We start from the raw sequence: 126,607 nt of genomic DNA, 5'->3' as shown, positions 1-126,607 counted from the left end.
CTTGAAATAACGTCACAGTGTCATGAAGAGAGCTTATGATACATTGGCCTTTATAATTCAAAGTATTGAGTACAGGAGTTAGGATGTTAGGTTGAAATTGAGTAGCACATCAGTGAAGTCTAATTTGGAGTATTTGGACACCAGACCTAACCAGTTCCTCTCCACCACCATTCTCCACCTAGTGGAACGTTCTCACTCACAATAATTTCTCCTTTGGCTCCTTCCACTTCCTTCAAACAAAAGGTGTAGCCATAGGCACTCGCATGGGTTGTAGCTTTGCCTGCCGGTTTGTCGGCTACGTGCGACAGTCTATGTTCTAAGCCTACACTGGTGACCGTCCTGCACTTTTCCTGTTCTACATCAATGACTGCATTGGTGCTGCATCCTGCACCCATGCTGAACTCATGGACCATCCTCTTTGCCTCCAACTTCCACCCTGCCCTCAAATTCACCCGGCCCTTTCCCAACACCTCCCTTCTCCCTTTCTTGATCTCACTGTCTCCATCTCTGGAGACACCTCATCCACTGATGTCTATTACACACCCACGGCCTCTCACAGCTACCTAGACTACATCTTGTCCCACCTTAATACTTGTAAAAACATCCCCTTTTTTCAATTTCTCTGTCCCCACCGCATCTGCTCTCAGGATGAGGCTTTTCATTCTAGAACGAAGGGGCTTCCCTTCATCAACCGTCAACACTGCCCTCAGGTGCACCTCTTTCATTTCACGCACTTTTGCTCTAACCCCATCCTCCTGCCACCCTACCAGGGATAGGGTTCCTCTTCTCCTCATCTACCACCCAACCAGCCTCCACATTAGGCACATAATTCTTTGAAACTTCTGCTGTCTCCAACGGGATCCCACACCAAGCACATCCTTCCCTCCCCCCTACTTTCTGCTTTCCACTGGGATCGCTCCCTATGTGACTCCCTTGTCCATTCGTCCCTCGCCACTGATCTCCCTCCTGGCACTTACCCTTGCAAGCAGAACAAGTGTTGCACCTGCCCCTACACCTCCTCCCTCACTACCATCCATGGCCATAAACAGTCCTTCCAGTGAGGCGACACTTCACCTGTGAATCTGTTGGGGTAATTTACTGTGTTCGGTGCTCCCGGTGTGGCCTCCTGAATATTGGTAATACCTAACAAGACCGCTTTGCCGAGCATCCACCAGAACAAGCAGGATCTCCCAGTGGAAAAAGAGGACAGAGAGATAGCGCTTCTACCTCTTCCAACGATTCTGAGTGAGGCACAGAGAGATCTGTATTTACTGACAATTACCTTTATTGTCCAAACTAACAAGTACATGAATTCATACACTAAATACCTTGTGCGCACAGCTGCTAAGTACCCCTGACTCTCCTGGATAGTCAAAGAATAGCAAAGGTATTACCTGGGAGGAGGAATTTACGCTAGCCAGGCGTTCCTTGTTCCTCGTGGTCCCGATTCACTCTCCACGTGCCTCACGCAGGGTTCTTCTCGCTTGTATCTGCGATGGTTATTCTTCGAAGTTACTGCCACTAGCACCCACAAAGCATCCACTTTTATATCAATTTCTTATCAATTCAAATGTCACATTCCTGTGTCATTGGCTGCAGGTCATGTGTCTGGCCTTTAACACCTGGTCATTGGCTCTGGTCCAAGCCAGCATCCATCTATTGTCCTCTTCCCATCAAGGGACAGTTGCTGACTCATGGCTCTTTGTTCTCAGTCAACAATGAGATCGAATCACTTCAGGCATTCACAATCCTGCATGTTATAGCCAACCAAAGAACACCTCACAAATAACTCCTTATTTGGAAATGACCTCCAGTCCAGCAGATTACCAGAAGAGTCTTTGTGCCTTCTTTAAAACACTAATCAAGCCCAGCATGTCAAGCTCACAAAATGGAGAATACAGTGTCTTCACAAAGTGGCAGCCTCCATCCCCCAAGCACACGGCAAGAACAAAGACCGCTTCCACTGTCCTTGATTCATTTGAATTCACTGATTTGAAGATTGTCATTCTTTCTGGTCAACACATTTGAACATGTCCATCCATGGCCTCCTCCACTGTCGGAATTAGGCCACACGTAGTTTGGAGGAACAGCACCTCATGTTCCGTTTGAGTAGCCTCCAACCTGATGGCATGAACATTGAAACTTCCGATAATGGCCCCCAACACCCTCTCCATTTCCCATCCCCTTTTCCCTCTCTCACCTTATCTCACCAATCAACTTCCCAGCTCTTTACGTCATCCCTCCCCCTCCTGGATTCACCTGTCACCTGGTGTTTCTCTCTTCCCCCCCCACCTTTATAATCCTCTCCTTTATCTTTCTTTTCTTCAGTCCTGCAGAGGGGTTTCAGCCCAAAACATTGACTGTACTCTTTCCCATAAATGCTGCCCGACCTGCTGAGTTCCTCCAGCATTTTGTGTGTGTTGTCAGGAGTATTGTGTACAATTCTGGTCACCTTGTTGCAGGAAAGATATCAATAAGATTGAAGGAGTACAGAGAAAATTTTAAAGGCTGTTTCCCGAACTTGAGTTATAGGGAGAGGTTGAATAGAATCATACAGGCATAGCAAAATACAGCACAGAAACAGGCCCTTTGGTCCATCTAGTTGATAGATAGATAGATAGATAGATAGATAGATAGATAGATAGATAGATAGATACTTTATTCATCCCCATGGGGAAATTCAACATTTTTTCCAATGTCCCATACACTTATTGTAGCAAAACTAATTACATACAATAGTTAACTCAGTAAAAATATGATATGCATCTAAAATCACCCTCTCAAAAAGCATTAATAATAGCTTTTAAAAAGTTCTTAAGTAGTTTACTTAAATACATTGAGTCCTAACCCCGGCACTTTAACATATCTTACTCCTGGCGGTTGAATTGTAAAGCCGAATGGCATTGGGGAGTATTGATCTCTTCATCCTGTCTGAGGAGCATTGCATCGATAGCAACCTGTCGCTGAAACTGCTTCTCTGTCTCTGGATGGTGCTATGTAGAGGATGTTCAGGGTTTTCCATAATTGACCGTAGCCTACTCAGCACCCTTCGCTCTGCTACCGATGTTATACTCTCCAGTACTTTGCCCACGACAGAGCCCGCCTTCCTTACCAGCTTATTAAGACGTGAGGCGTCCCTCTTCTTAATGCTGCCTCCCCAACACGCCACCACAAAGAAGAGGGCGCTCTCCACAACTGACCTATAGAACATCTTCAGCATCTCACTACAAACATTGAATGACGCCAACCTTCTAAGGAAGTACAGTCGACTCTGTGCCTTCCTGCACAAGGCATCTGTGCTGGCAGTCCAGTCTAGCTTCTCGTCTAACTGGACTCTCAGATACTTGTAGGTCTTAACCTGCTCCACACATTCTCCATTAATGATCACTGGATCCATATGAGGCCTAGATCTCCTAAAGTCCACCACCATCTCCTTGGTCTTGGTGATATTGAGACGCAGGTAGTTTGAGTTGCACCATATCACAAAGTCCTGTATCAGTTTCCTATACTCTTCCTCTTGTCCATTCCTGACACACCCCACTATGGCCGTGTCATCAGCAAACTTCTGCACATGGCAGGACTCCGAGTTATATTGGAAGTCTGATGTGTACAGGGTGAATAGGACCGGAGAGAGCACGGTCCCCTGCGGTGCTCCTGTGCTGCTGACCACCGTGTCAGACCTACAGTCTCCCAACCGCACATACTGAGGTCTATCTGTCAAGTAGTCCACTATCCAATCCACCATGTGAGCGTCTACTCCCATCTCTGTTAGTTTGTGCCTTAAGATCTTGGGCTGGATAGTGTTAAAGGCACTAGAGAAGTCCAGGAATGTAATCCTCACAGCACCACTGACCCCATCCAGGTGAGAGAGGGATTTGTGCAGCAAATACGTGATAGCATCCTCCACTCCCACCTTCTCCTTATACTCAAACTGAAGAGGATCCCGGGCGTGCCTGGTTTGTGGCCTCAGATTCTGTATTATCAGCCGCTCCATGGTCTTCATCACGTGCGACGTCAAGTAACAGGTCTGAAGTCATTCAACTCCTTTGGTTGTGGTTTCTTCGGTACCGGGACAATACAGGATGTTTTCCACTGTCTGGGTACTCTACTCTGCTCCAGGCTCATGTTGAAGATGCGCTGTAGTGGTTCTCCCAGCTCAGTTGCACAGGCCCTCAGTAATCGTGGGGATACTCCATCCGGTCCAGCCGCCTTGCTGGACCATTTAAATGCTGAACCATTTAAAACAAATAGGGTAGGAGAATGAGGGAGATTTGATAGAGGTATACAAAATTATGGGGACATAAACAGGGTAAATGCAAGTAGAGGAACTTGGGTTAAAATGTGGCTGAGGGGTACGAAGAACTACAGTCCAGGTGCAGGTCAGTGTGACTAGGCAGAATAATAGTTCAGCAGGACTAGATGGGCTGAAGTGCCTTTTTCTGTGCTGTAGTGTTATATGACTGGAGGAGTAGCCTGGAGATCAGTACTCTCAAGGTCAGACAGCATCTATGGAGAGGAATAAGCAGTTGATGTTTTGAGCCCATCTAGACTGAAGGGTGCTGATAAAGGGTTTCGGCCTGAAATATGACCGTTTATTCCTCTCCATAGATGCTGCTGAGATCCTCCATCATTTCACCTGTGTTGCTTCGAATTTCTCACGAGCTCCTGCGTCTTTAACTTATAGACAATAGACTGTAGACAATAGGTGTAGGAGTAGTCCATTCAGCCCTTTGAGCCAGCACCGCCATTCAATGTGATCATCACTGATCATCCATAATCGGTAACCTGTTCCTGCCTTCTCCCCATATCCCTTGACTCCGCTATCTTTAAGAGCTCTATCTAACTCTTTCTTGAAAGCATCCAGAGAATCGGCCTCCACTGCCGTCTGAGGCAGAGCATTCCGCAGATCCACAACTCTCTGGGTGAAAAACTTTTTCCTGAACTCTGTTCTAAATGGCCTACCCCTTATTCTTAAACTGTGGCCTCTGGTTCTGGACTCTCCCAACATCAGGAACATGTTTCCTGCCTCTAGCGTGTCCAATCCCTTAATAATCTTATATGTTTCAATCAGATCCCCTCTCATCCTTCTAAATTCCAGTGTATACAAGCCCAGTCGCTCCAATCTTTCAACATATGACAGTCCCGCCATCTCGGGAATTAACCTCGTGAACCTACGCTGCACTCCCTCAATAGTAAGAATGTCCTTCCTCAAATCCAGCGACCAAAACTGAACACAATACTCCAGGTGTTGTCTCACCAAGGCCCTGTACAACTGCAGAAGGTCCTCTTTGCTCCTATACTCAACTCCCCTTGTTATGAAGGCCAACATGCTATTAGCTTTCTTCACTGCCTGCTCTACCTGCATGCTTACTTTCAGTGACTGATGTACAAGAACACCTAGAGCTCGTTGTTCTTCCCCTTTTCCTAACTTGACGCCCTTCAGATAGTAGAAACTTGTTTTCTAACTCCTTATGTTCAACCTGTGGGACCTCATCACTTGGTCTGTCTATAACATTTGTGCCAGCCCTTTGTCCCCTTTGAGAATGTTCTGAAATTACAAGATATATTTTTTTAAACTCGTGACTCAAGATGCCGTAAATGCTGGAACCTGCCGGACAGACTCCGCTAGTGTAGTAGTATCTGGTGGGGGGAGTGATGTGGTTGTATGTTGGGGGGGGGGGGGGTTGAATTGTCGACATTTCCTCGCGTCGAAACCCTGAATCAGGACTGTCCGAAACGCGAACAATTCTGTCCCGCCACCTTTACAAACGTTGCCCGTCCCGCCGAGTTCCTTCAGCAGGCTGCTCGCTGCGAACAGGTTTTTTGAGCTTTGATGAGGATCTGTAAGTATATAAACCAAGCCGAGAAGAATTGCGATGTAAACGGGGAGGAAGAGAATGTCAGCTTTAATCGGCGTGTAATTCGATCGCTCTTTCTGGTACAAAACAGCCTTGAAAATTCCCGAATTAGGTTTTGCACACCGTCGCGCAGAACTTCGTGTTTCTTCCCCTCCCGCTTGGCGCTGCGCTCAGCACCATTCGAGATCCTCACACCTATGCACACAGACACACACACACACACACACACACACAACTAGGCCACTAACGAGCCCCGGAGGGTCGAGAAAACTCACCTGAAAATAGTCTGTAAGAAAGCCCCTCCCTCCCTCCCCCTGGCAGATTCGAAGTAAAGTTAGCGACCGGCAGCAGGGAAAGGTCGGGGAGAAGACGCTTTGCCTTGGATTGGTGGCGATGGATCGATTCGCTGCGAAGATCCCTAACAGTTTAAAACTGATGTTCACGAAAAAGAACGGGGAGAAAACTCAGCTGGTGACGGACCTGCCGAGCGATACGTATACCTTAACGCAAGGAAGGTAAGTTCCCTCTGCCCCTTCTTGTGGTATTTTTGTCGGAGTCGCCGCTGAGAGGGGACTCCCACGGTGGGTGGGTTTGACGGGATTAGTACAATCTGCCCCCCGAGAGCTGTGCGAGCCGACACAAGTGGCTACTGCGGGTTTCTGCGCTCGGCTTCAATTCAATACGAATATTTTCCACTACCTCTGATTAAACATTGGAGTGCTGGGGGCGGGTGTGTGGAGAGGGAGCCAAAGAGTAGGGTGACCATTCTGTAAGAAATCGACAATAAGCCCCGCGGAGAATGGTGCGCAAAAAAAACACTACACTCTGAAGTCACAGATCGGGACCGAAGCATTGACGCGAGGGGACGTCTGCGGGAGAGGTGATGATCGGGGTTCAGTCAAATTGGGCGCGGATCCGGATCGCCGCCTGATTGTTGTTCGGTGTGTAGCCGGACAAAGAGAGCTTCCTGACCAAACACAATCCGGATTTATCCGCAGGGATCTGTGCTGGGACCTCTGCGGTGGGTTGGTAAACTGGCGGATGACGCCGAGATTGGCGGAGCTGTGTGGATAGTGTAGGAGACTGCTAAAGCACGAAATAGACCAGTTGCAGATATGGGCTGAGAAATGGGTTGAAGTTTAACCCAGATAACTGTGAGGTATTGCACCGTGGGGGGGGGGGGGGGAATGCAAAGAGACAGTACACTATTAAAGGGCAAGGTCCTTAACAGTGTTGCTTTGCAGAGAGATCTTGGGATCAAAGTTCATAGCTCCTTGGAAGTGACTGCTCAGGTCGATAAGATCGTTAAGAAGGCTGATGCAATGCTTGCTTTTATTAGTCAGGACATAAGAGTTCAAAGGTCCGAAGGTTCTGGTGTAACTTTAGACAGTATAAAACTGAGTTAGGCCACATCTGGACTGTTGCATACAGTTCTGGTTGCCCCACTATAGGAAGGATGTCGAGGCTTCCGGGAGGGTGCAGAAGAGGTTTACCTGGTTTAGAGGGCGTGTGCTATCAGGAGAGGCTGGACAAACTTGGGTTGCTTTCTCTAGAGACGCAGAAGCTGAGGGGAGACCAGACAGAGGGGCGCAGATAGAGTGGACTGAGAGTGTCTGTTCCCCAGGGTCGAAATGCCTAATACCAGAGGGCATGCGTTGAAGATGAGAGGGGGTAGGTTTAAGGGGCATGTGAGGGGTAAGTTTTTTACTCAGTGGTGGATGCATGGTGGTAGAGGCAAATACATTAGAGGCTTTTGAGAGATATTTGTAGATGTAACACTGAGCGTCATTTCTGCCTGTGGCCATCAAACTTTACAACTCCTCCCTCGGAGTGTCAGAAACCCTGAGCCAATAGGCTAGTCCTGGACTTATTTCCACTTGGCATGATTAACATATTATTATTTAATTATTTATGGTTTTATATTGCTCTATTTCTTCACTATTCTTGGTTGGCGCGGCTGTAATGAAACCCAATTTCCCTCGGGATCAATAAAGTATGTCTGTCTGTCTGGATAGGCACATGGATGTGAGGAAGATTGAGGGATAGGAACATGGTGGAGGTAGGTAGGATTAGTGTTTGGGTGTTTTTGATTTGCTTTTTGGCTGGTTTGGCACAACGTTGTGGGCCGAATGGCCTGTCCCTGTGCTGCACTCTTCTGTGTTCTATGTCTGCCTCCTCAAGGGTCACTGCTCTCCCAGTCCTTGGTCAAGTTACATCGGTGGCCCAGGGCACTGATGGAACTGCCCCAAAAAAAAGTGTTTGGTGTAAAACTTTACAGTGCCAGCTGTAAGATTGGGGTTCGATTGGGGTACTTTTAAGAAGTTTGTATGTTCTCCCCATGACTGCATGTGTTTCCTCCAGGTGCTCCCAATTTTCTCCCACAATCCAAACATCTCCGAGTAAGGGTTAGGGACTTGTGGAAATGCTATCTTGGTGCCGGAAACATCGTGACACTTGCCCCCAGCACATCGTGGACTGTGTTGATCGATGACGAAAACAACATATACTTTGTTGTATATGTGACAAATCAAGCTCATCTTCTCTTCAAATCTTCTAAATTCATTGGCAGACCAGGCAAGCCAATGTCAGTGGACTCTCCCAGGCCAACATCAATGATCCTGAACAAAACAGGATCAATGGACCTGCTGGTTAGATTACATAGATTAGGAAATTGTGGGCATACTGTGTTGACAACTTGCAGGCTCCCCCAACACATCCTCAGACTGCATTGGTTGTTGACACAAACCATTCATTCACTGTATGGCTTGGTATTTCAATGTGTCAGATAAGACCATAAGACATAGGAACAGAATTAGGCCATTTGGCCCATCGAGTCTGCTCCGCCATTCGATCATGGTTGATCCTTCTTTCTTCCTCTCCTCAACCTCAGCTCTCAGCCTTCTCCCCATAACCTTTGATGCCATGAACAATCAAGAACCAAATCTCTATTCTTTATCTTTGCTTGGCGTCAACCTTGGGAAGTAGAACATTATCTACTTACTTATTGAGGTACATGCAGAATAGACCCTTCTGGCACTTTGAAGCTTGCACAGAACAGCACAAAATGGAATACAGAACAGCAGAACAGTAAAAAAAATGTGAACCAGGGCAATACAACAGCATGCCCTTCAACCCTAACCGTTCATCTTTGGACTGTGGGAGGAAACCGGAGCACCCGGAGGAAACCCACACAGCCACAGGGAGAATGTACAAACTCCTTACAGACTGCAGCAGGAATTGAACCCTGATCTGGCGCTGTAACAGCGTTCCTAACTGTTACACTACTGTGCCACCCTCATTATCACCCTTTGTTGATTGTAGGTGATGAAATCTTGTATTTGTCACTTTCCTTTATACTCCACGGAATTTAGTAAATGAATTCCAAATGCTAATCTGTCCAAATCTACGGCAAAATGGTGGGTATGCTTCTGTGGAGCAAAATTCTGAAGTGGATCCTCCAACTAATCACTGAATTGAATCAGATGAAAACTTTAAAAAAACAGCAGATCAACACAGGCAAAATGCTGGAGGAACTCAGCAGGTCAGGCAGCATTTATAGAAATGAAGAGACAGTTGGTGTTGAGGGCCAAGACCTTCTTCAGGGCTTGAACGAGAAGGGGGGGGGGGGGAAGACACCCGAATAAAAAGGTGGAAGGATGGGGAGGAGGACAAGTCAGGAGGTGACAGGTGAAGGCAGGTGGGTGGGAAAAGTAAAGGGCTTGAGAAGAAGGAATCTGATAGGAGAGGAGAATGGACCATGGGAGAAAGGGGAGAAGGGTAAAACAGATGTTGCAAATCTGAAAAAAAACATGAACATGCTGGGAACATTCATCAGATCAAAAAGTTCAAACTTTAAATTGAAGTTCAAAGTTCAAGGTAAGTGTGTTATCGAAGTGTGTATATATCACTATATTCTACCTTGAGATTTATTTTCTTGGGGGCATTCACAAGAAAATAGAAAAGGTCAGACAGCATCTGTGGAAAGGGGAACTGTTAACATTTCAATCCCGGAGCATTTCCCCAGGCCGAAGGAATTAGAGACAGAGAGTGGGGTTGTCAGGCCAACGTCAGACCCTGTACCTCAGCTGCCCAGAGCAACCTGATGGCCTCTCGGCAGTATCTCACAGCCAACCTCTTTTCAGTTATTAGAGCCATCTAAAAGCAGTTCAAATAGATGGAAAAACACGAGGAAATCTGCAGATGCTGGAAATTCAAACAACAACACACACAAAATGCTGGTGGAACACAGCAGGCCAGGCAGCATCTATAAGGAGAAGCACTGTCGACGTTTTGGGCTGAGACCCTTTGTCGGGACTAACCGAAAGGAAAGATAGTAGGAGATTTGAAAGTAGAGAGGGGAGGGGGAAATGCGAAATGATAGGAGAAGACCAGAGGGGGTGTGATGAAACTAAGAGCTGGAAAGGTGATTGGCGAAAGTGATACCAAGCTGGAGAAGGGAAAGGATCATGGGACGGGAGGCCTCAGGAGAAAGAAAGGGGGAGGGGGGGAGCACCAGAGGGAGATTGAGAACAGGCAAACAACTAAATATATCAGGGATGGGGTAAGAAGGGGAGGAGGGGTATTAATGGAAGTTAGAGAAGTCAATGTTCATGCCGTCAGGTTGGAGGCTACCCAGCCGGTAGATAAGGTGTTGTTCCTCCAACCTGAGTTTGGCTTCATCTTGACAGTAGAGGAGGCCATGGATAGACATATCAGAATGGGAATGGGACGTGGAATTAAAATGTGAACACTGGGAGATCCTGCTTTCTCTGGCAGACCGAGTGTAGGTGTTCAGCAAAACGGTCTCCCAGTCTGCGTCGGGTCTCGCCAATATATAAAAGGCCACACCAGGAGCACCGGACGCAGTATACCACACCAGCCGACTCACAGGTGAAGTGTCGCCTCACCGGAAGGACTGTCTGGGGCCCTGAATGGTGGTGAGGGAGGAAGTGTAAGGGCAGGTGTAGCACTTGTTCCGTTTACAAGGATAAGTGCCAGGAGGGAGATCGGTGGGAAGGGATGGGGGGGACGAGTGGACAAGGGAGTCAAGTAGGGAGCGATCCCTGCGAAAAGCAGAAAGGGGGGGAAGGGATAAATTTGTTTTGTAGTGGGATCCTATTGGAGGTGGCGGAAGTTACGGAGAATTATACGTTGGCTGTTAAAAGGAGGAAGGTATTCTCACATATCAAACAACTCAAAGCTGACATTGCTTTCCTTCAAGAAACTCATATTCGTTGTTTTGATAACTCCCGGCCTCTGTCAAAGTGGGCAGGTCAGCATTTTCATTCATCCTTTGCCGCTAAAGCTAGGGGAGTCTCCATTCTTATTAACTCAAATATTCCTTTTGAACTCCATAATAAGATATCTGATACCAAAAAAAAAGAAAGAAAGAATTATACGTTGGACCTGGAGGCTAGTGGGGTGGTAGGTAAGGACAAGGGGAACCCTATCCCGAGTGGGGTGGCAGGTGGATGGGGTGAGGGCAGATGTGCGGGAAATGGGAGAGATGCGTTTGAGAGCAGAGTTGGTGGTGGACAAAGGGAAGACCCTTTGTTTAAAAAAGGAAGACATTTCCTTCGTCCTGGAAAGAAAAGCCTCATCCTGAGAGCAGATGCAGCAGAGACTGAGGAATTGTGAGAAGGGGATAGCATTTTTGCAAGAGACAGGGTGGGAAGAGTAATAGTCCAGGTAGCTGTGAGAGTCTGTAGGCTTATAGTAGATATCAGTAGATAGGCCGTCTCCAGAGATGGAGACAGAAAGATCAAGAAAGGGGAGGGAGGTGTCGGAAATGGACCAGGTAAATTTGAGGGCAGGGTGAAAGTTGGAGGCAAAGTTAATGAAGTTGACGAGCTCAGCATGCGTGCAGGAGGCAGCGCCAATGCAGTCGTCGATGCAGAGAAGGAAAAGAGGGGGACGGATACCCGTATAGACTTGGAACATGGACTGTTCCACAAAGCCAACAAAAAGGCAGGCATAACTGGGACCCATACGGGTGCCCATGGCTATACCCTTGGTTTGGAGGAAGTGGGAAGAGACAAAGGAGAAATTATTGAGAGTGAGAACTAATTCCGCTAGACGGAGGAGAGTGGTGGTAGAGGGGGATTGGTTAGGTCTGGAATCCAAAAAAAAGCGAAGAGTTTCGAGACCATCTCGGTGGGGGATGGAGGTATATAGGGACTGGACGTCCATGGTGAAAATAAGACAGTGGGGGCCAGGGAACTTAAAATCATTGAAAAAATTCAAAGCATGAGAAGTGTCACGAACATAGGTGGGAAGAGATTGAAGAAGGGGGGATAAGACAGTGTCAAGGTATGCAGAAATGAGTTCAGTGGGGCAGGAGCAAGCTGAGACAATAGGTCTACCTGGACAGGCAGGTTTGTGGATCTTGTGTAGGAGGTAGAAACGGGAAGTGCGGGGTGTGGGAACTATGAGGTTGGTGACAGTGGATGGGAGATCCCCAGAGCTGATAAGGTTGGTGATGGTATAGGAGACAATGGCCTGGTGCTCCTTAGTGGGGTCATGATCAAGGGATAAATAAGAGGAGGTATCAGAGAGCTGTCGCTGTGCCTCGGCCAGGTAGAGGTCAGTACGCCAGACAACAACAGCTCCCCCCTGATCAGCAGGTTTTATAGTGAGGTTGGGATTGGTGCGGAGGGAGCGGAGAGCAGAGCGATTGGAAGGAGTGAGGTTGGAATCAGAACAGGGTGTGGTGAAGTCAAGATGGTTGATGTCCCATCGGCAATTAGCAATAAAGAGATCCAGAGCAGGCAGAAGACCAGAGCGGGGTGTTCATGAAGAGGAGGAGGGTTGAAGATGGGAGAAGGGGTCATCGGTGGGGGTAGGAGAGTCCTTGTCAAAGAAGTAAGCTCAGAGACGGAGCCGGTTGAAGAAGAGTTCAGCGTCATGGCGTACGCGGAACTCACTGAGGTGTGGGCGAAGGGGGACAAAGCTGAGGCCCTTACTGAGGACAGAGCACTCTGCCTCAGAGAGTTGAAGGTCGGAGGGAATGGTAAAGACCCGGCATGGATGAGAGATGGGATCAGAGGGGGGAGGGAGGCTGGTAGTGTCAGTGGAGAGGGAAGGGTTGGGGTGAGAGGAAGATGGAGCCCCTGAGGGCCCAGGAGCTGACGATGGGATCTGAGGGAGAGGGGATTGCAGAGTGGTGGTGGGGGAAGGGGAGATGGGAATCACAATCACAGCATGTGAAGACCCAGCCTGGATTTCAAGGCTGGAGTCGCAGTCGGTGGCTGCACAATCGCTTTGAAGCTGTCCATGGTCGTTGATGGTGCTGGAGTCCGGATTTTCAAAATGCCCTGGGTCGCTGGGGCAGCTGAGATCAACAGCCGGGGCAAATCCATGGCCGTTGGAACCCGTGTTGATGGTGCTGGAGTCCGGATTTTCAAAATGCCCTGGGTTGCTGGGGCAGCCGAGATCGACAGCCGGGGCCGGGGACACGATATGAAGACCATGCTCTGGGGTCTGCAGATTGAAGATCTTGCGATCCTTGCAGGAGAAGACCGGAGGGGGTGGGATGAAACTAAGAGCTGGAAAGGTGATTGGCGAAAGTCATACCGAGCTGGAGAAGGGAAAGGATCATGGGACGGGAGGCCTCAGGAGAAAGAAAGGGGAGGGGGGTGCACCAGAGGGAGATGGAGAACAGGCAAAGAAATGACGATTGCACGCGTGGATCCGACGGAGGATGAAATAACGGACAGGTCCATTGCAAACGGAGAAAAAGGTGTCCCGGAGGCGTGGAAGGGATTGTGATAGGGACGCCAGGTACCTTATCATGGCGGAGAGTGTCGCCTTCCGAGCTCGACGGGAGAAACAACGGGAGGCAGAGTCAATTAAATGTGAGTACCTGGGATCCTCAGAAGGTCCAAATTGAGAAGCTCGAAAACGGATCCTGAAGCCAACTGGAGTCAATTGGTGGCGGAGACACGTTCCAAGGAAGGATATATGGCTGTAATAGCGGGTCTGGGTCAAAATATGATCGAAAAGTTGAAGGGCTGAAGGAATTATAGATGGGGAGCAACGAGAGAGGATTTCACTGAACTCCCGTTGAAGAGAAGATTTAAACTTCTTCAATGTAGGCATCACTGGCAGAGGCTTCGCAGTAGAATTTAAAGAGCAAACACAAGGAAATCTGCAGATGCTGGAAATTCAAACAACACACACAAAATGCTGGTGGAACACAGCTAAGGCCAGGCAGCATCTATAAGGAGAAGCACTGTCGACGTTTCGGGCCAAGACCCTTCGTCAGGACTAACCGAAAGGAAAGATAGTAAGAGATTTGAAAGTAGAGAGGGGAGGGGGAAATGCGAAATGATAGGAGAAGACCGGAGGGGGTAGGATGAAGCTAAGAGCTGGAAAGGTGATGGGAAAAGTGATACAGAGCTGGAGAAGGGAAAGGATCATGGGACGGGAGGCCTCAGGAGAAAGAAAGAGGGGGGGAGCACCAGAGGGAGATTGAGAACAGGCAAACAACTAAATATGTCAGGGATGGGGTAAGAAGGGGAGGAGGGGCATTAACGGAAGTTAGAGAAGTCAATGTTCATGCCGTCAGGTTGGAGGCTACCCAGCCGGTATATAAGGTGTTGTTCCTCCAACCTGAGTTTGGATTCATTTTGACAGTAGAGGAGGCCATGGATAGACATATCAGAATGGGAATGGGACGTGGAATTAAAATGTGTAGCCACTGGGAGATCCTGCTTTCTCTGGCGGACCGAGCGTAGGTGTTCAGCGAAATGGTCTCCCAGTCTGCGTTGGGTCTCACCAATATATAAAAGGCCACACCGGGAGCACCGGACACAGTATACCACACCAGCCGACTCACAGGTGAAGTGTCGCCTCACCGGAAGGACTGTCTGGGGCCCTGAATGGTGGTGAGGGAGGAAGTGTAAAGGCAGGTGTAACACTTGTTCCGTTTACAAGGATAAATGCCAGGAGGGAGATCGGTGGGAAGGGATGGGGGGACGAGTGGACAAGGAAGTCGAGTAGGGAGCCATCCCTGCGGAAAGCAGAAAGGGGGGGAGGGAAAAATGTGTTTGGTAGTGGGATCCTGTTGGAGGTGGCGAAAGTTACGGAGAATTATACGTTGGACCTGGAGGCTAGTGGGGTGGTAGGTAAGGACAAGGGGAACCCTATCCCAAGTGGGGTGGCGGGTGGATGGGGTGAGGGCAGATGTGCGGGAAATGGGAGAGATGCGTTTGAGAGCAGAGTTGATGGTGGACGAAGGGAAGCCCCTTTGTTTAAAAAAGAAAGACATCTCCTTCGTCCTGGAATGAAAAGCCTCATCCTGAGAGCAGATGCGGTGGAGATGGAGGAATTATGAGAAGGGGATAACATTTTTGCAAGAGACAGGGTGGGAAGAAGAATAGTCCAGGTAGCTGTGAGAGTCTGTAGGCTTATAGTAGATATCAGTAGATAGGCCATCTCCAGAGATGGAGACAGAAAGATCAAGAAAGGGGAGGGAGGTGTGGGAAATGGACCAGGTAAATTTGAGGGCAGGGTGAAAGTTGGAGGCAAAGTTAATGAAGTCGACGAGCTCAGCATGCATCCCCTTGTCCTTACCTACCACCCTACTAGCCTCCAGGTCCAACGTATAATTCTCCGTAACTTCCGCCACCTCCAACGGGATCCCACTACCAAACACATTTTTCCCTCCCCCCCCTTTCTGCTTTTCACAGGGATCGCTCCCTAAGCGACTCCCTTGTCCACTCATCCCCCCCATCCCTTCCCACCGATCTCCCTCCCGGCACTTATCCTTGTAAACGGAACAAGTGCTACACCTGCCCTTACACTTCCTCCCTCACCACCATTCAGGGCCCAGACAGTCCTTCCAGTGAGGCGACACTTCACCTGTGAGTCGGCTGGTGTGGTATACTGCGTCTGGTGCTCCCGGTGTGGCCTTTTATAATTGGTGAGATCCAACACAGACTGGGAGACCGTTTCGCTGAACACCTACACTCGGTCTGCCAGAGAAAGCAGGATCTCCCAGTGGCTACACATTTTAATTCCACGTCCCATTCCCATTCTGATATGTCTATCCATGGCCTCCTCTACTGTCAAAATGAATCCAAACTCAGGTTGGAGGAACAACACCTTATATACCGGCTGGGTAGCCTCCAACCTGACGGCATGAACATTGACTTCTCTAACTTCCGTTATTGCCCCTCCTCCCCTTCTTACCCCATCCCTGACATATTTAGTTGTTTGCCTGTTCTCCATCTCCCTCAGGTGCTCCCTCCTCCTTTCTTGCTCCTGAGGCCTCCCGTCCCATGATCCTTTCCCTTCTCCAGCTCGGTATCACTTTCGCTAATCACCTTTCCAGCTCTTAGCTTCATCCCACCCCTTCCGGTCTTCTCCTATCATTTCGCATTTCCCCCTCCCCTCTCTACTTTCAAATCTCTTACTATCTTTCCTTTCAGTTAGTCCTGACGAAGGGTCTCGGCCCGAAACGTCGACAGTGCTTCTCTTTATAGATGCTGCCTGGCCTGCTGTGTTCCACCAGCATTTTGTGTGTCAAATAGATGGAAAAGTCCGTAAATTTAAGATATCTAAAACAAATAAATGTAATTAATACAACTTAAAACCCTAAGGAGCGGCGTGGCACCCTAGCAGCTTACATAATATTTAGCAACACTAGCAATTTGGATTGATTCCCGCTGCTGTCTGTGAAGAGTTTGTACATTCTTCCTGTGACCGTGTGGGTTTCCTCCGGATGCTTCAGTTTCCACCCACATTCCCAAGGTATATGGGTTAATAAGGATTAGTAATTTGTGGGTAAATTAGTTACATGGTTGTACGTTGTCCTAGGACTGTGCTGGTCCTTGGCACTAATGACGCATTCAAAGCTCAAAGTACCTTTATTATCGAAGTGTGTACTACGTACGACCTTGAACTTTGTCTCCTTACAGGCAGCAGCAAAACAAAGAAACCCAAAGGACCCATTTTAAAAAAAAAAGACCCAATGTGCAGAGAGAAAGAAAGCAAATCATGCAAACAATATAAGTAGGCAAATGGCAATTGAATTTGCCTACTTATGGCCTGAATATAAGTAGGCAAATGGCAATATAAGTAGGCAAATGGCAATTGCCATTTGCCTACTTATGGCCTGAATTTGCCTACAAATGGCCTGAAAAAGAATTGAAGTTCACAGAAGTGATTCCACAGCCAATTCAGAAGCCCGTTCAGGCCATCGTCACGGTTCGGTGCAGGAACGAGTAAACCTTGTGGAGCCGCGAGATGAACCGGCCCAGCCCTGACACTGTATATTTTCAATAATTCGATGCACATGTGGCAAATAAAGCTCATCTTTATCATTGGAACTTATTTATGATAAAGTAAGTAACTGGGTGGGAGAATCAGGTTTTATTACCACTGACACGTTGTGAAATTGCAGTAGCAGCACATTGCAATACATAAAAGATTACTACAAGTTACAATTAGAAAGATATAAAAAAATGAGTAAGTAGTGCAAAAAGAGCAAAATAGTGAGTTATCATCGATGGGCTGATTGTTTAAATATTTATTGATTCCAGCCCTTTTAACCTAATCACGGGACAGTTTACAATATCTAGTCATCCTACCCAGTACAGCTTTGGACTGTGGGAGGAAAGCAGAGCGCCTGGGGAAAATGCACGCGTTCCACGGGCTGGACGTACAGAGACTCCTGACAGAATGGTGCCTGAATTGGATTCCAAACTCCGGAATGCCCCGAGCTGTAATAGTGTCTCACTGATCGCTACGCTGCTCAGAAAGTTTATGACAGAGGGGAAGAAGACATTCTGAAAATATTAAGTTTGTGTCTTGCTCCCTGATGGTAGCAATGAGATATTTGAATGGTTGGTGGGACTCCTCAATGACGCACATGATAGGTTAATTATCGGGGTTGAGTTATAAGAAGAGATTGGAAATACTGGTTTACCATGGGCAAAGGAGGCTGAGAGGTGACACATACAAAACGCTGGAGGAACTCAGCAGTTCACGTAGAAGCTATAGAAATGAATAAACAGTCGATGTTTCAGGCCAAGATCGTCTTCAGGACTCGAAAAGGAAGGAGGGAAGATGCCAGAAGAAAAAAGTGGCGGGAGGGGAAAGAGGCGAGCTGGAAGGTGATAGGAGAAGCCAGGTGGGTGGGGAGGGTCAGGGGATGGGGAGGAAGGAATCTGATAGGAGAGAAGAATGGACCATAGGAGAAAGGGAAAGAGGAGGGGCATCTGGGGGAGGTGATAGGCAGGTGAGCAGAAGAGGTAAGAGGCAAGAGTAGGGTATAGAAGAAGAGGGAAGTGGTGAGGAAAAAAAGAAAAAATTTACTTGAAGGAGAAATTGATATTAATGCCATCAGGTTGGAGGCTACCCAGACAGAATATGAGGTGTTGCTCTTACACCCACATCATGGCAAAAGAGGAGGCCGTGGACCGACTTGTTGGAATGAGAATGCGTTTAGAAATGAAAAATGCTAACACGATGGAAGTGCACAGTGTTATGAGATGTGGTAATAGGTTGGATAGCCAGAATTTGCTTCCTATGTTAGGAGTGTCTAGCATAAGAGGTCTTAGGTTTAATGTGAGAGGGAGGAGAGTTTTCTCCGGGTCCTCCAGTTCCCTCCCACAGTCCGAAGATGTAGGTTAATTGGTCGTTGTAAATTGTCCCGTGATTATGCTAGGGTTAAATCAGGGGTAAATTGGGGTTGCTTGTTCGTGCGGATCAAAGAACTGAAAGGGCCTATTCACTGCTGTATCAGAATCAGAATCAGGTTTATTATCACCAGCGTGTGTCAAGAAATTTGTTAACATAGCAGCAGCAGTTCAATGCAGTACATGATAAAATAGAAAGGAAGAGTAACTACAGGAAGTACATATATGTATATTAAATAGATTAAAAATAGTGCAAAAACAGAAATAATATAAAAAATGAAGTCGTGTTCAACGCCCATTTAGGAGTCGTATGGCAGAAGGAAGGAGCTGTGCCTGTATCACTGAGTGTGTGCCTTCAGGCCTCTATACCTCCTTCCTGACGGTAACAATAAGAAGAGGGCATGTCCTGGGTGATGGGGGTCTTTGATAATAGACGTCACCTTTCTGAGGTACCGCTCCTTGAAGATGTCTTAGATACTATGGAGGCTTGTACCCAAGATGGAGCTGACTAATTTTACAACTTTCTGTAGCTTCTTTTGGTACTGTGCAGTAGAACACCCACCCCGGACTAGACAATGGTGCACTCTGTCAGAATGCTCTTCACAGTACATCTATAGAATTTTGAGTGTTTTAGATGACAACTCAAATCTCTTCAAACTCCTAATGTAATATAACCATATAACAATTACAGCACAGAAACAGGCCATCTCGGCCCTTCTAGTCCATGCTGAACGCTTACTCTCACCTAGTCCCACTGACCTGCACTCAGCCCAGAACCCTCCATTCCTTTCCTGTCCATATACCTATCCAATTTTACTTTAAATGACAATATCGAACCTGCCTCTACCACTTCTACCGGAAGCTCGTTCCACACAGCTACCACTCTCTGAGTAAAGAAATTCCCCCTCGTGTTACACTTAAACTTTTGCTCCCTAACTCTCAACTCATGTCCTCTTGTTTGAATCTCCCCTACGCTCAATGGAACAAGCCTATCCATGTCAACTCTATCTATCCCCCTCATAATTTTAAATACCTCTATCAAGTCCCCCCTCAATCTTCTACGCTCCAAAGAATAAAGACCTAACTTGTGCAATCTTTCCCTGTAACTTAAGTGCTGAAACCCAGGTAACATTTTAGTAAATCTTCTCTGTACTTTCTCTATTTTGTTGCCATCTTTCCTATAATTCGGTGACCAGAACTGTACACAATACTCCAAATTTGGCCTTACCAATGCCTTGTACAATTTTAACATTACATCCCAACTCCTATGCTCACTGCTCTGATTTATAAAGGCCAACATACCAAAAGCTTTCTTCACCACCCTATCCACATGAGATTCCACCTTCAGGGAACTATGCACCATTATTCCTAGATCACTCTGTTCTACTGCATTCTTCAATGCCCTACCATTTACCATGTATGTCCTACTTGGATTATTCCTACCAAAATGTAGCACCTCACACTTACCAGCATTAAACTCCATCTGCCATCATTCAGCCCACTCTTCTACCTGGCCTAAATTTCTCTGCAAACTTTGAAAACCTACTTCATTATCCACAGCGCCACCTACCTTAGTATCATCTGCATACTTACTAATCCAGTTTAACACCCCATCATCCAGATCATTAATGTATATGACAAACAACGTTGGACCCAGAACAGATCGCTGAGGCACACCACTAGTCACCGGCCTCCAACCTGACCAACAGTTATCCACCACTACTCTCTGGCATCTCCCATCCACCCACAATTGAATCCATTTTACTACTTCAATATTAATACCTAACGAATGAACCTTCCTAACTAACCTTTCGTGTGGAACCTTGTCAAAGGCCTTACTGAAGTCCATATAGACTGCTTTACCCTCGTCAACTTTCCTCGTAACCTCTTCAAAAAATTCAATAAGATTTATCAAACATGACCTTCCACGCACAAATCCATGTTGACTGTTCCTAATCAGACCCTGTCTATCCAGATAATTATATATACAATCTCTAAGAATACTTTCCATTAATTTACCCACCACTGACGTCAAACTGACAGGCCTATAAACCCTTTTTAAACAATGGAACCACATGAGCAATACGCCAATCCTCTGGCACCATCCCCGTTTCTAATGACATTTGAAATATTTCTGTCAGAGCCCCTGCTATTTCTACACTAACCTCCCTCAAGGTCCTAGGGAATATCCTGTCAGGACCTGGACATTTATCCACTTTTATATTCCTTAAAAACGCCAGTACTTCCTCCTCTTTAATCGTCATAGTTTCCATAACTTCCCTACTTGTTTCCCTTACCTTACACAATTCAATATCCTTCTCCTTAGTGAATACCGAAGAAAAGAAATTGTTTAAAATCTCCCCCATCTCTTTCAGCTCCACACATAGCTGTCCACTCTGATTCTCTAAGGGACCAATTTTATCCCTCACTATCCTTTTGCTATCAATATAACTGTAGAAACCCTTCGGGTTTATTTTCACTTTACTTGCCAAAGAAACCTCATATCTTAGCTTTTCTAATTTCATTCTTAAGATTCTTCTTACATTCTTTATATTCCTCGAGAACCTCATTTACTCCATGCTGCCTATATTTATTGTAGATATCTCTCTTTTTCCTAACCAAGTTTCGAATATCTCTTGAAAACCATGGCTCTCTCAAACTTTTAACCTTTCCTTTCAACCTAACAGGAACATAAAGATTCTGTACCCTCAAAATTTCACCTTTAAATGACCACCATTTCTCTATTACATCCTTCCCATAAAACAAATTGTCCCAATCCACTGCTTCTAAATCCTTTTGCATCTCCTCAAAGTTAGCCTTTCTCCAATCAAAAATCTCAACCCTGGGCCCAGTCCTATTCTTCTCCATAATTATATTGAAACTAATGGCATTGTGATCACAGGACCCGAAGTGCTCCCCACCTCCGTCACCTGACCTATTTCATTCCCTAACAGAAGATTCAACATTCCCCCTTCTCTAGTTGGTACCTCTTTGTATTGCTGCAAAAAACTATCCTGCACACATTTTACAAACTCCAAACCATCCATCCCTTTTACAGTATGGGCTTCCCAGTCTATGTGTGGAAAATTAAAATCTCCCACAATCACAGCCACAATCTGTGCTTACTACAAATATCTGCTATCTCCTTGCAAATTTGCTCCCCCAATTCTCAATTTGCTCCTCCAATTCTCCAATTTATATATAAAAATATAGCCACTGTCCTGCTTTCTTTATAGCTGCATGAATATGTTTGGACCATTTTAGATCCTTGGAGATCTTAACACTCAGGAAATCTCTAAAAAAAGAGATAAAGTTCCTTTGCGCGCCTTGTTTGGCACTTCGGGCAGTAACCTTGCCACTTTAGTGTTTGTCTGTTTTACGAGGCCAAATTGCCAGCTCTATGCTCAGCCCAGCACGGATGGAAAGTGTGCAAGGGCTCGGCCAGATTCGAACCAGGGACCACTTGTTCCGAAGTCGGGGTGTGGGTGCGTACAGCCAAAATAAAAGAAGTTACCCAATCTTCAGCCCTGACTTCTGCATTCCAACACACACTTATGGAGATTACATGTGAGTTGATGGCAGGCAGAGGATAGAAGGCAGCCACCTGCAGAACTGCTGACCACAGCTAAATGCAGTTATCTTTAACACAGTTCGAGTATTCTGTTCCCTGTGAATTAGGTACAAAGGAACGTAAACGGCATGCTTTCATGGGTGAGAAGAGGCCACCTGCTCAGTCAGTTGGCATGACAGGATTGCTGTTGACTCATTAAGTCTAAAAGCAATACTTAAGGCAGTTGTGCTTGGCTGTCCAGTGAGATCAAAGTTTAATTGTTCCACAATTGGGCAGGTTTGCAAAACTGTCACTGTATCCAGGAGAAAAGTACTTTTTACTAAATACTCAGTTACTTAGTTTTTCCACTGGAAAATCTGAGGAAAAAGAATTAGAAATTCAAGTTTGAGAAGTAAGAAGCAAATTATTTAGCAGAGAGGGTGGAGGAGGGAACAGAGGGAACAGGTGGAAAAGAAGAAATTTCTCTGTGACAAGCAACAGAAAATCTGCAGATGCTGGAAATCCGAACAACACACACAAAATGCTAGAGGAACTCAGCAGGCCAGGCAGCATCGATGGAAAAAAAGCAGTTGACGTTTTGGGCCAAGATTTCTCTGTGTGGTGAGACTGGACAACCTGACGTGGGAGATAAAATCAGTTTAAGCTTCTTTGATTCTGTAAGGTGGCACTGATGGTTGGGCCAGGGAAGATTTAAACAAATGGGAAAACTTGGCCAAATGAGGGATATCTGAGGGGTAAGGCTTTTTTCCAGTGACAGACTAGAGCTAGAGGTCAAAGCTGAAAGGTGAAATACAGTGCCTATAAAAATTACTTACCCCCCCCCCCCCACCGGCAGTTTTCATGTTTTATTGTTTTACAACATTGAATCACAGTGGATTTAATTTGTTTTTTTGTCACTGATCAACAGAAAAAGACTTTCATGTCAAAGTGAAAACAGATCTCTACAAAGTGATCTAAATTAATTACAAATATAAAACATAAAATAATTGATTGCACAAGTATTCATCCCCCCCCCTTAATATGACACACTAAATCATCACCGGTGCACCCAATTGGTTTTAGAAATCGTATAATTAGTTAAATGACGATCTGTTTTTGGACAGTCAAGCTGTTTCAATTGATTGTAGTAAAAATACATCTGTGTCTGGAAGGTCCAACTGCTGGTGAGTTAGTATCCTGGCAAAAACTACATCAGGAAGACAAAGAACTTGCCAAGCAACTTTGTAAAAAGGTTATTGAAAAGCACAAGTCAGTAGATGGATACAGGAAAATCTTCAAGTTACTGAATATCTGTATGGTCTGATGAAACCAAAACTTTTGGTCATCAGAGTAAATGTTATGTTTGGCATAGGCCAAACACCACACATCATCAAAAACACACCATCCCTACCAGGAAGCATGGAGGGGACTGCATCAGGCTGTGGGGATGCTTCACTGCAGCAGGCCCTGCAAGCTTGTGAAGGTAGAAGTTAAAATGAATGCAGCAAAATACAGGGAAATCCTGAAGGAAAACTTGATGCAGTCTACAAGAGAACTGTGACTTGGGAGAAGATTTGCTTTCCAGCAAGACAATGACCCCAAGCATAAAGCCAAAGCTACACAGGAATGTTTTGTGAACAACAAAGTTAATGTCCTGGAGTGGCCAAGTTAGAGTCCAGACCTCAATCCAACTGAGAATTTGTTGCTGGACTTGAAAAGGGCTGATCACTCACGATCTGCATGAAGCAGTTTTGTAAAGAAAAATGGGGAAAATTGCAGTGTCCAGATGTGCAAAGCTGATGGAGACCTATCCACACAGACTCAAGGGTGCAATTGCTGCCAAAGGTGCATCTTCTAAATATTGACTTGAAGGGGGTGAATATTTATGCAACCAATTATTTTGTGTTTTATATTTGTAACTAATTTAGACCAATTTGTAGAGATCTGTTTCACTTCGACATGAAAGAGTCTTTCAGTCGATCAGTGTCAAGAAGAGCCAAATTAAGTCCACGATGATTCAAAGTTGTAAAACAATAAAACATGAAAACTTCCAACGGAGGTGAATACTTTTTATAGACACTGTACTTAAGGGGATCATGAGAGAGAATTTCTTCATTCAGAGTGTGGTGAGAGTGTGGAATGAGCTGCTATCAGTATTGGTGTATGCGGGGTCAATCTCAACCTTTAATAGATGGGAGGAGTATGGTGTGGTTGCACGTCTATGGGACTAGGCCGACTAATAGTTCAGCATGAACTAGATGGGCTGAAAGGCCAGTTTCTGTGGTAAAGTGCTCTATGACTCTCTGACTAATTGGTGGAAGGCAAAGATGCCCATTTGTATCAGGTATCAAGGATGAGTTGGGCTGATGGCACCTGTTCCTGTGTGATGAAATTCAATGACTCCATAAGAAGCCATCTTGGTCACTAGATAACGGGATGAATGTGGGAGCTGGAACCATCTTAGCTGAACTATTCTCAGCAGCTTAGCTTTCTGCCCACTACGCCATTGGTGTTTAAGGCAGCAATGAAGATCCTCCATCTCTGGCGGTGTTCAGGGCTTCCTTCATTGTGCGAGTAGCTTCCACTCAGTTTTCATTATTGTCAGTTATGCAAGTCCTGGGTGTAGACCCTCTGGAATACCAGCACACTCGGTTGTAGAAAGATTTTTCATTGCTGTTTCCATAACCTATTTGTTTTACTGGTCAGGGTTGTTAGCCCTGCACCGAACCCTCGAACTTAGAGAACCAATGGACCTCTCTTAGTCTGGCCTCTACCCTTTGAGCTGCTTGGCATGTGTGAACCTACCAAGAGCAAAAGCATAAAGCCCTGATTCCAGCCAGCATATCTCTCCAGATCATTGAGGCACGCAAGCCTCCAAACCACAATAAGGTTGTGGTCCTCTTGGAGGATTATCAGCAGAGAAAGTGCCAATTATACAAGCGTATAAATTTAAGGTGATGGGCTAAAGAACCAGAGGCAATATGGGGAAAAATGTTTTTATTTTACACAATGCATGGTTTGTCTTTCAAACATTATGAAACATTTAAAAGTGGAAATTATAAAACACTTCAGGGTTTTTGGGATAGGGCAATGGTGCAGCAGCTGTTGGATAACTCCTGAACAATCTAATACAGATTTAAAGGGCTGAAAAGGCATACAAGAGCGAGTTAGATCAGCTTGTTGAGTGGTGTCACAGTAACAATCTTGCACTCAAAGTCAGTAAAACCAAAGAATTGGTTGTGGATTTCAGAAAGGGTAAGACAAGGGTACACACACCAGTCTTCAATGAGGGATGAGAAGTGGAGAGAGAGGGAGCAATTTCATGTTCCTGGGTGTCAACAACTCTGAGGGTCCGTCCTGGGCCCAACACACTCAAGGAACGACAATGGCTATATTTGATTCGGAGTTTGAGAAGATTTGCTATGTCACCAAAGACACCTGCAAATTTCGACAGATGTACAGTGGAGAGCATTCTGACTGGCTGTATCACCGTCTGGTATGTGAGGGGAGGGGCACTGCACAGGTTTGAAATAAGTTGCAGAAAACTGTGAACTGTGTCAGCTCCATCATGGGCACTAGCCTCCTCAGCATCCTGGACATCCTCAAGGAGCAATGCCTCAAAAAGATAGCATCCATCATTGAGGAGTCCCATCACCCAGGATATGCCCTCTTCTCATTGTTATCATCAAGGAGGAGGTACAGGAGACTCCAGCAATATTCCCCACATGATATTTATACATAGTCATAATGATTCCAACTCCTAAGAGCAGCCTTTCATCCTTGGTTGCCCCTAAGAGAAAAGCCTTAGTCAGCTCAACCTTTCCTCATAAATACTCTTTAATCCAGGCAGCATCCTGGTAAATCACCTCCATATCCTCCCTAAACTTTCCACATCTTCCATATAATGAGATGAACAGAACGGAACACAATACTCTTAAGTGTGTTCTAACCAGAGTTTTATAGAGCTGTAACGTTACTTTGTGGCTCTTGAACTCAATTCCCGGATTAATGAAAGCCATAGGCCTTCTTGACAATCCTATCAACTTGTGCGGCAAATTTGAGGGATCTGTGGACATGGACCCCAAGATCACTAAATATCTAATTTGACATTTTTGACATCTCAGTCTGTTGCTGCTCTTAGGAGTTGGAATCATTGTGTGGCTTCCATCGGTCGTGATCGACCATGGGTACTGTGCCTCTGGTGGTCACTGGGAGTGGCCTCTCCAGGGCGCAAGCCAGGGCAGAGTTGATATGGAGATCTGTCTGTTGCCCATGCAGTGGGACCCCCCTCTCCATGCTGATGACAGGTCCAAAGGAACGATGAAAGTCGACACAGTTTGGTGCCAGCAGCATCGCAGGAGTTGCCGTGCCGGTGCTGGGTACAGCAGTCAGCCGCCTTCAGGTCTCCGACTCTCGATTTTTCCTCAGCCTTTCCCGTGAGCGGGTATAGCCGCAAGGCAGTGGAAGTTTGAAATTGGAGTTTTCCCTCTCCTAGATGAGCTACCATCCATGGTTAATGAGCCCCGTCTGCCCAGAACAACTGGTTTTAAGGTGTCAGTGGCCCGACTTTGCCTCTTCTCCTGTCAGTGAGAACGGCTCCGCCGGGCATAAGAACTAGGCCACACGTGAAGGCCAGGAGTTGGACTTGGTTGTCAGAGGCTGTTTGAGACACATGCCGTGAAGAGCATTTGTTTAGCAGTGGGAGCTCCTACCCTTCAGCTATGACTACCCTTGGAGCCTGGAATCATTATGGCTATGTATAATTATCATGTTGGGAACATTGCTGGAGGGACGGGCTCAGTCTTTAGAGTGCTATGTGATGTCGCTATAAACTAGAAGATAAAACTCGAGAGTTCAAATTTTAAAGTACATTTATTATCAAAGTATGTACACTTTATTCAACCTTGAGGTTCATCTCCTTACAGGCAGCCACAAAACAAAGAAATCCAATGGAACCCACTAAAAGAGGATCATCAAACATCCAATATGTAGAGAAAAAGTAAAAGTCAATGGGGGTGAAGTTGATTTGAATGGGAAGGAAGTGGGAGTATGAAGTAATCATCCTTCACATATTAACATCAGACACCAGTACTAACTACTAATTCAGAGTCTACTGTGGTGATAGGTGAAATATTGTTTCTGCCACTACATAGTGAAAGCAAGACTATTAAATAGTTCCCTAGTAAGGTAAGTTCTACTCTTTGCCCAAAATCTACCTCGTCATGATCTTGCACCTTATTGTTTACTTGTTCCGCACTTCCTCTTACGCTTTATTCTGCATTGTTGTTTTACTGTGTTCTACCTCCATGCACTGTGTATGAACAGTATGCAAGATAAGCTTTTCTCTGTATTTTGGAACAAATAAAACAATTCAAATTCCAGTTCCAAGCTGCAGGACTCAATGACTCTGTAACTGACAGACCACCTGAATAAGATTGAAGCATTCTGATTAACTAGTCCCTCCTCACTGATTGACACCTTGACAAGACTGGCCATAAGATGTACTAGAGCAACACACCAATGCTTGTCAACGCCACCTTATGGTCTCGTGACCTCCGCCCCTGTCATATGTCTCTCACTGAATGAGATGGTGAGCATATCATATGAAATTTCATAACAATATTTCATTAGTCCATTATGTAGACAGTCCTTCACATATTATATGATGGCCTCTTTCTTATGCAACCTTCTACCCCTTCCACAGACAGCCCTTCTTCTAATTGCACTGCCCTTTCTCTTCAAGGCCTGATCTCTTTCCCCAGCCACATCATACTCACCCCTCACTGATCCTGTTGTCAACACTGCCTTCAGGTGTGGGTACCTGGTTGGTTGGTTCCCTGAGCCTTCCAGATACTGCTGCCAGGTTTTGAGTGCTGGCTGCTCCCTCTACTAACAACCCAGCACCGAGAGGGATTAGTGGATCAGTGTTCCATTGCTTTCACAGCCCACTTGGTGTGAATCGACGGGGATGCTATCTAACTCATTGTCAACCTGTGATTTCCCACAGCTGGCCGCCTCAACCGCTCAATACTGTCGTCAGTTCCCCTGCCATCTCTCATTGCCACCAGAAGAGCAAAGCTCATGAGCAGAGACAGATTGAGCAGAAGCAAGTTAAAAGGAGGCTGATTATCGCCCTGGTCATCTGCACCCTCTTCATGCTTGGAGAGTTGGTTGGTGAGTACTAATCTTTCCATAAATTTCACACTGGGCGTGGACCCAGTGGGCAGTAAGGAAGACAATAATAGCTTGCAAAGGGATTTGGGCCAGCTGGAAAAATGCACTGAAAATGGCAGATGGAATTCAATGCTGACGTGTGACATGTTGCACCTTGGTAGGACAAACCAGGGTAGGACTTACACAGTGAACAGTATGCAGAGTGTGGTAGGACAGAGAGATTAGAATGGTACCCGGATGGGAGGGGTGTGGAGGGCTATGTTCCATGTGTGCATTGATAGAACTAGGTGGAAAGATAGTTTGGCATGGATTGGATGGACAAGAGGGCCTGTTTCTGTGCTGTAGTGCTCTATGACTCAATAACTATCTGCTGCCTTATATCAAGGTGGGTATCTACTGACATTAGAAGGGGGGGAGATTCAAGTTATAGCACCAAATGATATATACCTCTTTCATCAGGTAGAAGATGCCAAAACCTGAAAGCATGTACTGCCGGGCTAAAGATAGATAGATAGATAGATAGATAGATACTTTATTCATCCCCATGGGGAAATTCAACTTTTTTTTCCAATGTCCCATACACTTGTTGTAGCAAAACTAATTACATACAATACTTAACTCAGTAAAAAATATGATATGCATCTAAATCACTATCTCAATCAATGACTGTGCTGCCTTTGTTTGCTTTCTTGGTTTCATGGCTACCCAGAAAAGAAGATTTTCAGGTTTGTATACTTTGATAATAAATGAACTTCTGAGCCTTTGAACTTGAGGTACATAGAGAGCTCAAGTTCGAGTTTGTAAATCTGGCGGGAGCAAAGTATGTTGGGAATAATGAGGGTGGAACAACTGCAGGAGGGGTGTGGACAGGTGTTGGAGAAGGAGTGCTGGGGCAGTAGTGGTGCTGGTGCAGATACACCCAGCCCTGAGACATCAGGCAAAGTCATTTGATTCCAAACAATTTGTTACTGATGATTACAGAAAGTCTCTCTGGTGCTTCCCAGTCCCTCCCCTCTCCCTTCCCCTTTTCCTAACCATGATTCCCCTAAACCTGCCCCCTTCCCACTCTCAATTGCAATAGAGACCCATATCAGAAGCAGGATTATCATCACTCACATAAGTCATGAAATTCATTATTTTTTTTGCAGCAGCGGTACAATGCAATACATAAATTTACTACAGTCCTGTGCAAAAGTCTTAGGCACCCTAGCTCTATATATATATATATATATATATATATATATATATATGTGCCTAAGACTTTTGCACAGTACAGTATCTAGTCTGTCCACTCTCCTCCTCATGATGAGTTGTGATGTGATATTGAAGAGTTGAGATGTTATCTTGAAGTTGAATAAGACTTTGGTGAAGTCAGATTTGGAGTATTGTGTACAGGTCTGGTCATCTACCTATAGGAAATATATAAATAAGAGTGAAAGAGAATCTTTACAAGGATGTTGCTGGAACTTGAGGACCTGAGTTATAGGGAAATGTTGAATAGGTTAGGACCTTATTCCCTAGAATGTGGGAGAATGAGGGGGTATTTGATAGAAGTATACAAAATTACAAAGGGTATAGATAGGGTAAATGCAAGCAGGCTTGTTCCATTGAAGCTGAGTGAGACTGGAACTAGAGGTAATGGGTCAAGAATGAAAGGAGAATATTTAAAGGCAACTTGAGAGGGAACTAGAAAGGCATTTGATAAGGTATCCCATGCAAGGCTTATTGAGAAAGTAAGGAGACATGGGATCCAAGGGGACATTGCTTTGTGGATCCAGAACTGGCTTGCCCACAGAAGGCAAAGAGTGGTTGTAAATGGGTCATATTCTGCATGGAGGCTGGTGACCAGTGGTGTGCCTCAGGGATCTGTTAGATAGATAGATAGATAGATAGATACTTTATTCATCCCCATGGGGAAATTCAACTTTTTCCAATGTCCCATACACTTGTTGTAGCAAAACTAATTACATACAATACTTAACTCAGTAAAAAATCTGATATGCATCTAAATCACTATCTCAAAAAGCATTAATAATAGCTTTTAAAAATTCTTAAGTCCTGGCAGTAGAATTGTAAAGCCTAATGGCATTGGGGAGTATTGACCTCTTCATCCTGTCTGAGGAGCATTGCATCGATAGTAACCTGTCGCTGAAACTGCTTCTCTGTCTCTGGATGGTGCTATGTAGAGGATGTTCAGAGTTTTCCATAATTGACCGTAGCCTACTCAGCGCCCTTCGCTCAGCTACCGATGTTAAACTCTCCAGTACTTTGCCCATGACAGAGCCCGCCTTCCTTACCAGCTTATTAAGACGTGAGGCGTCCCTCTTCTTAATGCTTCCTCCCCAACACGCCACCACAAAGAAGAGGGCGCTCTCCACAACTGACCTATAGAACATCTTCAGCATCTCACTACAGACATTGAATGACGCCAACCTTCTAAGGAAGTACAGTCGACTCTGTGTGTGTCTACTCTTCGTGATTTTTATAAATGACCTGGATGAGAAAGTGGAGGGATGGGTTAGTAAATTTGCTGATGACACAAAGGTTGGAGGTGTCGTGGATAATGTGGAGGGCTGTCAGAGGTTACAGTGGGACATTGATAGGATGCAAAACTGGGCTGAAAAGTGGCAGATGGAGTTCAACCCAGATAAGTGTAAGGTAGTTCATTTTGGTAGGTCAAATACGATGGCAGAATATAGCATTAATGGTAAGACTTTTGGTAGTGTGGAGGATCAGAGGGATCTTGGGGTCTGAGTCCATAGGACATTCAAAGCTGCTACACAAGTTGACTCTGTGGTTAAGAAGGAATACAGTGTATTGGCCTTCATCAATCGTGGGATTGAGTTTAAGAGCCGAGAGGTAATGTTGCAGCTATAAAGGACCCTGGTCAGACCCCACTTGGAGTACTGTGCTCAATTCTGGTCACCTCACTACAGGAAGGACGTGGAAACCATAGAAAGGGTGGAGAGGAGATCTACAAGGATGTTGCCTGGATTGGGGAGCATGCCTTATGAGAACAGGTTGATTGAATTCAGCCTTTTCTCCTTGGAGCGACAGAAGATGAGAGGTGACCTGATAGAGATGTACAAGATAATGAGAGGCATTGATCATGTGGACAGTCAGAGGATTTTTCCCAATGCTAAAATGGCTAGCATGAGAGGCCATAGTTTTAAGGTGCTTGGAAGTAGATACAGAGGAGATGTCAGGGGTAAGGTTTTTACGCAGAGAGTGGTGAGTGCGTGGAATGGGCTGCTGGCGGTGGTGGTGGAGGTGGAAACGATAGGGTCTTTTAAGATAGATGAAGCTTAGAAAAATAGAGGGCTATGGGTAAGCCTAGTAATTTCTAAGGTAGGGACATGTTTGGCACAGCTTTGTGGGCCGAAGGGCCTGTATTGTGTTGTAGGTTTTCTATGTTTCTATGTAACTTGTTCACTCAGAGGGTGGTGAAAGTGTGGAACGAACTGCAAGTGGAAGTAGTGGATGCAGGTTCTTGTAAGAGAAGGTTGGATAACTACATGGATGGTGGAGTATGGAGAGCTATGGTCCATGTGCAGATAGAGCAGGCATGGTAGACTAGCAGCTTGTATGTGCTAGATGGGTCATTGGGCCTGTTTCTATGCTGCAGTGTTCTAAGACTCTATGGCAATGAAGCTTGGATCGAATTTGGATGCACAGCTGATATCCTGCTGGGACTTGCCAACTGTGAAGCTGGACACACTCTCTGGGCTGGGGAAGCTGAGTAACTTGATAATCAGGATATTGCCTGTATGCAGTGACCTTGTCCAGGTCAGACAGTACAGGTAGGTTTGGCAGATAGGATGTGTTACAAGTTGGGAGTGCAGTGGTTGTATTTAGATGTGCACACATTTATGAAGGGGAAAGAAGGGAAGCTGCCCAAGAAAATATTTGTATATTGGAATAGTCTGGTCATCCTTGATGTAGATGGGTTTCCAACAGATTTGGTCGTGGGACCTGCCTTAAAGTCTTTGTTCAATACATTTTTGATCCCACGGTGCTACAAGTATGAGCTGATCACACTCAACAAGATAAATGGAATCTGGGATGAAAATGGGATATTTCTGTTCAATCTTGATGACAGGGAAAATTCCAGAGACAGAATTAAATGTCATTTGAACAAATTAATTTAAGGAAGCCAACGTGGATTTCTTCGAGCCATATTTTGCGGAACAAACTTGATCACGTTGTTTGAAGAAGGTACAGTGGAGTACAATGAGATATGCAATGAAGGTACCTCCTGAAGGAGAAGGTCCAAAGGAGGTTCACGAGGTTGATCCCAGGGATGAAGTGGTTAATGCATGAGGAGCATTTCACGGCTCTAGTCCTGTTCTCTCTGGAATTTAGACTTTTTTTTTAGCGTGTCACACCAGACAGTCAGCCATTCTTGTCTGGCACGCGGTGTCAGGATTGGTCTCCTTTCGGATTAACTGGGTCACGATATGAACGTTCCTGACTCGACCCTAGTATTTTTTACGTGGCCGAGTGGCTAGCTCGACGCTCAACCCAGCATGGATGGAAAGTGTGCTCGGGGTTGGCCCGACCTGGATTCGAACTTGGGAGCCTTCGCTCTGGAGTCCGGCACTGATGCCATTGCGCCACCATCCGGTCATGAAGTATAAAGGGGAATCTCATTGAAACTTATCGAATAATGAAAGGCCTTGATGAAGTGGATGTAGGGAGGATATTTCCTATAGTGGGGGGGGGGGGGGATCTAGGGCCAGAGGGCTCAACCTCAGAATAGAACAAGGTCCCCAAACCAGGGTCCATGGACCCCTCAGTAATGGAAAGGGTCCTTGGTATAAAAAAGGTTGGGAACCTGTGAAATAGGACATCCCTTTAGAACAGAGATAAGGAGGAATTCCTTTAGCCAGAGGGTGGTGAATCTGTGGAACTTGTTAGCACAGATGGCTGTGGAGGCAAGGTCATTGAGTAAATTTAAAGGGGAGGTTGATAGGTTCTTGATTAGTAAGGGAATCAAAGGTTATGGGGAGAAGGCAGAAGAAAGAGGTTGAGAGGAACAATGGAATTTGCAAAGCAGAAAGGTCTAATTATGCTCCTATGTCTAATGTCATTTGAAAAGATGTCACATAATAGACTTGGCATCAAGCTTGAGGGCCATGGAATAAAGAGACTGTATTAGCAAAGGCAGAGAGTTGCCCAAGTAACAGGAATGGTGACCACTGCCTAAACATTTCACCTTTCACCCCAAAGCTTTGCTGGACTGAACGGTAGGTACAGAGGGGGTGGCAAATGGGGAGCTGGTTCTCACAGGCTAGTAATATGGAGAATTCATTTGGAGATGGACGCAATTTCCAAATTTGCAGGTGATGCAAAACTTAGAGGTGGAGTAAGCTGTGAGGAGCACTGTAATAACCTTAGAGGAAATATAGACAGGTAGGGGAATGGGCAGGTAGAGGGCACATGAAATTTTAATGATGAGGAATGTGATGTATTACATTTTGATAGAAAGGATGAACCATGGTGATGTAAACCAAGGTGTAAATCATAGATGTTAACATGTAAACATCAAAGAATGAGGATTTCCTTCCTCCACCATTGATGCTGCCCTAACCCACATCTCCTCCACTTCCCCAACATCCTCATTCACCACATTGTCCCACCACCTTCACAGTGATAGAGGTTCCCTTGTCCTTACCTACCACCCCATGAGCCTCCGCATCCAACACATCATTCTCCGTAACTTCCACCATCTTCAAAGGGATCCTACCACCAAATGTATCTTTACTTACTCCCCAGCTCCACTTTCCACAATGATTGGTCCCTCCATGATTCCCTTGTCTGTTCATCCCTCCCCTCCGGGCACTTATCCCTGCAAGCAGCCTATTTCCTACTTTTGCCCATTCACCTCCTCCCTCACCTTTACTCAGGGCCTCAAACAGTCCTTCCAGGTGAGACAGCGCTTTTCCTGTGAATCTACTGGGATCATCTATTGTGTCAGTGCTCCCCATGTGGTCTTCTCTACATTGGGGAGACCTGTCATAAATTTGGGGACTGCTTCGTAGAGCACCTCAGCTCCATCTGCTAAAAGCAGAACTTGCCAGTGGCCAAAGATTTTTATTCCCATTCCCATTCCAACATGTCAGTCCCTTTGTGCCTTGATGAGGCCACCCTTAATGTGGAGGAGCAACACCTTATGAACACCTAAAAGAACACAGGCAGGGATGATGGCAGAACAGCAATGGCTGGAATTTCTGGAAGCAGTTTGGAAGGAACTGGATATACACATCCCAATGAGGAGGAAGTATTCTAAAGGGAGGATAACACAACCATGGATAACAAGGGAAGTCAATGCCAACATAAAAGCCAAAGAGAAGGTGTATAATAGAAAAAAAATTAGTGGTAAGTTAGAGGGTCTGGAAAAACCAACAGGAGGCAACTAAAAAAATTTCATTAAGAAGGTAAAGATGGAATACAAAAGTAAGCTAGCCAATAATATTAAAGAGGATACCAAAAGTTTCTTCAGATACATAAAGTGTAACAGAGAGGCAAGAGTGGATATTGGACCACTGGAGAACAATGCTGGAGAGGGAGTAATGGGGGACGACGAAATGGTGGAAGAACTAATTAAGTATTTTGCATCAGTATTCTCTGTGGAAGATGCTAGCTGAATGGTGGAAGCTTCAGGTGTCAGGGGACATGAAGTGTGTGAAGTTACCTTTACTAGGGAGAAAGTTCTTGGGAAACTGAAAAGTCTGAAGGTCGATAAGTCAGTTGGACCAGATGGTGTATGCCAGGGTTCTGAAAGAGGAGGCTGAAGAGATCGTGGAGGCACCAGTAATGACAAGAATTAGTAATTACTAAAGGTTGAGTTCACTCAACCTATTCTCATAAGGCATGCTCCCCAATCTAGGTAACATCCTTGTAAATCTCCTCTGCAACCTTCCTATGGTTTCGATATCCTTCCTGTAGTGAGGCGACCAGAAATGAGCACAGTGCTCCAAGTGGGGTCTGAACAGGGTCCTATAAAGCTGTAACATTACCTCCCGGCTCTTAAACTCAATCCCACGATTGATGAAGGCCAATGCACTGTATGCTTTCTTAACCACAGAGTCAACCTGAGCAGCAGCTTTGAATGTCCTATGAATTCGGACCCCAAGGTCCCTCTGATCCTCCACACATCATATTTGACCTACCATAATCAACCACTTCACACTTATCTGGGTTGAACTCCATCTGCCACTTCTCAGCCCAGTTTTGCATCCTATCAATGTCCCGCTGTAACCTCTGACAGCCCACACTATCCACAATACTACCAACCTTTGTGCCATCAGCAAATTTACTAACCCATCCCTCCACTTCCTCATCCAGGTCATTTATAAAAATCACGGGATATGAAAGAAAGGATGTAATGTTGAGACTTTATAAAGCACTGGTGAGACGTTACTTGGAGCATTATGAACATTATGAGCAAGTTTGGACCCCTTATCTTAGAAAGGATGTGCTGACACTGGAGAGGTTTCAAAGGAGGTTCACAAAAATGATTCCAGGATTGAATGGCTTGTTGTATGAAGAGCGTTTGATGGCTTTGGGCCTGTATTCAGAAGAATGAGGGGTGACCTTTTTGAAACCTATCGAATGGTGAAAGGCCTTGATAGACTGGCTGTGGAGAGGATGTTTCCTATGGTGGGAAAGTTTAAGACCAAGGACACAGCCTCAGAATAGAGGGGTGTCCTTTTGCAACAGCGATGAGGAGGAATTTCTTTAACCAGTGAGTCGTGAAACAGGGAAATTCATTGCCACAGGCAGCTGTGGAGGCCAAATCTTTATGTATATGTAAGGCAGAGGTTGATAGGTTCTTGATTGGTCAGGGCATGAAGAGATATGGGGGGAAGGCCAGAGACTGGGAAATATGGGAGGAAATATGGATCAGCCATGATGGAATGGTGGAGCAGATTCGATGGGCCAAATGGTCTAATTCTGCTCCTCTCTTTTATGGTCTTAATTATATTGCGTCCAGGTAGCCTCCACCTGATGGCAAGGATATTGATTTTTTATTCTGGTAAAAAAAGATTCCCTCTCCCTCTCCCCTTCTTCTACTCTCCACTTTGGCCTCATACTTTTTCTCACCTACCTATCACTTCCTCCCTGGGTCCCCTCCTCCTTCCCTTTCTCTCATGGTCCACTCTCCTCTCCTACCAGATTCCTTCTTCTCCAGCCCTTTATCTTTCCTACGCACCTGGCATCACCTAGATCCTTCTAGCTATCCTCCTTCCCCCCTCCCTTTGTTTTCTGGTATCTTCCCCCTTCCTTTCCAGCCCTGAAGAAGTGCCTCAGCCTGGAACATTGGGACTGTTTTTTTCATTTCCATAGATGCTGCCTGAACTGCTGAGTTCCTCCAGCATTTTGTATGTTTTGAAATGTAAACCAAGAGAACCCTTCTAAATGGGATACAGAGAGATGTGGGGTATGTGTTGAAGGAGTCAGGGTGGGTTGAGAAAGTGATTAAGCTGCACATGGGATCTAGTGATTTACAGAGAGAGACATAGTACAAGAGCAGGTAAATCATAATGGAGCTCCATAAAACACCAGCTTGATCACGCCCGGAATATTGGGTACCGAGCTCTAGCAAAGAGGTAACAGTTCAGGCAAGGATGCAGAAGAAATTCACCAAAATGATTCCAGGAATAAAGGAGTTTAGATTTCTGGAGGGTTTTTAGCAGGATTTGAGGAACACAACTTCAGACTTTCCAGTGTTTGGTTGTAGAAAAGCCCGTTCACTCAGGTACACACACAAAATGCTGGAGGAACTCAGCAGGTGAAGCAGTGTCTATGGAAATTAATAAACAGTTGATGCTTTGGTTCGAGACCCTGATGAAAGGTCTCTGCCCGAAATGTTGACAGTTTCTTCATTCCTATAGATGTTATTTATTCAATTCTGACCTGCTGGGTTTCTCCAGCATCTTGTGCGTGTCAGTCTATGTTTCTAACATCTGTAGTATCTCTTGTGTTTAGGTATCAGGGAAATGGTTTTAGAATTCCAGACAGTGGAAAGATGGAGATTGGTCATGGTGAGTTCGATCAAATATCAACAGTGTTTCGGGTGAACCCAACACTGTGATTTCACGTGACGGGTTCAATAGGTTAGGACTTTATACCCTGGAGTGCAGGAGAATGAGGAGATATCTTTTAGAGGTATAGAAAATTATGGGAGGCGTTGATTGGGTGACATTTTCACCACAGTTTGGGTGAGATTAGAACTAGACGTCATAGTTTATGGGTGAAATATTTAAGGGGAATCTAAGAGAGAACCTCTTTACTCAGAGGGTAGAGAAAGCGTGGAATGAGCTGCCGGTGGAGATGGTAGATGCTGGTGCAATTGTAACATTTAAAGAAATTTATATACAATACTGCCCAAGTCTTAGACACATATATGTATGTAGCTAGGGTGCCCGAGACTTTTGCATAATACTGTAGTAATTTTGTATATTTCACTGCACTGCTGCCACAAAAAAAGCAAAACTTCATGGCATATATGAGTGATGATTCCGAAATGGGTCTCTGTTGTGGACTGAAAGTGGGAAGGGGGCAGGAAGAGGGGAATCATGTTTGGGAAGAGGAAGGGAGAGGGGAGGGAGCAGGAAGCACCAGAGAGACATTCTGTAATGATCAATAAACCTGTTGTTTGGAATCAAATGACCTTGCTTGCTGTCTCAGGTGGGTGTGTCTGCACCCACACCACCCCCTGCCCCGGCCCCTGGAACTCTTTCCCTGTCACCCATTCCACATCCCTCCTGCAGTGCTTCACCCTCGCCATTCCCAACATCCTCTGCTCCCTCCAGATTTACAAACTCGCTGTCTGCTCCATGTTGACTAATTCAAAAGTCTTAGGCACCCTAGCTATATATATGTACCTAAACCTTTTGTGTAGTTATGTAAATACATGAATGGGAGGAGTTTGTAGGGCTATGGTCCAGGTGCAGGTAGATAGGACAAGGCAGAAAAATTGGGTAAGCACAGATTAGATGGGCCGAAGATCCTGCCTTTGTGCTGGAGTGCTTTATGACTCAATGATGCTCCTGATGTGGTATGGCCATGTCTCTTCCTATTGCTGTAGTCTATTTTCCCTCACACAATGTTCTTTTCCACCTGGTGTACATCAACTCTTTGAATTGCTTCAGATCGGGTAGCTGTGTTTGGCCTTTTCTCCCCTCAGCTACTCTGTAAAATGTATCACTTTGACTAACCTATTGGTGATCTCCATTTGAAATTTTGTTTAAGTTTCATTTACAAGTGTTCCTGTGAAACTATTTTGAACGCTTCTCTTCACTTCAGGTGTTAAAGATGTAAGTGTGAACAAAATAATGTACCATAATTGCTGGCCATTAGTGTAGTAGCATCAGCACTGGACTTCAAGGTGAATGGTCCTGAGTTCGAATCCAGCCAGCTCCTTGCACGCTTTCCATCCATGCTGGATTGAGGGTTGAGCCAGCAACTCAGCCTTGTTTAAAAAAAAAGACAAAATGCTAAAGAAATTGCAAGGTACCTGCCCGATGCACCACAAGGAGCAGAAAGGAATGGCAATGTAATATATAGAACATAGAACAGAGAAAACTCTAGCACAGTGCTTTTAAACTACCCTACTTATTTACTGCCTGTTACACCACAGGCATTTAGGGCAGCAATGAAGGTCCTCCATCCCTGTCTGTATCGAAGGTTTCTTCATTGCTGTTTCCATAGCAATTGTTTTTTACCCAGTCTGAGTTGTTGGTCCTGAGCTGAACCCCCGAACCTGGAGGACCGGTGGACCACTCTTAGTTTGGCCTCTACCCTTTGACCTGTTTCTTATGGGTGACCCTATCAAGAGCAAAAGCACAGGGCCCTGACTCCAGCCAACATAGCTCTCTGGCTCATTGGGGCACGCAAGCCTCCAAACCCTACGACAAGGTTGTGGTCCTCTTGGAGGTAATCTACTCTAAGATAGGCACATGGATGATAGAAAAATGGAGAGCTATGTAGGAGGGAAGGGTTGGATTGTTCTAAGTGTTTCTTAAATGCCCCCAACATATCATCACCCCTGGAAGGCCTTTCTATGCATTCGCCACTTTCTAAATCCACTCCTCTGACATTCCCCCTATACTTTCCTCCAATCACCTTAACATTATGCCCCTGCATATTAGCCATTTCCGCCCTGGGACAGTCTCTCAACTCGATCTCTGCCTCTTATCATCTCGTACAATTCTCTCAGGTCACATCTCATCCTCCTTCACTCTGAAGAGAAAAGCCCTAGCTTGCTCAACCGAGCCTCATGAGATATGCTCTCTAATCTAGACGGCATCCTCGTAAATCTCCTCTGCACCCTCTCTAAATCTTCCACATCCTTCCTATAATAAGGCACTCAGAATTCAACACAATATTGTAAGTGTGTTCGAACCAGGGTTTTATAGACCTACAACATTACCTTGAGGATCTTGAACTCATTCCTCCAGCTAATGAAGACCAACACGCCATATACCTTCTTAACCACCCTATCAACTTATATAACAGCTTCAAGAGATCTATGGATTTGGACCCTGTGGTGAACAACATATATCTGTCTGGACACTCCCCTCTGCTGACTGCTCCTGTGGCTCCTCCCACAGACCCCTGTATAAAGACGGTTGGAGGCACTGCTCCTCCCTCAGTCTCCAGGATGTTGTGTGGTGGTCTCTTGCTACTAATCGTGGTCTCTTGCAGCTAATAAAAGCCTATCGTTCGCCTCCCGTCTCCGAGAGTTATTGATGGTGCATCAGACCCCAAGATCCCTCTGCTCCTCCACACTGCTAAGAGCCTTGGCATTAACCCTGTATTCTGCCTTCAAATTTGACCTTCCAAACTGAATCACATCACACTTCTCCTGATTGAACTCAATCTGCCTCTTCACAGGCCAGTTCTATATCCAATCAGTGTCCCGTTGTAATCTATGATGACCTTCTACACTGTCGACAACTCCACCGACTTTTGCATCATCTGCAAACTTACAAACCCACGCTTCCACTTTCTCATTCAACTAATTTATAAAAATCACAAAGAGCAGGGGTCCCAGGACAGAACAGATCCCAGCGGAACACCACTGGAAGCTACAAGTAAGTTAAGTCTGGTATTTACCTGATGGTGATGATTTTTGTTGAGTCCACACGGGACATAACATGGTCTTTCCCTCCCTTTTGCTCTCGAAGGTGGATACCTGGCGGGGAGCTTGGCTGTCATGAGTGATGCGGCACATCTTCTAGCGGACATCACGAGTTTTCTGATTAACCTGTGCTCATTATGGTTATCCTCAAGACCGGCCACCAAGAGATTAAATTTTGGATGGTACAGAGCAGGTAGGAGTTTCAGAACTAAATGCAGTTTTCCCTGTGCTTCAAGTGAAGCATTAGCAAAACTAAAAACAAAGATTACTTCTGTTTTGAGATTTTTCAAAAAGTAAATGAAATGGAATGATTTTTATTTATTGACATACAGTGCGGAATAGGCCCATCTGGACCCGTGAGCTATTCCACCCGATTTAACCCTAGCCTATTCACTGGACAATTTACAACGACCAATTAACCTACCAGCAGGTGTGTCTTTGGGCTGTGGGAGAAAACTGGAGCACCCAGAGAAAACTCACAGGGAGGACGTACAAACTCCTTACAGGGCAGCAGTGGGAATCGAACCCAGGTCACTTGCACTGTAAAGGGTTGTGCTAACCACTGCACGACCGTGCCATCCTGATATGTTGATTTAAGGATGTTGAAGATTATGAGGAGAAGGCAGGAAGAATGTTGTTGAGAGGGATAATAAACCGGTCATGATGCAGTGGCGAGGAGAAGACTCAATGGGCTGAATGGCCTAATTATGCTCCTACGACATATGGTCTTATTGTGTCCACGTGAGCTAAAACTGTGAAGCAAAAATATATCCAGAGTATTTATTTTTTAGTGTGACAAATAGTATTAGCTTAACCACAAGTTATACAGCCTGATTTTCCTTATTTTTACTTCATAAAAGCATGTGTTATACAGTACTGTGCAAGAGTCTTGAGCACATGTATCTAGTTAGGGTGCCAAAGACTTTTGCACAGTACTGTAGTAACTCTATGTGTTGTGCTGTACTGCTGCCACAAGAAAAGCATGATACTGTATATGTGGGTGATGATAAATCTGATTCTGATATGGGTCTCTATTGTGGACTGAGAGTGGGAAGGGGGCAGGGAGAGAGGGATCATGGATGGAAAAGGGGAAGGAAGAAGGGAGGGAGCAGGATGCACCAGAGAGACATACTGCAATGATCAATAAACCAATTGTTTGCAATCAAATATTCTTGCCTGGTGTCTCAGGGCTGGCTGTGTCTGCACCCATGTCAACCACTGCTCCTGGCGCTCCCTCTGGGCCACCTGTCCCACACTCCTCCCATGGCACTCCACCCTCACCTTTCCTAACATACTTTGCTCCCTCCACACTTACAAATTTGCTTCCACTGCCTGTTGACAAATACGAGGTGTGACTGATAAGTTTGTGGCCTACGGTAGAAGGAGATGAGTTATACAGCTCCTGTTACACGCACGTGCAGTTCAACTCTTTGATTGATTATGCAGAAAGTTTGAAGTTAATAACTCATCAGGGGTGATTGATTAGTTTGTGGCCTAAGGTAGAAGGAGATGAGTTATGAACTTCAAACTTTCTGCATAATCACTCAAAGAGTTATCCTGCATGTGCATGTAACGAGAGCTGTATAACTAATCTCCTTCTACCTTAGGCCACAAACTTATCAATCACCCATCTGTGGACACTTTCTGGCGGCCCAAGATCTGTATGCTCCACGACCGCTGGACTAAGTGTGTAAATGTAGGAGGGGACTATGTTGAAAAATAAACATGCTAGGTTTTCTAAAATTGACTCCTTCTACCTTAGGCCACGAACTTATCAACCACCCCTCGTATAGTACTGTGTAAACGTCTTAAGCACCTTAGCTATATGTACCTAAGTCTTTTGCACTGTACTGTATATCCAGGAATTTGCAAAGATCATTTGTCTCTGGCTTGCCGTGAAGTGAGGCGCGTGGTCAATTTTTTATCCTTTAATGTTTAGATTTTTCTCTCTCTTTTCGGTTTGTGCTGTTCATTGTATAATAAAAGAATGGGCTGTGTAGTTGGACATGTTCTACCGTGATAAAAATCTCTTCAGAATCAGAATCAGATTTTAATATCACTGGCATACGTCATAAAATTTGTTGTTATGTAGTAGCAATACATTGCAATGCATAATAATAAAAACTGTAAATTACAGTATATATATATATAAATGTTAAACTAAATAAATAGTGCAAAAAGAGAAAAAAAAGTAAAGAGGTAGTGTTCATGGGTTCAATGTCCATTACTTGCTATCAAACCAATAGATTTCCTGTTGTTTCAATGTACCTGAAGCTTCTCTAGTTCAAAGTTATGATGAGTGTAAATAGGGTAAGCACAAGCGGGCTTTTTCCACTGAGGTTGGGTGGGGCTACAACCAGAAGTCATGGGTGAAAGGTGAAAAGTTTAAAGGAACATGAGGGGAAACTTCTTCACTCGGAGAGCTGTGCGATTGTGGAATGAATTGCCAGCACATGTGGTGCATGTGAGCTCAATTTCAACTTTTAAGAGAAGTTTGGATAGGTACATGGAAGGTAGAGGTTTGGGGGAGCTAGGGTCCGAGTGCAGGTCGATGGGAGTAGGCAGTTTAAATAGTTCCGCATGGACTAGATGGGCCAAAGGGCCTGTTTCTGTGCTGTACTTTTCTATGACTCTGAAAATAAATTCCCACTTAATTTGCTTTTATCAGAAATAATTGGAGCATTATTTTCGGTGATCGTAATTTGGATTGTAACCGGTATCCTGGTCTACCTTGCCACTCAACGATTGATCCATTCTGATTTTGAAATTAAAGGATTGGTTATGGTTATAACATCTTCCATTGCCGTGGTAGTAAACATAATGTAAGTTAAGTTTTGAAACTTGCTTGGTATTTCTTTACACATGCCACCTTTTAAATAAATCAGACTTAGTTGTATTCTTGCCTTAAAATGGTGTTCATCAAAGTTACACACAAAAAGAACTCAGCAGGTCAGGCAGCATCTGCAGACGAGAATAAAAAGTTGACGTTTCAGGTCAAGGCCCTTCATCAGGACTGGAAAGGAAGGGGGGAGAGGGATAGAATCTAAAATGAGGAGGGGGAGGAGGACAAGCTAGCAAGTAACAGGTGAATCCAGGTGAAGGGGAAAGTGCATAGGTGGGGGGGGGTGAGAAGCTGAGAGGTGAAAGGTGAGAGCTTTCCCCATCCTGGCTCACCTCTCACCCCTACTCTTCTCCTTACCTGTCTATCACCTCCCCCTGGTTCCCCTCCTCCTTCCCTTTCTTCCATGGTCCACTGTTGCCTCCTATCAGATTCCTCCTTCTTCTTCAGCCCCTTTTCCACCTATCACTTCCCAGTATTTTGGAGGGCTGGGAGGCTGGTGAGGGTGCTTCACTGCTGATATACTTTATCCCACAGATAAAGTAATTCTTCCACCTATCTTCTCTCAGTTTCTCACTTCATTCCCCCCTCCTCCACCCACCTACCTTCCCCCTCACCTGGTCTTCCCTATCACTTGCCACCTGTAGTCCTTCCCTTACCCCCACCTTCTTATTCTGGCCTCTTCCCCTTTCCTTTCAAGTCCCAATGAATTATCTTGGCTCAAAATGGCGGCCGTTTCTTCCTCTTCAAGAGGCTACACTATGCAGATCTAGCAGCTGAAGCTCAGCAATGGGGCTGGAAAACTGAAGTTTGTCCTGTGAGTGGGTTATAGGGGATTTATAGCCATGCCCACCATCAAATTGGTGAAGGAGCTGGGGATCCATGGTCAGAATCTATGCCAAACCATCAGAGCCACATCAGAGGTGGTGGAAAGAAGCAGTCAATGGCTTTGGATCAAGTGAAACGACTTCTCCTGGGCGCATCAAGAGAGTGGGAAGACACAATGGGGGCGGGGTAACTCTGGGGTGCCAGAAGTTGTCGTTCGGCCCTCTGGAGAAGTCGTGAGCTAATCGATGAAACATCGAGGTAGAAGGGTGCCCACTTGAAAACCCCCGTGTGTTAACCCTGTGCCACTTCCAACACCAAGGCAGTCTCAAGCTAGTGCTCAAGGCCCATTGGCACAAGAGATAGTAGTAACATTTTATCCTGTGATTCTTTTTCATTTTGGCTTCTGCAACCCTTCCTTTCCAGTCCCAATGAAGGGTTTCAGTCCGAAGTGTAGACTGCTTATTCCCCTCCATAGATGCTGCCTGACCTGCTGAGTTCCTCCAGCATTTTTGTGTTTGTTACTCTGGATTTCCGGCATCTGCAGAATCCCTTGTGTTAAATATGTTTAGAATGAGGGATGACAGTTGCAGGTAATGGGATTGTCCTCCCAGGATTGACTTGGAGAGGAAATTCCTTCATGTACATTTTTAGAATTTTTCCGAATATTTTGCTTGGCGGGGGTCCGAATATTTCATCACAGGGCGTGCTCCAGATTGAAACTGATAGAGCTTTGGGTACAAAAGGAATCAGGAAATGGAGAGAAGTGTGAACTTTTTGAACAGCAAGCATGTGGCCTTCTGCAGGATGATGTTTTCTGAATTTAACTTATCTTTTGCAGAATGGGTTTGACGCTGTATCAGAGTGGCCATGGTCACAGCCATGGTGCGGCGGCCTACCTTCAACACTCAAATGAAGTTAACCACAGCCATCAGCCAAATGCCAGCATACGCACTGCCTTCATCCATGTTGTGGGAGACTTCTTGCAAAGTGTTAGCGTGTTAATCAGTGCTCTTGTAATTTTCTTCAAGGTTGGTTCCCATGTTATAATTTGCTTATATATTGTTGTTTATTGTTTATATATTTGTTTTTAATTATATTTGCTTGTTTAAAATACATCTATTATCAAAGTATGTATACTTTGTACAATCTTGAGATTTACCTCTTTACAGGTAGCCAGAAAACAAAGAAACCCAATAGAAATTATTTAAATAAAAAGAACACCATTAAACATTCAGTGTGCAGAGAGGGGGAAAAAACACAAATTGTGTAAACACTAAAAGTAAGCAAAAAGCATTCAGAATGAAAGTGAGTCCACAGACACGAAGCCAGGCATTGCCACAGCCTCAGCAGGCCACAGCCTCTGTTCAGCGCAGAGCCAAGTAAACGTCATGGGGCAGCGAGCAGAACCGGCTCAAGCTGTGCCTCCAGTCCCAACTCCCTGACCTTTTAAATCTGGCCCACCACATAATTTGTCCAAACCTCGAGCCAGTCCTCACTTTTGGGCCCGGGCCCTCCCTTGTCATTTCGATATGCACTTAGCCCAGTGCCCAGCCGCCTCAGTTTGACCCGCACCCAACCCTTCCCTTTCGTCCTGCACCTGACCCTTCCAATTCAGCCTGGCGCTTAAAACGATCAAACCTTGGATCTCTCCTGGCTCCGCCTTGACTCTGCCTCGAATCGGCTCCAAGTGTGCTCCAGCAGTGGTCAAACACAGGCTCATTCGCCACTCTCCAGCCCAGGCCCCACTGCCATGACACAGCCTATACACGCCACATACACAATGTCTTGATTTCTATTGCATTTGTTTTATTTTTCTATAAGATCGGGGTGGAGTGGTATCATAGCAGTTATCTCAATTGTTTTATAGCGCCAGGGATTGCCAATCACTAGCTGGCATTGGATTTCCACCCTGTCTGTAAGAGGTTTGTATATACTCCTTATGAAGACATGGGTTTCTCTTGAGTGCTCTGATTTCCTCCCACGGTCTAAAGACATGTGGTTAGGGTGAGTGAGTTGTGGGCATGCTCTATTGGCACCACTTATACACCTCTATCACTTGCATTGTGTAACTCTGGGATTATCTGTGCTCATTCTTTGAAACAAAAAAAATCTCAAATTAGAGGTCAATATTTTTTTTCTTGATATCAGTGTCTGTGGAATGACAAAGGCAATTAATGCAATGAGATCTTTTTTAAAAAAAATAATATAGATAAACTGCGTAGTTAGGAATTTTGTTACAGTACCTACAAATGGGATTCATTAAATGAGCTAAGATAGTTTCTGTGCATCCAGGGAAGGTTTACCTATAAAATAAACATTGGCTTTCAATTATTTAAATAGTAAGTATATATTGGACACCTTAAAAATCATTTAATTCCTTCCTCTAGTTCTCTGTATTATTCAAAAGTTTGGTGAATTTTTACATTCATGAAAGGTGAGGGGGCTAATTTCAAAGGAGATATGAGGGGTAAATCTTTTTCCACAGAGGGTGGTGAGGGCCTTGAATGTTCTACCTGAGAGGCAGATGGATCATGGATTTTTAAGCGATGTTTACATCGGCACATGAATGAAAGATTGTGTCGGCAGAAGGAATGAGCCATTCGATTACAAATTTAATTGAGGGCCGAAGTGTGTGTGCCTGTGGTGTACTGTTCTATGTTCTGTTACCATGGTGATTAGAAGTTAAAGATTAGCTGTATTTGTTAAATGTACATTTGGAACATGTAGTGAGATGCATTGTTTGCGTCTCTGACCTGCGCTGGGGGCAGGCGTAAGTGTCGCCGTGCTTCTGGCACTAACGTAGCGTGCCCACAATTCACTGACCCGTACATCTTTGGGATGTGGGAGGAAACCGGAACACCCAGAGGAAATCCACGTGGTCACAGGGAGAGCGTACAAACTCCTTATCGACAGCGGCGGGAATTGAACCCAGATCACCAGCACGGTAAAGCGTTATGCCAACCACTATGATACTGATTCCGTAGCAATGCTGAAATGCTCATAAACTGCAGATAAATTGAGTTAAAGTTCTCCACCACCGCCTACATTTTCTCAGAAGATTGCACTCTATAATCTTATGTGACTGAATAAGTTTCTAAAACCTTAATAATTTTTTGTCTATCTCAAACTCAGGATCGGATCAGATTCAGATTCATTTATTTATCACATATACATCAAAGCATACAGTGAAATGCGTAAACAATGAGCACGATCTAAGGATGAGCCGGAGGCCCATCCTTAGTGTTGCCACACGTTCCGGTGCCAAAATAGAATGCCCACAATGTTGAGCAGAGCAACATAAAACACACAAGCAACAAAATAATAACACCAAAACAAACCTCTTTCCCCCCCCCACCCACAATCCACACAGAGGCCTCCTTCCCCAGGACAGGTTGCCGGGCTGCTAACCTCCGTTAGACCTGCAGACTCATAGACAGGGGGCCTCTGACTTCCCCAGTGGAATTCAGACAGGTAGATCCAGAGCTTGGGCCATCAGGCTTCAACTTCTCGACTTCGGATCAACCATCGAGCTTTGACCTTCGGTATTGACCCCAGGTCTAGCCGATGACCGGACCCCCGAACTCCAGGCCATGAACTCCAGGCACACTGACTCGTGTGCCTAGGGTCACGGACGGGCATCCATCCAATCCAGTGATCCACTGACCGGTCCTCGTAGTACCTCTTCCGCACTTGACCGTCGGCGATCGGCGACTGCAGTTCAATTCCCGCCGTTGTCGGCAAAGAGTTTGTGCGATCTCCCACATGAGTTTCCTCTGGTTGCTCTGATCTTCGCCCCACATTTCAAACACATAGGGGTTCAGGTGAGTTAGTTGTGGGCATGCTCAGTTGACACCAGAAGCACAGTGCACTTACACGCTGCCCCCAGCACATCTTCGGACAGTGTCGGCTGTTGATGCTAATAATGTACTTCACTGCCTGTTTCGGTGTTTTGCTGTACAGAGCTGTGTAAAAGTCTGTGGCACATATATATAGATAGTGTGCCTAAGACTTTTGCTCAGTTTGCAAATCTGGCAGGAGTAAAGGTATTGAGAGTAGTGAGTGTGGAGTGCCATGGGAGGGGGGTGTGAGACTGTTGGCAGAGAAGGAGTGCCAGGGGACAGACACAGACAACCCTGAGACACTGGACAAGGTCATGTGATTCAAAACAATTGGTTTATTGATCAAAAGGGTGTAGAGGAGATGTTGCCTGGATTGGGGAGCATGCCTTATGAGAATAGGTTGAGTGAGTTCGGCCTTTTCTCCTTGGAGCGACAGAGGATGAGAGGTGACCTGATAGAGATGTACAAGATGATGAGAGGCATTGATCGTGTGGATAGTCAGAGGCTTTTTCACAGGGCTGAAATGGTTGCCACAAGAGGACACAGGTTTAAGGTGCTGGGGAGTAGGTACAGAGGAGATGTCAGGGGTAAGATTTTTACTCAGAGAGTGGTGAGTGCGTGGAATGGGCTGCCGGCAACAGTGGTGGAGGCGGATATGATAGGGTCTTTTAAGAAGCTTTTAGATAGGTACATAGAGCTTAATAAAATAGAGGGCTGTAGGTAAGCCTAGTAATTTCTAAGGTAGGGACATGTTCAGCACAACTTTGTGGGCCGAAGGGCCTGTATTATGCTGTAGGTTTTCGATGTTTCTATAACAGAATGTCTTTCTGGTGCTTCCCACTCCCTCCCCTCTCCCTTTGGCTTTTCCCAATCATGATCCCCTCTCCCTGCCCCCTTCCCACTCTTAGTCCACAATAGAGACCCATATGAGAATCAGGTTTATCATCACTCACATATGTCGTGAAATTTGTTTTTCTTTGGTGGCAGCAGTACAGTGCAACACATAAAATTACTATAGTATTGTGCAGAAGTCTTAAGCACCCTAGCGTTATATCGAGTCATAGAGTAATGGAAAGGTATGGCACAGAAACAGGCCCGTCAGCCCATCTCATCCATGCCAAACCATTTAAACTGCCTACTCCCATCGACCCCCTCTGGGACCACAGCCCTCCATACCCCTACCATCCATATACCTATCCAAACTTCCCATAAACATTGAAATTAAGCTTGCATTCACGGCTTACGCTGATGGCTTGTTCCACACTCTCACGACCCAATGAGTGAAGAAGTTTCCCCTCAATTTCCCCTTAACCTTTCACCTTTCAGCCTTAACCCATGACCTCTGGTTGTAGTCCTACCCAGCCTCAGTGGAAAAAGGCTACCTGCATTTACCTTTTCTATACCCTCCATAATTTTGCATTTCTCTATCAAATATCCTCTTGATCTTCTGTGTTCAGATAAATAAATTCCTAACCTATTCAATCTTTCCTTATTACTCAGGCCCTCCAGTCGGGCAACATCCTTGTGAACTTTCTTGGTAATTTTTCAACCTTATTTACATCTTTCCTGTCGGTAGGTGACCAAAACTGTACATAATACTCCAAACTAGGCTTCACCAATGTCTTATACAACCTCAACAAACATCCTATCTCCTGTACTCAATACTTTGATTTATGAAGGCCAATGTGCTAAAGCTTTCTTATATCTGTTCCTGTCTTACATCAGTTCTGTACAAAAAAGCTGATCTTTAATCATGTCTTCACACCTTTTAACCTGAGTCCTCTAGATGCCAATTGTAAGGATAGATCAGGGGCATCTCCACAAGAACGAAAGGTACATGCCTGTTGGACCTCTTGGTACCTTATTAGGGTAGTGGGGTGGAGATGTGTCTCTACCAAAGGAGATGTAAGGTGTTCCTTCCCTCCAGTAGCCCACAGGTCACCTTAAGCACCTGCTTAGCCCTCCGGATAGGGTCATGTGAAGCTGTGGGAGCAGGTGGTAGATCGTCATACGAGCAGCGGGTGCATAGCACAAGTCCTGGTTCTGTGACCACTGGTGCCAAGCAGACAATCTCTGAAGAGTATTGATAATGGCTGGGATCAGCCGTCTTGTAAAGACACTGCCCAGAAGAAGGCAATGGCAAGCTGACTCTGTAGAAAAATTTGCCAAGAACAATCGTTGTCATAGACCATGATCACCCATGTCACATGACATGGCACATAATGATGATGGTGATGGTGCCTTTTGACCAACTATAACAGGAGGCCTATTAGTGGTTCAGAGATCAAAGCAATTTGAAGCCTACAGTTTAAAAGGCAGTAGTGAGTAATGATATACTTAATAGAGACATCCAATAATCATCTTGAATTAACATTTTCCTTGTCTTTTCCAGCCGGAATACAAAATAGTGGACCCTATATGCACCTTTATTTTCTCAGTGTTAGTGCTAGTAACAACTATCAATGTCCTGCGGGATATCTTGTTGGTGCTGATGGAAGGTAATTCTCAGTTCTACCATTTTCATTTTTGTTCAATTCGTTGTAGTAAGAAGTTCAAATCTGAGCAACATGTACACACAAAGTACTGGAGGAACTCAGCAGCCGAGGCTGCAATGCTGACAGACCTTCTGATCTCCTCCAGCACTTTGTGTGTGTTGCTTTGTATTTCCAGCCCCTGCAGATTGAGCTTAAACTCCAAACCGGGGGATGGTTTAAGGAGTTACCAAACATTTAAACTAAAGGTCTAAGGATTAAGATGACAAGTAGATTCTTTTTCAGTAATTTGTCAGGTGAACTCATTCAAACAAATCCATAAATGGACCCAAGACGCAAATGAACGTGTATTTGGAGAGCAAAAGAGCTGGAGAAAAGATTGAGAGGATCAATCAAATTATAATGAACTTTTGAGCTAAATTCTCTAATTCTCTTTCTTGTCTTTTTGGTTGATGAATAGTTAAAATGTTTCATAAAAGAATGGTCCTGTAGGCGTCAGGATATACGAGATGAAGTGTCAGATAAACATTTTATATTTTGTTAATTATAACAAAATATGTACAAAATGTATAAGGAATTATAAATTCCAAAGTAAATTTATTACCAAAGTATATATATATATGTATATATTACCATATACGGCCCTGAGTTCATTATTCTTGTGTGCATACTCAATAAATCGATTGAATAATAACCATAACAGAATCAATGAATGACTGTCCCACTTGGGTGTTCATCCAGAGTGCAGGAGACAACAAACTGTGTAAATGCAAAAAGAAAGAAATTATACTAATAAACGAATAAGCAATAAATGTCGAGAACATGAGATGAAGTGTCCTTGAAACACACACAAGATGCTGGAGGAACTCAGCATTTCAGGCAGCATCTATGGAAAAGAGTGCGGTTGACATTTCGGGCCGAGACTCTTCAGCAGGAAGGATGAAGGGTCTCCACCTGAAACGTTGACTGTTTACTCTTTTCCATAGATGCTGCCCAGGCTGCTGAGTTTCTCCAGCATTTTGTGTGTGTTACTTTGATTTCCAGCATCTGCAGATTTTTCTCTTGTTTGTGATATTATTGGATTGGCCACCTCTTTGTTTTCACTAATTACATTACAGAGGAAAATTGGATGGGATGTATTATTACAGACCATTCTGTTCAGAATTCAATGAGGAATAAACTGTTCAAGTTCGACTTTAAATTGTTGTTCAGCTATACATGAACACCCATGAATGAAGCCAAATTAAATAGTGTTACCCCAGGATCAAGGTGTAAAACATAGTAGCAACAGTCATGCACAGCACAAAGCACATATAGCACACGTAAAGTAGCAGTAAAATAAAGTCACACACACACACACACACACACACACACACACACACACACACACACACACACACACACACACACACACACACACACACACACACACACACACACACACACACACACACACACAAAATATATATAGTTCAAGTCCCTGAGTCCATGACTGTTGTAGCAGTCTGCAGTTGAACACAATTCAGCTTGCCTTCTGCTGAGCGAATGCTGAGCAGCACCTCCAGCACGGACCCTGCACCACACCATCTCCAGCACGTTGGTGGAGCGCCCAACCCCGCCTCCCCCTGGGTGGCTGCCAACAGGCAACACGTCGGCATTCAGCCTAGTCCTCGCGACAACCAGGGCCGTGTAGCTCCCCCGCCATTGACCAATAAGCCAATGAATTGGACTTGCAGCCTTCCACACCACCAGTGCCCAACCGGGTCCTGCGATCACAAGAAAAGATGATCACTTGCTGTTAGACTACACACCCTCTTTGTGCACCAATGGCTCTCTGGCAGCATCACGGTCCGCACCAGTTCCGGCTCCAATAACACCTTTGGGTGACCTCATAGAGCTGCTGCATTCAAGCACAATGTAATCTTAACAGAATGGGCATCTCAAACTTTTGCGTGCGTTGCTCTAGAATTTCAGCGTCTGTAGAATCTCTCGCGTTTAAAATTCACATCTGAGACATTTTACGGAGCTACTTAGTATTTCTTCTTCTCTTCGGTTGTCCATCAATTTCGATGTTGACTGTGCTGAGAGTTTAGTCTCTGCAGGCATCCACACCATCCAGAGACTCTACTCCAACACGCCTTGCACAGCAATAAGACAGACGGTGTCGTGCCCCCACCATACAGTCTCTCTGGGCTTCCAAATCTGGAGTGTAACAGACTTAGCGGAGAAGGAAGCTGCCCCGCAGTGATAACTAACCAGTCTGGTGATGTCATCCGTTGACCAACACTCTGGTTCCTCCGCGTGCCACCAAGGCGGCTGTACCATCGACCCTTTTGGATTCATCTGCCGCAGACACCATCAGATGCCCTGCTGCCGGCGTCCTCGTTGGGTGCAGCCTTTGCCTGAAGAGGCATAACCTACAAAGTAGAAAAAGCATGCTTACCTCCCTGACTTAGCTAGCCACGACCCTACTACTAGATCTAGTCAAGTAGTATACCGATGGAACATCACCTTCACGGCTAGGTTAGACCTGCCAGAGAACGAATCTCTGCAGTACTTCACTGATGTTCGGCCAGTGTCACTCCTACACCACGGTGAGGCACCAACTTAGGATTTTGTAGGATTTAATTGTAGGATTTTGCATTTAAACTATTGGTTTAAGGATTAGGATGATAACTGTATTTTTTATAGTAATTTGTCAGGTGAATTCATTCAATCAAATATATAAATGTACTCAAGATACAAATAAATGTATATTTGGAGAAAGAAATTATTGGAAGAAAGCTTAACAGGATTAATCAGAATATAATGATCTTCTGTGCCTATGCTTATTACCTGAATTTTCTAAAGTATGTTTCTTGGACTTCCGGTAAGATGGCGATTGCTTAGCTGCTCCGAACTTTTGTTCCGTTACGGTCACTATCTTTGCACTAAATGTCTCCATTTTTTAAACCTTAATTAGGAACTTTTCCGGTATCTCTTACTTGCCTGTGAACACATCTAACTTACAATGTCTAGCAAGAGTTCTAAATCCGGGAGAAAGGAAACTACAGCTCCCTCAGACGAGACCCGGGCTGCGCTCGGACAGCTCCGAGATGAAATTTTAAAGGAATTCAAAACCGCTTTCAAACAGTTGGAAGACAAACTGGATCGGATCAACGATAAAGTGGACAAACATGCTGAACACTTATCTCGCATCGATTCGACTTCTGAAGACTTAGAAAGCCGTGTTCGATACTTGGAGACTCTCTGTTCCAGCTTAGAGGGAAAATGTAACAAACTCCTTTCCAAAATGGTGGATCTCGAAAATCGCAGCAGACGCTGCAATCTTAGAATTCTTGGATTACCAGAGGCGACCGAACATGGACCAACCGTGAAGTTTTTCGCCAAGTTTCTCTGTGAGATATTCGGGAAAGATTTGCTTCCGAACCCGCCCGAGCTCGAACAGGCACACAGAGTTTACGTTCCCCCCGGAATTCTGGGCTCCCGCCCGCGACCAGTAATTTTGTGCTTCCATCAATACCAGGTAAAACACAGTCTGATTATAGAGGCGCATCGCAGAGGTACTTTTTCTTTCCAGGATACAACCATTCGCTTTGTGGAAGATGTTGCACCCCAGACCTTAAAGATGCGCGCTGAGTTTAAAGGCGCAATGAAAGTGCTTTTTGATCGTGGTTTTAAACCCTCTCTTCGTACTCCTGCCAATCTACGAATCAAGCTTAATACTGGAAAATACAAGTGGTTCAAATCAGTGAAGGAAGCTGAAGCATTTGTGGCAAGTCTTCCGGCTATCCAGTCATCTTCGGAACCCGATCGGACCTCCTAAAACGGTGGATAAGTACTTTTCGTAGTAAAATTACTTTTTCTGGACTCAGACTTTACGTGAATCATTCAGACATTATTCATTGAAACTCTAAGGGCTGTTGACAATCTCTCCCTGGATTTGGTGTGTGTGTAATTTATTTTATTCTTGTATAACTTTATCTACAGATTTCTACAACTGACTCTAACTTGTTTTGGAGGTTTGAAGTAGTTAATGAAGGCCTCCCTGTTTGTTGGTTCACAGTTTAATTGCTGATTTATTTTTCCTTTTTTTTATATTTATCTATTTATTTATTTTTTCTTTTCTTCACCCTTTTTTCTAATCTCTGAATTTTTTTCTCTCCTCTCTGTAAATGGTTGATAAATACTCGCCTTGAATTTATAATTTTCCCTTTCTTCTCTTTTTTTTACCTTTTTTTTCCCTTTCTCTTACTTTATTCTTCTATAATTTTTCACGGGTAGGTTAGTTTTGGTTTTCTCCCGATTTTCTTTGTATTAAGTTTTATATTTCTGCAGAAGGTATTCTAATCTGTAGTTATGTTTCCTAGTGCGTAAGCTAGTTACTATTTGCTATAGTATTTATACGGAACTGCTGTTAATGACACAGATCTGGAAGTTGTATTTGGGTTAATTTTTTTGGTAGAGCTAGCTACTTGTTTTGGTAGCCGTCTAGTTTTGGGTTGTGTGGATGGGGTGGGTTTTCTAGTTCCAACATCACTCATTGTATTTATTGTTTCTCTTTATTGCTTAGGACATGTATATGTTTTGATTTTACGAATCTATGTTTACATCTCTGCTCCCAGACTGCTATTGTACTGCTTGACTTTTTATATGCCTGCTGCCTTTTATGCATTAGTAATTGATAATGGCTAGTGCACTTAAATTCGTGAGCTGGAATGTAAAGGGATTGAATCACCCTGTTAAAAGGAGGAAGGTATTCTCACATATCAAACAACTCAAAGCTGACATTGCTTTCCTTCAAGAAACTCATATTCGTTGTGTTGATAACTCCCGGCTTCTGTCAAAGTGGGCGGGACAGCATTTTCATTCATCCTTTGCCGCTAAAGCTAGGGGAGTCTCCATTCTTATTAACTCAAATATTCCTTTTGAACTCCATAATAAAACTTCTGATACAAATGGCCGTTTTATTTTTGTTTCTGGTAAACTATATAACACTAAAGTTGCACTAGCAAACCTGTATGCCCCCAACTTTGATGATGTTAACTTTTTTGAACGTTTTTTTTCCTCACTACCAGACTTAAACTCATACTCTCTTATACTGGGTGGTGACTTCAACTGTTGGTTGGATCCTAATCTGGATCGATCGTCCTCTGTTACCAGATCACCTACTAAATCTGCCTTAGCTATCCAATCGTTTCTCTCTAATTTTGGTATCTCTGATATATGGCGTTTCCTTCATCCTACGGAGAGAGATTATTCTTTTTTCTCACATGTTCACCATACCTTCACTGGAATTGACTATTTCTTACTCGATAACCAACTTATTCCATTTGCCCACTCTTGTGACTATCAGAGTATACTGATTTCTGACCATGCCCCAATTACTCTCTCTCTGAACTTTCCTGGTCTCCCTCAGAGGAATAAATACTGGCGGTTTGATTCAACTTTATAATCGGATGATGATTTTTAAAAATTCATTAAGGATCAGATAACCTTTTACTTTAACACTAATACATCACCTGAAGTGCCATCCCAGATTGTCTGGGATGCCATGAAAGCATATCTGAGGGGTCAAATAATCTCTTACACAGCAAATCTCAACAGAAGATCCCGTGCAGATCGACTAGACCTCATTAACCAGATTAAAGAATTGGATCAAATATATGCCCAAACTAAGAACCCTGAATTATACAAGAAGCGCATTGAACTCCAAACTAAATTTAACCTTCTGTCCACTCAACCTGTCGAATGCCAACTTCTCGAAAGCAAGAGTTGCTTTTACATTCATGGGGATAAGTCTGGTAAATTCCTAGCCAATCAGCTGAGGCGTTCCAAAGCCAAACAACATATTACAAAGATCCGGAAGGAGAACGGAGACTTTACATCGGATCATTTAGAAATTAATGACGCATTTTAAAATTTCTATTCTCGGCTTTATTCCTCTGAATCTCTGAATGACAATATCTCTGTTGATCAATTTTTACAGAATCTGAATATCCCCTCACTTTCATCTGATTTCAAAGCCAAACTCAATGCGCCTATATCATCAGAAGAAATATCTTTTGCAATTTCTGCACTGTCCTCAGGGAAATCTCCTGGACCTGATGGGTTCCCTGTAGAATTTTATAAATCATTCTCTTCACTTCTTTCTCCTCAGTTACTTTCAGTATTATCTGACTCGTTTAATTACGGCAAATTGCCACCCTCTTTCAATGAGGCATCTATTATTCTTCTTTTAAAAAAGGGCAAAGACCCAACAGAGTGTTCCTCATATAGGCTGATCTCTCTGCTCAATGTTGATGAGCTAAAGTTTTGGCTCATAGACTAGAAACCGTTATTCCCTCCATTATCTCTGATGACCAAACAGGCTTTATTAAAAACCGTCTCCCTTTTTTTAACATCCGGCGTTTATTCAATATCTTATACTCACCTCCAACTGGGGTTCCTGGATGTGTTATTTCCTTCGATGCGGAGAAAGCATTTGACCGTATAGAGTGGAACTACCTTTTTGCAGTCTTAGAAAAATTTGACCTCAGCCAAAGTTTCATCTCCTGGATCCAATTGCTGTACCTGTGTCCTACTGCTTCTGTTTTAACTAATTTTCAGAAATCCCAAGTATTTAATCTCAAACGTGGCACCCGTCAGGGATGCCCCTTAAGTCCCTTTCTCTTTGATTTGGCTATAGAACCTCTGGCGATAGCATTTTGAAACTGTCCTGAATTGACTGGGATTTGGAGAGGGGGCATAAAGTTCCTCTCTATGCTGATGACTTATTACCCTTTCTCTCAAATCCGTCTACCTCCTTACCTCTAATGTTTTCACTTCTTGACCAGTTTAGCCAGATCTCTGGCTATAAACTTAATTTACATAAGAGTGAACTTTTCCCAATTAATAAAGAAGCACAAGAACTAACATTTCGTGATCTCCCTTTTAAAGTAGTCCATAATCAATTTACTTATCTTGGAATTACAGTCACAAGGAAGTTTAAAGATCTCTTTCGTGAAAACTTTGCCAATCTTTCATATGCTATAAAACAGAATCTGGTACAATGGTCACCTCTATCTATGTCTTTGGTAGGTCGTATTAATGTTGTTAAAATGTATGTTCTCCCCAAATTTTTATACCTATTTCAATCTATCCCAATTTTTATTCCTAAATCTTTTTTTGATTCCTTAGACTCTATTATTTTGTCATATTTGTGGCAGAATAAGCATTCTACAATTAATAAAATACATCTCCAAAAATCTAAAAAAGAGGGTGGCATGGCTTTACCTAACTTTCGCTTATATTATTGGGCAGCTAATATACGTTGTGCTACCTTTTGGTCTTTCTTCCACGGCCAACCCAAGTGCCCTAACTGGGTGGCAATGGAGTTGAGCTCCACTAAAGAATTATCTATATCTGTACTTCTTGGCTCTGTACTCCCTAGCAGTCTGCCCAGATCAATAGCTAATCCTCTCGTTAGACACACCTTAGATAGATAAATAGATAGATAGATAGATACTTTATTCATCCCCATGGGGAAATTCAACTTTTTTTTCCAATGTCCCATACACTTGTTGTAGCAAAACTAATTACATACAATACTTAACTCAGTAAAAAATATGATATGCATCTAAATCACTATCTCAAAAAGCATTAATAATAGCTTTTAAAAAGTTCTTAAGTCCTGGCGGTTGAATTGTAAAGCCTAATGACATTGGGGAGTATTGACCTCTTCATCCTGTCTGAGGAGCATTGCATCGATAGTAACCTGTCGCTGAAACTGCTTCTCTGTCTCTGGATGGTGCTATGTAGAGGATGTTCAGAGTTTTCCATAATTGACCGTAGCCTACTCAGCGCCCTTCGCTCAGCTACCGATGTTAAACTCTCCAGCACTTTGCCCTCGACAGAGCCCGCCTTCCTTACCAGCTTATTAAGACGTGAGGCGTCCCTCTTCTTAATGCTTCCTCCCCAACACGCCACCACAAAGAAGAGGGCGCTCTCCACAACTGACCTATAGAACATCTTCAGCATCTCACTACAGACATTGAATGACGCCAACCTTCTAAGGAAGTACAGTCGACTCTGTGCCTTCCTGCACAAGGCATCTGTGTTGGCAGTCCAGTCTAGCTTCTCGTCTAACTGTACTCCCAGATACTTGTAGGTCTTAACCTTGCGTATATGGGCTCAGTTCAGGAAATGCTATGGCTTCCAGGGGTTTTCCGTTTCCAGCCCTGCTGCACATAATCACCTTTTTTTACCTACTATGTACGATTCAGCATTCCATGTTTGGTATAGGAAGGGCATTAGACATTTTGAAGATCTTTTCATTGATAATTGCTTCGCCTCTTTTCAGCAGCTCTCTGTTAAGTTCAATCTGCCTAACGCTCATTTTTTCAGATATCTCCAAATCTGACACTTTATTGTTCCTTTAATTCCTAACTTTCCTGACATGCCTGCGAAAAATGCTATGGACCTATTTCTTTCCATCAATCCACTAGGTAAAGGTTTAATATCAATTATCCGAGATAAACTAGCAGCCTTACGACGGGCCCCTGTGGATAAAATTAAAATGGCCTGGGAGCAGGATTTAAATATCTCCTTATCCGAGGAGAGCTGGGACTCAGTTCTCAAATCAGTTAACTCAACCTCTCTTTGTGCTCGCCATTGCCTTTTACAGTTTAAGATTGTTCATAGAGCCCATATGTCTAAATCTAAACTATCTCGATTCTACCCTAGCATTAGTCCGCTCTGTGATAAATGCAAGAGGGGCGTGGCCTCTCTCATCCATATGTACTGGTTCTGTCCTAGTTTGGAGAAATTCTGGAAAGATGTCTTCACTACACTATCGTGTATTCTGAATCAGCACCTAGAACCAAACCCCTTAATTGCTCTGTTTGGTTTTTGGGGCGAGACAGATTTATGTTTGGGTCTGACCAAATGCCGAATACTATCCTTTGCCTCTCTCCTGGCTAGACGCTTGATCCTCCTTAGATGGAGAGATGTTGCCCCGCCCACTCATGCGCAATGGCTTAACGACATTATGGCCTGCTTGGACCTCAAAAAAATTCATTATTCAGTTCTTAATTCGGATCTAAAGTTCCATAAGGTCTGGGGACCTTTTATCGAGTACTTTCATAACCTTCCTCTTGACTAGGGGTTTTGTTTTTTTTTTCTTCTTCTTTTCGGTCCCTTGCTTTCAGCTCCCTTTTTTTTCTGGTAGTAGACATTATTATCCTCTGTTGCTAAGTGTATTCACAGTCTGGGAGTTTGACTGTTCTGACTTATACTCTTTATATTGTGTGGTGGTTGGTCTGGAGTTGTTGTTTTTTCTTGCGTTGTGGGGCTTGGGGAGGATACTAAGCTTACTTGTCTTTAATTTAGGTGCTTTTTTGTTAATTCTCTTCCTTTGTAGCATATTGTTATCGTATGCTTAATTTTGCACTGTATTAATGTTCCTCATTGGGATTTGGGGTTTTTAATTTGTAAAATGTTTTGAAAAACTAATAAAAAAAACGAATTAAAGTATGTTTCTTGTGTCTTTGGCTAAGAAACAGTTGATTAGCTTTATTTATCATATGTATGCTGAAACGCACTGAAATACATCGTTTGTGTCAAATCAGATCAGCGAGGATTGTGCTGGGGCAGCTGCAGGTGTCACCACACTTCCGATGCTAATATACGAGGGGTGATTGATACGTTTGTGGCCTAAAGTAAAAGGAGTCAATTTTACAAAACCTAGCACATTTATTTTTCCTACATTTACACACTTAGTCCAGCAGTTGTGGAGCATACGGATCCCTTTTCTGTAGAAATCGGTGTCTTGGACCTCCAGAAGTGGTGAACAGCATGGGGTGATTGATAAGTTTGTGGCTTAAGGGAGAAGGCGATGAGTTATTAACTTCAAACTTTCTGCATAATCACTCAAAGAGCTGAACTGCACGTGCGTGTAACGAGAGCTGTATAACTCATTTCCTTCTCCCCTAGGCCACAAACTTATCAATCACCCCTGCTGTGGACCACCTGGTGGTCAGACGCTCTCGTTACATGCACGTGCAGTTCAACTCTTTTGAGTGATGATGCAGAAAGTTCAGTTAGTAACTCATCTCCTTCTACCTTAGGCCACAAACTTATCAATCACCCCTGCTGTGGACCGCTTCTACAAAGAACGATCCGTATGCTCCACGACCGCTGGACTAAGTGTGTAAATGTAGGAGGGGACTATGTTGAAAAATAAATGTGCTAGGTTTTCTGAAATTGACTTCTTCTACCTTAGGCCACAAACGTATCAATCACCCCTTGTAGCATGGCCACAAATCACTAATCCTAACTATGCATTTTCGGAACGTGGGAGGAAACAGGAGGGCTTGGGGGAACACACGCGATCACAGGGAAAATGTACTAACTCCTTTCAGGGAGTGGCTGATTTGAGCCCCGATCAGTGATCACCGGTGCGGTAAAACGATTGCACTAGCCACTATTCTACCACATATATGTAGTAACATGGTGAAAGATAACTTTGGACTTCAGCAGAGGCAGGAAACTGATGTCACAAATGGGAGAAAGTCTGTAGACGCTGGAAATCCAAGCAACACACACAAAATGCTGGAGGAACTCAGCAGGCCAGGCAGCATCTATAGGGAGAAGCACTGTCGACGTTTCGGGCCGAGACCCTTCGTCAGGACTGGAGAAAAAAGCTGAGGAGCAGATTTAGAAGTGTGGGGGGGGGGGGGAGAGAAACACAAGGTGAGAGGGGAAACCGGGAGGAGAGGGGAAACTGGGAGGGGGAGGGATGAAGTAAAGAGCTGGGAAGTTGATTGGTGAAAAAGACAGAAGACCATGGAAGAAAGAAAAGGGGGGAGGAGCACCAGAGGGGGGCGATGGGTGGGCAAGTAGAAAAGGTGAGAGAGGGAAAAAGGGATGGGAACTGGTGAAGGGGGGGGGGGGGGGGGGCGGTGAGTGGTTGTTACCAGAAGTTTGAGAAATCGATGTTCATGCCAGTAGGCTGGAAACAGATGCTGTTAGATTGGTCTCCTCCTTGCTTTCACTGACTACGATACAGTGGGATGTTTAATTCTTTAGTTCAGAATTGGATGGGGATTATAATGGGCACTTTAAACTTCATTTCAGCTACCACGCATCAGAGGAGAGTTTTGGGAAAAGGCAGTTGGCAAGGGAGGGTAGAGTCTGCAATTATTTTCCTTGCCCGCTTCATTGTCCTGGACAATTTGCTGTAGGTTTTGCATACTGTGAGAGGATTCTGCACCAAACCAGTTAGTAATAGCTGATGTGCCGATGCTCTCTATGATGTCCGTGTAGAATTGCACCAGCATGTTCTGGGGAGGATGGGATTTTAACAACTGCCTCAAGAAGTACGTCCTCTGCTGAGCCTTTTCGTTAATGAAGGAGACGTGGTTTTCCCTCATGAAGTTCTGTGAAATAATGATGCCCAGAAACCTGGAAGTTGAAACAGTGCTAACTGTAGAGTTGTTGATGATGAGTGGGTGCAGAGGAGACGCATTCCTGCTGAAATCAAAATGTATCTTCACGCTTTTTGAGGGCAAATCAAAATGCATCTTCACAGTTTTTGAGGACATTCAGCTCCTCATGAGGACATTCATGGTAGTGCTTGGATTTGTCACTTCTGGTGACTAGTCCAATGACAGTGATGTAATTTAAAGGATTCAAAGTACATTTATTATTAAAGTACAGATGCACTATACAACCCTAAGATTCATCTTCCCCACAGATAGCCATGAAACAAAGAAAACCATGGAACCCGTGGTCATTTGCATGCTTGCGTATTATATACTTCTACGTCATGTAGTATATGTTCAGATGATGATAACATTTTAATCAGAAATGTTCTGTTGCCTTTAACTAGGTGCACCAATTGGATTGAATTATAATGCGGTGAAAGAAGAAATCCTGGCGGTAAATGGAGTGAGAACATTACACAGTCTTCACCTCTGGGCTCTGAGCATGAACCAGATTGTTCTTTCAGTTCACGTTGCTACAGGTCAGTAACATGCACTTCGATTCAATGATTTGGCTTCATTCACTCAGCAGGACCTGCTGCCATTTCAGTCCAACTCACCTTCTTATTGATTTACTTCATCCCATCACCCCTACTGGGGCACCCGCCTCCAACAGCAGCTCCCCGGATTCCTCTGTCCTGAGCCAGTCTTTCAAGTTGTCCCCAGGTATAGCCCATCTTCTCGGGGTGGGCTTCAAGGTTGTGTCACCAGGTGTTCTTTGGGCAGCCTCTGCAGAAGGTTGATCGACTCTGAGGCTTTCACCACATGACTTCATACATCTTAGTAAAGATCCTTCCTCTCCCAGGGATGAGGTCTTTGGAGCTTCGTTTGGCATTTCTGTAGCTCTGGGTTTTTAAAGGATGGGCTTGCGAACCAAACCCTCCTCCATTTTGCAACTGGGCTTGGGGCTGTCTACAGTACACTTTCTTGTATACTAATTGATAGAAGATATGACCTTGAAATTCTTTGATTACTAATTTCAGCTTAACACACACAAAATAGTGGAGGAATCACCGGGTCAGGCAGTATCTATGCAGAGAAAGAGTCTACGTTTCAGGCCGAGACGTCATCAGAGGAAGAAGCTGTTTCTCAATGATTCAGAAACAGCTTCTTCCCCTCGGCCATAAACACTACCTCAGTACTCTTTTAAAAATTTTGCACTATATATATATATATATAATAGTTAAATAATATACAGTATATAATAATTTCTATATAGTAGTTAACTGTATTTCACAGTTTTTTCCTCTGTTATTATGTATTGCATTGTACTGCTGCTACAAAGCCAACAAATTTCACAACATACGCTGGTGATCTTAAACCTGATTCTGATCGGAAAGGAAGAGGGCAGAAACCAGAATAAGAAGGTGGGAGAAGGGGAAGGAAGACAAGGTGGCAGGTGATAGTGAGGGGTTAAGTGGGTGGGTGGAGATGAACTAAGAACATGGGAGGTGATAGTTAAGACCTTTCCACATTCTGGTTACCGTCTCACCCCTTCTCCTCACCAACCCATCACCTCCCTCTGGTTTCCCTTCTTTTACTTTCTCCCATCATCCAATCTCCTCTCCTACCAGATTCCTTCGTTCTCGGCCCTTCACCTCTTCCACCTCCCAGCTTCTTTCTTCATCCCCCCCTCCCCCACCCACCCACTGACTTTGCCCCTCACCCGGTCTCTCCTATCACCAGCCAGCTTGTACATCTCCTCAGCCCACAAACCCCCCACAAACACACATTCTTATCCTGGCTTTTGCTCCTTTTACTTCATACCCGAAGAAGGGTCTCGGTCCGAAACGTCGATTGTTTATTCCTCCCCACAGACGTTGCCTGACTGCTGAGTGCCGCCACCATTTTCTGCAAGTTACTCTGGATTTCCAGCAAGTGCAGAAACTCTTGTGTTTAGCTTGTTTGGTATTGTAGGCTTTTGCACTGTTCACTGGCAAAGTAGGTGGCCCAGACAGCAGGTGAAAGGTTTTCACTGCTTGTAGAGTCCGAGTATTATGGCACAGAAACAGGCCCTTCAGCCCGTTTAGTCTGTATCACGGTGCACCCGGTCCACAGGCCTCCATTAGGCCTCCCATTCATGTACTTATCCAAATTATGCTTAAATATTGCAATCAAATCCGTATCCACCACTTCCGCTGGCAGCTCGTTCCACACTCTCACCACCCTCTGAGTGAAGAAGTTCCCCCTCAGATTTCCCTTAAATCAAACTCATGTTCAATTTTATCATCAGTCAACCATACACACGTATACAGCTAAATGAGACATCGTTCCTCCGGGGCCAAAGTGCAAAACACGGTACATGTAGTCACACACAGCACATTTCTTCATCATCATCATTATTTTCATATGCCATGTCGTTTGATGTAGGCAATCATAATCTTTCCATGACCATGATTGTCCTTAAATTCTTCTACTGGAGTGGTTTGCCACTGCCTGCTTCTGGGCAGTGTCTTTACAAGACGGCTGACCCCAGCCATTGTCAATGCTCTTCGGTGTATTATCAATACTTTTCGCTGATGCCTGGCATCAGTGGTCGCGTAACCAGGACTTGTGATATGCATCCCCTGCTCATACGACCATCCACCACTTGACTATGGCTTCATGTGACCCTGATCGGGGGGGAATGGGAGGGGCTGGCAGGTGCTACACCTTGCCCAAGGGTGACCTGCAGGCTAGTGGAGGGAAGGAGCATCTTACACCTCCTTTGGTAGAGGCGTATCTCCACCCTGTCACCCGCATAGATTATATAGTTACGACATATTTCACTTTTCACCCTAAACTATAACCTATAATTCTTGTCTCACCCAACCTGAAAGGAAAAAAACCAGCAAGTATTTACCCTTTCTATGCCATTCATGAGTGGAACTTGGGTCTTTGTTAATAGTGTAAAATTCCTGGCCGTGTCCCCCCACCAAACTGTCGTGAGCCTCTGTTGTAACTCTTTAACTGCATTGTGTAGACATTGGACTGCAGTTCAACCAACTGTACGAACCATCACAATAGAATCAAAGTCTCAACCACAATTACGTATTGTATTTAACCCAGACCAGGTCAAACAGGTCAAAGCCTCACATGTTCTATCCTGGGGATTGTTAATAAATGACACATAAAACTAGTGGTTTTATGGTTACCATGAAGTGTTAGCGCGTGGCCAAATGGTTAAAGCGTTGGTCTAGTGATCTGAAGGTCGCTAGTTCGAGCCTTAGCTGAGGCTATGTGTTGTATCCTTGAGCAAGGCACTTAACAACACATTGCTCTGTGATGACACCAGTGCCAAGCTGTATGGGTCCTAATGCCTTTCCCTTAGACAACATCGGTGGTGTGGAGAGGGGAGACTTGCAGCTTGGGCAGCTGCCGGTCTTCCATACAACCCTGCCCAGGCCTGCACCCTGGAAACTTTCCAAGGCACAAATCCATGGTCTCTCGAGACTAACGGATGCTTATTATTATGGTTACCATTACTGTGACTAGTACTTTCACCCGTAATTTCAGAATCAGAATCAGGTTTAATATCACTCATATATGGCGTGAAACTTTTTTGTTATGTGGCAGCAGTACAATGTAATATATAACAATAAAAAATGTAAATTACAGTAAGAAGTATATATATATTTTTAAAAGTTAAATTCAATAAGTAGTGCAAAAAAAAAGAAGTGAGGCGGTGTTCATGGGTTCAAGGTCAATTTAGAAATGGCCATTTCCCTGCTGAGCTGAATTAATTTCCCTATTTGTTGTGATGGGATTTCAGTTTAGTAATCCATTATTAACAATCATAAACACAAGAGATTCTGCAGATGCTGGAAATCCAGAGGAACACACAAGAAATGCTGGAGGAACTCGGCAGGTTAGACAGCACCTATGGAAATGAATAAACAGTCAATGGTTCAGGCCGAGACCCTTCATCAGGACTGGAAAGGAAGGGGGAAGGCAAATGACCTGGAGAGTTTCTCCAGCATTTTGTGTGTATTGCTCTAAATAGAGATTTCAGTGAAATGAGCAACCAGACCCCGTCCCAGGGCCCAGTAACACCTATCACCAGCCACCTTGACCTCCTTCCCATTCCCCAGCTTTTAATTCTGGTGTCTTCCCCTTTCCTTTCCAGTCCTAAGAAAGGATCCTGGCCTGAAACATTGATTGTCTATCCCTTTCCTTAGATGCTTTCTGACCTGCTGAGTCCCTCCAGCGTTTTGTGTATGACATTCTTTACAAAACCACATCATACCAGTAGCAGAAAGCTCACCACAAAACTGCTTCTCCTACATCAAGATGTCAGCAAGAGGAAGCTCAAGACTTATACGTTTATCGGGCATAACAGTTGCTGACATGTTACTTCCACATACTGTGGACATTAAATGATTTAAATTTAGAATTGGATTTATTTATCACATGTATATCGAAACATAGAGTGAAATGTGTCATTTGCATCGAGAACCAACATAACCTAGGTATGTACGGATATTGTAAGAATAACAAGTCATCTTAATCCATTTCCTTCCAGTCCACTCTGAACCTCTCCACATGTTCTATATACTTAAAGATAAAGATTAAAAGATTTCCCACATGTACCTCGTAACATACAGTGAAATGTGTCCTTTCCACCGAGGATGTGCAGGGGGCAGCTTGCAAGTGTCGGCATGTTTCTGGCGCCAGCATAGCATGCCCACAACTCACTAACCCTAACCTGTAAGTCTTTGGACACTGGGAGGAAACCAGAGCACCCGGAGGAAACTTATGGGGAGAGCATCTAAACACCATTCATTAAGGTAATATCTACATTGTTAGCCCTTCATAAACACCATACTACCATTGACTCTTTCGTTCCACTCAATCATGGCTGATTTATTATCCCTTCAACCCCATTCTTCTGCCTTCTTAACCTTGGATGTTCTTAGTAATCAAGAACATATCAAGCTCTGCTTTAAATATATCCAATGACTTGGCCTCCACAGCCATCTGTGGAAATGATCTCTGCAGATTCACCACCATCTGGCTAAAGAAATTCTTCCTTATCTCTGTTCTAAAGGGATGTCCTTATATTCTGAGACTGTGCCTTCTGGTCCTAGACTCCCTCACTGTGGGAAGCATCCTCTCCCCATCCACTCTGTCTGGGCCTTTCAATATTCAATAGGTTTCAATGAGATGCCTTCCAATCCTTGTAAATTCCAGGCCCAGACCCATCAAGCACTTCTTATATGTTAACATTTTGATTCCTGGAATCATTCTCGTGAACCTCCTCTGGACCCTCTCCAATACTAGCACATCTTTTCTTAGAAAACTGCTCATAACACTCCAAGTGTGATCTGTCCAATACTTCATAAAACCTCAGCATTACATCCTTGCATATTCTTCTAATCCTCTAAAATGAATGCTACATTGCATTTGCCTTCCTCACCACTGACTCCACCTGCAAGGTAACACTGTCTGAATAAATGAATATTTGATCTTTTTTTTTAAGCAAATCTCAAATTGCACGCAAAGATCCACACTTTTCACTTAGTTCCTCTGTCAGAGGTTTTGCACAATTTGTCCTGTCATGCAGGCGCCTATTCCTACAGCTTGTGAAAGGATAATGTTGATTAATGTTGACCCACCACCCAGGCCACGCTCTCTTCTCAATGCTGCCATCAGGAAGGAGGCACAGGAGCCTTAAGTTCCACGCCCATCAGGTTCATGAACAGTTATCACCCCTCAATCATTAGGATCTTGAACCAGAGCGGATGTCTTTACTCACCTCAATAATAAACTGATTCCTCAATCTCTGTAATTACTATTAAGGACTCTACAGCTTATGTTCTTGATATATATTGCTAATTTATTTATTGTCATTTCTATTTTTTGTATTTGCACAGCTTGTCTTTTGTACATTGGTTGTTTGTACATCTCAGTCATGTGGAGCTATGCATCGTGTTTCTTTCTATTTACTGTGAATGCCTGCAAGAAAATGAATCCTCAGGGTAGTATATGTACTTTGATAATAAATTTACTTTGTACTTCGAACTTGAAAAGACACTGGGAACCAATTTTATTCTGTCTGTAGATAAGTTATTCAGTAAGTTCAGATCTTTTTTGTCAAGTGAAGATTGCTCCCAGGCAGAGAAGTCTCATTTGACATCAAAGACAGGAGTATGGAAGGAGATGTGGTGGGGTGCTGCCATTGACTATGTGGTGATGGCACTCTGCTTTGTGGTGTGTTTCAGACAAGTCTTCTGGTGAAAGAAACAGGTCGTTTCAAAAGAGTATTTCCCCAGGCAATTTAACCTGATCAACCATTCTAGTTAGCACCCCATGCCCCCTCAATCTGTTGTCCCCAACCCTCCCATCACTGCACTGTAAACATCTTAAACCACTTCTCATAATGTTGTTCATGTTGTATTACATCATCTCAGTCTGGAGAAGCAACACCTTACACTCTGTCTGAATAAGCACGGAACTGGTGGCATGAACATTGATTTCCCTAACTTCTGATAATTTTTCCTCCTCCCATTTCCCTATTCTTCTCTCCCCCCAACCAACAACTTAAAACATGAATTCCACTGTTCCCTCCATACCAATACTCACTCAGACCACTTCTGCAATTTATAACACCAATACAGAGGATCTCCTGTTGGCCAAACAATTGATCCTTCTTCTCCAGCCCCTGGCACGGGTGTCTTCCTTGCGGTTGTATGCCTCAGGAGTTCCCTCTGCTTTGCATTCAGAGCCCCCCATTCTTATACCCTTCCTTATCAATTTAAATGTTGCGTTTCGATCTTGTTGGCTCTGGACTATCTGACTAACATGTATCATCTTACCATTGGCTCTGGTCCAAGCCAGTATCATTTTATTGCACTTCTTGCAAGCGACGACCTGTAATTAACGTCTCTTTGATCAGAATCAGAACAGATCAGTCAGTACCTGCATGGTGTGTTGCCTCCCAGTGCCAGGGTACGGGATGTCTCAGACTGGGCTCAGAGTATTCTGAAGGGAGAGGGTGAACAGCCAGAAGCCTTGGTACACGTTGGTACCAATGACATAGGTAGAAAAAGGGAGGAGGTCCTGAAGAGAGAATTTAGGGAGTTAGGTAGGAAGCTGAAAAGCGGGACCTCCAGGGTGGTAATCTCAGGAGATTACTGTGCCATGTGCTAATGAGCGCAAGAATAGCATGATAAGGGATATTAATGCATGGCTGAGCGACTGGTGTAGGGGGCAGGGCTTCAGATTCCTGGATCATTGGGGATCCTACTGGGGGAGCGACGACCTGTACAAAAAAGACGGGTTACACCTGAATGCAAAGGGGTCCAATATCCAAACAGGTAGGTTTAATAGAGCTGTTAGGGAGGGTTTAAACTAATTTGGTGGGTGGATGGGAACCAGATTGATAGGGCTGAGGAAGGGGAAAACAGAAATAAATTAAACATAGCGTGCAACAGAGATGATAGAAAGGACAGGCAGGAGTTAAGACCATAAGACCATAAGATATAGGAGCAGAAGTAGACCATTTGGCCCATCAAGTCTGCTCCATCACTCAATCATGGGCTGATCCAATTTTTCCTATCATACCCATTCCTCTGTTTTCATCCCGTACCCTTTGATGCCCTGGCTAATCAAGAACCTATCTATCTCTGCCTTAAATGCACCCAATGACTTGGCCTCCACAGCCACTCGTGGCAACAAATTCCGCAGATTTACCACCCTCTGACTAAAGTAATTTCTCCGCACCTCAGTTCTAAATGGACGTCCTTCAACCCTGTCCCAGAATCCCCTCCAATGGGAAATAACTTTGCCATATCTAATCTGTTCAGGCATTTTAACATTCAGACCGTTTCTGTGAGATCCCCCTCTCATTCTCCTGAACTCCAGGGAATACAGCCCATGAGCTGCCAGACGTTCCTCATATGGTAACCCTTTCATTCCTGGAATCATTCTTGTGAATCTTCTCTGAACCCTCTCCAATGTCAGTATATCCTTTCCAAAATAAGGAGCCCAAAACTGCACACAATACTCCAAGTGTTGCCACAAGTGCCTTATAAAGCCTTAACATCACATCCCTTCTCTCATATTCTGTACCTTTGGAAATGAATGCCAACATTGCATTCACCTTCTTCACCACCAACTCAACCTGGAGGTTCACCTTTAGGGTATCTTGCACAAGGACTCTCAAGTCCCTTTGCATCTCTGCATTCTGCATTTGGAATTCTCTCCTCATTTAAATAATAATTTGCCCGTTTATTTCTTCCACTAAAGTGCATGACCATACACTTCCCAACATTGTATTTCGTTCGCCACTTCTTTGCCCATTCCCCTAAGCTATCTAAGACTCTCTGCAGGCTCTCTGTTTCCTCAACACTGTCCGCTCCTCCACCCGTGATGAGGCATAATCACAGTCAGTGGGATGAGTTACAAGGCAATAGAGGTGTGGTGCGGTTCACAGAAAGCAACAAATACTGGACTGAAAGTGTTATATCTGAATGCACGCAGCATAAGGAATAAAATGGACAATCTCAAAATTCAGCTACAGATTGGCATGTATGACTTTGTGGCCATCTCTGAGTCTTGGCTAAAAGATGTTTGCCATTGGGAGCTGAATGACCAAGGATATAGAGTGTATCGGAAAGATAGGTTAGTAGGCAGAAGGGATGCTTTGGCCCTGTGTATAAGAATAAATATTAAATCATTAGAAAGGGATGATATAGGATCAGAAGGTGTAGAGTCTCTGTGGGCTGAGCTAAGAAATGACAAGGGTAAAAGGACCCAAATAGCAGTTGTATACAGGCCTCATAAAAGCAGCCAGGATGTGGATTACAAATTAGAGCAGGAGATAGAAAAGGCGTGTCAGAAAGGCAATGTCGTGATAATCATTGGGGATTTTAACATGAAAGTGGATTGGGAAAACCAGGTCGGTATTGGACCTCAAGAGAGAGAATTTGTAGAATGTCTAAGGGATGGCCTTTTAGAACAGTTGTTGTTGAGTCCACTAGGGGATTGTCTGTGCTGGATTGGGTGTTGTGCAATGATTTGGAGGTGATAAAAAGAATCCAATGTGTCGGTATTTCAGTGGAATAAAGGAAAGTACAATGGCATGAGAGGGGAATTGGCCAAGGTTGACTGCAAAGGGACACCAGCAGGAAGGACAACAGAGCAGCAATGGCTGGAGTTTCTGTGAAAATGAGGGAAGTGCAAGACAGATATATTTCAAAAAAGAAGAAACTTTTGAATGGAAGAAGGACACTGCTGTGACTGACAAGTGAAGTCAGAGACAAAGTAAAAGCAAAAGAGAGGGCATACAAGAAAGCTAGAGCTAGTGGGAAGATAGAGGATTGGTGAGCTTTTAAAAATTTGCAGAAAGAAACTAAAAGCTCATTAGGAAGGAAAATATGAATTATGAAAGGAAGCTGGTGACTAATATCAAAGAAGATACTAAAAGCTTTTTTAAGTATATAAAGGGTAAAAGAGAGTTGAGGGTAGATATAGGACCAGTAGAAAACGATGCTGGAGATACTGTAATAAGAGACACAGAGATGGAAGAGGAACTGAATGCGTATTTTGCATCAGTCTTCACAGCGGAAGACATCTGCAGTATACCGGACATTCAAAAGTGTCAGTGAAGTATAGTTTGTGCAGTGAAAATTATGACAGAGAAGGTACTCAGGAAGCTTAATGGTCTGAGGGTGGATAAATCTCCTGGACCTGATGGAACGAACCCTCGGGTTCTGAAGGAAGTAGCTGGAGAGATTGCAGAGGCATTAACGATGATCTTTCAAGAATTGATAGATTCTGGCATTGTACCCGATGACTGGAAAATTGCAAATGTTTCTCCACTATTTAAGAAGGGTGGGAGGCAGCAGAAAGGAAACTACAGACCTGTTAGCCTGACCTGGATGGTTGGGAATTTGTTGGAATCGATTGTTAGAGATGAGATTATGGAGTACCTGGAGGCACATGACAAGATAGGCCAAAGCCAGCATGGTTTCCTGAAAGGAAAATCCTGCCTGACTAACCTACTGCAATTCTTCGAGGAAGTTACAAGCAGGGTAGACAAAGGAGATGCAGTAGATGTGGTGTACAAGATCATACCATTTGGATTTTCAGAAAGCCTTTGACAAGGTGCTGCACATGAGGCTGCTTAACAAGATAAGAGCCCATGGAATTACAGGGAAGTTACTCACATGGGTGGAGCATTGGCTGATTTGCAGAAAACAGAGAGTGGGAATAAAGGGATCCTATTCTGGCTGGCTGCTGGTTACCAGTGGAGTTCCACAAGGGTCAGTGTTGGGACCACTGCTTTTTACGATGTATGTCAATGATTTGGACTATGGGATTAATGGATTTGTGGCTAAATTTGCCGATGATACAAAGATAGGTGGAGGAGTGGGTAGTGTTGAGGAAACATTGCTTATCTGTGATTCTTAACATTTTGCACACCTCTATCAGGTCACCTCATCCTCCCTTGCTTCAAAGGGAGAAGCCCGAGCTCACTCAACCTATCGTCATGAAACATACTCTCTAGTCCAGTCCTGGCAGCATCCTGGTAAACACCCTATGCACCAGGTTTCCCTACACGGGGCCCATGGATCCCTTGGTTAATGGTAGGAGTCCATGGCCTAAAAAAGATTGGGAACCTCTGCTCTTCATCCTTTTTAAAACTCTAAATAATATTGAGAGCATGAGTTGTAGAGTCCTTGAAAGTGAGTCTAAAGGTTGTGGAATCAGTTCAGTGTGGAGGAGAGTGAAGTTATCCACACCGGTTCAGGAGCCTGAAGGTCATAGGGTAATAGTTGTTCCTGAACCTGGCGGTTTGGGACCTAAGGCATTTTGTCCGCCAGCACGCTCTGAAATAATTATTGGTGAATACTTAGCGCTTTGATGGAACTTAATTAGTCCTTCTCCTGTTCTCCGCAGTAGATACAGTGGATCCTCAACAAGTTCTCAAGGAAATTACCCGGATGGTACACGACACTTTTAATGTGCACGCTGCCACAATTCAACTGGAGCAGTATTTGGATCAAGAACCAGACTGTGCTTTCTGCCAGGAACCCAAAGATTAAAATTATATTAAGCACCTGTGTCTTTTTCATAAGCTTATCCTATGTTTAATAAAGGTAGTTAAATTGGCCTTCAGGGCATCCACTGTCAGTTAACAAATTCAAGAAACTCTATGTGATGGTTATCTAGGATCTAGCAAACAATAGTAAATCTATTTGCAGAAAAATTGCTTGTATTATTTTACCTTACCAATATTGGTTATTTTATTAGGTACACCTGTACACCTGCTTGTTAATGCAATCATCTAATCAACCAATCACGTGTCAGCAAGTCAATGCATAAAAGCATGCCAACATGGTCAAGAGGTTCAGTTGTAATTCATACATCAGAATGGGGAATGCTGCAAGTCTGGTTCACTGTTTCTGTGGTGAATCTGATGGCAGGGAAGCTGCATTTATTTATTTACATAGCGCAGAACAAACCCTTCTGACCCTTTGAGCCACGCTGCCCAGCAACCCCCGATTTAATCCCCGCCTAATCGTGGAGCAACTTTACAATGGCCGATTACCCTATCTACCAGGACATCGTTGAGGTTAGTATAAGCTAACCACGCTGCTCCAGGAGCCAGGTAGTGTAGGGTAGTAACTGTTCCTGAACCTGGTGGTGTGGGACCTCAGGCATTTTGTCAGCTAACATGCTCTGTGTTTAATAAGCCTGCATTTAACACGAAAGTTGCTGGTGCGCAGAGAATGAGGATTATAGACTAAAGTTACAGGAAAAAATGATCAGCTGGTAACAGGTAGAGTAATGGCAGATGGAATTTAATGCTGATTCAAGCTGACATGAGAAAACTTAATAAAAAGTGGTCACAGAGTGTATGCGTTTTACTTTGGCTGAAATTTGTGTCAGTAATGATGTCACACAAGTGAACTCTAAGACTGCTACATCAATGGCTGTTGTTTCAACCAATCACACTGTACTTACTTAAAAAGTGCACTCCATTGCGATTAAACATTGGACCATTGTTATTATTTTTTATATTCACTAATGACTTGTAGAGGTTAAAATAAGTTATTCCTCCCAGTTCCGGAGCCTGATGGTTAAAGGGTAATAACTGTTCCTGAATCTGATGGTGTGGAACCTAAGGCATTTTGTCTGTGTTTGTCTGCATATAGATAGATAGATACTTTATTCATCCCCATGGGGAAATTCAACTTTTTTTCCAATGTCCCATACACTTGTTGTAGCAAAACTAATTACATACAATACTTAACTCAGTAAAAAAAATATGATATGCATCTAAATCACCATCTCAAAAAGCATTAATAATAGCTTTTAAAAAGTTCTTAAGTCCTGGCGGTTGAATTGTAAAGCCTAATGGCATTGGGGAGTATTGACCTCTTCATCCTGTCTGAGGAGCATTGCATCGATAGTAACCTGTCACTGAAACTGCTTCTCTGTCTCTGGATGGTGCTATGTAGAGGATGTTCAGAGTTATCCATAATTGACCGTAGCCTACTCAGCGCCCTTCGCTCAGCTACCGATGTTAAACTCTCCAGTACTTTGCCCTCGACAGAGCCCGCCTTCCTTACCAGCTTATTAAGACGTGAGGCGTCCCTCTTCTTAATGCTTCCCCCCCCAACATGCCACCACAAAGAAGAGGGCGCTCTCCACAACTGACCTATAGAACATCTTCAGCATCTCACTGCAGACATTGAATGACGCCAACCTTCTTAGGAAGTACATTCGACTCTGTGCCTTCCTGCACAAGGCATCTGTGTTGGCAGTCCAGTCAAGCTTCTCGTCTAACTGTACTCCCAGATACTTGTAGGTCTTAACCTGCTCCACACGTTCTCCATTAATGATCACTGGCTCCATATGGAGCCATATAGCACAAAACTTGCTGCTGTGTGGACGAACATTATAGATTCAAGTTCCAGAAAAAAATGATCAGCTAGTATGTTAAGAAGAGCAATGGCAGATGGAATTTAATGCAGAGTAGTGAAAAATAATATCTTTTGGAGGTCAAATTGCATAATGAATGGTATGATCTTGTGGAGACAGAGTGGACTTTGGTGTGCAGGTCAAAAAGCCCCTGAAGGTGGTAGTACAAGTGGATAGGTTGGTAAAGACAGCATTGGGGCATCCAGGGCATAGATGCATAACGGCTAGCATTTTGCTTTTCAGCCCCAGTGATCAAATGCATGTTCCCCCTTCCCACCCCATCCAGCTGTTCGTAAGGACTTTGTACATTCGTCCGGGTGCTACCCTGCTCCCGTTTCTTCCCATATTCCAAAGACCTGTGGGCTATTAATTTGCGGGCATGACATTCAGTAGTGCAGTGGTTAGCGTATTGATTTACAGTATCAGCGACCCGGGTTCAATTCCCGCTGTTGCCTGTAAGGAGTTTGTACACTCTCCCCGTGACTGCGTGGGTTTCCTCTGGGTGCTCCGGTTTCCTCCCATGGTCCAAAGATGTACTGGTTGGTAGGTTGATATGTCGTTGTAAGTTGTGCTGTGATTAGGCTGGGGTTAATTCGGGGGATTGCTGACTGGTGCAGCTCGAAGAGCCGGAGGGCCCTAGTCTGTACAGTCTGCCAATAAATGAAATAGTTGGCGGCAGAACATGCAGGCTGTGCCAGCACGCTGTATTGGTTGTTGACATAATGCATTTCACCGTATGTTTTGATATACATGTGACAGATAAAGCTAACCTTTAATCTTTGGCGATAAAGACAGGGAAGTTATGGTGTACCTTTATAAAATATCGGTGGATACTGCATACAGTTTTGATCATCATGGCTAAGGAAGGTTGTGATTACCCCGGACAGAATGCAGAGGAGATTCACCACGACGTTGGATGTTGCCCGGATGGAGTGTCTTGGAACCTGTCTGAGGAGAGACTGGACAAGCTCGGTTGTTTCCGCTGGAGTGGAGGAGGCTGAGGGGAGACCTGAAAAGGGTGTACGAAATTATAATAGCTGAAAGAGGGCGGATAGCTGTAAACCCTTCCTCAGAGCAGAGGAAATTCGGTAATCAAATTGCATCGTTTGAGGTAGGATGTAAAACCTTTAGAGGGGAATCAAAGGAAGTTTTTTGCCCAGAGGTGGAAGAGGCCAAGACTCTCAGAGCATCTAAGAAGCACATAGAAGACCACTTAAAGCATGGTAGGCAATGGGTCAAGGGCAGGTAAATGGGATTATCTTACTGGGGTTCTATAGACAGGGTGGACTGAAGGACCTATTCTTCTGCTGTATTCCATCACTCAAACAATTGACATGTATAAAACAAAATCTCAAAAATCAGTTTCTTCTCAAGCTCAGGAAACCGAGGGAAATTCTAAATCAGCAGCATGAGTGCGGTTACCAAAGTTATGGCAGGTGGCCCCACTGAATTTGCAGGCCACATAACCCTTCATAAACCCAGGAAGTTCTGCAGAATCCAGAGCAACGCACCCACAAAATGCTGGAGGAACTCGTCAGGTCAGGCGGCTTCTCTGGAGAGGAATAAACAGTTGACATTTTGGGCAAAGACCCTTCATCAGGATTGGAAAAGAAGGAGGCAGAAGCCGGAATAAAAAGTTTGGGGGAGGGGAAAGGTACAAGGGTAGGGGATAGATGAGACCAGGGGAAGGTGGGTGGGTAGGGGAGGGGGGATGAAGTAAGATGCTGGGAGGTGATAGGTGGAAGAGGTAAAGTTCTGAAGAAGAAGAAATCTGATTGGAGAGTACAGTAGACCATGGATGAAAGGGAAGGAAGAATGACATCTGAGGGAGATGATGGGCAGGTGAGGAGAAGAGAAGGATAAGACAGTAAGACATTAGGGCAGAATTCGGTAATTTGGCCCATTGAATCTTCTCCACCATTTCACCATGGCTCAGCCCCAATCTCCTGCCTTCTCTCCATATCCCTTCATGTCCTGACCAATCAAGAATCGATCAACCTCTTCCATGAATATACATAAGGACTTGGCCTCAACAGCTGCCTGTGGCAATGAGTTCTACGGATTCACCACTCTAGCTAAAGAAATTCCTCCTCATCTCTGTTCTTAAAGGACACCCCTCCAAATGAGGCTGTATAAGAGGGGAGCCAGATGGAGAAAATAGAGAAAGAGGGAAGGGGGAGATGGGAGGAAATACTGAAAGATAGAGAAATCAATGTTTAGCCCATCAGGTTGGAGGCTACCCAGTTAGAATGACGTGCTGTTCCTCCAACTTGTGTATGGCATCATCATGGCAGTAGAGGAGACGGATCGACATGGGAATGGGTGATCAACAGGAAATCCCATTCTTTTTGGTGGGTAGAACACAGGTACTTAATGAAGTGATCCCCCAATCTATGTTGGGGTAATTTTCCCTCTTTGCGTGTGTCCCGCTGATAATATTGATCTCCTCATATCATGTCCTTAAATATCTAGAAAGGCTGAGGAGAAATTTTCACGCCTGCAGTTCTGCTTCTGTGCTTGGCTGATCGTCTCTCTCACAAAGTTTCAAAGTACTTATAATATCAGAGTATGTATACAGTCTGTAATTCGTCCTTTTCACAGACATCCACTGAACAAAGAAACCCCTGAGAACGATCGAAACATTGAATCCCCGAAGCCACCCTCTCCCTTCACACAAGCAGCAGCAAAAGCATTAAAGTTCAAAGTTCATATAAATTATACAACCTTGGGATTCTTCTGCGTACAGGCAACCACAAACAAGAAATCTGAAAGAACACTGTTTAAGAAAAAGACCAACACCCATTGCAGGGGGTGAGGGTTGAAGAGAGACAGAGAGACATTGCGTGAACAATAAACACAAGCAACAGTGTTCAGATCAGAACCAACTTGGGTCCTCGGACCCGGAGCCCGGAGCGTGACAACCCCTCAGTCCCCACCCACATCAGCAGAAACATTGACAGCCCCCCCCCTCAACACCCCACCATGCAAGCAACAGCAGAAGCAACAAAGAGGCCATTGATCCAGGGCCCTGTCTTCATTCACCACGATTAACAAATCTCTTACATTGCTGTCCACGCACAGGTCTTTATTCAGTCCAGTCTTAGATTACTTCAGACAAACTATTCCCACTTCATTCTTCCCCTGTGAACATCAGCCTGATCTTCATTACGTGTGCTTTCTGGTTAATGACGGCTACCAGAGTCAGCCATAGCTTAAAGTTTTGGTGTTCTTTAAAAAAAAACTTTTTTTTATATTAGTCAGGAAATGATAGTTTGAGCACTTATTTGAGCAGGGTCATGCTGACTCAGATTTATAGCTGGAGATGTCACCTTCCCTTGGAGAATTGTGGATTTTGAATTTTATTTGACGCCCTTTTTCAATCCCAATTGGAAAAATTAGGAAGCAGCAACTTGCATTTATATGTCAGTGTGTCTCGAAGTGCGTCACAGGGGCGTTAGCAAATTCTGACTCCGAGCCACACCAGCAGATATCTCGATCAGCAGACATAATGTGTGGGAGGAACTCAGCAGGTCAGGGAGCATCTATGGAGAGGAATAAATAGTTAACGTTTTGTGCTGAGACCCTTCATCGGGACTGAAAAGGAAGAGGGTGGAAGCCAGGAAAGAAGGTGGGGGGAGGGGAAGGAGTCCACGCTGGCTGGTGATAGCTGAAACCAGGTGAGGGGGAAAGTGAGGAGGGGAGAAGCTATTAAAGGAGAAATTAATCAATTTTTCAAACTTCTGGTACTTTCTCCTCCCCTCCTTTCTCTTTTTCCGTTCCCCACTCTGGTTTCACACACTCTTTCCCTTCTCCTCACCTGTCAATCACCTCCTTCCAGTGTCCCTCCTCCCTCCCTTTCTTCCATGGTCCATTGTCCTCTCCTATCAGATTCCTTTATCTTCAGCCCTTTACCTCTTCCACCTATTGCCTCCCAGCTTCTTACTTCAGCCACCCTTCCCAGTCTTTTTTAAATACTGAAGAAGAGGTGGGAAGTTGGTGAGGTACACACTTCGGATTCACCACCTGTGGCGGAGCAGTTATACTCTGGTATGAGCGCAGACAGAAATAGAGTAAAGATCACAAGATATATGAGCAGAATTAGGCCATTTGACCCCTCGAGTCTGCTCCGCCATTTCATCATGGCTGACCCACTTTTCCTCTCAGCCCCAATCTCCTGCCTTGTCCCCGCATCCCTTCATGCCCTGACCAATCAAGAATCGATCAACCTCTGCCTTAAATATACATCAAGACTTGGACTCCACAGCTGCCTGTGGCAAAGAATTCCACAGATTCACCACTCTCTGGCTAAAGAAATTCCTCCTCTTCTCCATTCTAAAAGGACACCCCTCTATTCTGAGGCTGTGTCCCATGGTCTTGCTCTCCCACTATTGGAAACATCCTCTCCACATTCACAGTATCAAAGCCTTTCACCATTCAATAGGCTTCTATGAGATTACCCCTCATTTTTCCAAATTGTATTGAATACAGGCCCAGAGCCAGCAAACATTCTTCACCTGACAAGCCATTCAATCCTGGAATCATTTTTGTGAACCTTCTTTGAACCCTCTCCAGTTTCAGCCCATCCTTTCTTAAGATAAAGGACCCAAACCTGCTCACAATACTCCAAGTGAGGCCTCACCAGTGCTTTATAAAGTCTCCACATTACATCCTAGCTTTTAGATTCTAGTCCTCTTGAAATGACTACTAACATCACAGTTGCCTTCCTCACCACAGATTTGACCTGAAAATTAACCTTCAGGGAATCCTGCTCAAGGACTCCCAAGTCCTTTTGCACCTCAGATTTTTGTATTTTCTCTCCATTTAGAAAATAGTCAACACCTTCATTTCTTCTACCAAAGTGCATGACCATACACTCCCTGGCACTGCATTTCAACAGCCATTTCTTTGCCCATTGTCCTAATCTGTCTTAAGTCCTTCTGTAGCTTCTTTACTTCCTCAAAACTACCTGTCCTTCCACCTATCTTCATATCATCTCCAAACTTTGCAACAGTCATCAATTCCATCATCCAAATCATTGACATATAACGTAAAAAGAATTGGTGCTAATACAGACCACTGTAAAACATCACTGGTCACCAAAAGCCAGTGAAAGCTCCTTTGTTTCCACAGTTTGCCCTCTGTCAATCAGCCACTGCTTTATCCAAGCTAGAATCTTTCTTGTAATACCATGGGCTCATAGCTTGTTAAGCAGCCTCGTGTGTGGTACCTTGTCAAAGGCCTTCTGAAAATCCAAGTACACAACATCAACTGATTCTCCTTTGTCTATCCTGCTTGTTATTTCTTCAAAGAATTCCAACAGATTTGTCAGGCAAGATTTTCCCTGAAGGAAACCATGTTGACTATGACCTATTTTATCATGTGCCTCCATGTACCCCAAGACCTCATCCTTAATAATTGACTCCGACATCTTCCCAGCCACTGAGGTCAGATTGCATATAAAAGATCTTCTTTACCTGATGAAAGGTCTCGGCCTGAAGCATCAACTGTACTTTTTTCCATAGGTGCCTGGCCTGCTGATTTCCTCCAGCATTGTGTGTGTGTGTTGCTCGGATTTCCAGCATCTGCGGATTTTCTCCTGTGTTTCATTGAATATTTGCTGTTTTCAGGTGGCTTTAAATGATTATAAGGAATAAAATGACCATCAAGTTTCACTGTAATTTACCATTTATACTTAATCTCTCATTGAACTTAGAATAATCAATTCTTAACTCCCCTTCCCCTCCAGGTCCAACGCTATGCTCTCCCTCCCTATGTTTCTAATCAAACTAATCTTCAATGTACAGTAATTGCTGGTGCACCATTATGTAGGATTTTTAAGAATTATTTATCTAGAGAGACGGCACAGAACAGATCCTTCTGGCCCAACAAGGCACACCGCCTAGCATCCCACATAAGCCTAGCCTAATCACAGGACGATTTGCTGGTTGGCATCTATCTGTCTCAAAGGACAATGGGTGATGATCATTGTCATCCCAAGCCTGGGTGGAAGGTATGGAGATCTTGAGATGCCCAGTCGTCAAGATCCCCCTCTCGGCCTCACCAGTGTAGTCCAAAGGATAGCTTATGAAGCGATACTTTTGGCACCAGTTTGGCTGCAGGAGCTGCCAGAAAGATGTTCAATAAAATCCAGCTGCCTGAGAGGCACCACTCTAGATTTGCTGTCCGGGTTTACTCCCGTAGCCTTCATCTCTCCTGAGGCTGCTCAAAGGCAGGGAGGTCATTTACCCATAGCTGGGGATCTGGTTCATGAGCAGCTGCACACTGGTGAGCCTGCGCGCTACTTGTGCAGGGGCCAGACCTCCTCCCCGCCCTCTGTAGTTCAGCCAGAATCCAAAAGGAGATCAGTTTCCGTGCATTGCCAGCAAGGAGGCACTACACGAGGCTTGCTGTTGGAGAGTCGATGAACCAGCAGGGACAGACTTACATGTTCAGCTCTCCTTTTCGTTAGAATGCTAGCCAGCAGTGGAAGCTGAAAGTGAGAGCGACAAGCACTGCCCACTACACTAGCACACTAGACACATCAGAACAACCATTTTGACACCAGTCTATACTGACCAATTAACTGATTAACCGATAAGTCTTTGAATTGTAGGAGGAAACTGGACCACCTCAAGGAAATCCACATGTACACAGGAAGAACAGACAAACTCCTTATAGAGGACACCAGAACTGAACTCCAAGCTCTGAGACCCTGAACTGTAATAATGATGCACTAGTCACTAAGCTACCATGGCACCCCAATAAAAGTTAGAATAGGTTTCAATAGGTACATTTAATGGCGACTAAATCGATACAATATACGTCCTGAAAATCTTTTTCTTTTTCTTTGCGAACATCCACAAAAACAGAGGAGGTGCCCCAAAAAGTGGACGACGGTTAAAACATTAGAACCCCAAAGCCCCCAGTCCAGATGACCCCTCCCACGCACAAGCAGCAGCAAGCCCCTCCACCCCCAAAAAAGCATCGGCACCCTCTATCGAGCACTCAAGCGTGCAGCAAGCATCAATAAAGTGATTGACCTGCAGTACCCCAAAGGCTGCTCATTCCACAGGCTCTCTCTCCATAATAAGGGAAAAAAGAGAAGCTCGGAAGTTCAAAGTAAACTTATTATCAAAGTATATACATGTCACTGTATACTCGATTTGTTTTCTTCACTTTCTAAATCTGTAGAATAATAACCATAACTGAATCAATGAAACTCACCCAACATTGGCGTTGAACCAGAGTGCAGAAAACATCAAACAGTGCAAGTACAACAATAATAATAATAATAATAATAATAATAATAATAATAATAATAATAATAATAATAATAAATCAATAAGCAATTAGTAGTGTGAGGTGCTACATTTTGGTAGGACCAATCAAAATAGGACATACATGATAAATGGTAGGACATTGAGGAATGCAGTAGAACAGAGTGATCTAGGAATAATGGTGCATAGTTCCCTGAAGGTGGAATCTCATGTGGATAGGGTGGTGAAGAAAGCTTTTGGTATGCTGGCCTTTATAAATCAGAGCTTTGAGGATAGGAGTTGGGATGTAATGTTAAAATTGTACAAGGCATTGGTAAGGCCGAATTTGGAGTATTGTGTACAGTTCTGGTCACCGAATTATAGGAAAGATGTCAACAAAATAGAGAGAGTACAGAGGAGATTTACTAGAATGTTACTTGGGTTTCAGCACCTAAGTTACAGAGAAAGGTTGGACAAGTTAGGTCTTTATTCTTTGGAGCATAGAAGGTTGAGGGGGGACTTGATAGAGGTATTTAAAATTATGAGGGTGTTACGTATTCAGGCAACAATAAATATATATGAGTTAGGCAAGGGTTTTCATAACAAATAACACCTTTATTAAACACTGAAAACCAACCCCCCAAAAGTAAACAAACATTAGCTCAACTGGAATTCAGCTGCTGTGCGGCAGACTCAGTTCTTAATAGCGCTGCAGTTCAAACAGTTCTTAAAGCGGTATGCCGAAAGTTCAAAAGCTCACAGTCCTTTTAAAAGGAGAGACTTTTTAAAGCGATTTAAATTCTCTTCCACGTCGTTGTCCTATCCCCGGCGTCGAACTCTTCCCACATCGAATTTTATTAAATATAACGGCTTAAAAAAACACTGACCTTTCTTCCACACTCTGTCCTCAATCTCCCGCTATCCCAGCGGAGATTAACACGAGAACAGTCAACGAAATCCTTCCGAATGAGGATCAAATAAGGTCATAACCAATCCACCGTCGAAAATCGATTCTCCTCGATTTTTATCTTCCAAACTTTTATCTTCACTCTCCACAGCAAAGAAACTGTTGGCGATGACCTTTTAAACTTTAGGCATTATATAAAACTTCATTTTTCAACTAAACTGCGTCATCACATTAAATCACGCAGGGACATGAAGTCAGCTTGGCAAATCCCGCCACGAACTGCCCCACCTGACAGGGTGGGTCTTCCTTTTATACCCTGTAAAAAAAACCTGTCACATGACCTCTACTGACGGGAAAATGACATCACTCCACCATCACAAGACCACTACCTCAAGTCCAGTATAACTTCAACCCCAGTCACGTGACAAGGGTACCACTGTCACGTGTCACGGGTACGTAACAAGGGGAATAGATAGAGTTGATGTGGATAGGCTTTTTCCATTGAGAGTATGGGAGATTCAAACAAGAGGACATGAGTTGAGAGTTAAGGGGCAAAAGTTTAGGGGTAACACAAGGGGGAACTTCTTTACTCAGAGAGTGGTAACTGTGTGGAATGAGCTTCCGGTAGAAATGGTAGAGGCAGGTTCGATTTTGTCATTTAAAAAAAAATTGGATAGGTATATGGACAGGAAAGGAATGGAGAGTTATGGGCTGAGTGCGGGTCGGTGGGACTAGGTGAGAGTAAGCATTCGGCATGGACTAGAAGGGCCGAGATGGCCTGTTTCTGTGCTGTAATTGTTATGTGATTATATAGTGAGAACATGTGATGAAGAGTCCTTTAAAGTGAGTCCATAGGTTGTGGGAACATTTCAATGATAGGAGCAGATGAAGTTGAGTAAGGTTTTCCCCTTTGGTTCAAAGGGGTAATAACTGTTCCTGAACCTGGTGGTGAGAGTCCTGAGGCTCGTGTACCTCCTTCCTGATGGCAGCAGTGAGAAAAGAGCATGTCCTGTCAGGTGGAGGTCCCTGACGATGGATGCTGCTTTCCTGTGACACCACTTCATATAGATGTGCTTAACATTGGGGAGGGCTTTACCCATGATGGACTGAGTCATATCCACTACTTTTTGTAGGATTTTTCATTCAAAGGCAGTGGAGCTTCTGTACCAGGCTGTGATGTAGCAAGTTAGTGTCAAAGTCTTTCTATCATGAGCCCTGTGGCCTGCTGTAGAGCATTGAGTTTCTAGGGTCTCTGAGCTCCTGTATTTACTAATTAATATCTTAATTAGAGCCATTAAACTCTTATGTTTTTGGTTTAATCTGGTCTAGTTAATCGTGGCTGGCAAACATTACTGGCATTCAAAGATTATTTAAAGAGGTCCCTCAGTCAGCCCCTGCGTGGGGTCATTGTGTTGGAGAGAATGAATTGTCTTGTGGTGTCGCTCAGTATCTCCTCTGACATCTAACCTCTAGTTTCCATCTCTTCGTGGAAACTACCATTTCCATCTCTTCGTGGGGATCCTACTGTTCCTCCACACTTGGGTCTAGTCCTCTGAGAGTGCTCTATGACTCTTTCATTCCAAAGGGTCCCAAAAATAAACAGTTGGGAGATATGGTAGTGTGTGTGTGGACAAAGAAGCAGGCTGCAGTTCAACAACCCATCATGAAACGTTACTCGTACAGACGTCCCAACACTTCCCACTTCTCTCAGAAATGCTAATCGACTAGACTAACAGCTCAGAAATCCTTTGCTCTTGTAGTAGATCCAGATTTATTTATTGTACGCACATCAAAACATACAGTGAAATACATCGTTTGTGTTAACACACAGCACAGGTCTTAGGTAAAAGGTGAAAGGTGAAGTGTTTAACTGGAACCTGAAGCTTGGATAAGTACGTGGATGAGAGGAGCTCGGAGGCCCAAGGTCCAGATGCTGGGCAGAATAACAGGTCAGCATGAACTAAATGGACTGAAGGGCCTGTTTCTGTGTTTATGTTAAATTATGTAAATGCATGTGAATCTCTGCTTCACTCGGAAGGAGGTTTGGGTTCCCAGATGAAAGGGAGGGAAGAGTTAAATATGTTGCATACAAAGCTGATTTCCATCAATTTCTTTATGAAAGCTACAATTACAGTGATCTTTATCTAACCTCCATACGAGATATTTATGTGATGCTCTGAGGATGTATAGGGCAGTGAGGGTAATTAATAACCAGTTGGACTAGTGAGTCTGGATTTCCAGACTACAATAGAACTTCACTGATGTTACTCGAGACAATTAGATTGTGGTGCTACTCCAGTCCATGCAAATCAGATATTTACAACACATGCAGTAAGGCTTAATTTTTTTTAAAAGGCATCTAATATTGTTCTGCATAGAAAACCATTACACAAGATGAGAGGACATGGTATTGGGCCAATATGCAAATCTGTCAGCATGGAAATACATACAATATAGAACAGCACAGGCCCTTTGTCCAACACTGTTTCTTTGCTAGACTGCTCTATGACTCTAAGTGAGCAGTAAAGGTAGCTGACCCTTTAACCTACTCTAAGATCAATCGAACCCTTCCCTCCACCTGCCTCCATTATTCCATCTTCCATGTGCCCATCAAAGAGTCATGAGAGTATAACATTCTTAAAGGAGCCACCCTGTGATCTAGAATGAAGACACGGCAATGGGAAGCCTAGCAGAATAGTGCAAAGTGAAAGCTTCAGAGTAGGACCCTTGAGGTACAATTGCAGACCAGTTAAATGTTCAGGGAGTGGAATTCTTTGCGGTTGCAAAACAACATGGGATTTAAATACCACTGTATGTGAGCTGATGTCAGTAATCATGGTCTTTTCATGACTGATTTTCCCTGGCAAATTTTTCTACAGAAGTGGTTTGCCATTGCCTTCTGGGCAGTGCCTTTACAAGACAAGTGACCCCAGCTATCACCGTATCAATACTCTTCAGAGATTGTATGTCTGGCATCAGTGGTCGCATAATCAGGACTTGTGATATGCACCAGTTGCTCATACGACCATCCAACCTACTCTGACCATCCGCCCTGCTCTGCTGGGTGAGAAGTTGACAGTGATGCAGGTGGATGCTTCCCTGGTGTCATGGATTATTGATTACCTGACTGGCAGACCACAGTACGTGAGCTTGCAACACTGTGTGTCAGACAGAGTGGTCAGCAGCACTGGGGCTCCACAGGGGACTGTCCTGTCTCCCTTTCTCTTCACCATCTACACCTCGGACTTCAACTACTGCACAGAGTCTTGCCATCTTTAGAAGTTTTCTGATGACTCTGCCATAGTTGGATGCATCAGCAAGGGAGATGAGGCAGAGTACAGGTGGGAAACTTTGTCACATGGTGTGAGCAGAATCATCTGCAGCTTATTGTGAAAAAGACTAAGGAGCTGGTGGTGGACCTGAGGAGGGCTAAGGCACCGGTGACCCCTGTTTCCATCCAAGGGGTCAGTGTGGACATGGTGGAGGATTACAGATACCTGGGGATACGAATTGACAATAAACTGGACTGGTCAAAGAACACTGAGGCTGTCTACAAGAAGGGTCAGAGCCATCTCTATTTCCTGAGGAGACTGAGGTCCTTTAACATCTGCCGGACAATGCTGAGGATGTTCTATGAGTCTGTGGTGGCCAGTGCTATCATGTTTGCTGTTGTGTGCTGGGGTAACAGGCTGAGGGTAGCAGACACCAACAGAATCAACAACTCACTCGTAAGGCCAGTGATGTTGTGGGGGTGGAACTGGACTCTCTGACGGTGGTGTCTGAAAAGAGGATGCTTTCCAAGTTGCCTGCCATCTTGGACAATGACTCCCATCCACTCCATAATGTACTGGTTAGGCACAGGAGTACATTCAGCCAGAGACTCATTCCACCGAGATGCAACACTGAGCGTCACAGGAAGTCATTCCTACCTGCGGCCATCAAACTTTATAACTCTTCCCTCGGAGTGTCAGACACCCTGAGCCAATAGGCTGGTCCTGGACTAATTTCCAATTGGCATAATTTACTTATTATTTAATTATTTATGGTTTTATATTGCTATATTTCTACACTATTCTTGGTTGGTGCGACTGTAACGAAACCCAGTTTCCCTCGGGATCAATAAAGTATGTCTGTCCGTCACCACCTGGTCCCTTAAAGGACGACATACGGCACATAATGAATGAACATATGTGAACTACGTTGATAAACACAACAGATTCTACAGATGCTGGAAATCCAGAGTAACCCACACAAAACGCTGGAGGAACTCAGCAAGTCAGGCAGCATCTATGGAGAGGAATAAATAGTCGACATCTTGGGCTAAGATACTTTATCAAGACTGGAAAAGAAGGGGGCAAAAGTCATAATAAGAAGCTGGAGGGAGGGGAAGCAGAACAAGCTGGCAGGTGATAGGTGAAGCAAGGTGAGGGGAAAGGTGGGTGGGTGGGGAGGGGGAATGAAGAAGCAGGGGGCCTTTATGTAGAAAATGTAAAGGGCTAGAGAAGAAGGTATCTGAAAAGGGAGGACAGTGGACAATGGAAAAGAGGGGGTGAGGTGATGACAGGTGAGGAGAAGAGAAGGGATGAGGAGAAAACCAGAATGGGGAATGGAAAAAGAGAAAACGAGGGAGAGAAGTTACTGGATGTTGTGGAAATCAATATTTCTGCCATCGGGTTGGAGGCTATTGAGAAGAAACATTAGGTGGTTCTCCTGCAACCAGAGAGTGGCAGCAGAGGAGGCCATGGACTGACATGTTGGAATACATCATAGTCTGGTACAGCAATTTTTATGTCCAGGAACGCAAGAAGCTGCAGAGAGTAGTGGACTCAGTCCAATAGATCATGGTCACTTCCCTCCCCACCCTTGATAACATCAACAGCAGGGGTTCCCAAACTTTTTCTGTTCCATGGACACTGAACATTAACCCAGGGATCTGTGGGCCCGAGGTTGGGAACCCCTGATCTACAGGAAGCAGTACCTCAAGAAGGCAACATTTATCATCAAGATCTCCATGTTCCAAGCCATGCCATTGTCTGACACCTACCCTTTGTGAGACTATGGCATGGAGCAGAAGCTTGAGGTCCTGCAGCTCCAACAGAAAATTAGAAGCAAACCTCTTACTCCAAAAGCAGGCAAACTACAGGGTTTGAATTTCACAGTTCATAGGTTACTAGGACAGAAGTATCATCACGGAGTTGTCCAGGAAATTTAATGGTAAGAAAATGACAGCAGGTACACACCTGTACCTGGAAATGTGACCAAGTATTTAAAGCTCCTATTATGGGAATTTACGCTGTCCACTCATGCCCATAATTCCCTGTGAACAAAGTCTTCTATTCAGCCTGAGTGCTTTGGAGCTCAGGTTGCCAGGGTGAAAAGGTTGCATTTTAAATCACAGTGAGAGGCAGTTACAAAGACACTAAATATGAGCTACCAAATGGAACTCAGATAGAAGCTTGATTGTATCTGACTGACCCAAAGCTTCACAAAGTTATTTTCTAATAGAGGGTAATTCTTTTTTTTGAGATATTGCTTCAAATCCTGAAACGTTAAATCATCCAAAATTGTGATGAAAGTGTAAAACAATACAACTGTTGTTGTCCATCTGACTTTTACAGAAAGCATTTCTCAGGAGAGTAACTGCAGCCTTTGTTAACCATAGCTTACTGCCCTGACCATTGATTGCAGTTGATGAAAAATTAGTCGTGCCGTTGGTCATTAAATCTGCAATGTAATTCAGAATTTTTGTCCCAAAAAGATCAGAATCAGAAACAGGTTTAATATCACTGACATATGTTGTGAAATTTGTTGATTTATGGCAGCAGTACATTGCAATGTATAATACTAAAAGCTGTCAATTACACTAAGAGGTGTATTTATTCCACGTGTCCAGTCTCACCTATTTATGGTTTGTTTCAGTAGCCAATTTATTGTCAGGTGGTCCCGGTTCCCCAACCATTGGCATGGACCTTGTTAATCTGGGCGACGTCTGAGCTGGCATGACTCTTCTTGTTCTTGTCACTCTCATCCAAAGGTTTCTGTGGGCAGATGTAGCGTGAGCGCGTGGAGTCCATAGACGGGAGACTGGCTCCAACAAATCCCGGGGACAACATCTGAGATCTTGGTCCAGGAGAGTGCACTACTAGAAACAGCAAGGATACCGTGCTGAACCCTCGAGCTCCCAGGCCTCTGCTAGAGGACCTAAGGTCGAGTGAAAAATACACATGCACACCACCCATAAGGGCAGAGGGGAAAATATAGATATTAAAAATTTTAATTAAATAAGTATTTCAAAAAAGAAAAAAGTGTGGTTAGGTAGAGTTCACAGGTTCACTGTCCATTCACTGATCTGATGGCTGAGCGGAAGAAGCCGTTCCTGAATTGTTGAGCATGTACCTCCTCCATGATGGTAACAATGGGAAGAGGGCATGTCCTGGGTGATGGGGATACCTATAATGTATGCCACCCTTCTCCTTGAAGATACCCTGGATGCTGGGCAGGCTTATTCCCATGATGGAGCTGACTGAAGTTACAATTTTCTGCAGCTTTCTCCGATCCTGTGCAGCGGCCCCTCCATACCAGACGGTGACGCAGCCAGTTAGAATGCTCTCCACGGTCCATCTGTAGAAATCTGCAAGTGTCACTGGAGACACACCAAATCTCCTCAAACTCTGAACGAAATACAGCCGCTGCTGTGCCTTCTTTATAGCTGCATCAATGTGTTGGGTCCAGGGATAGATCCTCAGAGATATTGACACTCAGGAACTCGAAATTGCTCACCCTTTCCACTTCTGATCCCTCGATGGGTTCCCTCCTCTTACCCTGTCCGAAGGGATAAGGAAACTTGCTTACATTTACTTGATCGTACCCAAGTGAAATGCAGTAAACAATGAAGTAAACAATCTAGTCTTTGTTTACTTCTTCAACTCCAATGGCTTCATGCGCTCAGTGGTCACTTTATTAGGTACAGGAGGTCCACATTGAGGTTGGATGCGTTCAGAGATGCTCTTCTGCTCACCACTGTTGTTCAGTGCGGTTATTTGAGTTAATCTCGCCTTCCTGTCAGCTTGAACCTGTATGGCCATTCTCCTCTGACCGCTCTCATTTAAAAAGCACTTCTGCCCACAGAACTGCTGCTCAGTGAGTTTTTGTTTGCACCATTCTCTGTAAAATCCAGAGACTGTTGTGAATCAGAATCAGGTTTAGTATCATCAATGTATGTTGTGAAGTTTGTTAACTTTGTGGCAGTATTACAATGTAATACATGATAATATAGGAAAAAACTGTGCATTTAAGTATATATATGTACATTCAATAGTTCAATTATCAGAATCAGAATCAGAATCAGGCTTATTATAACCATATAACAATTACAGCACGAAAACAGGCCATCTCGGTCCTTCTAGTCCGTGCCAGCATGTGACGTAAAATTTGTTAACTTAGCAGCAGCAGTTCAATGCAATACATAATCTAGCAGAGAAAAAAATAAATAATTAACAGAAAAATAATAATAATGAATAAACAAGTAAATCAATTACGTATCTTGAATAGATTTTTTTAAATGTGCAAAACAGAAATACTGTACGTTAAAAAAAAAGTGAGGTAGTATCCAAGGGTTCAATGTCCATTTAGGAATCGGATGGCAGAGGGGAAGAAGCTGTTCCTGAATCACTGAGTGTGTGACTTGAGGCTTCTGTATCTCCTACCTGAAGGTAACAGTGAGAAAAGGGCATGCCCTGGGTGCTGGAGGTCCTTAATAATGGACGTTGCCTTTCTGAGACACCGCTCCCTGAAGATGTCCTGGGTACTTTGTAGGCTAGTACCCAAGATGGAGCTGACTAGATTTACAACCTTCTGCAGCTTCTTTCTGTCCTGTGCAGTAGCCCCCACACCACCCCCCCATGCCAGACAGTGATGTAGCCTGTCAGAATGCTCTCTACGGTACAACTATAGAAGTTTTTGAGTGTATTTGTTGACATGCCAAATCTCTTCAAACTCCTAATGAAGTATAGCCGCTGCCTTGCCTTCTTTATAACTATATTGATATGTTGGGACCAGGTTAGATCCTCAGAGATCTTGACATCCAGGAACTTGAAGCTGCTCACTCTCTCCATTTCTGATCCCTCTATGAGGATTGGTATGTGTTCCTTTGTCTTACCCTTCTTGAGTCCACAATCAGCTCTTTCATCTTACTGATGTTGAGTGCCAGGTTGTTGTTGTGGCACCATTCCACTAGTTAGCATACCTCACTCCTGTACGGTCTTTCATCACCACCTGAGATTCTACCAACAATGGTAGAATCGTCAGCAAATTTATAGATAGTATTTGAGCTGTGCCTAGCCACACGGTCATGTGTATACGGAGAGTAGATCAGTGGGCAAGGAGGATATGTTATCATCAATCTGAACAGATTGTTGTCTTCCAGTTAGGAAGTCGAGGATCCAGTTGCAGAGGGAGGTACAGAGGCCCAGCTTCTGCAACTTCTCAATCAGGATGGTATTAAATGCTGAGCTATAGTCGATGAACAGCATCCTGACATAGGTGTTTGTGTTGTCTAGGTGGTCTAAAGCCATGTGCAGAGCCATTGAGATTGTGTCTGCCGTTGACCTATTGTGGTGATAGGCAAATTGCAATGTGTCCAGGTCCTTGCTGAGGCAGGAGTTCAGTCTAGTCATAACCAACCTCTCAAAGCATTTCATCACTGTCGATGTGAGTGCTACTGGGCGATAGACATTTAGGCAGCCCACATTATTCTTCTTTGGCACTGGTATAATTGTTGCCTTTTTGAAGCAAGTGGGAACTTCTGCCCATAGCAGTGAGAGGTTGAAAATGTCCTTGAATACTAATTGGTTGTCACAGGCTTTCAGAGCCTTACCAGGTACTCCATCAGGACCTTCTGCCTTGCGAGGGTTCACCCTCTTTAAAGACAGCCTAACATCGGCCTCTGAGACAGAGATCACAAGGTCATCAGGTGCAGCAGGGATCTTCACAGCTGTAGTTGTGTTCTCCCTTTCAAAGCGGGTATAGAAGGCATTGAGTTCATCTGGTAGTGAAGCATCGCTGCCATTCACGCTATAGTATTGGGTTTCGCTTTGTAGGAAATAATGACCTGCAAACCCTGCCAGAGTTGCCGTGCATCCAATGTCGCTTCCAACCTCATTTGAAATTGTCTTCTTGCCCTTGAAATAGCCCTCCAGAAATCATACCTGGTTTTCCAGTACAAGCCTGGGTTGCCAGGCATGAATGCCACAGATCTAGCCTTCAGCAGATGACGTACCTCCTGGTTCATCCACGGCTTTTGGTTTGGGAATGTACAGTAAGTCTTTGTAGGCACACACTCATCCACACAGGTTTTAATGAAGTCAGTAACAACTGCAGCGTACTCATCCAGGTTCAAAGATGAATCCCGGAATACAGTCCAGTCCACCGATTCAAAGCAGTCCTGTAGACGCTCCTGTGCTTCCCTTGTCCAAACCTTCTTGGTCCTCACTGCTGGTGCTGCAGTCTTCAGTCTCTGCCTATACTCAGGGAGTAGAAGTACAGCCAGGTGATCAGATTTCCTGAAGTGAGGGTGTGGTAGGCATTCTTGATGGTGGTGTAGTAATGGTCCAGAGTGTTATTTCCTCCGATATTGCAAGTGATCTGTTGATGATAATTGCTTTGTGATATTTTCAGACTGGCCTGGTTAAAATCTCCCAAAATGATGATGAAGGCGTTGGGATGTGCTGTTTTGTGCATGTTGATCCCTTTACTCTGATCATCTACAGCCTGATTGACGTTGGCCTGAGGTGGAATGTATATGCTACCAAAGTGATACAAAAACAGAAATAAAAGATTAAGGCATTGAGACTGAGGGCAAAAGACAAACCGGTGTTCAGCTCAATTCTCCGTGAGGCTTTACCCGTCTCAGCGCTAAACAGGCTTGGAGGCTGCGGATTCACTTTGTGTCTCTGCAGTTCATGTTTTGTGTGTTATTTGCTTACTTTATTATTGTTTGCGTGGTTTGTTCTGTTTGCACACACTGGATATTTGTCGCTGTTCATAAAGTGGGTTTTTTGTGGATTCTATTGTGTTTCTTTGTTTTGTGGCTGCCTGCAAGAAGATGGAGCTCAAAGTTGTGTATGGTATATGTACCATGAACTTAATGAGGTATTCAGCTGTACCTAATAAAGTGGCCACTGAGTTCACATTCCCGTCTACAACAGCACTCTTCAGAAAAACAAAATCTTTCTGTAGGCCTTGAAATACCAACTATCCTCACTTGGAGTAATCCATTTGCTTTATACAGAACATTACAGCACAGTACAGGCCCTTCAGCCCATGATATTGTGCCGGCCCCTTAACCTGCTCCAAATTCAATCTAACTCTTCCCCTCCAAGGGCATTGGTGTTTCCACACCATGCACACTTTTGTGTTCAGTCTGGTCACCTTGTTGTAGGAAGGAGGTGGAAGCTTTAGAGAGAGTGTAGAGGAGATTTACCAGGAGACACACACAAAATGCTGGAGGAACTCAGAAGGCCGAGCAACGTCTAGGAAAAGAGTACAGTCACAAAGAGAGAGAAATGTGAGTTTTTCAAGGATGAAATCTCATATTGTGGACATGTCATTGATGAGCATGGCTTATATTAGTCACATGAGAATACTGAAGCAGTGCTACAGGCACCCAAACCAGAAAATGTGTCCCAACTCAGGTTATACTTGGGCCTTGTAAACCAATATCACCGGTTTCTCCCAAACATTGCTACAGCGCTGCACCCAGTGAAAGCACTGTTGCAGACAGCAGCGAAGTGGGAATGGTCAGGGAGATGTGAAAGACCATTCGAGGACATCAAGGACCATTAGACATCTGATCTAATAACATCTGATGAACTGCTCACCCAGTATGACCCCTCTCAGCCCATCAGACTGGCGTGCGATGCGTCCCCTTGTAGCATTGTCACCATTTCGTAACACACTATGAAAAATGGACATGAACACCCGATTGCGCTTGCTTTAAGATCACTGATGAGCGCAGAATGCAACTACGCACAGATTGGCGAGAGGCCTTTTGTCATGGTCCGGATCAGTTCCCCTTTAAATTTAGTTAGGTTGCGTTATGATCCGGACCATTGACTCCTTGTTCGCTTCTAATTCCGTTTCACATGTCCCTCGAGCTTGGCCATTAAGGTAATCCACTCTCGACCCGAACTGGCAGCTTATAAGCCCCTGGCTTTAGCCGTTTGGGGCGAGAGTGTTAGGAAGCCTTAGCAAGTCGCCATTGCTACCACAAGTCAGAGTTATCCAGCCCGCATCGGAGTGCTGGCAATTCGCCTTCCTTCGCCAGAGTGGGTCCGGGCAAGGTCTATCTGCCAGGGGTGAGTTGAAGGCGGAGTCCTGGCTCGACGTTCATGCCCGGTGTCCGTGTCTACCCCTCAAAGAAGAGTCCGGCTTGGTGCCCGAGTTGAAGGCGGAGTCCGGACTCGACGTTCCTGTTCTGTGTTTGGGTATCCACGGTCTGGCTGCGGCGATCCATGGTGTCCATGTTTCTGGCTGTGGTGATCCATGGTGTCCACGTTTCTGGCTGCGGTGATCCGTGGTGTCCACGTTCTGGCTGCAACGATCCATGGTGTCCACGTTCTGGCTGTGGTGATCCGTGGTGTCCACGGTCTGGCTGTGGCGATCCATGGTGTCCACGTTTCTGGCTGCGGCGATCCATGGTGTCCACGTTCTGGCTGCGGTGATCCATGGTGTCCACGTTTCTGGCTGTGGTGATCCATGGTGTCCACGTTCTGGCTGCGGTGAATCAAGGTCCTAGTCTCCAAGTCCAAGGTCCGCGGCGGTCCATGTTCCCAGTCTCCAAGTCATGGCCGCGACGATCCAAGTTCCCAATGTCCAAGTCCAAGGTCCCTAGTCTCCTAGTCCGAGGTTCGTGTTCCTCTTTGTCCTCCTTGATTTCCCAGTTCTCTGTGTAGCGAGTAATAAATGCTATTTTATTGAACCTATGAAAGACGTGTTTGTGTCCTGCTTGTGGGTCCTCTCCCAGCACCCTTCCCCCACCTTGTAACACCTTTAGTCTAGTATGGGGAATAAGGAAGTTCCACCACTATCTTTATGGACAAAAGTTTACTCTAGTGACAGATCACCAGCCCCTTGTGTCCATTTTCGATCCCACGGAGGGAATTCCAGTGATGACTGCGACCCAGTTACAACGTTGGGCACTTTTTCTAGGAGCCCACTCTTATGACGTAGAGTTCAAAGGTACCAAACAACACAGCAATGCTAAACACAAACAGAAGAAATTCTGCAGATGCTGGAAATCTGAGCAATGCTGGAGGAACTCAGCAGGCCAGTGCCGCTGAGGGTCCTGCTGAAGGGTCTCGGCCCGAAAAGCCGACTGTACTCTTTTCCATAGATGCTGCTTGGCCTGATGAGTTCCTCCTGCTTTTTGTGTGTGTAAGACGGCAATGCTGACGGCTTGTCACTGCTGGCAACTGAAGAAGAAAAGTCTTCATTCCGTGACCCAGCAGAAGTGTTTCACACCGCATTGGTGGACCAATTGCCGGTAACAAGTTTTGAAATGCAAAGAGAAACAAGGAACGACCTGACATTGTTAAAAGTCTAGGACATCAGCATGCAAGGATGGCCAGCTCGTGGTAATCCTGTGATTCCAGAGTTCTCAGTGAGACAGGACTGATTGTCGAAGAACACCGATGTCTTGATCCTGTGCAATAAAGGAACAGTAGTTATAATGGGTGACTTCAATCTACATATAGATTGGGTGAACCAAATTGGTAAGGGTGTTGAGGAAGAGGATTTCTTGGAATGTATGCAGGATGGTTTTCTGAACCATCATGTCGAGGAACCAACTAGAGAGCAGGCCATTCTAGATTGGGTATTGAGCAATACCCTAACCTAAGGAAGGGTTAGTTAGCAAGCTTGTTGTGTGAGGTCCCTTGGGTAAGAGTGACCATAATATGGTGGAATTCTTCATTAAGATGGAGAGTGACATAGTTAATTCAGAAACAAAGGTTCTGAACTTAAAGAAGGGTAACTTTGAAGGTATGAGACGTGAATTAGCTAAGATAGACTGGCAAATGATACTTAAAGGGTTGACGGTGGATATGCAATGGCAAGCATTTAAAGATCGCATGGATGAACTACAACAATTGTTCATACCAGTTTGGCAAAAGAATAAACCAGGGAAGATAGTGCACCCGTGGCTGACAAGGGAAATTAGGGATAGTATCAAGTCCAAAGAAGAAACATATAAATTAGCAAAAAAAAGCAGCACACCTGAGGACTGGGAGAAATTCAGAGACCAGCAGAGGAGGACAAAGGGCTTAATTAGGAAAGGGAAAAAAGATTATGAGAGAAAGCTGGCAGGGAACATAAAAACTGACTGTAAAAGCTTTTATAGATACGTGAAAAGAAAAAGATTGGTCAAGACAAATGTAGGTCCTTTACAGTCAGAAACAGGTGAATTGATCATAGGGAACAAAGACATGGCAGACCAATTGAATAACTACTTTGGTTCTGTCTTCACTAAGGAGGGCATAAATAATCTTCCAGAAATAGTAAGGGACCGAGGGTCTAGTGAGATGGAGGAACTGAGGGAAATACATGTTAGTAGGGAAGTGGTGTTAGGTAAATTGAAGGGATTAAAGGCAGATAAATCCCCAGGGCCAGATGGTCTGCATCCCAGAGTGCTTAAGGAAGTAGCCCAAGAAATAGTGGATGCATTAGTGATAATTTTTCAAAACTCCTTAAATTCTGGATAAGTTCCTGAGGATTGGAGGGTGGCTAATGTAACCCCACTTTTTAAAAAAGGAGGGAGAGAGAAACCGGGGAATTATAGACCAGTTAGTCTGACATCGGTGGTGGGGAAAATGCTAGAGTCGGTTATCAAAGATGTGATAACAGCACATTTGGAAAGAGGTGAAATCATCGGACAAAGTCAGCATGGATTTGTGAAAGGAAAATCATGTCTGACGAATCTTATAGAATTTTTTGAAGATGTAACTAGTAGAGTGGATAGGGGAGAGCCAGTGGATGTGGTATATTTAGATTTTCAAAAGGCTTTTGACAAGGTCCCACACAGGAGATTAGTGTGCAAACTTAAATCACATGGTATTGGGGGTATGGTATTGATGTAGATAGAGGATTGGTTGGCAGACAGGAAGCAAAGAGTGGGAGTAAACGGAACCTTTTCAGAATGGCAGGCAGTGACTAGTGGGGGTACCGCAAGCCTCAGTGCTGGGACCCCAGTTGTTTACAATATATATTAATGATTTAGACGAGGGAATTAAATGCAGCATCTCCAAGTTTGCGGATGACACGAAGCTGGGTGGCGGTGTTAGCTGTGAGGAGGATGCTAAGAGGATGCAGGGTGATTTGGATAGGTTAGGTGAGTGGGCAAATTCATGGCAGATGCAATTTAATGTGGATAAATGTGAGGTTATCCACTTTGGTTGCAAGAACAGGGAAACAGATTATTATCTGAAAGGTGGCCGATTAGGAAAAGGGGAGATGCAACGAGACCTGGGTGTCATTGTACACCAGTCATTGAAGGTGGGCATGCAGGTACAGCAGGCGGTGAAAAAGGCAAATGGTATGTTGGCATTCATAGCAAAAGGATTTGAGTACAGGAGCAGGGAGGTTCTACTGCAGTTGTACAAGGCCTTGGTGAGACCGCACCTAGAATATTGTGTACAGTTTTGGTCCCCTAAACTGAGGAAAGACATTCTTGCCATAGAGGGAGTACAGAGAAGGTTCACCAGATTGATTCCTGGGATGGCAGGACTTTCATATGAAGAAAGACTGGATCGACTAGGCTTATACTCACTGCAATTTAGAAGATTGACGGGGGATCTTATTGAAACGTATAAAATTCTAAAGGGATTGGCCAGGCTAGATGCAGGAAGATTGTTTCCGATGTTGGGGAAGTCCAGAACGAGGGGTCACAGTTTAAGGATAAAGGGGAAGCCTTTTAGGACCGAGATGAGGAAAAACTTCTTCACACAGAGAGTGGTGAATCTGTGGAATTCTCCGCCACAGGAAACAGTTGAGGCCGGTTCATTGGCTATATTTAAGAGGAAGTTAGATATGGCCCTTGTGGCTAAAGGGATCAGGGGGTATGGAGAGAAAGCAGGTAGAGGGTTCTGAGTTGGATGATCAGCCATGGTCATACTGAATGGCGGTGCAGGCTCGAAGGGCCGAATGGCCTACTCCTGCACCTATTTTCTATGTTTCTATGTTTCTATCTCATGTTGTGGGCACCTCTTAATAGTGCACCAATGTGTTAGAAAATCTGCATGAAAGACATCTGCATACAGGTTGGATGAAGAGTCTTGCCCGGAGCTACGTGTGGTGGTCAGGAATAACGAGACAGATTGAAACTTGGACAAAAGCTTTCGGAACGCCATAAAGTTCAAAATGCACTCCCACAGACACCGTCACACCCGTGGGAGTGGCCATCATTGCCGTGGCAGAGGACATATTGACTTTGCTGGCCCATTCATGGACTCCACATTTCCAATTGCTGTGGATGCTCGTTCCAAGTGTCCTGAAGCCATACCAATAAGTGCAGCCACATCAGAAAAGACCGTTTCCACACTGAGAACTATCTTCACCAGAAATGGCTTACCTGAACAAATTGTGACTGACAACCAACCACAATATATGTCAGAAGAGTTCAGGGCGTTCATGAAAAAAAAAATAGCATCAAACATTTCAAGTCAGTTCCTCACCACCCAGCAACAATGGGTTAACTGAACAGCCTATCCAAACCTTCAAGAAGTCCATTAAAGCGATGGACAAGGAGGGTATTTCTCTCCAGCACACAAGGTGGAGGACTTCCTTTTTGTGTATCGGAACGCTGTTCATGGGACGACAAATCAAATACCTGCAATGCTGTTCATGAGCAGGAATCTGGGATCTCACATGGACCTCCTGAAACCAGACCAACGGACGGAAGTGCAGAAGAAACAGTTCAGCCAGTTGCAAAGTGAATCAGCAAGGAACTTGGAGGTTGGACAGGAAGTCCTAGTGCGTGATTACCGAGCGGACACACGGTAGGATAGCTACAAGAACTGGACCACTGATGTACAGTGGATGTTGGAGATCAGACATGGAGACATCATGTGGACCAGACTGCATGCTCAACTGAAAAACACACCTGAGTCAATTGCATTCAACAAAACGGACACATTACAGTCACCAGATTTATCTCTCAATGATGATCATGTCTGTGACAGCAAAAACAGAGAAAGCTGTCTTTGACAAGACACCTGCCAAGCTTGATAGAGTGCAGAGGAAATTTACAAGGATGTTGCCTGGATTGAGGAGCATGCCTTATGAGAATAGGTTGAGTGAACTCGGCCTTTTCTCCTTGGAGCGACAGAGGATGAGAGATGACCTGATGGAGGTGTACAAGATGATGAGAGGCACTGATCATGTAGATAGCCAGAGGCTTTTTTCCGAGGGCTGAAATGGCTAACACGAGGGGCCATAGTTTTAAGGTTGTTGGAAATAGGTACCGAGGGGATGTCAGGCGTAAGTTTTTCACTCAGAGGGTGGTGGGTACGTGGAATGTACTACCTCTGAAGATGGTGGAGGTGGATACAATAGGGTCTCTTAAGAGTATCCTAGATAGGTACATGGAGCTTAGAAAAATAGAGGGCTATGTGCTAGGGAAATACTAGGCAGCTTCTAGAGTAGGTTACACAGTTGGCATAACAGTGTGGGCCGAAGGGCCTGTAATGTGCCATAGATTTCTAAGTTTCTGTGTTTCTATGATGCCACTCCACATGTCCAAAGGCGCTCTCCTGAAAGAAACAGAGCACCACACAAAAGACTGAATCTCTAGTGTAGTGTAGTAACAGACTGTTACTGTGAAACCATGTTTATTTGAATATAGTTTGTTTCAGGGAAATTGAAGGTTTTGTCCATACACAGTATTTTCTGTTACATTAATCTAAAGGGGGAGACAGTGTAATGTACGGATCTATTTCTTTTCAAGCAATGAGTCCTGTTAGCACTAGGTATGGGATGATAACGACCTATCTGTTGTCTACATCTATATATATCTTTCTTTCTCTCCTTGCAATGTGACTACACCAGTTACCATCACCACCTGCATGCATACTCTTATTTATTTGCACAGACACAACAGGAGGGATATGAAGGATTATGATCCGGGTGCATGTCAATGGCAAATTAATAGTTCTGCACGGACTAGATGGGCTGAAGGGCCTGCTTCTATGCTGTAGCTTACTACAACTATTGTTACTTATAACTTTTGCTTGAATCTGCTCTTGATTAACAGCCTTATAACTAGGAATAAGTATTTATTTCAGCTCAATGGATACACATTGACAAGCTAATCACTTAGTCGGAACTGTTAAATACAATTTTGTCTGTTTATTGGCAATATACTAGCCCTTCTCAATTATTAGGAATAAAGACATGTCTGTGGCAGCATTATTACTCTAAGTCCAAAGTTCAAAGTAAATTTATCATCAAAATACTTAAATGTCACTGTAAGCAGTACTGTGCAAAAGTCTTAGGCACATATATAGCGAAGGTACCTAAGACTTTTGTACAGTACCGGAGTAATTCTATGTATTACACTGTACTGCCGCTGGAAAAAAAAACACATTTCATGACGTGAGTGATGATAAACCTGATTCTGATGTGGGTCTCTGTTGTGGACTGAGAGTGGGAAGGGGGCAGGGAGAAGGGAATCCTGGTTTGGGAAAAGGGGAAGGGAGAGGGGAGAGGGTGGGATGCACCAGAGGGACATTCTGTATTGATCAATAAACCAATTGATTGGAATCAAATAATGTTGCCTGGCACGTCTCAGTGCTGGATGTGTCTGCATTCGCACAATTCCCACCCCTGGCACTCATTCTCTGCCACCTGTCCCACACCCCTCCCGTGGTGCTCCTCCCTCACCATTCCCAACATCCTTTGTTCCCGCCAGATTAACAAACGCACTCTGATCCACGTTGTCGAACACAGTGCCGTGCAAACGCCTTAGGCATCCTAGTTATATATCTGCGCCTAAAAATCTCTGCGCAGCACTGTACTGCCTTGAAGTTCATTGTCTTGCAGGCAATTACAGGAAAAGAAAAGATATAATAGGCAACTTGTGAAAAAAGGTACATAACAAAAACAAACAACCAATATGCAAAAGAAGTCAAATCGTAAAAATAATTTTAAAAAAGTAAATAAATAATACTGAGGCCATGAGTCGCAGAGTCTTACAGGTTGTGGAGTCAGCTCAGCATTGAGATGACTGTAGTTATCCATGCCGGTTCACGACCTCGATGGTTGTGGAGCCTACTTTGCGATGTTACTTGCCTACTGGCCCCAGGACAGGTTCTCTGATGAGATCATGCTAAGTAATTTAAAGTTCTTCAAGTGTTACAAGTAAAATATGTCTTGATCGAGATTCAGGTTCACTTATTTGCCACATACACGGTGAAGTCCGTCATTTGACTACCAGAAGGTTAATTTACAAGTTGAGTCTGTGGTAAAGAAGGGCAAATGCAATGTTGGCATTTATTTCAAGGGGAATTGAATATAAAAGCAGGGAGATAATGGTGAGACTTTATAAGACACGAGTCAGGCCGCACTTGGAGTACTGTCGACAGTTTTGGGCCCCATATCTCGGAAAGAATGTGATCTCACTGGAGTAAATTCAGAGGAGGTTCACGAAGATGATTCCGGGAATGAAGGGGTTAACATATGAGGAGTGTTTGGCAGCTTTGGGCCTGTACTCAGTGGAATTTAGAAGAATGTGGGGGCGTCTCATTGAAATCTACCGAATGTTGAAAAGAGTTAGATAGGGTGGATGTGGAGAGGATGCTCCCTATGGTGGGGGTGTCCAGAACTAGAGGGCACACCCGCAAAAATGAAGGGTGACCCTTTAGTACAGAGGTAACGAGAAAGTCTTTTAGCCAGAGAGTGGTGACTCTGTGGAAGGCTCTGCCACAGACTGCAGTGCAGGCCAAGTCCGTGGGTATACTTTAGACAGAAGTTGATCGTTTCCTGATCAGTCGGGGCACCAAAGGATATGGTGAGAAGGCAGGTGTACGGGGTTGAGTGGGATCTGGGATCAGCCATCATGGAATTGGATCAGACTCGATGGGCTGAATGGCCTCATTCTGCTCCTGTGTCTTATCATCTGATAGTCTAATTTTGTGTTAACAATCAACACCACCTGATGATATGTTTGGGGCAGTCAACGTGTCACCACATAGTCCAGCACCAACATACTTGCCCACAACGTTCAGCAGAACAACTCAAGCCACTTGATTAATACCCAACCCAGAACCTTAAATATTGATTTATTTCATCATGGTGCACAGAATGAACCATCTACAAAATCTGCTTGTTACTCACCTGAGCTACTCTGCCAACACTTCACACATTTACAAACTCTCCTACCAACAAAGTTTTTATTCAAACATTATAATTCAATTCACTTACATTCAAATATTATTCAGGATCATTAACATGGAACATAGAACAGTACAGCACAGAAACAGGCCTTTTGCCCCACAACATTGTGCTGATCCAGCTAAAAAGTAAATCAGAAAGCACCCAAAATCTAATCCCTCCTACCTAAACAATCCCTCTATCTTCCTCATATTCATAAGCCTATTTAAACACCCCTTAAAATCCTCAACTCTCATACCAGGCAGTGCATTCCACAGATCCACCACTCTCTGAGTAAAAAACTTACCCCTCACATCCCTCTTGAACCTACCCTTCTCAACTTCAATGCCTGCCCTCTGGTATTAGACATTTCGACACTGGGAAATAGATACTCCCTGTCTACTCTATCCATGTCTTCCATAATCTTATAAACACCTATCAGAACACTCTGCTGCTCCAAAGAAACAACTCAAGTTTGTCCAGCCTCTCATAATAACGCATGCCCCCTAAACCAGGCAGTGTCTTTCTCACCCTCTACAAAGCCTCACCATCCTTCCTACAAGGGGTGACCAGAACTGTACACAAAACTCCAGATGTGACCTAACCAGAGTTCTATAAAGTTGCAACATAGCCACTTGGTTTTGGAAGTCAATTCCTCAACTAATAAAAGCAAGCATTCCTTAAGCCTCTTTAACCAGCCTGTCGCCTTGTGTACCACTTTCATGGAGCTATGAACTTGGACCCCAAGATCTAAACATAGAAAACCTACAGCACAATACAGGCCCTTCGGCCCACAATGCTGTGCTGAACATGTACTTACTGTAGAAATTAGCTAGGGTTACCCATAGCCCTCTATTTTTCAAAGCTCCGTGTACCTATTCAGGAGACTCTAAAAAGACCCTATTGTATCCGTTTCCACCACTGTTGCCAGCAGCCCATTTCACGCACTCACCACTCTCTGAGTAAAAAACCTACCCCTGACATCTCCTCTGTACCTACTCCCAAGCACCTTAGAACTGTGCCCTCTCGTGTTAGCCATTTCAGTCCTGGGAAAAAGCCTCTGACTATCCATGTGATCAATGCCTCTCAACATCTTGTACACCTCTATCAGGTCACCTCTCATCCTCCGTCGCTCCAAGGAGAAAAGGCTGAGTTCACTCATCCTAAGGCATCAGAGGGCTGATCTCTCTGCTCGGCAATACTGTGTCTCATCTGGTCATGTTGATGCCGAGGTTTATTATGTTCCCTTGCTTACACAATTGTATTGCAGCATATTCCATGTTGGAGGAACTCAGCAAGTCACACAGCATTTGTGGAGGGAATTACACAACCGATGTTTCAGGCCGAGACCCAGGGCTGCACTCAGCTTTTCATTTACTGCCCCTGACCGCCCCCCCCCCCACCCCACCCCCACCATAGCTGCTGCCTGACCTACAGATTTCTCCAGTACACCGTGTGCATTGCTCTGGATTTCCAGCATCTGCAGAATCCCTTGTGTCTCTAAGTGTTAAATCTGATTGGTTTATCTTCTGCCCTCTCATGCCATCTAGGGGTTGAATATCACACCATGCTATTGTGCTGCGATAACATCAAGAATCAGAATCAGAATCAGGTTTATTATCACTGGCATGTGACGTGAAATTTTTTAATTTAGCAGCAGCAGTTCAATGTAATACAAAATATAGAAGAAAAATAATAATAATAAATAAAATAATAATAATAATAAATAAACAATTACATATATTGAACAGATTTTTTTAAAACGTGCAAAAACAGAAATATTGTATATTTTAAAAAGTGAGGTAGTGTCCAAAGCTTCAATGTCCATTTAGGAATCGGATGGCAGAGGGGAAGAAGCTGTTCCTGAATCGCTGAGTGTGTGCCTTCAGGCTTCTGTACCTCCTACCTGACGGTAACAGAGAGAAAAGGGCATGCCAGGGTGCTGGAGGTCCTTAATAATGGACGCTGCCTTTCTGAGACACTGCTCCCTAACTTTAACTTTGTAGGCTAGTACCCAAGTTGAAGCTGACTAGATTTACAACCTTCTGCAGCTTCTTTCGGTCCTGTGCAGTAGCCCTTCCATATCAGACAGTGATGCAGCCTGTCAGAATGCTCTCCACAGTACAACTACAGAAGTTTTTGAGTGTTTTTGTTGACATGCCAAATCTCTTCATAATAAAGTATAAACTCCTAATAAAGTATAGCCGCTGCCTTGCCTTCTTTATAACTACATCGATAAGTTGGGACCAGGTTAGATCCTCAGAGATCTTGACACCCAGAAACTTGAAGCTGCTCACTCTCTCCACTTTTGATCCCTCTATGAGGATTGGTATGTGTTCCTTCATCTTACCCTTCCTGAAGTCCATATTCGGCTGTTTCGTCTTACTGACATTGAGTGCCAGGTTGCTGCTGCGACACCACTCTACTAGTTGGCATATCTCACTCCTGTACACCCTCTCTTCAGCATCTGAGATTCTACCAACAATGGTTGCATCGTCAGCAAATTTATAGATGGTATTTGAGCTATGCCTAGCCAGGCAGTCATGTGTATAGAGAGAGTAGAGCAGTGGGCTAAGCACACACCCTTGAGGTGCACCAGTGTTGATCATCAGTGAGGAGGATATGTTATCACCAATCCACACAATCTGTGGTCTTCTGGTTAGGAAGTAGAAGATTCAGATGCAGAGGGAGGTACAGAGGCTCAGGTTCTGCAACTCAGAATCAGAATTTATTTTATTTCTTACATCATCTCACAACATGAGGGAGTAAAAATCTATGTCGCGTCTCAGTTGCAATGTACAAACAATAGGGAAGGGAAAATGTAGGAGGATATTGCCCAAACACTAAAATTGTCTCCAGAATTCTTTTGTATACATGTATGCACAGTCAGATATCCGATCAGATCAATGTGTATTGATAAATCTGATGCCCCGGTAAAAGAAGTTTTCCCAGAGCCTGCTGGTCCTGGTCTTAACACTGTGGTACCATTTGAGGCTGAAACAGTTTGTTGTTGGGGTGGTTGAAGTAGGGCCCTCTGGGCCCTTTTTGCACACCTGCTGCTGTAAATGCCCTGAATAGAGGAACGTTCACATCCACAGACGTGCTGGGCTGTCCACACCACTCGCTGCAGTGCCCTGCGATTGAGAGTAGTACAGTTCCCGTACCAGGCGATAACACAGCCAGTCAGGATGCTCTTGACGGTGCCCCTGTGGAAAGTCCTGAGGATTTGGGACTCATGCCAAACTTCCTCAGCCGTCTGAGGGGGAAGAGGTACTGTTGTGCTCTTATCACCCCACAGGTGATGGGTACAGTCCAGGTGAGATCCTTGGTGATGTGTATACCGAGGAACTTGAAACTACTCACCCTCTCAACTACAGTCCCATTGGTATCAATAGGTGCCAGCCTGTCTCCATTCCTAGTGTAATCCACAATCAACTCCTTTGTTTTCTTCGACATGGAGGGAGGGGTTGTTTTCTGGGCACTACTGGGCATTAACTAGTGGTGTTCCTCAGGGGTCAGTATTGGGACCACTGCTTTTCACATTGTTAGTCAATGATTTGGATAATGGAATAGATGGCTTTGTGGCAAAGTTTGCGGGTGATACAAAGTTAGGTGGGGGGTAGATAGTGCTGAGGAAGCAATGCGATTGCAGCAGGACTTAGATAAATTGGAAGAATTGGCAAGGAAGTGGCAGATGGAATACAGTGTTGGGAAATGTATGATAATTAGGTACAGAGGAGATGTCAGGGGTAAGTTTTTTATGCAGAGAGTGGTGAGTGCATGGAATGGGCTGCCGGCAATGTGGTGGAGGCGAATACGATAGGATCTTTTAAGAGACTCTTAGGTAGGTACGTGGAGCTTAGAAAAATAGAGGGCTATGGGTCAGGGGAGGGCAACCTCTTACATTCCATGTGTCAATTTTTTTCACTCACAAGTTCAGATGCGCCTACAACTCTTGTACCCTCGTTCAATTCGTATAAAAATATGTTAATATAGACATATTGAGCATTTTTACATGATATATTTATTTAATATTACTTACCTTAATGAGACTTTTCACAAATATATTTTGTCGTCTTTTGATTTCTTCCTTTTTCTTAATCACTGTAACTCAGACCCAAGCACTAGCTTCAGTTTTCCTTCTATTTCAGTCTGATGTTGTGTTTTATAGTGTCTATTAAGATCATGTCTTCTACTGTGTGAGAAAGTGTTTTCACAAACATTGCACAACGGTTTTCCTGACAGACCCGCTATAAATAAGAACTCATTTTCCCACTGTTCATTGAATTCATGCTTACTATGAGCTTCTGGTTTTCCTTTGCACTGTGATGGGTAACTGAATGTAAAAACAAGGCTTAATTTTCGAAAAAGTACAAAACTGCGAATGTTCACAAAGGATGAACAAAGCACAGCTCCGTAGCGCACGAGTGTCAATTGTAAACTGACTGGCAAAAACCCGCGACCACCGCTGGTGTAGACGCCTGGCGCCTCAGGATCAAACAAGTATCAAACGTGTATTGAACAGTTATGGAACGACTGCAGAACAAAAGTCCTTCTTTCCTAGTTTGACACATTGAACATTTTTCAAAAATTGAAAACAGATTAATGTGAAAGAAACACATACAAAATGCTGGTGGAACGCAGCAGGCCGGGCAGCATCTATATGAAGAAGTACAGTCGACGTTTCGGGCCGAGACCCTTCGTCAATCCTGTACTTCTTCCTATAGATGCTGCCTGGCCTGCTGTGTTCCACCAGCATTTTGTATGTGTTGCTTGAATTTCCAGCATCTGCAGATTTCCTCGTGTTTGTGTTTTTAATGTGAAAGAAGATAACACTCACCAAAAGATGTGCATGTAATAATAAAATCGCTAAAAATAATTAAGTTTTAGATTTATTCTCAGTAAAACACATTTCTAGCTCTAAACTACCTGAATTCCTGTTACATTTTTTTTTCTACAAAGCAATTTTTGGTTAATACTTTTTGCATGGGTAGGTTTACTTTTTAATTATTATCACTGGGGTGCAATGCGCCACTTCTAATCATCCAATTCGCCACTTTTGGTGTATGTGCCATGGGTTGGCCATCCCTGACCTAGGTAATTTCTAAGGTAAGGACATGTTCGACACAGCTCTGTGAGCTGAAAGGCCTGTATTGTGCTGTAGGTTTTCTATGTTTCAACGTTTCTAATGCATTTTGGTAAAAGGAGCAATAATGCGGACTCTTATCTAAATGGGGAGGAAGTTCAAATGTCAGAGGTGCAGAGGGACTTGGGAGTCCTCGTGCAAGACTCCCAGAAGGTTAATTTACAGGTCGAGTCTGTGGCAAAGAAGACAAATGCAATGTTGGCATTTATTTCAAGGGGAATAGAATATAAAAGCAAGGAGATAATGCTGAGGCTCCATAAGACACTAGTCAGGCCATGCTTGGAGTATTGTCAACAGTTTTGGGCCCCATATCTCAGAAAGGATGTGCAAACACGAGGAAATCTGCAGATGCTGGAAATTCAAACAACACACACACAAAATGCTGGTGGAACACAGCAGACCAGGCAGCATCTATAAGGAGAAGCACTGTCGACGTTTCGGGCCAAGACCCTTCATCAGGACTAACCGAAAGGAAAGATAGTAAGAGATTTGAAAGTAGTGGGGGGAGGGGGAAATGCGAAATGATAGGAGAAGACCGGAGGGGGTGGGATGAAGCTAAGAGTTGGAAAGGTGATTGGCGAAAGTGATACCGAGCTGGAGAAGGGAAAGGATCATGGGACAGGAAGCCTCAGGAGAAAGAAAGGAGGGGGGGGGGAGCACCAGAGGGAGATGGAGAACAGGCAGAGTGATGGGCAGAGAGAGAGAAAAAAACAAACAACTAAATATGTCAGGGATGGGGTAAGAAGGGGAGGAGGGGCATTAATGGAAGTTAGAGAAGTCAATGTTCATGCCATCAGGTTGGAGGCTACCCAGCCGGTATATAAGGTGTTGTTCTTCCAACCTGAGCGTGGCTTCATCTTGAAAGTAGAGGAGGCCATGGATAGACATATCAGAATGGGAATGGGATGTGGAATTAAAAGTAGTAGTTATGGCCCAGTCCATCACAGGTAAAGCTCTCCCCACCATTGAGCACATCGACACAGAGAGATATCACAGGGGAGACACACAGCAACATGGAGAATTTTAAAATAATTCCCCAAGATACTATGAGAGTTGAAATATTTATGACCCTGTTCCAAGCTTATTGGATTTTCCAGCTTTAATCTTATTTATGTTGAGAGGATCGGAGTTGACGACACTGATGATTATGTATTCTTGTGAGATATTATAAACAGCCTTTGTTTTTCCTTTTTAGTTTTTCTTTTTTTTTCTTTTTTTTGCTTCTTTTTTCTTCTTCATTAGCTATTAGATTAGTAGTTTAGTCAATTTTGCAAACTTTCTTTTCTTTTTTCTGTTTTTTTATATCATATATTATGAAATACCTAGATTTACCTTGTTCATACATATACTGTATGGTCCATGTTTTGGGAAAACTCATTTTTACTGTAATCATTGCTTATGTATTCTTTCATGTGTAATGGGAATTTGTATGTTTGTAATCCCTTTGTTAATATATCAATTGTATTTTGTTCATAATATTATTAATAATAATAAAGAGATTGAAAAAGAAAAGAGAGTTGAAATATTATATATTATTATAGACAGAAGTAACCCCGTTAAAAATAATGACTAATTTACTGAATTTTTAAAGTTTTAATGTTAATGGACTTAATGGACCAGTGGAAAGAAAAAGAATTTTAACATACATTAAGAAAATGAAAATAGATATAGCTTTTATACAAGAAACACATTTAACAGAGATAGAACATCAGAAATTAAAGAGAGATTGGGTCGGAAATGTTACAGCAGCTTCATTTAATTCAAAAGCGAGGGGAGTTGCAATTTTGGTTAACAATACTTTACCAATTAAAATACAAAATGTATTAATTGATTCTGCAGGAAGATATGTAATTATACATTGTCAAATCTTTTCAGAACTATGGACTCTTATGAATATTTATGCACCAAATGAAAATGATATAAAATTTATACGAGTCTTTTTTGAATTTGGCTGACGCACACAATAAAATATTAATAGGTGGAGACTTTAACTTTTGTCTAGACCCAGTTTTAGATAAGTCAACAAAGGTTGTTACAAAACCAAAAGTAGCAAAATTAACTTTATCATTGATGAAAGATTTAAATTTGATTGATATATGGAGAAGAATTAACCCAAGAGAAAGAGATTATTCATTTTATTCAAATAGACATAAAACTTATTCAAGAATAGATTTTTTCCTACTATCAGCGAATATTCAAGACAGAGTGAAAAATATGGAATATAAAGCAAGAATATTGTCAGATCATTCCCCTTTGATAATGACAATGATAATGATGGATAAGGAGGAATCGATTTACAGTTGGAGATTTAATTCAATATTATTAAAACGTCAAGATTTTTGTGATTTTATGAAAAAACAGATTCAGTATTTTTTAGATACAAACTCACATTCAGTTGATGATAAATTTATATTATGGGAAGCAATTAAGGCATATTTGAGAGGCCAGATAATAAGTTATACTTCTAAAATTAAGAAGGAATATATGGTAGAAATAGATCTATTGGAAAAAGAGATTACAAAATTAGAAAAAGAATCTCAAAGATATATGACAGAAGAAAAACAAAGACAACTTGTTAATAAGAAGCTACAATATAATACACTTCAGACATACCGAACAGAAAAAGCAATTATGAGAACTAAACAGAGATATTATGAACTAGGTGAAAGATCACACAAGATTCTTGCTTGGCAGTTAAAAACAGACCAGGCCTCCAAAACGATAAATGCAATTAGAACAAGTGAAAATAAAATTACTTATAAATCTTTAGAAATCAATGAAACTTTTAAATATTTTTATTCTGAACAGTATCAATCAGAATCACAAAATGATATTGTTGAGATAGAAAGGTTTTTATCACAAATAATTCTCCCAAAATTGAATTTGGAAGAACAGAAGGGATTAGATGTGCCTTTTACATTAAAAGAGGTCGAAGAAGCTCTAGGATCACTTCAGAGTAATAAATCTCCAGGAGAAGATGGTTTTCCACCTGAATTTTACAAAAAGTTTAAAGATTTATTAATTCCTCCTTTTATGGAGCTAATACACCAAGCAGAAAGAACGCATAAACTTCCAGAATCTTTTTCGACAGCTATTTTAATAGTATTGCCAAAAAAAGACAGAGATCTTTTAAAGCCAACATCATTCAGACCTATTTCTTTGTTGAACACGGACTATAAAATAATAGCAAAGATTTTATCTAATAGATTATCTAAATACTTACCAAAATTAATACACATGGACCAAACAGGATTTATTAAAAATAGACAATTGGCAGATAATGTAAGTCGGTTACTTAGCATAATTCATTTGGCACAAAAGAGGGAAGAAATGAGTGTGGCAGTTGCTTTGGATGCAGAAAAAGCATTTGATAGATTGGAATGGGATTTTTTATTTGAGGTATTGGAAAAATATTGATTAGGAGTATTCTTTATAAAATGGATTAAAACCTTAAATGCTGGCTTGTATACTTGATGCACTTAACTCTCTCTACGGAGTAGCCACTTACTCGCCGATGGGGATGGTTCATCTGCACCTTCCTGAAGTCCACAATGATTTCCCTGGTCGTCGCCACGTTCAGGCTTAGAAGGCTGTTCTTCTCACACCAATCCACCATCCGCTCCACTTCCTCACCGTGCTCCGTCTCATCGTCATTGTTGATGAGGCCCACCGCTGTTGTGCCATCCCCAAGCCTGATTACACAGATTGAGCTGAATTCTGCAACGGGGCCATGCGAGAGCAGTGTGAACAGCAGCGGGCTGAGCACACAGCCTTGGGGAGCGCCAGTGCTCAGTGTGATGCGACTAGAGACATTACTGCCCACACGGACTGACAGTGGACTTCCTGTCCAGTATCCAGTTGCAGAAAATTCTCTTAAAAATCCCTTTTGTCTCTGCCACTACCACCACCCTAGACAGCTTACTCCAGAGACCCACCACTCTCCGTGTAAAAAACTTGGCCCTCACATCTCCTTTAAACTTATCTCCCCTCATCTTAAATGCTGCCTTCTGATATTATACATTTCAACCCTGGGAAAAAGATACTCCCTGTCTACTCTATCTATGCCTCTCATAATCTTATAAACTTCTTTCAGATCTCCCCTCAGTCTCTACTTCTTCAGAGAAATCAACTCAAGTTTGTTTAACCTCTCATGACATCACATGCCCTCTAATCCGGGCAGCATCTGGAATGCCCTCTAATCCGGGCAGCATCTGGAATGCCCTCTATTCTGGGCAGCATTCGGAGTGCTCTAATCCTCACAGCATCCGGAGTGCTCTCTAATCCAGGCAACATCTAGAATGTCCTCTAATCCGGGCAGCATCCGGAATGCTCTCTAATCCAGGCAACATCTGGAATGTCCTCTAATCCGGGCAGCATCCGGAATGCTCTCTAATCCAGGCAACATCTGGAATGTCCTCTAATCTGGGCAGCATCCGGAATGCCTTCTAATCCGGGCAGCATCTGGAATTCCCTCTAATCTGGGCAGCATCCGGAATGCTCTCTAATCCGGGCAGCATCCGGAATGCCCTCTAATCCGGGCAGCATCTGGAATTCCCTCTAATCCGGGCAGCATCCGGAATGCCCTCTAATCCGGGCAGCATCCAGAATGCTCTCTAATCCGGGCTGCACTCAGAAGACAGCATCCATCAATAGGGACCCCCATCACCCAGGTCATGCCCTCTTCTCATTGCTACCATCAGGGAGGAGGCACAGGAGCCTGAAGGCACACACTCAACGTTTTAGAAACAGTTTCTTTCCCTCTGCCATCAGATTTCAGAATGGACTACAAACCCATGAACATTACTTCTCGACATACATTTTTTTTCTTTTTTTTGCTCACTTTCTGCACTACTTTTTTATTATTTCTGTTTTTGTACTACCATTTTCAATTTAATTATTTAACGAACATGTATATACTTACTATAATTCACTTATTTTTCTGTATTATCATGTATTGCATTGTACCGCTGCCGCTAAGTTAACAAATTTCACGACATATTCCAGTGATATCAAAACCGATTCTGACTTAATTTATTTTAAATAAATAAATATATTCCTTATTGTAATTGATCGCTTTTTTATGATGTATTGCAGTTTACTGTTGCCGCAAAACAACAAATTTCATGACATAAACCAGTGATAGTAAACATGATTCTGATTCTAGCTTTGGAACGTGTGGCGCCACCTAGGGGCTGCCCCAGAACATCCTGGGTGCGTTGGTCGTTAACGCAAATGACACGTTTCACTGTACACTAGGTTTCAGTGTACACGTGATAAGTAAACAAATTTAAATTTGAACCCTAATCCAACAACTCTCATTCTTCAATATTTAAACTCTCACTCCACTATTCAAAGAAGTGCCAATGCCTTTATCCTATTCAGTACATGTTTAATATTGATTATTTATTGAGATATAGTGCAGAAAAAGCCCTTCCAGCCTTTCAAACCACTGCTCCCAGCAATCCCCTGATTTAATCCTAGCCTAATCACAGGACAGTTAGCCTATCAACTGGTACATCTTTGGACTGTGGGTGGAAACCAGAGCACCCGGAGAAAACTCATGGGGCCGCAGAGAGAACGTACAAACTCCTTAACGGGAATTGAATGTGGGCTGCTGGTACTGTAAAATGTTGTGCTAGCCACTATACCACCATTTGATCATCTTTCTCATTGCCATCTATGGGGCTTGCTGTGGTTTCCATGATCCCCTCTATTAGAACCTTCAAAAGTATCCTCAAATGATTTAGAAGCCCTCAGTTGTGAAAACTCTACCCCAACGTTTACTCCCAATCCGCTATGGTTTGTATTTCCCCCTTGCTACAAGTTCAGTTGAAGTCCCTGCTTGTTTGTCACCATTTTCTCAATCTAGTCATATTGTGAAGATCTGTGGTGAAACAAAGTGGTTAATGTTGTTTTTTGTTGTGCATTTTTCAGGATGTGGGCATTATCAGCAAAAGTTAAATTGCTCAGCTGTCATTGTCCAGATGGGGGCAGCAGTGAGCCACCTTTCTTCAACCAGCATCCTGCCGAAGGGTTTCAACCCAAAACATCGAGTGTTCTCTTTTCCATAGATGCTGCCTGGCCTGCTGAATTCCTCCAGCATTTTGTGTGTGATCTGCAGAATCTCTTGTCTTTAACAGTCCCTCAGCCCTAAATGGTTCGCCAAATAATTAGGCTAATGCCACCCAACCCTTATGCCTGTATATGGTCCACATCTCTCCAATCTCTGCATATTTATTTTCTTTTCTAAGACCTTCTTAAAAGATAGCAACACCACGGAGTCGTAGAAAAGTACAGCAGAGAAACAGGCCCTTCAGTCCATCTAGTCCAAGCTAAACCATTTAAGGAGCCTACTCCCACTGACCCTCCATACCTTTACCATCTGTGTACCTTCCAGACTACTCTACAACGTCGAAATCGAGCTTGCATGCACCACTTGCGCTGAGAACCCATTCCACACGCTCACGATGCTCTGAGTGAAGAAGTTTGACTGAATGGAGAAGCGTAGGGGTTAGTCCAACAGCATTTCAGCTCAACGCCGACGTCCTTCAGAAGGAGTTCGTATGTCCTCCCCGTGGCCGTGTGGGTTTCTCCGGGGTGTTTCATTCCCCCCCCCCCCCCTCCACATCCCTAAGAGATCCCGGTTAGTAGGTTAATTGGTCATTGTAAATTAGACTGGGCTTAAGTCAGTGGGTCGCTGGCAGCGCAGTTCAATGGGCCAGAAGGGCCTGTTCTGCACTGTATCCCTAAATAAAAAGATGAAAACTGATGACCGTATGTGCCTCCAACACACCAGGCACCCGCTACTCTCTGTGTGAAGCACCCGCCCCGCAAACCTGCTTTGAATTTTCCCCTTCTCGACTTAACTGCACAGCCTCCAGTACCAGATATTTTGACCCGGGGAAAAGATATCGGCTGCCATGTCCCTCTTAGTTGTATAAGCATAAAGATCACCCTTATTTGTCGCATGTACAGCAAAACATCAGAACAGACCGTGAAATTTGTAGTTTGCATCAACGACCTACACAGTCCGAGGAAGTGCCGATGGCAGCCCACAAGTGTTACTGTGTTTCCAGCACCAGCATAGTATGCCCATGACTTACTAACCCTTACTAACCTGTATATCTTTGGAACATGGGAAGAAACCAGAGCACCCAGTTGAGTTACCAGGGTGTTGGTGATGGGACATTGAACAAGAATGCCGTTGAATATCAAGGTAGGCGGTTAGTTTCTTGTGTTGGAGCTGGTCGTTGACAATGCACAGGATGGCAAAAAGCTACAGGGAGTTGTAGACCCAGCCATCGCCATCATGGGCACTGGCCTCCCCACCACTGAGGACTTCTCAAGAAGGCAGCATCTATCATTACAGCATCCCACCACTCAGGACATGCTCCCTTCTCATCACTACCATCAGCGAGGAGGTACAGGAGCCTGAAGACACAGACTCAACAGTTTAGGAACAGTCTTTCCCCCCTGCCATCAGATTCCTGAATGGTCCATGAACACAAGGCCACTATCTCACCATATTACTCTGTTTTTGCACTAATTTACCTTTTTTAATATATTTCTCATTGTAATTTAGAGTAAATTTTTACATATTGCACTTTACTGCTGCCACAAAACAACAAATTTCATGACATTTGTCAGTGACAATAAACTTGATTCTGATTCTGGTACTTTTGAGCCTCAAATATTTTTCAGTTATTACCCTCAACCTTGAACCAAAGGAGTTAACTTCACTCAACATCACTTGCCCCATCGCTGAAATGTTCCCACAACCTATGGACTCACTATCAAGGACTCTTCCCCTCATCTTCTTGATATTTACTATCAGCTGGCCGGTGTGTAACGGCATCAGCACTGGACTTCAAGCCGAGTGTTCCTGTGTTCAAATCTGGCCAGCTCCTTGCACGCTTTCCATCTGTACTGGGCTGAGTGTTGAACTGGCATCTCCGCCTTGTTAAAACAAAGAGACAAATCAAGTCAAGTCAAGTCAAGTCACTTTTATTGTCATTTCGACCATAACTGCTGGTACAGTACATAGTAAAAATGAGACAATGTTTTTCAGGACCATGGTGTTACATGACACAGTACAAAAAACTAGACTGAACTACGTAATAGAAACAACACAGAGAAAGCTACACTAGACTACAGACCTACCCAGGACTGCATAAAGTGCACAAAACAGTGCAGGCATTACAATAAATAATAAACAGGACAATAGGGCAAGGTGTCAGTCCAGGCTCTGGGTATTGAGGAGTCTGATAGCTTGGGGGAAGAAACTGTTATATAGTCTGGTCGTGAGAGCCTGAATGCTTCGGAGCCTTTTCCCAGACGGCAGGAGGGAGAAGAGATTGTATGAGGGGTGCATGGGGTCCTTCATAAAGCTGTTTGCTTTGCAATACAGCGTGTAGTGTAAATGTCCGTGATGGCGGGAAGAGAGACCCCGATGATCTTCTCAGCTGACCTCACTATCCGCTGCAGGGTCTTGCGATCTGAGATGGTGCAATTTCCAAACCAGGCAGTGATGCAGCTGCTCAGGATACTCTAAATACAACTCCTGTAGAATGTGATGAGGATGGGGAGGTGGGAGATGGACTTTGCTCAGCCTTCGCAGAAAGTAGAGACGCTGCTGGGCTTTCTTTGCTATGGAGCTGGTGTTGAGGGACCAGGTGAGATTCTCCGTCAGGTGAACACAAAGAAATTTGGTGCTGTTTACGATCTCTACCGAGGAGCCGTCGATGTTCAGCGGGGAGTGGTCGCTCCGCTGAGGAAACAGCAAGGTTGCTATCCAATGCACCAATGGAGGATATTATTGTTATTTATTATTATTATTAGTTATTACCTTTTGTATTTGCACAGTTTGTTGTCTTTTGCTCCTGGTTGAGCACCCAAGTTGGTGCGGTCTTTCATTGATTCTGTCATGGTTGCTATTCTATAGATTTATTGCGTTTGCACCCCCCCCCTCAAGAAAATGAATCTCAGGGTTGTATATGGTGACATCTATGTAGGTAATTTGATAATAAATTTACTTTGTTACTTTGTCTGAATGATGTTCAGGTCAGTGTGTACTGCTCCCTTTGCTGAGGTGGCGGGAACGGGTTTCTGCATTGTGGAAACGTCAGTGAGCATCCCCGTTTCTGATGTCACGATGTCAGATTCGGGTTTGCTTATTTGTCACGTGTACACCGATCCTACAGCCAGATGCGTTGTTTGCATCGACGACCAACGCTAGCTAAGGACGAGCTGGGGGCAGTCTGGCACCCACACTGCCTGCCCACAATGTTCAGCAAAGTAACACAAGCAGGAACAACAAAGCACGCTCCCCACCCACCCACACGCACTCACGCAGGCACAGAACCACAGGACCTCCTGTCCTGCAATCTCCAATCCCCAGCCTGCATTCACAGACACTGATAAAGGAATTGAAGTCAGTTTGATATGAGGCACTGCAGTGTCAGTATTCACAAGTGAATAGTAGGATAAGTGTTGGCAAGCTTGTATAACTTTATGTTAGCCAAAATGAGTTTTTATAGCTGAGATCCAAAGACTCATTGAGGATCAGAGGTGGAGAGAGTCGGCAAGTTTAAATTATCATTTCACTTCTGTCCTGGGCGCAGCATGTAAATACCATTATGCTTCTCGAGTGAATCTACAGATGCTGGAAATAAATAAAAACACAAAATGCTGGCAGAACTCAGCAGGCCAGACAGCATCTATGGGAGGAGGTAGTGACGACGTTTCAGGAGGGTGATGAAGGGTTTCGGCCCTTCATAGGACATAGGACATAGGACATAGAAGCAGAATTAGGCCATTCAGCCCATCGTGTCTGATCCATCATTCCATCATGGCTGATCTTGGATCCCACTCAATCCCATACACCTGCCTTCTCCCTATATCTTTGGATGCCCTGACCAATCAGGAAATGATCAACTTCCGCCTTAAACATACCCATGGACTTGGCCTCCACCGCAACAGAGCATTCCACAGATTTACTACTCTGCTAAAAGAATTCCTCCTTACCTCTGTTCTAAAAGGTCACCCCTCAATTTTGAGGCTGTGCCCTCTAGTTCTGGATACCCCTACCACAGGAAACATCCTCTCCACATCCACCCTATCTAGTCCTTTCAAAATTGGATAGGTTTCAATGAGGACCCCCCCGCCCCCCGCTGCATTCCTCTAAGTTCCAGTGAGCACAGGCCCAAAGCTGCCAAACACTCCTCGTATGTTAACCCCTTCATTCCCAGAATCATTCTTGTGAACCTCCTCTGGACTCTCTCCAATGATAACACATACTTTCTGACAAAATGCTGGTGGAACACAGCAGGCCAGGCAGCATCTATAAGGAGAAGCACTGTCGACGTTTCAGGCCGAGACCCTTGGTCAGGACTAACTGAAAGGAAAGATAGTAAGAGATTTGAAAGTAGTGGGGGGGAGGGGGGGAAATACGAAATGATAGGAGAAGAGCGGAGGGGGTGGGATGAAGCTGAGAGCTGGAAAGGTGATTGGTGAAAGTGATACCGAGCTGGAGAAGGGAAAGGATCATGGGACAGGAGGCCTCGGGAGAAAGAAAGGGGGAGGGGGGGAGCACCAGAGGGAGATGGAGAACAGGCAGAGTGATGGGCAGAGAGAGAGAAAAAAACCAAAAAACTAAATACATCAGGGATGGGGTAAGAAGGGGAGGAGGGGCATTAACAGAAGTTAGAGAAGTCAATGTTCATGCCATCAGGTTGGAGGCTACCCAGCCGGTATATAAGGTGTTGTTCCTCCAACCTGAGTGTGGCTTCATCTTGACAGTAGAGGAGGCCATGGATAGACATATCAGAATGGGAATGGGACGTGGAATTAAAATGTGTGGCCACTGGGAGATCCTGCTTTCTCTGGAGGACAGAGCATAGGTGTTCAGCGAAACGGTCTCCCAGTCTGCGTCGGGTCTCGCCAATATATAAAAGGCCACACCGGGAGCACCAGACACAGTATATCACACCAGCCGACTCACAGGTGAAGTGTTGCCTCACCTGGAAGGACTATCTGGGGCCCTGAATGGTGGTGAGGGAGGAAGTGTAAGGGCAGGTATAGCACTTGTTCCGTTTACAAGGATAAGTGCCAGGTGGGAGATCGGTGGGAAGGGATGGGAAGGACGAGTGGATAAGGGAGTCGCGTAGGGAGCGATCCCTGCGGAACGCAGAAAGGGGGGGGGGGAGGGAAAGATGTGCTTGGTAGTGGGATCCCGTTGGAGGTGGCGGAAGTTACGGAGAATTATATGTTGGACCTGGAGGCTGGTGGGGTGGTAGGTGAGGACAAGGGGAACCCTATCCCAAGTGGGGTGGCAGGTGGATGGGGTGAGGGCAGATGTGCGGGAAATGGGACAGATGTGTTTGAGAGCAGAGTTGATGGAGGAAGGAGGGAAGTCCCTTTGTTTAAAAAGGAAAGACATCTCCTTCGTCCTGGAATGAAAAGCCTCATCCTGAGAGCAGATGCAGCGGAGGTGGAGGAATTGTGAGAAGGGGATAGCATTTTTGCAAGAGACAGGGTGGGAAGAGGAATAGTCCAGGTAGCTGTGACAGGGTGGGAAGAGCAATAGTCCAGCTACCTGGCTTTTCATTCCAGGATGAAGGAGATGTCTTCCTTTTTTAAACAGCCATGATGGATCAGACACAATGGGCTGAATGGCCTAATTCTAATTTAAGGATTAAAACCTTAAATACTAACCCCAAAGCTAAAGTGGTGACAAATGGCCAAATTTCAACATCATTTCAGTTAACAAGGTCAACTAGACAAGGTTGTCCATTATCACCTGCTTTATTTGTGTTGGCGATAGAACCATTAGCTGAAATAATTAGAACTGACTCAGATATTATGGGTTTCAGAGTTAATCAGGAGGAATATAAGATTAACTTATTTGCTGATGATGTTCTGATTTATCTAACTAACCCATTACATTCGTTGCGTAAATTATCTTCTAGATTGGAAGAATATGTGAAAATATCAGGGTATAAAATAAATTGGGATAAAAGTGAAATTCTATCCCTTACTAAAGGAGATTATAGTCAATGTCGATTAATAACTCAATTTAGATGGCCGATAAATGGTATAAAGTATTTAGGTATAAGAGTTGATAATGATATAAAGGATTTATATAAATTAAATTATTTGCCATTATTGAAAAAAATTCACGAGGATCTTAATAAATGGATGATATTACCAATAACATTAATAGGTAGAGTCAATGCTGTAAAAATGAATATATTCCCTAGATTACAATATTTATTCCAAACATTACCAATACAATTACAGCAGAAGTTTTTTCAAGAGTTAAATAAATGTGTGAGGAAATTCCTTTGGAAAGGTAAGATGTCAAGAATATCGTTGGAAAATTGACATGGAAATTTGATCTAGGAGGGTTACAATTACCAAATTTTAAGAATTATTACAAAGCAAATCAACTTAGATTTATTGCATCTTTTTTTGATGAAGATAAACCGGCATGGATTAGAATAGAATTAGACAAAATAGGAGAAAATATACCAGAAGATTTTATATATAAATGGGAATCTAAATGGATACGGGAAAAGAAAGAATCTCCTATATTAAAACATTGATTGATTTATGGAATAAGATAAATGTTGATGATAAGATAAAGAAATCTTTATTAGCAAAGAGACCTTTAACTCAAAATAAACTTATCCCTTTTACAATGATAATCAACTTTAATATAACTGGTTTCACAAAGGGATTAGATATATAGGAGACTGTTTTGAAGGAGGTATATTAATGCCATTTGACCAATTAAAGAATAAATATAAAATATCAAATAACACTCTTTTCTGTTATTTCCAATTAAGGGCTTATTTAAGAGATAAACTGGGTCAAACAATGTTATTGCCGAAACCTAATGAAATAGAAACTTTAATTCATAAAGGAAAAATTAAAAAAAATATTTCTGGTATGTATAATTTGATTCAAAAACAGACAATTAAACAAGGAATTCATAAGTCAAGACAAAAATGGGAAACTGATTTGAATATTAAAATTGATGAAACAAGTTGGTCAAGATTATGTCTTGACAGTATGACAAATACAATAAATGTTCGACTAAGATTAGTACAATATAACTTTTTACATCAAATATATATTACACCACAAAAAATAAATAGATTAAACTCAAATTTATCTGATCAATGTTTTCGATGTAATCAAGAAATTGGTACTTTTTTACACTCTACTTGGTCTTGTTTTAAAATTCAACCTTTTTGGACAAATTTAAGAGTTTTACTAGAACAAATTATTGGAATACAATTTCCACATAATCCAACATTATTTTTACTAGGCGATATTGAAGGGATAAAATTGAAATCCAAATTGAATAAATATCAGAAAGAATTCATAAAAATTGCATTGGCAGTAGCCAAAAAGGCTATTGCAGTTACTTGGAAATCGGATTCATACTTAAGTATAGATCGTTGGAAGAATGAAATTTTTAGCTGCATTCCACTTGAAAAAATTACTTATAATTTAAGAGATAAATATGAAATATTTCTGAAAATTTGGCGCCCTTATTTACAAAAAATAGGATTAAATATATAGGTGCTCCAAAGATAAAATTATTGGCTATCTGGGGAAAGAAAGAAATATACATATTAAAGCTATTATGAATTCCGTGGAGCATGTGGGAATCTTCCGATATCCAGGCATTCTTTCTTTCTTTCTTTTTACTTTCTTTCTTTCTTTTTTCTTCTCTTTTATTTTCTATAGGGATATGTTAGGGGGGAGGGGTTTAGGGGAGGGGGAAGGGTTGATAAATTTTTTTTCTTTCTGTAACCTATTTGAAAATTCAATAAAAAAAAAAAATTTTAAGTATACAAGCCAGTGAAAGCCAACAGTCAGGTGCCGCATGCTATTGGCAGACTGGCCTTTATGACGCTAGGATTTCATTTCAGGATTATTGATGCTTTGACTTATTTATAGAGGGCCTGGAGCATTTTAAATAAGGAATACGTGTTCACCACACCACTGAGCACATCTACATGAAGTGCTTTCACAGGAAAGCAGCATTCATCATCGGAGATCCCCACCACCCAGGGCATGCTCTCTTCTCGCTGCTGCCACTAGGAAGAAGATACAGGAGCCTCAGGACTCATAGCACCAGGTTCAGGAACAGTTATTACCCCTCAACAATCAGGCCCTTGAACCAAAGGGGATACCTTCACTCAACTTCACCTCCCCATCACTGAAAAGTTCCCACAACCTATGGACTCACGTTCAAATACTCTTCATCTCACGTTCTCAATGTTTATTGCTTATTTATTTATTATTGATTTGTTTTTGTATGTGCACATTTTGTTGTCTTTTGCACTCTGTCTGAACTCCCAAGAAGGTGTGGTCTTTCATTGGTTCTGTTATGGTTATTATTCTATTGACTTATTGAGCATGCCCACAAGAAAATGAATCTCTGGGTTTTATATGCTGACGTTTGTGTACTTTTGATAATAAATTTACTTTGAACTTGATCTGTGAGTCTGTTGGGGCCACCTATTGTATCTGGTATTCCCAATACGGCATCCCCTACTTCAGTGAGACCCGACGTAGATCGGATCCACTTTGGCGACACCTTTTCTCCATCCGCAAGATTCCCTGGTGGGCTCCCATTTCGATTTGCCTTCCCATTTCCATTCCAGATGTGGTCCATTGCCTCCTCTACTGCAACTATGAGGCTACATTCAGGTTGGAGGTCATACATGCCACCACAAGGAGAATCTCAGGGTTGTATGTGGTGTCATATATGTACTCTGATAATAAATTTTCTTTGATCTTTAAAGGAGCAATTCCTCATATTCCATCTAGGTAGCCTCCAAACTGCTTGCATAAACATCGATTTCTCTAACCTGGTAATTTCCCCCCCCCCCCACTTCTTTCTTTATCCATTCCCCATTCTGGCTCCCCTCTTACCCCTTCTCCTCTCCTCACTTACCTATCACTTCCCTCCTCCTTCACTTTCTTCTGTGGTGCTCTGTCCTCTCTTATTATTTTCCTTGTTCTTCAGCCCCTAACCTCTCCCACTTAGATTTATCGCATCTTTTTTTGATGAAGATAAACCGGCATGGATTAGAATAGAATTAGACAAAATAGGGAGAAAATATACCAGAAGATTTTATATATAAATGGGAATCTAAATGGATACGGGAAAAGAAAGAATCTCCTATAGTAAAAAGCCTCCTAGCTTTTTACTTCATCCTCCTCCCCCCCTATCTGCCCATGGTCTCCCTCACTTGTCTTCACCTCTCACCAGTCAGCTTGTACTCCCCCTCTCCCCTCACCTTCTGGTCGTGGCTTCTTCCCCCTTCCTTTCCAGCTCTGATGAAGATTCTCAGACCAAAATGCTCCTGCAGATGCTGCCTGACCTGCTGAGTTCCACCAGCGTTTTCCCTGTGTTACTCTGGTGTATTCCATATAGTATTGATCGTTTTACCTTAAAATGGATATACTTGCTGTGACAGAGAGCACTCAGCCTTGTCGTTCTGCTGTTGTTGCACTCTGTGTGTGCACTTCAAACCTTTCCCTGTATACCCTCTGCTACGGATTCAGCAACAATAAATATATATGTGAGGCAGGGTTTCTTATAACAAATAAAACATTTACTAAACAGTGAAAAACAAACCCCCAAAAGTAAACAAACCACTAACGTAACCGGAAATCAGCTGCTGTGCGGCAGCTTAAACAGTTCTTAAAGGAATAAAGCGAAAACAGTTCTTAAAGCGATGTTGCAAAAACAGTTCTTCAAAGTAGTACTGCAAAAGTTCAAAATGCTCACAGTCCATTAAAGGAGAGACTTTTTAGACGATTTAAATTCTCTTTCACGTCGTGTTGCTGCAGTTCCCAGTCGAACTATACTTTTCCCGGAGAATTTACGAAGATGAAAATGAAATGGCTTAAAGGCACTGACCTTTCCTTTACAAAACTGTACCCAACCCTTTCTGCTATTATACACAGGGGTTACCACGGGGACAGCCAACAAATTCCTTCCGAATGAGGATCAAACAAGGTTGAACCTGTTTCACCGTCGAAATCGACTTTCCTCGATCTTTTAGCTCCCGAACTCTGATCTTCACTCTCCACTGATTTTTAACTGGCAGTATTATAAAGAAACTGCCGACAATGACCTTTTAAACTTTAGGCATTAAATAAAACTCCACCTTTCAACCAAACTGCGTCATAATATTGGACCATGCAGTGGCATGGAGTCAAAATGGCAAATCCAGCCATGAACTGCCCCTCCTCACAGGGAGGGGTCCTCCTTTCATACCCTGTAAAAAAAACCTGTCACATGACCTCTACTGGCGGGAAAATGACGTCACTCCACCATCACAAGACCACTACCTCAAGTCCAGTATAGCTTCAACCCCAGTCACGTGACAAGTACAAGATACCCACGGGTACGTAACATCTCATGATGGGTCCTAAATCGAGCTGATGTCCTCGTGTTGGCTTTATGGTGCCTTTTCCACCATACACAGTGGAATATTCCATTTATTTAGTAATGGGAATGTGTAAATGTGTATATGTTGTTTTTATACTGTACTTAAGATAGAAACTTCTGTTTATTTTGTAGTATGATTGTAACTACATTGTGCAATACATCATATTCCACAATCAGGGTCTCTCTTCTCGCCATTACAGACATCTACACTACACGCTGCATCCGCAAAGCAAACAGCATTATGAAGGACCCCATGAACCCCTCATACAAACTCCTCTCCCTCCTGCCGTCTGGGAAAAGGCACCAAAGCATTCGGGCTCTCATGACCAGACAATGTAACAGTTTCTTGCCCCAAGCTATCAGACTCCTCAATACCCAGAGCCTAGACTGACACCAACTTACTGCCCTCTACTGTGCCCATTGTCTTGTTTGTTATTTATTGTAATACCTGCCCTGTTTTGTGCACTTTATTCAGTCCTGGGTAGGCCTGTAGTCTAGTGTAGTTTTTTTCTGTGTTGTTTTTACATAGCTCAGTGTAGTTTTTGTACTGTTTCATGTAGCACCATGGTCCTGAAAAACGTTGTTTTGCTTTTACTGTGTACTGTACCAGCAGTTATGGTCGAAATGACAGTAAAAAGTGACTCGACTTGACTTGATATTCTAATTCACGTGTAGACTTAGGTTAATTTTGTTGGTGGTTAAAGTCGGTATGTGTCGGAGCATAGGCCATCTCCATCGTCCTCCGATCTGAGCCAGTTTTCCAAGGGTGGACCAGGAGTGTACCCATCGTCTAATTTCAGCCTCAACGTCTCTCCTCCATGTGTTCCTTGGACATCCTTTTATCCCTCTTTCCTCGGGGATTCGTTTCTAATGCCTGCCCGGTGGTGTTGGTTGGCTTCCTCAAGGTGTGACCAATCCACCTCCGTTTCCATTTTCATATTTGTATCTCTATGGACTCCTGGTTGGTGTTGTCCCACGGCGTCTCGTTGGTTACTTTGCCAGTCTATCTGAGGTTTAGGATGCTTCTCAGGCACTGGGTTGATACAAGCCTGCAGCTTTTGTAATGTCTTCTTTGTTGTTGCCCGGGTTTCGGAGCCATTTAGAGGCACTGCTACGTCCTGGTGCCTAACTAGCGGCACTAACCGCCCTCGGTATGGGAGCTGTCAAGAGGTTACTCTGGATCAGAATAAGTATGGCGCTATTATCGTGTTTACTGGTAGATAACGTTACTGGCAGCTTTCTTTTCACCATTTTTGCTAATTTTTGTAAGTTTGATTTTTGACACACTTAGCACTTGAGCATTTGTGCTAAGTGACTCCAGCCATTTTCCCTTTAGTCATAACCCATGTATGTAACTCTTGCCATAGAGAGTGTGCAGCAAAGAATCACTAGACTGATTCCAGGTAAGTCAAGATGAGTCGAGTTTGTTGTGCATAAGTATGGTGAGGTACAGGGAGACACTTATTTGCAGCAGAATCAAAAACACAGTAGAGGGCAGTAAGTTGGTGTCAGTCCAGGCTCTGGGTATTGAGGAGTCTGGTAGCTTGGGGGAAGAACATAAGAACAGATGACATTCAGAACATAAATTATACAAACATCTAATAGTCTTATGGTTGTAGGAAAACGGAGTCATAGTAAATAACAGCACAGAAACAGGCCTTTTAGCCCATTTTTGAGCATAAGACCATAAGATATAGGAGCAGAATTAGGCCATTTGGCCCATCGAGTCTGCTCCGCCATTTCATCATGGCTGATCAAATTTTCCTCTCAGCCCCAATCTCCTGCCATCTCCCCATATCCCTTCATACCCTGACCAACCAAGAATCTATCAACATCTCCTTTTAATATACATAAATACTTGACCTCCACAGCCACCTGTGGCAACGAATTCCACCATTTCACTACTTTGTGGCTAAAGAAATCCCTCCTCAACTCTGTTCCAAAACCACACCCCTCTATCCTGAGGCTGTGTCCTCTGGTCATAGACTCTCCCACCATAGGAAACAATCTTTCCACATTCACTCGACCAAGGCCTTTCACCATTCAATGAGGTCACCCCTCATTCTGCTGAATTCCAGTGAATACAGGCCCAGAGCCTTCAAACGCTCTTTATATGGTGAGCCGTTTAATTGTGGAATCATTTTCATTAATCTCCTTTGAATCCTCTCCAATTTCAGCACATCCTTTCTAAGATAAGGGGCCCAAAGCTGCTCACAATACTCCAGGGAGTATAAAGCACCAGTGCTTTATAAAGTCTCAACGTTACATCCTTGCTTTTATATTCTAGTCCCCTTGAAATGAATGTTAATGTCGCATTTGCCTTCCTCACTGCAGACTTAATCTGCAAATTAACCTTTAGGGAATCCTGCAGAAGGACTCCCAAATACTGCTGGTGTCTTCCACAGTGAAGACTGATGCAAAATACTTATTCAGTTCACCTGATGTTTCCTTGTCCCCCATTACTACCTCTCCAGCATCATTTTCAAGCGATCGCTATCTACTCTTGCATCTCTTTTACACGTAATGTATCCAAAAAATTTTTGGTATTCTTCTTAATACTATTTGCATGCTTACTTTCATAGTGCATCCTTAACTTATTAAT

The 126,607-nt window shown here is 43.9% G+C and overlaps 1 protein-coding gene across 2 annotated transcripts; it reads left to right on the top strand.

Moving 5' to 3' along the window:
• Positions 1-5,717: 5,717 nt before the first annotated feature.
• Positions 5,718-73,082, top strand: LOC140723439 (proton-coupled zinc antiporter SLC30A8-like). Of its 2 annotated transcripts, XM_073038040.1 has the most exons (10): positions 5,718-5,843; positions 6,180-6,373; positions 28,057-28,223; positions 40,418-40,564; positions 43,040-43,193; positions 44,877-45,066; positions 50,270-50,375; positions 62,239-62,373; positions 67,744-67,848; positions 72,773-73,082. In XM_073038040.1, the coding sequence occupies exons 2-10, from the start codon at positions 6,252-6,254 to the stop codon at positions 72,916-72,918; spliced, it is 1,272 nt and encodes a 423-aa protein (XP_072894141.1). In that variant the 5' UTR covers positions 5,718-5,843; positions 6,180-6,251; the 3' UTR covers positions 72,919-73,082. The 2 variants fall into 2 exon arrangements, with proteins under 2 accessions (XP_072894141.1, XP_072894198.1); XM_073038097.1 differs by lacking the exon at positions 67,744-67,848.
• Positions 73,083-126,607: the final 53,525 nt, after the last annotated feature.

This window comes from Hemitrygon akajei, chromosome 1 (genome assembly GCF_048418815.1).
Source record: "Hemitrygon akajei chromosome 1, sHemAka1.3, whole genome shotgun sequence".
In the NCBI taxonomy this organism is placed as follows: domain Eukaryota; kingdom Metazoa; phylum Chordata; class Chondrichthyes; order Myliobatiformes; family Dasyatidae; genus Hemitrygon; species Hemitrygon akajei.
Note: the sequence above shows the minus strand (reverse complement) of the source record. Positions and strands in the feature narration are given on the sequence as shown.

Excerpts from the sequence above, each read along its gene's own strand:
- LOC140723439 (XM_073038040.1), top strand. The coding sequence starts at position 6,252 with ATGGATCGATTCGCTGCGAAGATCCCTAACAGTTTAAAACTGATGTTC. Across the intron at positions 6,374-28,056 it reads TATACCTTAACGCAAGGAAG|CTGGCCGCCTCAACCGCTCA; the intron begins GTAAGTTCCCTC and ends GATTTCCCACAG. Across the intron at positions 50,376-62,238 it reads CTTGTTGGTGCTGATGGAAG|GTGCACCAATTGGATTGAAT; the intron begins GTAATTCTCAGT and ends GCCTTTAACTAG.